Source organism: Xenopus laevis, chromosome 9_10S (assembly GCF_017654675.1).
Source record: "Xenopus laevis strain J_2021 chromosome 9_10S, Xenopus_laevis_v10.1, whole genome shotgun sequence".
NCBI lineage: Eukaryota > Metazoa > Chordata > Amphibia > Anura > Pipidae > Xenopus > Xenopus laevis.
In genome coordinates this window covers 115,161,742-115,305,051 of record NC_054388.1, presented here as the reverse complement: position 1 = coordinate 115,305,051, position 143,310 = coordinate 115,161,742, and the positions used below count along the sequence as shown (strand labels likewise).

At 46.1% G+C, this 143,310-nt stretch overlaps 8 protein-coding genes and 2 non-coding genes across 14 annotated transcripts in view; 4 read left to right on the top strand and 6 right to left on the bottom strand.

Annotated features, from left to right (window-relative positions):
• Window positions 1-8,944: 8,944 nt before the first annotated feature.
• LOC108704238 (lysophospholipase D GDPD3) lies at window positions 8,945-16,011 on the top strand. The gene is made up of 11 exons (XM_018240707.2): window positions 8,945-9,653; window positions 10,396-10,557; window positions 11,799-11,841; window positions 12,075-12,210; window positions 12,466-12,511; window positions 12,810-12,928; window positions 13,015-13,104; window positions 13,204-13,337; window positions 13,415-13,474; window positions 14,817-14,868; window positions 15,447-16,011. Exons 2-11 carry the CDS (start codon window positions 10,419-10,421, stop codon window positions 15,630-15,632), a joined length of 1,005 nt encoding a protein of 334 aa, XP_018096196.1. The 5' UTR covers window positions 8,945-9,653; window positions 10,396-10,418; the 3' UTR covers window positions 15,633-16,011.
• A 12,938-nt stretch (window positions 16,012-28,949) lies between these two features.
• Window positions 28,950-45,395, top strand: tbx6.S (T-box 6 S homeolog). Its single transcript, XM_041578795.1, is given in 9 exon segments — window positions 28,950-29,147; window positions 30,792-31,041; window positions 39,184-39,341; window positions 39,344-39,444; window positions 39,573-39,719; window positions 43,156-43,226; window positions 43,342-43,415; window positions 43,491-43,737; window positions 44,546-45,395. Coding segments are annotated over 9 exon segments (1,470 nt in total). The 5' UTR covers window positions 28,950-29,029; the 3' UTR covers window positions 44,850-45,395.
• A 4,485-nt stretch (window positions 45,396-49,880) lies between these two features.
• ppp4c.S (protein phosphatase 4 catalytic subunit S homeolog) lies at window positions 49,881-56,565 on the bottom strand. Its single transcript, NM_001091769.1, is given in 9 exon segments — window positions 49,881-51,225; window positions 51,298-51,487; window positions 51,643-51,769; window positions 51,962-52,135; window positions 52,347-52,448; window positions 52,820-52,870; window positions 52,993-53,044; window positions 54,823-54,944; window positions 56,476-56,565. Coding segments are annotated over 8 exon segments (924 nt in total). The 5' UTR covers window positions 54,921-54,944; window positions 56,476-56,565; the 3' UTR covers window positions 49,881-51,095.
• Window positions 56,566-59,227: 2,662 nt separating this feature from the next.
• Window positions 59,228-66,956, bottom strand: aldoa.S (aldolase, fructose-bisphosphate A S homeolog). Of its 2 annotated transcripts, none has more exon segments than NM_001086180.1 (9): window positions 59,228-59,640; window positions 59,797-59,996; window positions 60,125-60,299; window positions 60,407-60,490; window positions 60,593-60,753; window positions 60,898-60,952; window positions 61,061-61,272; window positions 61,674-61,796; window positions 66,912-66,956. In NM_001086180.1, coding segments are annotated over 8 exon segments (1,095 nt in total). In that variant the 5' UTR covers window positions 61,786-61,796; window positions 66,912-66,956; the 3' UTR covers window positions 59,228-59,544.
• Window positions 63,872-63,943, bottom strand: trnag-ucc. The gene has a single exon. It is a non-coding gene; the product is annotated as a tRNA-Gly (tRNA).
• An 8,247-nt stretch (window positions 66,957-75,203) lies between the features above and the next one.
• Window positions 75,204-75,276, bottom strand: trnak-uuu. Its single transcript has one exon. It is a non-coding gene; the product is annotated as a tRNA-Lys (tRNA).
• Window positions 75,277-87,965: 12,689 nt separating this feature from the next.
• tlcd3b.S (TLC domain containing 3B S homeolog) lies at window positions 87,966-101,096 on the top strand. Its single transcript, XM_041578527.1, has 5 exons — window positions 87,966-88,567; window positions 92,833-92,916; window positions 95,528-95,732; window positions 95,825-95,920; window positions 99,678-101,096. Exons 1-5 carry the CDS (start codon window positions 88,443-88,445, stop codon window positions 100,002-100,004), a joined length of 837 nt encoding a protein of 278 aa, XP_041434461.1. The 5' UTR covers window positions 87,966-88,442; the 3' UTR covers window positions 100,005-101,096.
• A 7,800-nt stretch (window positions 101,097-108,896) lies between these two features.
• Window positions 108,897-125,437, bottom strand: mvp.S (major vault protein S homeolog). 2 transcript variants are annotated; one of them, XM_041577963.1, is made up of 17 exons: window positions 125,303-125,437; window positions 117,219-117,357; window positions 116,275-116,470; window positions 115,731-115,851; window positions 115,513-115,644; window positions 115,232-115,326; window positions 114,771-115,007; window positions 114,330-114,455; window positions 113,950-114,108; window positions 113,396-113,634; window positions 113,123-113,320; window positions 112,471-112,615; window positions 112,182-112,393; window positions 111,792-111,908; window positions 111,580-111,706; window positions 111,303-111,491; window positions 108,897-109,350 (listed from the first exon to the last, which is right to left on the bottom strand). In XM_041577963.1, the coding sequence occupies exons 2-17, from the start codon at window positions 117,338-117,340 to the stop codon at window positions 109,216-109,218; spliced, it is 2,550 nt and encodes an 849-aa protein (XP_041433897.1). In that variant the 5' UTR covers window positions 117,341-117,357; window positions 125,303-125,437; the 3' UTR covers window positions 108,897-109,215. The 2 variants fall into 2 exon arrangements, with proteins under 2 accessions (XP_041433897.1, XP_018096201.1); XM_018240712.2 differs by lacking the exon at window positions 125,303-125,437 and adding an exon at window positions 124,135-124,273.
• A 4,406-nt stretch (window positions 125,438-129,843) lies between these two features.
• On the bottom strand, window positions 129,844-135,394 carry pagr1.S (PAXIP1 associated glutamate-rich protein 1 S homeolog). Of its 3 annotated transcripts, none has more exons than XM_018240607.2 (4): window positions 135,133-135,375; window positions 131,753-132,177; window positions 130,957-131,039; window positions 129,844-130,185 (listed from the first exon to the last, which is right to left on the bottom strand). In XM_018240607.2, the coding sequence occupies exons 2-4, from the start codon at window positions 132,175-132,177 to the stop codon at window positions 130,001-130,003; spliced, it is 693 nt and encodes a 230-aa protein (XP_018096096.1). In that variant the 5' UTR covers window positions 135,133-135,375; the 3' UTR covers window positions 129,844-130,000.
• A 466-nt stretch (window positions 135,395-135,860) lies between these two features.
• The window catches only part of kif22.S (kinesin family member 22 S homeolog), a 10,364-nt gene continuing 2,914 nt past the window's right edge, over window positions 135,861-143,310 (top strand). The window contains 9 exon segments of the mRNA NM_001171977.1: window positions 135,861-135,984; window positions 139,863-140,069; window positions 140,151-140,278; window positions 140,363-140,523; window positions 140,608-140,817; window positions 141,461-141,691; window positions 141,824-141,977; window positions 142,353-142,476; window positions 143,256-143,310. The exon segment at window positions 143,256-143,310 is cut by the window's right edge and continues 114 nt beyond it. Of these exon segments, the coding sequence (NP_001165448.1) occupies window positions 135,959-135,984; window positions 139,863-140,069; window positions 140,151-140,278; window positions 140,363-140,523; window positions 140,608-140,817; window positions 141,461-141,691; window positions 141,824-141,977; window positions 142,353-142,476; window positions 143,256-143,310 (1,296 nt within the window). The 5' untranslated portion in view covers window positions 135,861-135,958.

The following is a 143,310-nucleotide window of genomic DNA, read 5'->3' as shown; positions in this document are numbered from 1 at the left end:
ATACATTCACACTAACAATGTTTGATCTACATTTCTTCATTCCATCCAGCCCATGTAAAGAGAGCAGTACCAAAGTCTCAATTTTCAAGGGTAAAGAGAATAGTGTCTGAAAACGACAATTTAATGGTCAAGCTGGATGAAATGGAGAATAAATTGGCAAATAGGGGGTATCCGAGGAAGGCGTTAGAGAGATACAAGGGAGAAATTTTGTCCGATAAAACTGTGGGAGAAAGAGTAGCTTTCACCAGCAGTTACAATATCCTATCAAAACGAATCGGGGATATTGTGAGAAAACATTGGGCGATTTTAAAAGTTGAATGCCCGAATGTAACAGCATTTCAAAAACCACCGCTGTTGTCATATAAGAAAGCACGGTCTTTGCGTGATAGACTGGTGAAGGCGGACATAGGACCAAGGAAAACATCACGTCAAGGGACGATAGGTGAGGTCAAAAATGGTACCTTCCCCTGTCTATCATGCAGACATTGTAACAGCTGTGTAAAAGGGGATATAGTATATCACCCCCAAAAAGGTACTGCCATAAAGATAAAAGGATATCATACTTGTCTGTCAACTTATGCGGTATATGCCATAAAATGCCCGTGTGGGCTGATGTATGTGGGTCAGACGACCAGGCATGTAAAAGATAGAATTGGGGAGCATAAATCTGACATAAAAAGAAATGTGAGACAAAATCCAGTAGCAAGTCACTTTGTAGATATGGGCCACAAGGTGGCACAATTAAGATTCCAAATTTTACAACATATCCCCAGGTTGAGAAGGGGGGGAGATAGAGTTAAGCAACTACTGAGGTGTGAAGCAGGATGGATTAAGAGATTGGGAACTTTAACACCAGGAGGCCTAAATAAGGAATATGAGCTAAATTCTCTATTATAACGATGTGGCATCAGTATAAGTAAGATATTGGTTTTAATTGATTTTAATTATTGCCTTTGTCTATTTTTAATCTCTAGTGGAGATCAAGGACCAACAAGTGGAGTCTATAGGCTACAAAGCTAAGTGTGCTCCAGTATTATATATTTATACATATCTGAATAGTCTATGCAAAATTTTGATATAACTTGGACGTAACCCTGACACATGTATTTAAAATGATATGTTATGACCACTAGAGGGCATCATCCTTGTTGGTATATAAGGAAGCTGTGGAAATAATCATTTTTATTCTTGTCAGCTTGAAAAAGGACCATTGTAGGTCCGAAACGTTGCTGTTGTTGCCATGTATGAAAAAGAATAAAGGAGGTTTTATATTACGACTGGGAGTGCTGCCAATTTTGCTTTTGTAGTTTAGTAGGATCTCAGGGGCAGGAAAAGATGGGTTAAGAGAACAGGGTGTGTCCATACTACTTTTTGGGGAGGGGCATTGTTCTGCAGGGGCGGAGCTAGAACAATTGGGGGGGCAGTTACAGAGTTGGCAGTTGCTCAGAGGGCAGTCACATTTAGACTAAAGGAAAAGTAAGTATTTATGTATAACTTTATTTGTATTTATGTATAACTTTATTTGTATTTATGTATAACTTTATTTAAAAGTGCTGTTAAGGAGCCTCAGCGCTGTACAATGCATAAAAGTACAATATATATATACATGGGGGAGACAAATCACATAATAAATATATACAGAATCATAGGACAAAGGGCTTAAAAGACAAGGAAAGGCAAAAAAAAATAAAATCCCATTTTTACTTTCTTTAATGAAAAAGAAACCTATCTCCAATATACTTTAATTAAAAAAATTTTTTTATAAGAAACCTGACTGTATGCAGTGAAATTCTCCCTTCATTTACTGCTGTGGATAGGAATTGTCAGACGGTCCCTAACTGCTCTGCAGGGAAACAATCATACTTATGAACAGCAGGGGGAGCCCCCGCCTTACTTCCCAGCCATGCAGAACTCAAGCAGCTTTGTTTATGACGATCCCTAAGCAGCCCAGACCACACTGAGCATGTGCAGGGTCAGGCAAAGATGTTACAAAGTTACAAGATGGCAGCCCCCTGTGGCCAACTTTTAAAGAATAAATCATTTGTTTGAATAAGCTTTGTGGTGCAGTAAGTTCATGCTTATGTTTACTATACAAAATACAGCATTTCTAGCCTTATTCTATTTTACACTTTCTTTGTCCTTTAAGTGCTATGTGGTAAGAGACATAGTGAGAAGGAGGTTCCTTCCCCGTAGAGCTTACAGTCTAAGTGGATAGGAGGCTAACATACAGGTACAAATTGGAGATGAAAAAGGGCACAAGGTAAGGCTTAGTCAGTAGGGACAGGACTAGGCTAATGTTCTAGTGATCCAAAATGTAGACTCAGTTTTTTCTTGAAGAGGTTAAGAGAGGATTCCTTATAGAGGAATTCAGGGATGGAGTTCTAGAGGGAAGAGCAGCAAGATAGAAGGGTTTGAGATGAGAGATGGCAGTGGATGTGGATGGTGTGAAGAGAAGGTGACTCTGAGAAGAGCGGAGAAGACGACCAGGAACGTATAGTGAGACAAGAGAAGAAATGTAGTGAGGAGCAGAGGAGTGAAGGGCTTTGAATGTTAGTAGAATAGTTTTATATGTTATCCTTTGCTTAACAGGCAGTCATGCTAAGGATTTTAGTTGGGGTTGAGCAGGTTCCCTTTTAGGAGAGAGCAGAAGGATCCTGGTAGCAGAGTTTAAGATTGATTGGAGGGGAGAGAGATGGGAGTCAGGAAGACCAGTTAGGAGGAGATTGCAATAGTCTAAATGGGATAAGATAAGGGCATGGATTAGTGTTTTGGCTGTTGTTTGTGAAAGAAATGGGCGTATCTTGGCTATATTGTGGAGGAAGAAACATCAGGTTTTGGCAGTATTATTAATATAATTAGAGAAGGGAGGGACTGGTCAAAGATGACCTCTAAGCAGCGTGCTGAGTTAACCGGGTTAATAGTCATGCAACTCACCCTGTGCTATGAATGTGTCAATCATTGGAATCCTCTTTTCCAGCAGCTTCTTGTATTCCCACTGGTTCTCTGTCTGTTTCCTATAGATCCTCTGTCCTTCTAGCTCCCCCTGTCTTCTCATGCTATGTACTGCACTCTCTGTCTGTTTCCTATAGATCCCTCTATCCTTCTAGCTCCCCCTGTCTTCTCATGTTATGTACTGCACTCTCTGTCTGTTTCCTATAGATCCCTCTGTCCTTCTAGCTCCCCCTGTCTTCTCATGTTATGTACTGCACTCTCTGTCTGTTTCCTATAGATCCCTCTGTCCTTCTAGCTCCCCTGTCTTCTCATGTTATGTACTGCACTCTCTGTCTGTTTCCTATAGATCCCTCTGTCCTTCTAGCTCCCCCTGTCTTCTCATGTTATGTACTGCACTCTCTGTCTGTTTCCTATAGATCCCTCTATCCTTCTAGCTCCCCTGTCTTCTCATGTTATGTACTGCACTCTCTGTCTGTTTCCTATAGATCCCTCTATCCTTCTAGCTCCCCCTGTCTTCTCATGTTATGTACTGCACTCTCTGTCTGTTTCCTATAGATCCCTCTATCCTTCTAGCTCCCCCTGTCTTCTCATGTTATGTACTGCACTCTCTGTCTGTTTCCTATAGATCCCTCTATCCTTCTAGCTCCCCCTGTCTTCTCATGCTATGTATTGCACTCTGTCTGTTTCCTATAGATCCCTCTGTCCTTCTAGCTCCCCCTGTCTTCTCATGTTATGTACTGCACTCTCTGTCTGTTTCCTATAGATCCCTCTATCCTTCTAGCTCCCCCTGTCTTCTCATGTTATGTACTGCACTCTCTGTCTGTTTCCTATAGATCCCTCTATCCTTCTAGCTCCCCCTGTCTTCTCATGTTATGTACTGCACTCTCTGTCTGTTTCCTATAGATCCCTCTATCCTTCTAGCTCCCCCTGTCTTCTCATGTTATGTACTGCACTCTGTCTGTTTCCTATAGATCCTCTGTCCTTCTAGCTCACCCTGTCTTCTCATGTTATGTACTGCACTCTCTGTCTGTTTCCTATAGATCCCTCTATCCTTCTAGCTCCCCCTGTCTTCTCATGTTATGTACTGCACTCTCTGTCTGTTTCCTATAGATCCCTCTATCCTTCTAGCTCCCCCTGTCTTCTCATGTTATGTACTGCACTCTCTGTCTGTTTCCTATAGATCCCTCTATCCTTCTAGCTCCCCCTGTCTTCTCATGTTATGTACTGCACTCTCTGTCTGTTTCCTATAGATCCCTCTATCCTTCTAGCTCCCCCTGTCTTCTCATGCTATGTATTGCTCTCTGTCTGTTTCCTATAGATCCCTCTGTCCTTCTAGCTCCCCCTGTCTTCTCATGTTATGTACTGCACTCTGTCTGTTTCCTATAGATCCCTCTGTCCTTCTAGCTCCCCCTGTCTTCTCATGTTATGTTACTGCACTCTGTCTGTTTCCTATAGATCCCTCTGTCCTTCTAGCTCCCCCTGTCTTCTCATGTTATGTACTGCACTCTGTCTGTTTCCTATAGATCCCTCTGTCCTTCTAGCTCCCCCTGTCTTCTCATGTTATGTACTGCACTCTCTGTCTGTTTCCTATAGATCCCTCTGTCCTTCTAGCTCCCCCTGTCTTCTCATGTTATGTACTGCACTCTCTGTCTGTTTCCTATAGATCCCTCTATCCTTCAAACTCCCCCTGTCTTCTCATGTTATGTACTGCACTCTGTCTGTTTCCTATAGATCCCTCTATCCTTCTAGCTCACCCTGTCTTCTCATGTTATGTACTGCACTCTGTCTGTTTCCTATAGATCCCTCTATCCTTCTAGCTCCCCCTGTCTTCTCATGTTATGTACTGCACTCTCTGTCTGTTTCCTATAGATCCCTCTGTCCTTCTAGCTCCCCCTGTCTTCTCATGTTATGTACTGCACTCTCTGTCTGTTTCCTATAGATCCCTCTATCCTTCTAGCTCCCCCTGTCTTCTCATGTTATGTACTGCACTCTGTCTGTTTCCTATAGATCCCTCTATCCTTCTAGCTCCCCCTGTCTTCTCATGTTATGTACTGCACTCTGTCTGTTTCCTATAGATCCCTCTATCCTTCTAGCTCCCCCTGTCTTCTCATGTTATGTACTGCACTCTCTGTCTGTTTCCTATAGATCCCTCTATCCTTCTAGCTCCCCCTGTCTTCTCATGTTATGTACTGCACTCTCTGTCTGTTTCCTATAGATCCCTCTGTCCTTCAAACTCCCCCTGTCTTCTCATGTTATGTACTGCACTCTGTCTGTTTCCTATAGATCCCTCTATCCTTCTAGCTCACCCTGTCTTCTCATGTTATGTACTGCACTCTGTCTGTTTCCTATAGATCCCTCTATCCTTCTAGCTCCCCCTGTCTTCTCATGTTATGTACTGCACTCTCTGTCTGTTTCCTATAGATCCCTCTGTCCTTCTAGCTCCCCCTGTCTTCTCATGTTATGTACTGCACTCTCTGTCTGTTTCCTATAGATCCCTCTATCCTTCTAGCTCCCCCTGTCTTCTCATGTTATGTACTGCACTCTCTGTCTGTTTCCTATAGATCCCTCTATCCTTCTAGCTCCCCCTGTCTTCTCATGTTATGTACTGCACTCTGTCTGTTTCCTATAGATCCCTCTATCCTTCTAGCTCCCCCTGTCTTCTCATGTTATGTACTGCACTCTCTGTCTGTTTCCTATTCTATGCCGCAGGGAGATGGTGGATCTGGGGGAGTAGGGAGTTCTGTGAGGAGGCGCTTCATCCTGGCACACAAGAGAGGGGCGCACTAGTAATAAAACCCTGGTACATCAGTGAGTCTCCAGTCTAATGAGTCCTGGCAGTGAGGATATTGGCAGTTGCTGCACATACACCTGTAACTCTGATGGGCATTGCCCCCCCCCCTATGTACTGAGAGACCTTCCCTTCCTCTGTAATGTACAATAAAGTCATATCCTGCTGTTACTGTGTGTGCGACCTGTAATTCTTCCCCCCAGAGCTCTCCCCTATACCTGTATATGTGCCCTCACCCCCAATTCTACTATATATAATCTCCTCTCCCCCCAATTCTACTCTATATAATAATCTCCTCTCCCCCCAATTCTACTCTATATAATAATGTCCTCTCCCCCAATTCTACTATATATAATAATCTCCTCTCCCCAATTCTACTATATATAATAATCTCCTCTCCCCCAATTCTACTATATATAATAATCTCCTCTCCCCCAATTCTACTATATATAATAATGTCCTCTCCCCCATTCTACTCTATATAATAATCTCCTCTCCCCCCAATTCTACTATATATAATAATGTCCTCTCCCCCAATTCTACTATATATAATAATCTCCTCTCCCCCAATTCTACTATATATAATAATCTCCTCTCCCCCCAATTCTACTATATATAATAATGTCCTCTCCCCAATTCTACTATATATAATAATCTCCTCTCCCCCAATTCTACTATATATAATAATCTCCTCTCCCCCCAATTCTACTATATATAATAATCTCCTCTCCCCCCAATTCTACTATATATAATTTCCTCTCCCCCAATCCTACTATATATAATCTCCTCTGTGCTGTTCTGTATATTCCCTATACCTATACACACCAGGCTGTGATTCCCCATGTATTTCCATTTGATGCAGTTACTGCGTTTCTATTTGCTCTGCCCAGTACTTACCCACCCACTTACCCTCCGCTCATGGGACTTAATGAGTGAAAGTAGGAGGAGTAACACAAGCTGATATGAGACAGTCACACTGAGACACATGATGTACCACAGTCTTTCTCTGCTCCCCACAGTCGCAATGGGAGTATTGGGCAATAGGGGGTCATGGGGGGGGGAAACTATAACATGACTCTGTGGCTTTTTGTTCTCAGGAACCAGATGGGAGTTTCCTTAACAACCCCCCCCCCATCTCACTTATACTCTTTGTACCCTGGGTACCCCTGGAACTATAGCAGGGTGACACCCCAATGTTTCTATATATCTGTAACCTTGTTATGAGCTAAGGGGGCCCAGTCTGAAGGTCAGTTAGGGGGAGATTTGGGGTGAGTGCTTATTTGTACCCTGGGTACCCCTGGAACTATAGCAGGGTGACTGTTACCCCAATGTTTCTATATATCTGTAACCTTGTTATGAGCTAAGGGGGCCCAGTCTGAAGGTCAATTAGGGGGAGATTTGGGGTGAGTGATTATTTGTACCCTGGGTACCCCTGGAACTATAGCAGGGTGACACCCCAATGTTTCTATATATCTGTAACCTTGTTATGAGCTAAGGGGGCTCAGTCTGAAGGTCAGTTAGGGGGAGATTTGGGGTGAGTGATTATTTGTACCCTGGGTACCCCTGGAACTATAGCAGGGTGACACCCCAATGTTTCTATATATCTGTAACCTTGTTATGAGCTAAGGGGGCCCAGTCTGAAGGTCAGTTAGGGGAGATTTGGGGTGAGTGCTTATTTGTACCCTGGGTACCCCTGAAACTATAGCAGGGTGACACCCCAATGTTTCTATATATCTGTAACCTTGTTATGAGCTAAGGGGGCCCAGTCTGAAGGTCAGTTAGGGGGAGATTTGGGGTGACTGCTTATTTGTGCCCTGGGTACCCCTGGAACTATAGCAGGGTGACACCCCAATGTTTCTATATATCTGTAACCTTGTTATGAGCTAAGGGGGCCCAGTCTGAAGGCCAGTTAGGGGGAGATTTGGGGGTGAGTGTTTATTTGTACCCTGGGTACCCCTGGAACTATAGCAGGGTGACACCCCAATGTTTCTATATATCTGTAACCTTGTTATGAGCTAAGGGGGCCCAGTCTGAAGGCCAGTTAGGGGGAGATTTGGGGTGAGTGTTTATTTGTACCCTGGGTACCCCTGGAACTATAGCAGGGTGACTGTTACCCCAATGTTTCTATATATCTGTAACCTTGTTGTGAGCTAAGGGGGCCCAGTCTGAGGGTCAGTTAGGGGGAGATTTGGGGTGAGTGCTTATTTGTACCCTGGGTACCCCTGGAACTATAGCAGGGTGACACCCCAATGTTTCTATATATCTGTAACCTTGTTATGAGCTAAGGGGGCCCAGTCTGAAGGTCAGTTAGGGGGAGATTTGGGGTGAGTGTTTATTTGTACCCTGGGTACCCCTGGAACTATAGCAGGGTGAAACCCCAATGTTTCTATATATCTGTAACCTTGTTATGAGCTAAGGGGGCCCAGTCTGAAGGTCAGTTAGGGGGAGATTTGGGGTGAGTGCTTATTTGTACCCTGGGTACCCCTGGAACTATAGCAGGGTGACACCCAATGTTTCTATATATCTGTAACCTTGTTATGAGCTAAGGGGCCCAGTCTGAAGGTCAGTTAGGGGGAGATTTGGGGTGAGTGCTTATTTGTACCCTGGGTACCCCTGGAACTATAGCAGGGTGACACCCCAATGTTTCTATATATCTGTAACCTTGTTATGAGCTAAGGGGGCCCAGTCTGAAGGTCAGTTAGGGGGAGATTTGGGGTGAGTGTTTATTTGTACCCTGGGTACCCCTGGAACTATAGCAGGGTGAAACCCCAATGTTTCTATATATCTGTAACCTTGTTATGAGCTAAGGGGGCCCAGTCTGAAGGTCAGTTAGGGGGAGATTTGGGGTGAGTGCTTATTTGTACCCTGGGTACCCCTGGAACTATAGCAGGGTGACACCCCAATGTTTCTATATATCTGTAACCTTGTTATGAGCTAAGGGGGCCCAGTCTGAAGGTCATTTAGGGGGAGATTTGGGGTGAGTGATTATTTGTGCCCTGGGTACCCCTGGAACTATAGCAGGGTGACTGTTACCCCAATGTTTCTATATATCTGTAACCTTGTTATGAGCTAAGGGGGCCCAGTCTGAAGGCCAGTTAGGGGGAGATTTGGGGTGAGTGTTTATTTGTACCCTGGGTACCCCTGGAACTATAGCAGGATGACACCCCAATGTTTCTATATATCTGTAACCTTGTTATGAGCTAAGGGGGCCAGTCTGATGGTCAGTTAGGGGGAGATTTGGGGTGAGTGCTATTCCCTAGTGGCACATGAGTTTATTGGCAGTAGTAGAGCCCATGTGGGTGTTGCAGTTTAACCAGTAACTCCAGTATCAGGAGGAGAGTGGGAATGAGCTGGGACATGAGGTAGGTGCAGACCTGTGAGTAGACGTGGGGCAGGTAAGTACCTGTAGTAGAAATCACCTGGGTGTGAGTGTAGTTACATAGGGAGATAACAAGATATAGGGGAGGGAAGAGGAGCAGGTGTAAGGGGGGTACAAGTCAAATGTTACTGGGGATATAACAGAACTTGTTTGTGTGCCGGCTGGATCCATTAACCCTTGATGGTCTGGGAGGAATTAAAAAGTGCTGAGTGTCAGCTCTTCACCCTGCTGACTGGTCACATTCATTTCCATGAGGACAGCTAAAAGAAAAACAATGGGGGCAGCGTCATGGTAGAACCGGACCACCACAAAACCCTTATTACTGGAAAACCCAGGGAAGTGAAACTGTAGGATTAACTGGGAGGTTCTGCAGCCCAAGTTCTGACCCAGCAGTATATGAGCTGGAGAGGTGCTGGGAGTCACTGGGCACCTGTTGTGTCAGAGCAGCGACTGTATCTGAGGAGGAAGGTGCTACAAGGAACAAAGGGTTAACTGCACCAACACCACCACTGGGACCAGAACTACGGGTGCTGGGTAAGTGCTGCCGAGACAAGCAGGAGGGGAGGCAGGTGGGTGCTACAAGCAGGAGGGGAGGCTGGTGGGTGCTACAAGCAGGAGGGAAGGCAGGTGGGTGCTACAAGCAGGAGGGGAGGCAGGTGGGTGCTACAAGCAGGAGGGGAGGCTGGTGGGTGCTACAAGCAGGAGGGAAGGCAGGTGGGTGCTACAAGCAGGAGGGGAGGCAGGTGGGTGCTACAAGCAGGAGGGGAGGCAGGTGGGTGCTACAAGCAGGAGGGGGCAGGTGGGTGCTACAAGCAGGAGGGAAGGCAGGTGGGTGCTACAAGCAGGAGGGGGGCAGGTGGGTGCTACAAGCAGGAGGGGGGCAGGTGGGTGCTACAAGCAGGAGGGGAGGCAGGTGGGTGCTAAAAGCAGGAGGGGGGCAGGTGGGTGCTACAAGCAGGAGGGGGGCAGGTGGGTGCTACAAGCAGGAGGGGGCAGGTGGGTGCTACAAGCAGGAGGGGGGCAGGTGGGTGCTACAAGCAGGAGGGGGGCAGGTGGGTGCTACAAGCAGGAGGGGGGCAGGTGAGTGCTACAAGCAGGAGGAGAATCAGTACAGGGATTGGTCGCACTGTAGATGATGATTTGTGCTGAATCACAGATTTAATCTCCTCTCCCTCCTTCCCACAATTCCCTCCTCCCTCCCAATTACTTATTCATCTACATTTATTTCTTGGTCATTTACATCACTTCCCTCCCCTTCTCTCCATTTCACTCCCAGGCACCTCCCGACCCCCTCCTGCCATGCTGCTGCCTCTCTATTATGTGATCCCTGTATTGGGGGGCTATGCACTCACCTCCTATTATCTGCTGAGGAACCCCCACATCCTACACAAGAAGAAAAAACTGCCCTTCTACTGCCGTCACATCTCCCACAGAGGGGGTAAGTACCTACCTACCTACCTACCTACAGTGTCTCTCTATGTGTCTGTGTTCTCTTATTATTGAGATAGAAATGACTAGTGGGAGTAACTGTATCTGAGTGCTAGCAATCTAATCCTACTTCCATGCAGTAGGGGGTACATTATCCCTTATAATACATGAGTAATACTCAGAATTCCCTGTATAACTCAGCCTGCAGCCTTGTGTCTTTATATGGTCACAGAACAACCCCTCAGTGACTTCTAATATCCTTATCATTTACAGTAGGGGGTACATTATCCCTTATAATACATGAGTGATACTCAGAGTTCCCTGTATAACTCAGCCTGCAGCCTTGTGCCTTTATATGGTCACAGAACAACCCCTCAGTGACTTCTAATATCCTTATCATTTACAGTAGGGGGTACATTATCCCTTATAATACATGAGTGATACTCAGAGTTCCCTGTATAACTCAGCCTGCAGCCTTGTGCCTTTATATGGTCACAGAACAACCCTCAGTGACTTCTAATATCCTTATCATTTACAGTAGGGGGTACATTATCCCTTATAATACATGAGTGATACTCAGAGTTCCCTGTATAACTCAGCCTGCAGCCTTGTGCCTTTATATGGTCACAGAACAACCCCTCAGTGACTTCTAATATCCTTATCATTTACAGTAGGGGGTACATTATCCCTTATAATACATGAGTGATACTCAGAGTTTCCTGTATATCTCAGCCTGCAGCCTTGTGCCTTTATATGGTCACAGAACAACCCTCAGTGACTTCTAATATCCTTATCATTTACAGTAGGGGGTACATTATCCCTTATAATACATGAGGGATACTCAGAGTTCCTGTATAACTCAGCCTGCAGCCTTGTGTCTTTATATGGTCACAGAACAACCCCTCAGTGACTTCTAATATCCTTATCATTTACAGTAGGGGGTACATTATCCCTTATAATACATGAGGGATACTCAGAGTTCCCTGTATAACTCAGCCTGCAGCCTTGTGCCTTTATATGGTCACAGAACAACCCCTCAGTGACTTCTAATATCCTTATCATTTACAGTAGGGGGTACATTATCCCTTATAATACATGAGTGATACTCAGAGTTCCCTGTATAACTCAGAAGTCACATATCTTGAGTTTACAATCTAATAAATGGGTGGATCGTTAAGTGACAAAAGTGGGAGGGACTGATATAAGTGGGAGGGGCTACACATAAATTAACCCCTCCTTTCTGCATTGCAGGAGCAGGTGAGAGAATTGAGAACACGCTGGAGGCTTTTGACAAGTAAGACATTTCTGGGCAGTGGAATGTCGAGGGTTAAGGGCCAATATAGATATAAGTAGGGACAAGGGGGCCCCTGGGGTGTCAGGATCCCCCAGGATATTTATTAACAGCTGATTAGGGCCCTGGGGGCCACACTGTGGATTTCAACAGCTTCCAGGATCCTTGAGAGCAGGGGAATGGGGGTCACATGGGACGCTGCCTTGTAATTGGTCGATGGATCTCTTCCCAAACAGCGCCATGTCCAATCACACGGACCTCCTGGAGCTCGACTGTCACATGACTAAGGATGGGAAGGTGGTGGTGTCCCATGACCTGAACCTGCTGAGGCAGACGGGCCATGATCTCAATATCTGTGACATCACATATGAGGTAATGATGCCATTGTTTTACTGTCACCATAGCTACCGTCTCCCTTTTTTCCTTCAGCTGCCACTCTCTGCTCCTCAACTGGGCAGTCACCCCCTATTAGCCATGTCTATAGATAATTCACCATTGTGACTGCCCTTACAACTAACACCCCTACTTATGCTGATTGTGAAACCTCCTTTCCTCTTCTTGTCTGGTGCCCAGTGCATTGCTATATATATAAATGTTTATAATGGGCACTGCTTGTGTGTCTCCCAGGAGCTGCCGCTCTACAGAGAATCCCTGGAGGTCACCTTCTTCCCAGGTAAGTACCCGCCCCTCTCTGGATTAAAGGGGAAGTTATCAAGGTCATTGCTGCAGTCTTACCTTGGGCCCCATTAATTTCCATGTGCCAAATTGATGCAATATCTCATCCCTGAATTGCCCCACCCCCAGTGATGTCACAGACAGTAATAGAGCCCGGGCAGCTGCTAGATAGGCTTTACAGCACTGATATGGCACTTGGGACTTTATTAAAGGCACAGTGACACTTGAACTAGGATGGGTGGGGGTAAAAAGCAGAGCGATACAGAATGAAAAGGACTTGTGGTCGCCCCCTGCAGGACATTACTCGTCGGGCAGTGACCGGAGGATCCCGCAGCTGGAGGAGGTTTTCCAGAGGTTCCCCCACATGCCCATTAATGTGGAGATTAAGGAGGAAACCCCTGAGTTGGTTAAACAGGTGAGTCAGGTTGGGGGATGGGGGTGCAGTTACCCCTCGCTGGGCATCATGGGCCCTAAATTAACCAGGCTGTGTCACTTCTCTAGGTATCAGATCTGGTGAAACGGTACCAGCGCTCAGAAAGAACCATTTGGGCCAGTGTAAAGGACCCAGTTATGAAACTCTGCCAGGAGGAGGTATAGATGCGCCCAAATTGTCCCCCCACCCAAATTGTCTAGAATCCCCCCCTCAGCTGCCCCTCTAACCCCTACCCTTTAACCCTCACTACCCCGCAGAATCCTAATATGCCTATTATGTTTACCGCACGCCGGGGTTTGATCCTGCTCCTCCTCTATTACACTGGGCTCCTCCCCTTTGTGCCTCTAAAAGAGTCTGTGCTGGAGATGTACATGCCGTCTATTATAAACAGGTCAGTGATTGTACCCCCATAATACAATGTATTGTATTTATTCTGCACTGACTCCTCCCTCTATTCTCCCCCCACAGAACCTACTTCCCCTCCAACCAGCTCATGAGAAACCGCTTTCTGGTCTTTCTGCAGGACAAGTGAGTCTGTACCAGGGTCACTGTGTTCCCCACTTTTTACACTATATTCACATTCAAACACGGCCCCCCTTTATATACAATAACGGAGATGGGGAGATAAGGGCAAGATGGAGACAGTAGGACAAGTTGGAGACAGTAGGACAAGTTGGAACCAGTAGGGCAAGATGGAGACAGTAAGACAAGATGGAGACAGTAAGACAAGATGGAGACAGTAAGACAAGATGGAGACAATAGAGAATGATGGTGACCAGGGCCAGAATTAGGGGTAGGCAGAGTAGGCACGTGCCTAAGGCGCAAAGCTGGGGGGGCGCCAGGCACGTACCTACTCTGTCGCCCACCCCATTGTCCGGTCCTGTCTCTCCCCGACTGCCGTGGATATTTATTCTTAATTGCGCTTTTGCGCATGCGCGCCATAGCGCAACTTCGCACATGTGCGCCATAGCGCAGTTTCGCGCATGCGCACTATAACGCTGTTACGCACATGCGCACCAGAGCACGCACTCAGCCGGTGCCGTGGCCAGCCAGGTTGCCTAGGGCCCCTTGGATGGAGACAGTAGGACAAGATGGAGACAGTAGGACAAGATGGAGACAATAGGACAAGATGGAGACAGTAGGACAAGTTGGAGCAGTAGGACAAAATGAAGACAGTAGTAAAATGTAGGAACAGTAGGGCAAGATGGAGACAGTAGGGCAAGACAGAGACAGTAGGAAAATATGGAGATAGTAGAACATTATGGGGACAGTAGATCAAGATGAAGACAGTAGGACATAAATGGAGACATTACAACAAGATGAAGACAGTAGAACAAGATGGAGACAGTAGGGCAAGATGGAGACAGTAGGACAAGATAAAGACAGTAGGACAAGATGGAGACAGTAGGACAAGATGGAGACAGTAGGACAAGATGGAGACAGTAGGACAAGATGGAGACAGTAGGACAAGATGGAGACAGTAGGACAAGATAGAGACAGTAGAGAATGATGGAGACAGTTGGGAAAGATGCAGACAGTAGGACAAGATGGAGACAGTAGGACAAGATGGAGACAGTAGGACAAGATGGAGACAGTAGCACAAAATGGAAACAGTAGCACAAGATGGAGACATTAGGACAAGATGGACAGTAGAACAAACATGTAGACAGTAGAACAATATGGAGTCAGTAAAACAACATGGAGACAGTTGGCCAGCATTTCTACAGTTGGGTAATATGGACACAAGGACAATATAGACAATAGGAAAGGATGGTGACAGCAGTGAGACAAAACAGTGAGTTAGACTATATGTCAGTGTTTCTGAACTTGCAGCTCTGGCCCCTCACATACACCTTCTCTTATGTTCCAGATTAATGATGAGAAAAGGTCTCTTCCAGCACCTGCAGGCAAGAGGGATCCAGGTAATACTGGTCTATGGCCGCTCCACATTGGGGTGGGTCTGTGAGTGACTCGGTAGTGAGAATGTTCTTTAAGTGACTCCTGGTAGTGAAAAGGTTCTGGGAGTGACTCTTGTAGTGGGAAGGTTCTGGGAGTAACTCTTGGTATTGAGAAGGTTCTGGGAGTGACTCTTGTAGTAGGAAGGTTCTGGGAGTGACTCTTGGTACTCAGAAGGTTCTGGGAGTAACTCTTGGTAGTGAGAAGGTTCTGGGAGTGACTCTTGTAGTGGGAAGGTTCTGGGAGTAACTCTTGGTATTGAGAAGGTTCTGGGAGTGAGTCTTGTATTGAAAGGTTATTGGATTGACTCTTGGTAGTAAGAAGGTTCAGAGTGACTGTTAGTAGTGTGAAGGTTCTGGGAATGACTGTTAGTATTGAGATTATTCTGGGAGTGACTCTTGTTAGTTAGAAGTTTCAGAGAGTGACTGTTAGTATTGAGAAGGTTCTAGGAGTGACTATTGGGATTGAGAAGGTTCAGAGAGTGACTCTTGGTAGTAAGAAGGTTCAGAGAGTTACTCCTCACTGCCCTTTGGTTCCTTTTCAGGTGTATCTGTGGGTTCTAAACCAAGAAAGTGACTACCAGAGAGCATTAGAGTGCGGTGCAGACGGCATCATGACCGATTACCCATCCGAACTGCGCTCCTACCTGCAGAGATATGAGGGGGGTCAGAGAACAAGGAGTGAGGCACAGGGCAGTGTAACTGACAACAGACATGGCAACTCCTACTGAGTGGGGACTGGCACTGTACTAGCCATGTGTGACCTCACTGAAATTGTCCGGAGTGAGACCAGCAGTGATTCCCAACCAGCACCCCCCCCCTGCCCTAATGGTCTGTCCTGGCACCATATGAGCCTGTCCCAGTCACCTGATCAATCACTTCTACTGCATTGGCTGATACACAACCTGTCCTGATGGGCTTATGGGCAAAACTTGATCTTCTATGGAATTTTGTTGCCACAAGTGTAGGGGGGGGGACTGAAATGAAAGTAACATAAGTGCTTGTGCCCCCCAGAAATAGCCCGTGTCTCATGAATCCTATGTTCACCCCATTTAAATGAGATCAAATATTTGTTTGAATGTCATTCCATAAACACAATGAAAGAACAAATATTTGTGTTATTATTATTGCACTTAATCTTGTCCTACAATTAGCAGTGTCTCTCTTTCTGGGCATAGGATCTGCCATATTGATTGTCATTGATTTCAGCTGCAATACCCACATCTCACCTGTAGGTGGAACCCACACTGTACCTAGCATTGACTCATAACAGAAGCAGGAGGTGCAGCATGTGACTAAGGGCAGAATGTGGGTGTGAACTGAATCCAACTTTCTGTAAGTTGCCCAAAAATAGTTTTCAAATGGACAAGTTTTAATTAGTCAGGGGTAGAGATTGTACTGTAAATGATAAGGATATTAGAAGTCACTGAGGGGTTGTTCTGTGACCATATAAAGGCACAAGGCTGCAGGCTGAGTTATACAGGGAACTCTGAGTATCACTCATGTATTATAAGGGATAATGTACCCCCTACTGTAAATGATAAGGATATTAGAAGTCACTGAGGGGTTCTGTGACCATATAAAGGCACAAGGCTACAGGCTGAGTTAAACAGGGAACTCTGAGTATCACTCATGTATTATAAGGGATAATGTACCCCTACTGTAAATGATAAGGATATTAGAAGTCATGAGGGTTGTTGTGACCATATAAGCACAAGGCTGCAGGCTGAGTTATACAGGGAACTCTGAGTATACTCATGTATTATAAGGGATAATGTACCCTACTGTAAATGATAAGGATATTAGAAGTCACTGAGGGTTGTTCTGTGACATATAAAGGCACAAGGCTCAGGCTGAGTTAACAGGGAATCTGAGTATCACTCATGTATTATAAGGATAATGTACCCCTACTGTAAATGATAAGGATATTAGAAGTCACTGAGGGGTTCTGTGACATATAAAGACAAGGCTACAGGCTGAGTTAACAGGAACTCTGAGTATCATCATGTATTATAGGGATATGTACCCCCTACTGTAAATGATAAGGATTTAGAAGTCACTGAGGGGTTGTTCTGTGACCATATAAAGGACAAGGCTGCAGGCTGAGTTATACAGGGAATCTGAGTATCACTCATGTATTATAAGGATAATGTACCCTACTGTAAATGATAAGGTATTAGAAGTCACTGAGGGTTGTTCTGTGACCATATAAAGGCACAAGGCTGCAGGCTGAGTTATACAGGAACTCTGAGTATCACTCATGTATTATAAGGGATAATGTACCCCTACTGTAAGATAAGATATTGAAGTCACTGAGGGGTTGTTCTGTGACCATATAAAGGCACAAGGCTGCAGGCTGAGTTATACAGGGAACTCTGAGTATCACTCATGTATTATAAGGGATAATGTACCCCTACTGTAAATGATAAGGATATTAGAAGTCACTGAGGGGTTGTTCTGTGACCATATAAAGGCACAAGGCTGCAGGCTGAGTTATACAGGGAACTCTGAGTATCACTCATGTATTATAAGGGATAATGTACCCCTACTGTAAATGATAAGGATTTAGATACTGAGGGGTTGTTCTGTGACCATATAAAGGCACAAGGCTGCAGGCTGAGTTATACAGGGAACTCTGAGTATCACTCATGTATTATAAGGGATAATGTACCCCTATGTAAATGATAAGGATATTAGAAGTCACTGAGGGTTGTTCTGTGACATATAAAGGCACAAGGCTAGGCTGAGTTAACAGGGAACTCTGAGTATCACTCATGTATTATAAGGGATAATGTACCCCTACTGTAAATGATAAGGATATTAGAAGTCACTGAGGGGTTGTTCTGTGACCATATAAGGCCAAGGCTGCAGGCTGAGTTATACAGGGAACTCTGAGTATACTCATGTATTATAAGGGATAATGTACCCCTACTGTAAATGATAAGGATATTAGAAGTCATGAGGGGTTCTGTGACCATATAAAGGCACAAGGCTGCAGGCTGAGTTATAACAGGGAACTCTGAGTATCACTCATGTATTATAAGGGATAATGTACCCCCACTGTAAATGATAAGGATATTAGAAGTCATGAGGGTTGTTCTGTGACATATAAAGCCACAAGGCTGCAGGCTGAGTTATACAGGGAACTCTGAGTATCACTCATGTATTTATAAGGGATAATGTACCCCCTACTGTAAATGATAAGGATATTAGAAGTCACTGAGGGGTTGTTCTGTGACATATAAAGGCACAGGCTGCAGGCTGAGTTATACAGGGAACTCTGAGTATCACTCATGTATTATAAGGGATAATGTACCCCCTACTGTAAATGATAAGGATATTAGAAAATCACTGAGGGGTTGTTTCTGTGACATATAAAGGCCAAGGCTGCAGGCTGAGTTAACAGGGACTCTGAGTATCACTCATGTATTAAGGGATAATGTACCCTACTGTAAATGATAAGGATATTGAAGTCATGAGGGTTGTTCTGTGACATATAAGGCACAAGGCTGCAGCTGAGTTATACAGGGAACTCTGAGTAATCACTCATATTATAAGGATAATGTACCCTACTCCCCCTACTGTAAATGATAAGGATATTAGAAGTCACTGAGGGGTTCTGTGACCATATAAAGGCACAAGGCTACAGGCTGAGTTAAACAGGGAACTCTGAGTATCACTCATGTATTATAAGGGATAATGTACCCCCTACTGTAAATGATAAGGATATTAGAAGTCACTGAGGGGTTGTTCTGTGACCATATAAAGACACAAGGCTGCAGGCTGAGTTATACAGGGAACTCTGAGTATCACTCATGTATTATAAGGGATAATGTACCCCCTACTGTAAATGATAAGGATATTAGAAGTCACTGAGGGGTTGTTCTGTGACCATATAAAGGCACAAGGCTGCAGGCTGAGTTATACAGGAACTCTGAGTATCACTCATGTATTATAAGGGATAATGTACCCCCTACTGTAAATGATAAGGATATTAGAAGTCACTGAGGGGTTGTTCTGTGACCATATAAAGGCACAAGGCTGCAGGCTGAGTTATACAGGGAACTCTGAGTATCACTCATGTATTATAAGGGATAATGTACCCCCTACTGTAAATGATAAGGATATTAGAAGTCACTGAGGGGTTGTTCTGTGACCATATAAAGGCACAAGGCTGCAGGCTGAGTTATACAGGGAACTCTGAGTATCACTCATGTATTATAAGGGATAATGTACCCCCTACTGTAAATGATAAGGATATTAGAAGTCACTGAGGGGTTCTGTGACCATATAAAGGCACAAGGCTACAGGCTGAGTTAAACAGGGAACTCTGAGTATCACTCATGTATTATAAGGGATAATGTACCCCCTACTGTAAATGATAAGGATATTAGAAGTCACTGAGGGGTTGTTCTGTGACCATATAAAGGCACAAGGCTGCAGGCTGAGTTATACAGGGAACTCTGAGTATCACTCATGTATTATAAGGGATAATGTACCCCCTACTGTAAATGATAAGGATATTAGAAGTCACTGAGGGGTTGTTCTGTGACCATATAAAGGCACAAGGCTGCAGGCTGAGTTATACAGGGAACTCTGAGTATCACTCATGTATTATAAGGGATAATGTACCCCCTACTGTAAATGATAAGGATATTAGAAGTCACTGAGGGGTTCTGTGACCATATAAAGGCACAAGGCTACAGGCTGAGTTAAACAGGGAACTCTGAGTATCACTCATGTATTATAAGGGATAATGTACCCCTACTGTAAATGATAAGGATATTAGAAGTCACTGAGGGTTGTTCTGTGACCATATAAAGGCACAAGGCTGCAGGCTGAGTTATACAGGGAACTCTGAGTATCACTCATGTATTATAAGGGATAATGTACCCCCTACTGTAAATGATAAGGATATTAGAAGTCACTGAGGGGTTGTTCTGTGACCATATAAAGACACAAGGCTGCAGGCTGAGTTATACAGGGAACTCTGAGTATCACTCATGTATTATAAGGGATAATGTACCCCCTACTGTAAATGATAAGGATATTAGAAGTCACTGAGGGGTTGTTCTGTGACCATATAAAGACACAAGGCTGCAGGCTGAGTTATACAGGGAACTCTGAGTATCACTCATGTATTATAAGGGATAATGTACCCCCTACTGTAAATGATAAGGATATTAGAAGTCACTGAGGGGTTGTTCTGTGACCATATAAAGACACAAGGCTACAGGCTGAGTTATACAGGGAACTCAAGTGTTGGATATCAGAGAATCATTATCATTGGGTGACACTGATACAGTGGGGAAATAGCTGGAAATATTCTGGCAGATTGTGTTTTGTTTAATGTTTATAAATTAGAATAAGAGTTACAGCTCACACTCTGTACATCACATTTTCCATTCACACCTTATGTTGCTCAGGCTCCCCAAAATTACCCCAAAATATTCTGCACAAGCATCAGAAAGTCATTAAAGGGATACTGTCATGGGGAAAAAAAAAATTTCAAAATGAATCAGTTAATAGTGCTGCTCCAGCAGAATTCTGCGCTGTAATCCATTTCTCAAAAGAGCAAACAGATTTTTTTATATTGAATTTTGAAATCTGACATGGGGCTAGACATTTTGTCAATTTCCCAGCTGCCCCTGGTCATGTGACTTGTGCTCTGATAACTTCAATCACTCTTTACTGCTGTACTGCAAGTTGGAGTGATATCACCCCCTCCCTTTCCCCCCCAGCAGCCAAACAAAAGAACAATGGGAAGGTAACCAGATAGCAGCTCCCTAACACAAGATAACAGCTGCCTGGTAGATCTAAGAACAACACTCAATAGTAAAAACCCATGTCCCACTGAGACACATTCAGTTACATTGAGAAGGAAAAACAACAGCCTGCCAGAAAGCATTTCTCTTCTGAAGTGCAGGCACACGTCACATGACTTGGGGCAGCTGGGAAATTGACAATATGTCTAGCCCCATGTCAGATTTTAAAATTGAATATAAAAAAATCTGTTTGCTCTTTTGAGAAATGGATTTCAGTGCAGAATTCTGCTGGAGCAGCACTATTAACTGATTCATTTTGAAAAAAAAATTTTTTCCCATGACAGTATCCCTTTAAGCCCCATCGCTGGGATATCATGGTCCTGGGGCATTCTGGGTAGGACTTTCTCTCACCCAGGGAATTCTGGGTCACTTCTGCCATTTGGCTACAGTTCATTGCAGACTGTGTCCCACTCTCCCAATGCATTCTGGGTCAGGCTTTTATGTCCAGTTGCATTGTGGGCCTTACCCTTGAGCCCATTGCATTGTGGGCCATACCAGTCATTCCTGATGACGTTGGCCATGTGGGTGTGGCCTGCTGCAGTGTAGGCCGTGTATCTGGTCCCGGTGCATTGTGGGCCATGTCAGTTTGCCCTGTGGCATTGTGGGTAGGAAAACCCTCCCTCCTGGATTGTGATCCAGTTCAGTCTGGAACCGGTCAGATGCCAAGGCAGGGGGGCTGTGGGGGCAAGAATAGGGAGGGAGGGGGCAGAATGTGCTGGAAAAGCTGAGGGTGTGGCCCAGAGACACAATGGTTTAATTGGCCAGAAGTGGTTTGGGCCCCAGAGAGTGCATGAGGGCCCCGGAGGCCATAGAATGGGGTTCAGTCACACTGGGGTCTCATCACTAACCATTAGGAATGAAACAAATAGGAGCGATTGACACAAGCTGCAGGGAGTTGCACAAGCAGCAGGGAGTCATGCAGATAAAATTACTGACCTGTAGTCCGTCACACTTGCTGCTGCAGAGTAGGGGCCCATTGGCCCTTGGGATACAACTGGAGGAGGCAACCAGGTCAGTCTCTTGGCTATGGACTCATAATGCTCAGTAACGGGTGAGACAGACATATTGACACGGGGTCTCATCCTGTTCCATGACACTCTGTCCTGTCCCCTCTATGGAATGTCTCTTGTCTTTCCCGTTCTCCCCTGTCTCCTCCATCTTTGTCCTCTCATCAGTGGAACTCTGGCTCTTCTCTTCCCTCTCAGCACTCTCTTCTGAGACTCGCTGTGTCTCTTGTGCACTCTCACCTAAACCGACTTCTCCTTCCTCTCTGCTCTCTCACATTCTTTTACAACCAGAGACAATGAGAGGATTGTTATGGCATTAGGCAAGCAGTATGGTAGCTACTCGGCTATAAGGCCACTGGTGTACTGACATGGGCTGCATCCCTCTTCTAGCTCCAACCTGCAGAGTCTCTTCTGCGGAGAGTGACTGCAACAGAGACAGACACAGTCTGTAGAAACTACATTTCCCAGGATCCTTCATTAGCCTTTGGCTTTAGACTTGACGTCCACCAACAGATGGAAGGCTAAAGGTTACACCAATGTGAGGTGAGTAGAACTACACAAAAAAGAAAAAATCGCGCATTCCCTGGTCCCCTGTTTCTCAAATGAATTTAGTATCTAGACTAATGCATGCATTTTGCAAAACAGGGGTTTTTAGTTACGGGCATAAAATTGATAAGCCACCATACCACGACAAGGTAAACCCCATATGGTGGTCCCTACCTGTTTACCTTTGGTCAAGTTTTTTCTGGGTTGGCATCTCCCTGCATCACTGCATGTCTCAGGGTCAATGTCTCCAGACCAAGGCATTGGCTTAAATGGGCTTCATCCTCCCCCATGCCAGTAGCATTTAATAATGCTTTTTAATAGAACTATACTGTATGTATATCATATAGTGACCATAGAACCGTAGAGCTGAATGTGGGGTGAGAGTCTGAAGGCATCAGAGGAGAAACCTTAGGGCTAAATGTGGGGATGAGAGTCTGAAGGCATCAGAGGAGGAACCGTAGAGCTGAATGTGGGGTGAGAGTCTGAAGGCATCAGAGGAGGAACCTAATGGTTGAATGTGGGGATAAGAGTCTGTAGGCATCAGAGAAGGAAACTTAGGGCTGAAGGTGGGGTGAGAGTCTGAAGGCATCAGAGAAGAAACCTTAGGGCTAGATATGGGTATAAGAGCCTGAAGGCATTGGAGGAGGAACCTTAGGGCTGAATGTGGGGTGAGAGTCTGAAGGCATCAGATGAAGAACCTAAGGGTTGAATGTGGGGTGAGTGACTAATACTTAGCGCTTACCTTGGGGTTCTGGTAGCTGGTGACTGCTATGAAGGACATCTCTGGGAGAGTGAGGGATACACTGGTTGCTGAGTGGACTCCCTGGTTTAAGGTGGGAATGAATTACAAGCAGAGAGAGTACCGGTACATTGACTGGAGAACAATCTGGGGGAGAGAAGCAGAACATTGTAAGAAGCCATTCATTCTGTTATACGAAGGGACCCTGGGTACGAGGCTATGATTAAGTGTCCTATGGATACGAAATGCGTCAGGCAAGAGATGAATATATTATATAAATAAAGCTTTCATATTTTTATTTACTACATTTTTTGGTCTGATCAATATGCGAGTCTACCAGTGTGCCCTCAACACCAACTTTTTGTGCTTCATACCCTGGGTACGAGGCCCCCAGCCTGCCCTAGAGCTCATAGACTTCTGTGTGTGACATCATCACTTTACCCGCCCCGTGTCCTGGCATTGGCTACTTACCTGCCCTGGCTCAGGGTGTTGTTGGTCAGCCTGATCTTACTGAAGCAGATGGGTCGTTCCATCCACCTGTTGTCTGGAGGAGGGGATTCTGGGTGCACAGGTGAGTTGGGGGCGGAGCTCGGCTCTGTCACTCTTACTCCTCCCTCTATATTACTCCTCCCTCTATATTACTCCTCCCTCTGGCATGGCCTGGGCAGAGAAGATTGGCACCCAGTCCTGACGGAAAACTCTGGGAACATCCACCTGAAAGGAGATGGGGGGGGGGGGGTATTTATCAACAGCCACTATTTAAAGAGACAGACGCTTCCTTATGGAATGAATATTATTATAAGGCATTACGCTGGGCAGTGCATCCAATGAATGGAGAAATGATAATTAGTAACTAAGTGGGGATATTTGAGAGCACTGCCCCCAGTTAGTGACTCCCCCATATCTCTCCTGAGTGCAGACAGGGGACTGGGACAGGGCTGTTCATGGATCAGACTAACAGACTGGAGAGAGATAATAAATACTGGACCCCCTGCCAAAATCTATAAGGATATTAAAAGTCACCTCAGAGTTAAATGACACACACACTCCTCACTGACATATAATATCTTACAGTATTACGGGAGGGGTACAGACAGTATGAGTGTGGGTAGAGAGTACAATTATCAGGGCAGTATAAGAATAAAGGGAATATTAGAGTCAGGTGACACCCTCAGTACAGTGGGGGCCCAGCTCTATTCTCTCTCTGTGTGTTTATCTAATCTCCCTAATTACACAATTAACACCCAGCACTAACACCCTCCTCCCATCCTCCTCCTCTCTCTTCTTTATGGGCCTTTTAGTGGGAACCAGTTGCTTTAACATCTGCTTAGAGCAGTCACTATGTGTATAATATAGTCCCTGTATATCCCCCTGTATATCCCCCCTGAATATCCCTCCTCCATATCCCCCTGTATATCCCCCTGTATATCCCCCTGTATATCCCCCTGTATATCCCCCTGTATATCCCCCTCTATCTCCTCCTGTATATCCCCCTCTATCTCCTCCTGTATATCCCCCTGTATATCCCCCTGCATATCCCCCTGTATATCCCCCTCTATATCCTCCTGTATATCCCCCTGCATATCCCCCTGTATATCCCTCTGTATATCCCCCTGTATATCCCCCTGTATATCCCCCTCTATCTCCTCCTGTATATCCCCCTGTATATCCCCCTGTATATCCCCCTGCATATCCCCTGTATATCCCCCTGTATATCCCCCTGTATATCCCCCTGTATATCCCCCTGTATATCCCCCTGTATATCCTCTGTATATCCCCCTGTATATCCCTCTGTAAATCCCCTGTATATCCCCCTGTATATCCCCTGTATATCCCCCTGTATATCCCCTGTATATCCCCCTGTATATCCCCCTGTATATCCCCCTGTATATCCCTCTGTATATCCCCCTGTATATCCCCCTGTATATCCCCCTGTATATCCCTCTGTATATCCCCCTGTATATCCCTCTGTATATCCCCCTGTATATCCCCCTGCATATCCCCCTGTATATCCCCCTGTATATCCCCCTGTATATCCTCCTGTATATCCCCCTATGCAATGATATATAATGAATTAGGGGTGTGTGGTTTGAAGTGAAGTCCCTCTCCAGGAATCAGAGGTGGGTGCAGAAGTCGCACATGGAACAGGGGTGCAGGTTGTACAATGACAACATTATTTGGGGTGCAATTGGGTGAAGAATTCCCGGCCCATCAGTAGTATAAATATCTTGTGTCACACAATAGATGAATATTGTACATGAAGTCATTCTGGCAGTCACTTACTCACTGTCACTTTTATACTTACTGCCCAACACTTGACTTTATGTCCCGACTGATCTTTATAGAGTGGGGTGTCCCTCTAACTCATGGGGAGGACTCAAGTTTCTTTCACTGAATAAGGAAACAAGGGACATATCAGTATTGGGGAGACCATATCATAAGGATATTTCAATATTGGGGAGACCATATAATAAGGGACATATCAGTATTGGGGAGACACCTTATAAATAAAAGATAATTATGGGAACACAGAACCAAACCCCCCCAGCAGCTGGAACAAGAGGCTTTTTGGGAGAAACATGTGAGGGGTGAGTGTGACTATTGTGCTGCCCATTTGTCCCCGTCCCCCCCCAGCCTCTCTCCTTGGTTTCCTCACTGTGTTTTGCTTTGTCTCCCCCTCTGTTTTCACAGGTCCTTCCCCCCCCCTCTGGGACTTGTTCCTTTCCCTTTAATCTGCCTCACACCCCAAGTGTCACTCCCCCCCAGCAGTGGGAAATGGCAAGTGTCCCAAATGAGCAGCCCCCAGCCATTCCCCATGATGCTGAGCTGAATGTAGAGGAATTGCAGGGAGGTGCAGTTGCACAGGATGATCTTATTCACTACACTGGGACATTATAGGGGCTCCTTACACATGTCACCTGCGCCCAGGCCCGGACTGGCAATCTGTGGGTTCTGGCAAATGCCAGAAGGGCTGCTGTATGGTTCCATAGAAAGTTACCATAGAGTGGGCTGGTTGGGGGCTGTTTGGGCTGGTAGGGGGCTGTTTGGGCCTCTGCGTACTTGGAATGGCAGGGCCTATTTTAACTCCCAGTCCAGGCCTGCCTGCGCCTATGGGAGGAACTGGACCCCAAAACATTCCTTCACACTGAACCCTTAATCATACACAAATATGACATTTATTTATCACTCGGGGGGCCCCCCCAGAAGCACTTGCACTCCCCGACAAAACTGTATGAAGCAATGAGTTGTTTCTTTGCAGCAGTGCAGTAAGGTAAATGCCACTTTATTTCCTATTGCTTCTCAGTTTATCTGCTCATTTTTTGCCCTGGGTGGGAGCTGCCACAGTGATCCAATTGAGTGACTCAATAGCCTCATGGCCACATACTGCTCCCAGCTTGCCCTTATACCCGGCCTGTACCACTGATACAATCAATAAATCATCTTTGTTTTCTGGATAAGGGGGATTTCTGTTAAACAGACCTGACTGCTGATACTGACTGCTGATACTGACTGCTGGTTCTGACTCATGAAAGAATGTAGCACAAGCCAACTGTAGGGTTATACATGAGATGCTGCCCAACCTGCTCTGACATTGGCCTAACCCTTTCCTTGCCATTACAGGAGGGCAAGGGGGGGTCAGGCTAATTAGGGGTTTCCCAGATTATGACGACTTCTCACTGCTAATGAGGCTCATTAACGAGGTGACACAGGACTCGGCCTGACTCTGAAGTCTCAGGCTACTGACTCCTCTTTATGGGACATCTGCTGCCTGAGCCACTTACTAGAGAAGCCCAGGGACCTGACACCCACACGACTTGCCCTTTAATTTACACAGACAAGAGATAGAGACAGACAGACAGATAGGTGGGTGGGTGTCAGATCAGTAGATACAGATTAGACAGACTGGTCAGTGCAGGTTCCTCTGGATCAGTCCCGAGCTCTGGACACAAAGGGGCAGCACTGAGGGGGTTAAACAGCTGGAGAAATTCACACGTAACTGAGAAATGAGAACAAAGTGCAGTTTTGTGTCGCACCCACTTGTCACCCGCCTGTTTGACTCACCCAACTGTCATCTGTGTGTGACTTATTGTTATGTGTGGGATCCCTGACATGCACCCCAATATACATAGGGGGGACCCAGTCTCCTGCGTATTCACCTCTACCTGTAATATCCATGTAATCCTGTATGTGGCACCCACATAATCACCCCAACTGTCATCCACTACTTCCCACTGTCACCCCAATGTTTCTATATATCTGTAACCTTGTTATGAGCTAAGGGGGCCCAGTCTGAAGGTCAGTTAGGGGGAGATTTGGGGTGAGTGCTTATTTGTACCCTGGGTACCCCTGGAACTATAGCAGGGTGACTGTTACCCCAATGTTTCTATATATCTGTAACCTTGTTATGAGCTAAGGGGGCCCAGTCTGAAGGTCAGTTAGGGGGAGATTTGGGGTGAGTGCTTATTTGTACCCTGGGTACCCCTGGAACTATAGCAGGGTGAGACCCCAATGTTTCTATATATCTGTAACCTTGTAATGAGCTAAGGGGGCCCAGTCTGAAGGTCAGTTAGGGGGAGATTTGGGGTGAGTGATTATTTGTACCCTGGGTACCCCTGGAACTATAGCAGGGTGACTGTTACCCCAATGTTTCTATATATCTGTAACCTTGTTATGAGCTAAGGGGGCCCAGTCTGAAGGTCAGTTAGGGGAGATTTGGGGTGAGTGTTTATTTGTACCCTGGGTACCCCTGGAACTATAGCAGGGTGACTGTTACCCCAATGTTTCTATATATCTGTAACCTTGTTATGAGCTAAGGGGGCCCAGTCTGAAGGTCAGTTAGGGGGAGATTTGGGGTGAGTGCTTATTTGTACCCTGGGTACCCCTGGAACTATAGCAGGGTGACACCCCAATGTTTCTATATATCTGTAACCTTGTTATGGGCTAAGGGGGCCCAGTCTGAAGGTCAGTTAGGGGGAGATTTGGGGTGAGTGCTTATTTGTACCCTGGGTACCCCTGGAACTATAGCAGGGTGACACCCCAATGTTTCTATATATCTGTAACCTTGTTATGAGCTAAGGGGGCCCAGTCTGAAGGTCAGTTAGGGGGAGATTTGGGGTGAGTGCTTATTTGTACCCTGGGTACCCCTGGAACTATAGCAGGGTGACACCCCAATGTTTCTATATATCTGTAACCTTGTTATGAGCTAAGGGGGCCCAGTCTGAAGGTCAGTTAGGGGGAGATTTGGGGTGAGTGTTTATTTGTACCCTGGGTACCCTGGAACTATAGCAGGGTGACTGTTACCCCAATGTTTCTATATATCTGTAACCTTGTTATGAGCTAAGGGGGCCCAGTCTGAAGGTCAGTTAGGGGGAGATTTGGGGTGAGTGCTTATTTGTACCCTGGGTACCCCTGGAACTATAGCAGGGTGACACCCCAATGTTTCTATATATCTGTAACCTTGTTATGAGCTAAGGGGGCCCAGTCTGAAGGTCAGTTAGGGGGAGATTTGGGGTGAGTGCTTATTTGTGGGAGATGTAGTTGAACAGCAGTCAGAGGAATAAAACTATAAGGAGTTACAGATATAACTAATATATAACAACAAGACAAATACCCCTAATTATTCCTGGTATGATCCGGTTGATATGGGGACACATGGGTGGGAAGGTCCCATAATACATAAAGTGGGGGGGGGGGTGCCCCTGATATACCAGTAGGGCAGAAAGCTGAATGTTTATTAGGAAGCTGCCCCCTCCCACCCCCCAGTGTTCCCATCACCTGCATTTCCTGACAACTGGACAAACTTAGGCCCAGAAGAGCCATAAAGACCCTTAATAAAGTTTAATTCAGTCCTAATGTGTGAAGAGACCTCCCCCGGCCCCCGGCACCTAGCAGGAGGGTCTCACATCAAACAGGGAGGGTTGGGCTTTAAGGACTAGTCAATGGGCAGAAGCCTCAGAATCAACTAGTCACTTGGCCGAGAGGATCCCCCAATGTACTGACCCCCAGCAGCCATGTACCACTCTGAGCTCTTCCAGCAGTATGGCACCTCCTACGCGATGAGACCCCCTCATGCCCTGGCACCCACCTACCCCAGCGCTGGGGGGCACCACGACTCTTACAGATACTCAGGTATGTGACTGGGGGATTCATAGAAATGTTCTGATCCAGATAAATAGATGTTTGTGGTTCTGCTTTTTGTGGATGTGGCAGGTTGTGATTAATATTTATTATTAGAGATTATGAGACATATAGAGAGACACATAGAGATTATGAGACATATAGAGAGACACATAGAGATTATGAGACACATAGAGATTGTGAGACATATAGAGATTATGAGACATATAGAGAGACACATAGAGATTATGAGACACATAGAGATTGTGAGACATATAGAGATTATGAGACATATAGAGATTATGAGACATATAGAGAGACATATAGAGATTATGAGACATATAGAGAGACACATAGAGATTATGAGACACATAGAGATTGTGAGACATATAGAGATTATGAGACATATAGAGATTATGAGACATATAGAGAGACATATAGAGATTATGAGACATATAGAGATTATGAGACATATAGAGAGACACATAGAGATTATGAGACATATAGAGAGACACATAGAGATTATGAGACATATAGAGAGACATAGAGATTATGAGACATATAGAGGGACACATAGAGATGATGAGACATATAGAGATTGTGAGACACACAGAGATGATGAGACATATAGAGAGACATATAGAGATTATGAGACATATAGAGAGACACATAGAGATTATGAGACATATAGAGAGACACATAGAGATTATGAGACATATAGAGAGACACATAGAGATTATGAGACATATAGAGAGACACATAGAGATTATGAGACATATAGAGAGACACATAGAGATTATGAGACATATAGAGGGACACATAGAGATTATGAGACATATAGAGAGACACATAGAAATGATGAGACATATAGAGAGACACATAGAAATGATGAGACACACAGAGATGATGAGACATAGAAATTCAGATGATTCAGTGACATCGGGTCTGGCAGGTTCTGCTGCAGGTAAATAAATAAATATAAGAATTTGGGGCTGTGATTGTGATTTAGACACTTGGATGTTACAGTAATACAGAAAATAAACATGTGATTCTGGAAGATTAACACTGGGGTGTGTGTGGTTCTGTTGCAGTGAATAATGTGCTGGGGGTTCTGTGCAGGTTATAATGGGTCTGTCCTTTAATATAAATAATATAAATGTATGGGAGGGGGAGGAGCTGTTAGTAGGGGGTCCTGTTTGGATCTGTCAGGTTCTGGCTGTGTATATATATATATATATATGTGTGTGTGTGTGTGTGTACAATATACAGTATATAGAAGTTGTGCTGTTGGGCCCATGACTATACTCAGTACTTAGTGTTGGTGCCGCAGGAGTAGCCATTGCTCTGACATTCAATTCGGGGAAGTGATGGCAGTTGAGCGTGGGCAGATAATAGGGGCGGATAGTGACCCAAATACCCCAGCACTGGGCTGTAGGACTGGGCCCATGTGCCGGGGGTCTCTCTGTATCTCAGGTTTGGGGGGGAAAGAGAGGCCCCTCATTAGCATAACGCCCAGATGGGCTCCAATTAGCACCAACATTTAGCACCCAGCTGCCAAACACCCAGACTACTTGTCTCCCAAACACCCACTGTCTGACTTAACACTTTCCCTGCCAGAGGCAACTTGTACTAATGCCCCCCCCCCGTCTCTTACAGAGTTGGATGTTCCCAGCCAGAGGTTTGATGGTCTGTTCCCAGCCCTGGAGCCTTCACAGAGGATTCTGGGAGCCCCCCCTCTCACACCTCTCTCACTGCCCCCGGGTCCTACCCTGGGATTTGGGCAAGTGCAGCCCCCCTGCGAGACCCCCCAGCTGCCCGGAAATGTCAAGATGAAGCTGGAGAACAAGGAGCTTTGGAAACAGTTCCACTCCATCGGCACCGAGATGATCATCACTAAGTCTGGCAGGTGAGACGATCAGGTGCAACACTAGCCACACTAGCCACTAGCTGCAACTCTATAGCAATATATATATATATATATATATATATATATATATATATATATATATATATATATATATATATATAATATATATATATATAGATGTAGGAGCAGTATATAATATATATAGATGTAGGAGCAGTATATAATATATATATATATATATATATATATATATATATATATATATATATATATATATATATATATATATATATATATATATATATATATATATATATATATATATATATATATATATATATATATATATATATATATATAGATGTAGCAGTATATAATATATATATAGATGCAGGAGCCAGTATATAATATATATAGATGTAGGAGCAGTATATAATATATATAGATGTAGGAACAGTATATAATATATAGAGATGTAGGAGCAGTATATAATATATAGAGATGTAGGAGCCAGTATATAATATAAAGAGATGTAGGAGCAGTATATAATATATAGAGATGTAGGAGCCAGTATATAATATATATAGATGTAGGAGCAGTATATAATATATAGAGATGTAGGAGCCAGTATATAATATATATAGATGTAGGAGCAGTATATAATATATAGAGATGTAGGAGCCAGTATATAATATATATAGATGTAGGAGCAGTATATAATATATAGAGATGTAGGAGCCAGTATATAATATATATAGATGTAGGAGCAGTATATAATATATATAGATGTAGGAACAGTATATAATATATAGAGATGTAGGAGCAGTATATAATATATAGAGATGTAGGAGCCAGTATATAATATATATAGATGTAGGAGCAGTATATAATATATAGAGATGTAGGAGCCAGTATATAATATATATAGATGTAGGAGCAGTATATAATATATATAGATGTAGGAACCAGTATAAGGAGATTTACTTACCTGGTAAAGCTCTTTTGCATAGGCCCGTACTGTCAGTGCAGGACGACTGGGGTTAAGTTCTCCTCTCTGGAGGCAGGACAAACAATTAATGAAATCTTAGACTCCTCCTCTTCCTGTGTCTCCTTCCATCCCCAGTTTGTTGAAAAGTCTGTGAATGGAGACACACATAGAATAGAACTAACTCCCTATCTAGCTACGGATCGGCAGCAACCGGCACCCACACCAAAAAAAGGGTGGGATGCTGCACTGACAGTACGGACCTATGCAAAAGAGCTTTACCAGGTAAGTAAATCTCCTTTTATGCATACGGCCCTACCTGTCAGTGCAGGACGTATGGGGATGTCCCAAAGCCGTCACAAGCAGGGTAGGGAATTAAAAAGTATGGAACTAGTAAACATCCAAAAACTAACAATTTGGAACTAAAGGAAGCTAACTACGTGCTACCGCTGCTAGTAGCACCTTCCTTCCAAAATCCGACTGATCGGAATTATACAAGTCGAACTTGTAGAACTTTGAAAAGGTATTAGGGGAAGACCAAGTGGCGGCCTGGCAAATTGACTCCAATGAGGCGTTATTGTGGAAGGCCACCGAAGTGCTCATATTTCTAGTGGAATGGGCCCTCAACTGCAAGGGAGGGAGCCTGCCTGACTGAGAATAAGCAGTAGAAATGGTGTCCACTATCCATCTAGCCAAAGTTCTCTTGGAGGCAGGAGAACCAGATGTAGGTCCCTTAAAAACAATAAACAAGGCTTCCGTGTGTCGAAGAGCCTGAGTTCTCCCAACGTAAGCCTTCAAAGCCCTGACTGGGTCTAGGGCAAGAGAACTGTCTGGATCAAGGGCTGGATCTTGAGGGCGAAAGGCCGGAATCACGATGTCTTGGTTTAAGTGAAAGGCCAATACCATCTTGGGCAAAAATTGAGGATTTGTATGCAGTACTGCTTTATCCGAATGGAACTTGAGCCAAGGTGGGTTGCAAGATAAGGCTGCTAATTCAGACACTCTGCGAGCAGATGCTATGGCCATGAGGAAAACAGTCTTGAAGGTCAGGAATTTAACCTCAGCCAAGTCCAGCGGTTCAAATAGAGATGATTTAAGCGCCTCTAGGACTACACCAAGGTCCCACGTAGGTAAGGGACGCTGAGAAGGCGGTTTGAGCCGGTACAACCCCTGAAAGAATAACTTGAATTCCGGTAAGAGTGCCAACTGGAACTGGAACAAAGCTGCTAGGGCTGAAGCTTGTACCTTGAGGGATGTAACGCTCAACTCCATATCGAAACCGTTCTGCAGGAACTGTAGAATCTGAGGTGATTCACAATGTTGCCACTGTAGATCTTGTGATTCACACCAAGAAATTAAAATTCGCCAGATCCTGTGGTAGGCCTGAGCAGTAGATGGTCTTCTAGCCGAAAGTAAGGTATTAATCACTGACTGAGGAAAACCTTTCGTCTTCCAGAGGTCGGTTTCAATAGAAAAGCCATCAAATTGAGTTTGTGGACGTCTGGATACCAGGCTGGGCCTTGTGTCAACAGGTCTGGAATTAGAGGAAGGCGAAATGGTTGATCCGCCAGCATTGATATCACGTCTGCAAACCAACTGCGGGCTGGCCAGTGTGGAGCCACAAGGATAGTTGTCACCCCTTCTAGACGAATCTTCAGTAGCGTCCTTTGAATTATCGGCAATGGCGGGAAGACATAACCCAACTGGAAGGTCCAAGGAATAGCTAACGCGTCTACATCCTCCGCCAGTGGGTCCCTGATCCTTGAGAAGAATCGGGGTACCTGATAGTTGTGCCTGGAGGCCATGATGTCGACACATGGATTGCCCCACCTGGCGGTGACTAGCTTGAACACAGATATCTTGAGCTGCCATTTGCCGGGATCCAGAGTGTTGCGACTGAGGTAATCCGCCTGCCAATTCTGCAGGCCTGGAATGTAAATGGCAGTGAGATTGGTGGAATGGGACTCCGACCAATTGATAATCTTGGCTATCTCTCGCATTGCAGCTGCACTTCTCGTACCCCCTTGTTTGTTGAGGTACGCCACTGCCGTGCTGTTGTCGGATTGAATTCGAACATGTGAAGCTTGGAGAAGTGGTGACCAGTGAAGAAGAGCATTGAAGATCGCTCTGATCTCTAAAATATTTATGTGGAGATTCCGCTCCTGCTGGTTCCAAAGGCCTTGGCAAGATCTGTGTTGCCATGATGCTCCCCAGCCGAGGAGACTGGCATCCGTGGAGATTACCACCGGAGCCAGTAGATGCCATGGTTTGCCTTTGGTTAGGCTGTCGTTCCTGGACCACCAATTGAGGCTTTCTCGAACCGCCACTGATAAATGTATCTGTTGTGATAGATTCTGGTGATCCTTGTTCCACAGTTTGAGGAACTGCCTTTGCAAAGGTCTCATGTGGAATTTTGCGAATGGCACTGCGTCTATGGTCGAAGCCATTAAACCCAAAAGTTGAAGAACAGAATATGCTGAAGCTGTCTGGGATGGTAAGGAACGGATGATTGATTGGATATGCAGAACTTTGTCCGGTGGAAGGAAAAGACTTTGGAGGGTAGAATTGACTACCATGCCCAGGAAGGGAAGACATTGAGTTGGAGTTAGAATACTCTTTCGAAAATTTATGATCCAGCCGTGGCGAGTAAGATGATGAAGACATAACTGTGTCGCCATATGAGCTTTTGGGCTTGATTCTGCAAAAATTAGAATATCGTCCAGGTATGGATAGATGTGGACGCCCAGTGTGCGAATCATTGCCACCAGTGCTCCCAGCACTTTCGTAAAAACTCGTGGTGCCGAGGTCAACCCGAAAGGCATGGCTTGAAATTGAAAGTGTTGGTGGTTGAGGAAAAACCTGAGGTATTTGTAGTGATCTGGATGAATTGGGATGTGAAGATAGGCATCTTTCAGATCCACTTTTGTCATGAATGCACCTGGTGGAATGGCTGTTGTTATGGAACGAATAGTCTCCATTTTGAATCTCTGGTATTTGACCGTCTTGTTGAGTGGATGTAGGTTCAAAACTGGGCGGAAACCGCCATCTCTTTTTGGGACTAAAAAAAGATTTGAATAAAAACCTTGGAAATGTTCCCTTTGGGGAACGAGGGAAATTACTCCCTTTTCCTGGAGGTCTACCAGAATAGAAGTGGTGGCAGCCGCTTTGACCGGGTCTGAAGGTGTCTTTGAAGGTACAAACCTGTAGGCTGGGGGGAAACGAGTGAAAAAGATTCGGAGGCCTGAAGTAATTATGTTGAGTACCCAGTTGTCCGAAATGGAGGCTTGCCATACTGTTGCAAACTGTTGGAGTCTGCCTCCCACTCTTAAAAAGTCGTTTCCAACTGAGTCAGGAGTCCTGACTCTTGGAAGGACCCCCTTACCTGGAATTCTTTTGTTGTGACTGCCATGGTTTGAATTTCTTGTAATCAGTCTGCCTATTGTTAGAGGTTGAGCGACCTCTGTTAGATTGACGTGAGTAGGATCCCCAAGATCTATGATGTTAGTTACGCTTGTGGATAACTTTGTTGGGTCTTTTACCTTGTGGGAGGAATGCTCCCTTCCCGCCTGTTACTTCTGCAATGATCTGCTTAAGCTCAGAGCCAAACAACTGGGTTCCTTCAAACTTGAGTGACACCAATCTGTGTTTAGAAGCAGTATCTCCCGACCATTGTCTAAGCCAAAGAGCACGCCTTGCCGTGATGGATGCTGCGGACGCTCTAGTGGCTAACTTGGTCACATCAAGTGAGGCCTCGCTGAGGAAGGATAGGGCGAGAGATAATTTATCTATCGCAACCGCCGTGTCTGACTGTTTGACAAGGGGAGATTTCTTAAGCTCTTGGCACCAAAATTTTGCTGTACGTGCTACGCTAATAGAAGCTGATGCGGATCTTAAAACAGCAGCTGAATGAATAAAATCCCTTTTGAGGGCAGACTCCATCTTTTTGTCCATGGGATCACGGAAAGAGCCTGCATCTTCAGCAGGTAGTGTAGTGTTCCTTGATAAGCGAACAATGGCAGAGTCAACCTTAGGTGACTTGTCTGCGAAATGCTTATTCTCATCTGTAACCGGATATTTAGGATAAAACTTCTGCGGGACAGTGTTACGTTTGTCTGGTTCAGACCATTCCTCAGAGATAATCTGTGAGACCGATTTGCTGGTGGGAAATGCTCTGGATTTTTTGTGAGTGTTGCCCAAAACTTTGTCAATCTTAGATACAGGTAAAGGAGTTTCCTTAATTTCTAGTGTATCACACAGGTATTTAAGAAGCAACTTGAGATCTTCCGGTTGCTTAGAAGTAACTGCCTCTTCCGAAACTGAAGAATCGGAGTCTAAAGAGCAACTGTTATCAGATTCGGAATCGGAACCTGAATTGGAAACTGAGTCTGAAGAATCAGAATGGGTAGGCTGAGTCAATTTAGGCTTAGGTTTGGAATGAGTAGGGATTTGTGATTGGTTAGCAACAGCTTGTTGGACAGATGTATGAATGTGAGATTGTAACCATCCAAAGAATTGTGAAAATTGCTGATTTGTGGCAGAAGATGCTGGAGAAAATTCCTGGGGAATAGACTGAGAATGAGAAGTGTGAGCAGGGCTAGCAGGACCCGGTGAAATTTGCGGTGGTGTAGGGGGGTCCTGAATTGCATGCACTGTGGCAATTGTGGATATAGGCCTTGGTTGCTCTAATCCATTGTCAGAATCTGCCGAATGGGTAGATTTGGACATCTTATGTAGGATAGGGGGAGATGGAGAGGCATTAATTGCTTCCTTTTTCTTCCCCCTTTTTTTAGTAGGCTTGGTAGGCTTTTTCTGAATGTCAGCAAAATCATCAATTAAGTCAAACAGTTCCTTAGAATGTGCCATGATGCTGCAGACTGAAAAGATCGCTCATACAGTGCAAGGGGAGGACCCAGTAAAATTGGAAGTTACTTAGCTGAACAAGCGATTCAGATGCGTGCTTCCAGTCCGCCTCGATCCCTGTGACGTCACTGCTATGCGCGGCAAGTCTTGGCGCGCTTAGAGAGCAGGCGGAAGTGACGTAGGTAGGTGGAAATGGCGGAGAAAGGGATTCCGCGGCAGGATGCGGCTTACCGTAGCTGAGCCATAGCAGCAGGGACTAAACGGTAGCAGGGACTCTGCGCCTGGGCAGGTAACAAAACGCCGGTCATCCTGAATGTGCCCCAGATAGTTACTCCGCTATACTTGGGGGCATGGAGCGCACTATTCCAAACCACGAGCGCAAGGAGGGCTCACAACAAACAACGCTGCTCAGGAGGAGCGGAGCACACAATAATAAGGGCTCAAAACTAAAGGCATATCAAAGGGAGCACACTACTATTAGAATAACAAAAGGGGCTCACCTTAGTAGCTTGTCAGAAGGGCTCATTACACTGAAAAGCACACAACCATGATGGGGGCTCAAATACAGTGAAGAGCACACAAGGAAATGTAAATGAATAAGAAAAAAATGAAAAAAAATTAATAAAATAATAAAATAATGTGGAGAGGAAGAATGATGTGTCCACCTCCGAGCAGGACAAACAAAAAACTGGGGATGGAAGGAGACACAGGAAGAGGAGGAGTCTAAGATTTCATTAATTGTTTGTCCTGCCTCCAGAGAGGAGAACTTAACCCCCGTCGTCCTGCTCTGACAGGTAAGGCCGTACGCATAAATAATATATATAGATGTAGGAGCCAGTATATAATATATATAGATGTAGGAGCAGTATATAATATATATAGATGTAGGAGCAGTATATAATATATATAGATGTAGGAGCCAGTATATAATATATATAGATGTAGGAGCCAGTATATAATATATATATAGATGTAGGAGCCAGTATATAATATATATAGATGTAGGAGCAGTATATAATATATATAGATGTAGGAGCAGTATATAATATATAGAGATGTAGGAGCAGTATATAATATATATAGATGTAGGAGCAGTATATAATATATATAGATGTAGGAGCAGTATATAATATATATAGATGTAGGAACAGTATATAATATTTATAGATGTAGGAGCCAGTATATAATATATATAGATGTAGGAGCCAGTATATAATATATATAGATGTAGGAGCAGTATATAATATATATAGATGTAGGAACAGTATATAATATATATAGATGTAGGAGCCAGTATATAATATATATAGATGTAGGAGCCAGTATATAATATATATAGATGTAGGAGCCAGTATATAATATATATAGATGTAGGAGCAGTATATAATATATATAGATGTAGGAGCAGTATATAATATATATAGATGTAGGAGCAGTATATAATATATATAGATGTAGGAGCAGTATATAATATATATAGATGTAGGAGCCAGTATATAATATATATAGATGTAGGAGCCAGTATATAATATATATAGATGTAGGAGCAGTATATAATATATATAGATGTAGGAGCAGTATATAATATATATAGATGTAGGAGCCAGTATATAATATATATAGATGTAGGAGCCAGTATATAATATATATAGATGTAGGAGCAGATATAATATATATAGATGTAGGAGCAGTATATAATATATATAGATGTAGGAGCAGTATATAATATATATAGATGTAGGAGCAGTATATAATATATATAGATGTAGGAGCCAGTATATAATATAATATAGATGTAGGAGCCAGTATATAATATATATAGATGTAGGAGCCAGTATATAATATATATAGATGTAGGAGCAGTATATAATATATATAGATGTAGGAGCAGTATATAATATATATAGATGTAGGAGCCAGTATATAATATATATAGATGTAGGAGCCAGTATATAATTATATAGATGTAGGAGCAGTATATAATATATATAGATGTAGGAGCAGTATATAATATATATAGATGTAGGATCAGTATATAATATATATAGAGATGTAGGAGCAGTATATAATATATATAGATGTAGGAGCCAGTATATAATATATATAGATGTAGGAGCAGTATATAATATATATAGATGTAGGAGCAGTATATAATATATATAGATGTAGGAGCAGTATATAATATATATAGAGATGTAGGAGCAGTATATAATATATATAGATGTAGGAGCAGTATATAATATGTATAGATGTAGGAGCCAGTATATAATACATATATAGAGATGTCAGTATAAAGTAGTTGTTAGTATCTGATCGCCCCTTATTGTCCCTCCCAGGCGCATGTTCCCCCAGTGTAAGGTGAGTGTGTCGGGGTTGGAAGCGGATGGGAAGTACCTGCTCCTGGCGGATATTCTGCCCGTGGACAACTCTCGCTACAAGTGGCAGGAAGATCACTGGGAGGCAAGTGGGAGGGCGGAGCCAAGACCCCCCGAGAGGTCTATATCCACCCCGATTCCCCCGCCCCCGGATCCCACTGGATGAAACAACCCATTTCCTTCCACAAGATCAAACTGACCAACAACACTCTGGACCAGATGGCCACGTAAGGATATGGGGGCAATCACTTATGGGGTCCCCTATATATGGGGCAGCCAGGATGGAATGGGCCCCAATAGCCACATAATGTACAACTGCCACAATTACCTCTCTCTTGTCCCCCCCACAGATCATCCTGCACTCCATGCACAAGTACCAGCCCCGCTTCCATATTGTCCGTGCCCAGGACGTGTTCAGCCTACGCTGGGGGGGCTGCTCCTCCTTCACCTTCCCAGAGACCCTCTTCCTCACTGTCACAGCCTATCAGAATGAGAAGGTACCCGGGGGGGGCAAAGAAACTACTTGTGTGTGTATAAGTGTGAGTACACTAGTGTGTGAGTATAACATGTACCTGTATGTGTGTATAGAATGTGTATATATGAGTACACTAGTGTGTGAGTATAGAATGTGTATATGTGAGTACACTAGTGTGTGAGTATAGAATGTGTATAAAGGAGTACACTAGTGTGGTGAGTATAGAATGTGTATATATGAGTACACTAGTGTGTGAGTATAGAATGTGTATATAGGAGTACACTAGTGTGTGAGTATAGAATGTGTATATGTGAGTACATTAGTGTGTGAGTATAGAATGTGTATATAGGAGTACACTAGTGTGTGAGTATAGAATGTGTATATGTGAGTACATTAGTGTGTGAGTATAGAATGTGTATATAGGAGTACACTAGTGTGTGAGTATAGAATGTGTATATAGGAGTACACTAGTGTGTGAGTAAAGAATGTGTATATGTGAGTACACTAGTGTGTGAGTATAGAATGTGTATATGTGAGTACTAGTTTGAGTATAGAATGTGTATATTGAGTACACTAGTGTGTGAGTATAGAATGTGTATATGTGAGTCACTAGTGTGTAGTTAGAATGTGTATATGATACTATGGTGTTAGATGTGTATAGAGTACAGGTGTGATAGAATGGTATATAGTACACAGTGTGGTATAGATGTGTATATGAGACCTAGTTTGAGAATTTATATGTGAGTACAAGTGAGAAGAATGTGTATGAGTATATTGGAGTAGAATGTTTATGGAGAGTGTGAGATAAATGTAATGTGAGTCATATTGATATGTGTAATGAGTAATAGGTGTGTATAGATGTGTTATGAGACAAGGTGGTATGATGTTATATGAGTACTAGTGTGTGAGATGAAGTGTATGAGTACATAGTGTGGATTAGAATGTGTATATGGGTATAGTGTGTGAGTATAGAATGTTATATGAGTAATGTGTGTGAGATAGAATGTGTTATAGTCACTAGTGTGTGATAGAGTGATGGATGTTGATATGATGTGTATTGGAACTGTGTGTGATATAGATGGTTATGTATAGTGATGTGTATATGTGAGTAATAGTGTGTGAGATAGATGTGATTAGGAGTACACTAGTGTGGAGTATAGATGTGTATATGGAGTCACAGTGTTGAGTATAGAATGTGTATATGGAGTACACTAGTGTGTGAGTAAGAATGTGTATATTGAGTCATATGTGTGAGTATAGATGTGTATATGAGTCTAGTGTGTGAGTATAGAATGTGTATATGGATACACTAGTGTGTGATATAGATGTTATATGGAGTACACTTGTGTGAGTATAGAATGTGTATATGGAGTATAGTGTGTGGTATAGAATGTTATAGAGTACACTGTGTGTGAGTATGAATGTGTATATGGAGTACACTAGTGTGTGAGTAAGAATGTGTATATGGAGTACACTAGTGTGTGGTATAGATGTGTTATGTGAGTCATAGTGTGTGAGTATAGAATGTGTTATGGAGTACACTAGTGTGTGAGTATAGAATGTGTATATGGTCACAGTGTGAGTATAGATGTGTATATGGTACATAGTGTGTGAGTATAGAATGTGTATATGGAGAACTAGTGTGTGAGTATAGGTGTATATGTGAGTATAGTGTGTGAGATAGAATGTGTATATGGAGTACACTAGTGTGTGAGTTAGAATGTGTATATGGAGTCATGTGTGTGAGTAAGATGTGTATATAGGAGTACACTAGTGTGGAGTATAGAAGTGTATATGGAGTCACTAGTGTGTGAGTATAGAATGTGTATAAGGATACTAGTGTTGAGTTAGAATTGGTAATGGTGAGTAATAGTGGTTGATAGAATGGTATGGAGTACTAGTTGTGAGTATGATTATAGGAGTAAAGTGGTGAGTATGATGTTGGACTATGTGTGATAGAGTTATGTGATGGTGGATATAGAATTGTATAGAGTACACAGTGTTGTATGAATGTTATAGAGTCTAGTGTTGAGATAGATGTGTATGGAGTACACTAGGTGTGAATGAAGTTATAGAGTACATAGTGGTGATAGATGGTATGGAGTACATTGAGTGAATTGTATATGTGAGTCACTAGTGTGTAAGATGGTTATGGAGTACTAGTGTTGGTATAGATGTGTATAGAGTCCTAGTGTGTGAGTATAGAATGTGTGAGTAGTAGATGTGTATATGGTACAGTGGGAGTATAAGGTATTGGTACAAGTGGTGGATAGAATGTGTAATGAGTCCTTGAGTATAGATGTGAATTAGTGTGATATAGATGTTATAGAGTACATGTTGTGAGTATAGGTATATTGGTAGGTGTGAGTATAATTAATGGAGTATAGTTGTGATATAATGTGTATGAGGGATATAGAATGTGTTAAATTGTAAGTCACTAGGTTGAGTATAGAGTGATATGGAGTACACTAGGTGTGAGTATAGAATGTGTTGGCACTTGGTAGTATAGAATTGTATTGGATCATGTGTGAGTATAGATGTGTATATGGAGTCACTATGGGAGTATAGAAGTGTATAGGACACTAGTGTGTGATAGAAGTATATGGATACATAGTGTGTGAGTATAGAATGTGTATATGGAGTACACTAGTGTGTGAGTAAGAATGTGTATATGTGAGTACCTAGTGTGTGAGTATAGAATGTGTATATGGAGTACACTAGTGTGTGAGTATAGAATGTGTATATGTGAGTCACTAGTGGTGAGTATAGAATGTGTATGGAGTACACTAGTGTGTGAGATAGAAGTGTATATGGAGTACACTAGTGTGTGAGTTAATGTGTATATATGGAGTATTAGTGTGTGAGTATAGAAGTGTTATTGTGAGTAAATAGTGTGTGATATAGAATTGTATATAGGAGTACACTAGTGTGTGAGTTAGAAGTGTAATGGAGTACACTAGTGTGTGAGTATAGATGTGTATATGTGGAGTACTAGTGTGGAGTATAGATGTGTATATGTGAGTACATAGTGTGTAGTATGATGTGTAATGTGAGTGACTAGTGTGTGAGTATAGAATGTGTATATGTGAGTACACTAGTGTGTGAGTATAGAATGTGTATATGTGAGTGCACTAGTGTGTGAGTATAGAATGTGTATATGTGAGTACACTAGTGTGTGAGTATAGAATGTGTATATGTGAGTGCACTAGTGTGTGAGTATAGAATGTGTATATAGGAGTGCACTAGTGTGTGAGTATAGAGTGTGTGAGTATAGAATGTGTATATGTGAGTACACTAGTGTGTGAGTATAGAATGTGTATATGCGAGTGCACTAGTGTGTGAGTATAGAATGTGTATATGTGAGTACACTAGTGTGTGAGTATAGAATGTGTATATGTGAGTACACTAGTGGGTGTGTAGAATATTAGTTGTGTTGACCCCACGTTTGTCGCACACAGATAACACAAATGAAGATCCAGACAAACCCATTTGCAAAAGGATTTCGGGAGGAGGGGATGAAGAGTAAGAGGTAGGTGTGTGCCCCCCTGTAGAAATCAGTTCCTGGGATGTATTTACCCTGCTGTTGGGGGGGGATTTGCCCCCCCGTATAACTGCCCCCCGTATAACTGCCCCATTCTGCACAGGGATCGCAGTATCCGGGGGAAGAGGAAGGTGATGAGTGTGGAACAGGAAGAGGAGGAGCAATTCCAGCCTGAGGGTAAGTGGCACCTACAGACTTTCTCACCCCATTATCTTTACCCCGTGACCCCTCATTGTCTCTCTCTCCCCCCAGCTGAGTGTAAGAGACCCCCCCTGTACAGTGGCCCCTGTGACTCGACTCTGAGAGAGGAGCTGGATATAGGGAGGAGTCCCAACTGCTCTTTCCACCCAATCACAACGCCTTCCACTGAAACCCCTAACCCTTCTCTGCCGGCCAATCAGGAACATGGGGCCCCCCTGACCATGTCCTCCCAGACCCCAGGGACCTTTCTGCAGACGTACCCAGAGCCACCCAAAGGCATCGACAGTCTATACTCCTGGTGAGTCTCTTCATGTGTAGCCTTGTAACCCCTAGCAACCACAGTCTATACTCCTGGTGAGTCTCTTCATGTGTAGCCTTGTAACCCCTAGCAACCACAGTCTATACTCCTGGTGAGTCTCTTCATGTGTAGCCTTGTAACCCCTAGCAACCACAGTCTATACTCCTGGTGAGTCTCTTCATGTGTAGCCTTGTAACCCCTAGCAACCACAGTCTATACTCCTGGTGAGTCTCTTCATGTGTAGCCTTGTAACCCTAGCAACCACAGTCTATACTCCTGGTGAGTCTCTTCATGTGTAGCCTTGTAACCCCTAGCAACCACAGTCTATACTCCTGGTGAGTCTCTTCATGTGTAGCCTTGTAACCCCTAGCAACCACAGTCTATACTCCTGGTGAGTCTCTTCATGTGTAGCCTTGTAACCCCTAGCAACCACAGTCTATACTCCTGGTGAGTCTCTTCATGTGTAGCCTTGTAACCCCTAGCAACCACAGTCTATACTCCTGGTGAGTCTCTTCATATGTAGCCTTGTAACCCTAGCAACCACAGTCTATACTCCTGGTGAGTCTCTTCATGTGTAGCCTTGTAACCCCTAGCAACCACAGTCTATACTCCTGGTGAGTCTCTTCATGTGTAGCCTTGTAACCCCTAGCAACCACAGTCTATACTCCTGGTGAGTCTCTTCATGTGTAGCCTTGTAACCCCTAGCAACCACAGTCTACTGCCCCATGCCATAGACAAGGGATATATTCTCTACTGCACTGAGGGAACTAATATGGCAGCTTCCATTCACTGTGTTATTATTTCCCAGCAGCCCCACAGATGCAGCACAAAACCAGACCCTGCGGCCCTCAGTCCAACGATTACCTCCCGGATATCAGGGGTCTCCTCAGATCAGCCAAAGACAAGCGGAATGCAAGCTCTATGGGACAGAGGTGGGCTGTGACTTTATCCCCCCGTCCTGCTCAGTGACCCCCAGTGTCCAACTCTGTGAGGAGCCAATGGGCAGAGGTTTCTCCATGAACTTCCCGCACTTCCTGCCCAACAACAAGGTTGGACTGCAGATTTCTGGGGCGCAGCTGCAGCGCATGTACAATGGGGGGACTCTCTATTGATGCTGAACACTGACTGTCAGTTACACAAACATGGCTCCTCCCAACTATGGACAAGGGGGAGGAGCCTCTTGACTGACCCCCCCCCCCAAAGAGGAGGCAGCACCAGGAGAACAAAGGAGACCCACACTCAGCAGCCAATCCCTGCATTCCTATTCATGTCCCCCGTGGGACCCCAGCACATTATAAGTAGTATTATTAGTATTATTACTATTATTACTATAAGTATCACACACAGCCCATGGGGAAAGCTCTCTGGACTCTGACTCTTTTCCTTGTCACTACTGACGATTGTGTCTCACTCTCTCTCCCAGTTCAGCCCCTTAGAACTAATCAGCCAGCAGCAGACAGAGGCGCTCTAGTATAACTGCATCTATCATCTTCTACATCACTGGCACGTTCTGCCTCTCTCCTGCTCATTGGACTTTTGTTCCACCCCAGAATTTGTCATTATTTATCAAAACTTCCCTTCCTTATGTTTTGTGTTTTTGTTTGTTTGTTTTCTGATGGACAGAGAATATCTTTTTTATTAAAAGCCATTTCTTGGGAGTGGTGGGTATGTTTGTATAGCAGCATAGGTATTCCCTGTACTAAGCACAATTCAGCAGGAACAGTCCCTAAGTTTGCTCATAGTCTGTACAGAGAGATCCCATAAAACTATGGCAGCATAGGTATTCCTCTGTACTAAGCACAATTCAGCAGGAACAGTCCCTAAGTTTGCTCATAGTCTGTACAGAGAGATCCCATAAAACTATGGCAGCATAGGTATTCCCTGTACTAAGCACAATTCAGCAGGAACAGTCCCTAAGTTTGCTCATAGTCTGTACAGAGAGATCCCATAAAACTATGGCAGTATAGGTATTCCCCTGTACTAAGCACAATTCAGCAGGAACAGTCCCTAAGTTTGTTCATAGTCTGTACAGAGAGATCCCATAAAACTATGGCACATAGGTATTCCCTGTACTAAGCACAATTCAGCAGGAACAGTCCCTAAGTTTGCTCATAGTCTGTACAGAGAGATCCCATAAAACTATGGCAGCATAGGTATTCCTCTGTACTAAGCACAATTCAGCAGGAACAGTCCCTAAGTTTGCTCATAGTCTGTACAGAGAGATCCCATAAAACTATGGCAGCATAGGTATTCCTCTGTACTAAGCACAATTCAGCAGGAACAGTCCCTAAGTTTGCTCATAGTCTGTACAGAGAGATCCCATAAAACTATGGCAGCATAGGTATTCCCTGTACTAAGCACAATTCAGCAGGAACAGTCCCTAAGTTTGCTCATAGTCTGTACAGAGAGATCCCATAAAACTATGGCACATAGGTATTCCCTGTACTAAGCACAATTCAGCAGGAACAGCCCCTAAGTTTGCTCATAGTCTGTACAGAGAGATCCCATAAAACTATGGCAGTATAGGTATTCCCTGTACTAAGCACAATTCAGCAGGAACAGTCCCCTAAGTTTGCTCATAGTCTGTACAGAGAGATCCCATAAAACTATGGCACATAGGTATTCCCTGTACTAAGCACAATTCAGCAGGAACAGCCCCTAAGTTTGCTCATAGTCTGTACAATGATTTCACTAGACTACAGAATTCCAACAATGCAGAGGAAGGAACAATTACATGTACTAATTATTTTAAAGTCCACTTATAAGAAGAAATGAATGTATAGGGGAAGCTGCTGAGAATCACATTATTGGGTGGATGTGCCAAGATTGTAACCCTCCCAAAAGTGGCCAGTGGGTATAGGGCAGATAATATTTGCACCAATAAGTGCACAGTGCCCTGGGCTTTGGTGGGTATCAGGCAATACTGTAGGTGCACATTATTATTATTATATCACTAGGGGAGCAGGGACCCCAATAATGACTCCAGGGGGTTCTCTGTACAATGTCACCCCTCACACAGGCACGTCAGATGGGACAGTTACCTCTCACAGGGTGAGTTCTAGGAGGGGAGTCGGCACACACAGGGGTACAAGTTACAGACGTGTGATTGGGAATAAAAGTTTTGCAGCACAATACTGCGGATGCTTTGTGGCCTCCTTCATACGTGTATTGATGAATCGTTTGGTCCTTACAGTGTGACCCAATTAAGAAGGTGAGTCCACTTAATAAGTGTTAAGGGAAGCGCTGGGAAAGTTGCATAAGAAGTAACAGACCGGGGCTTGTGCTGAGGATCCGCTGTGTGTTGTTCCCTTATGGCCCTACAGTAAGTGGGAGGATAAATTACACAAGAACTGACACTTTACTGCTTCTATAAAAGCCCCCACACCCCCTGTCCAGCTGTAGATTTGCCCCCACTCCTGTACCCCCCCCCACCATTTGGTCTAAACCTTCAACTTCAGCTTCTTTAACTTCATTTCACACCCCGACATCAAGTCACTGCCCCCACAACACCGATACACACACATTAGAGACTAATTACCCCCTTCCTCTCCTACAGCAAAGCAATGAAACAGGGGGGGTCACAAGCAGGGAATGAAAGGGAAAATAAACCCTCAGCACATATCCCCCCGCCCCCCGTTTGCCAATAGCAGGGGCCCCATTATTACCAAAAACACAGATGACTTTATGCTGAAACTCTGCCCATTTCTACTGTTTTATCTCAGTAAAAATGTTGTTTCTGAACAAGTTATTGACATTTAACTGAAATAGCACATGGAGGAGTGGCCCCCACATGTAAGAGCTGTAGGGCCACACACACCCCAATACTACAGCCATAGATCCATGTAACATCACTGCCTCCTGGTGGTCAGCAGAGGAGTTGCAACTACACAGTCACCTTATTGCAAAAAGGCCACAAATGAAGGAGCTGCAGCAATTGAGTTTACTGTGGCCCCTACACTGAATCATTTATACAACTATAAACATGGCTTCTGCTTTATAGCAATGGATAATCTACTAGACACCCCGTATTCATGGAATAGCACTCGAGTCTATAAATAAGAAGCCAGTGAAATGATCACTAAATGTTCCACCAGCCATTAATATTAATAACAAGTGATTGGATCCAGCCATTAATATTAAAAACAAGTGATTGGATCCAGCCATTAATATTAATAACAAGTGATTGGATCCAGCCATTAATATTAAAAACAAGTGATTGGATCCAGCCATTAATATTAAAAACAAGTGATTGGATCCAGCCATTAATATTAATAACAAGTGATTGGATCCACCCATTAATATTAACAACAAGTGCTTGGATCCACCCATTAATATTAATAACAAGTGCTTGGATCCAGCCATTAATATTAATAACAAGTGCTTGGATCCAGCCATTAATATTAAAAACAAGTGATTGGATCCAGCCATTAATATTAATAACAAGTGATTGGATCCAGCCATTAATATTAAAAACAAGTGATTGGATCCAGCCATTAATATTAATAACAAGTGCTTGGATCCAGCCATTAATATTAATAACAAGTGCTTGGATCCAGCCATTAATATTAAAAACAAGTGATTGGATCCAGCCATTAATATTAATAACAAGTGATTGGATCCAGCCATTAATATTAAAAACAAGTGATTGGATCCAGCCATTAATATTAATAACAAGTGCTTGGATCCAGCCATTAATATTAATAACAAGTGATTGGATCCAGCCATTAATATTAAAAAAAAGTGATTGGATCCAGCCATTAATATTAATAACAAGTGCTTGGATCCAGCCATTAATATTAATAACAAGTGCTTGGATCCAGCCATTAATATTAATAACAAGTGCTTGGATCCAGCCATTAATATTAATAACAAGTGCTTGGATCCAGCCATTAATATTAATAACAAGTGATTGGATCCAGCCATTAATATTAATAACAAGTGATTGGATCCAGCCATTAATATTAATAACAAGTGACTGGATCCAGCCATTAATAACAAGTGATTGGATCCAGCCATTAATATTAATAACAAGTGCTTGGATCCAGCCATTAATATTAAAAACAAGTGATTGGATCCACCCATTAATATTAATAACAAGTGCTTGGATCCAGCCATTAATATTAATAACAAGTGCTTGGATCCAGCCATTAATATTAAAAACAAGTGATTGGATCCAGCCATTAATATTAATAACAAGTGATTGGATCCAGCCATTAATATTAATAACAAGTGATTGGATCCAGCCATTAATATTAAAAACAAGTGATTGGATCCAGCCATTAATATTAATAACAAGTGCTTGGATCCAGCCATTAATATTAATAACAAGTGCTTGGATCCAGCCATTAATATTAATAACAAGTGCTTGGATCCAGCCATTAATATTAATAACAAGTGCTTGGATCCAGCCATTAATATTAACAACAAGTGCTTGGATCCAGCCATTAATATTAATAACAAGTGATTGGATCCAGCCATTAATATTAATAACAAGTGATTGGATCCAGCCATTAATATTAATAACAAGTGCTTGGATCCACCCATTAATATTAATAACAAGTGCTTGGATCCAGCCATTAATATTAATAACAAGTGCTTGGATCCAGCCATTAATATTAATAACAAGTGCTTGGATCCAGCCATTAATATTAATAACAAGTGATTGGATCCAGCCATTAATATTAATAACAAGTGCTTGGATCCACCCATTAATATTAATAACAAGTGCTTGGATCCAGCCATTAATATTAATAACAAGTGCTTGGATCCAGCCATTAATATTAACAACAAGTGCTTGGATCCAGCCATTAATATTAATAACAAGTGATTGGATCCAGCCATTAATATTAATAACAAGTGATTGGATCCAGCCATTAATATTAATAACAAGTGCTTGGATCCACCCATTAATATTAATAACAAGTGCTTGGATCCAGCCATTAATATTAATAACAAGTGCTTGGATCCAGCCATTAATATTAATAACAAGTGCTTGGATCCACCCATTAATATTAATAACAAGTGCTTGGATCCAGCCAGACTAAGGGAATAACACACGTCAGGCAACTTCCCGCTGGCACAGGCTTTGTTTAAAGGGCCACTGCTTCAGACATTCCGCTAAAATAAATCTATATGCAAACATGCATTTTTCCATGTTTTTATTGCTTTTTCACATTTTATTGGCAGATGCTTGTAACTGTATCCTACCAAAATTGTAAAATTAGAAGAAGAAAAAAAACCAGAATAAAATCGTTAACCAGAAAGAGTGCAGAACAAAGACTGGAGTTTGGGAGCAAGGGCTAAAGAAAGAAAGTGAACTATAACATAATGTCTGTGAGAAAGTAAAAGAGAAGAAACTGGATCAGATGTTTGGCATACTAGGTGGCAAGTAGGAGCTCAGCTTTATGCCATCCCGCTGAAACACAAATAGAGAAGCGCTGCTTTAGTTATCTCTCAGTTGGCAGCTTATGAGGCGGACTACAAAGGGTTAAACACATGGCTACACATATTCCCAGCCTCAGCAAAGCTGTTTAAATCCACAAGAGAATGGCTCCGCTTATGTAAAATGCCAGCTAATGTCAACACTATGGCTCAAAATCCTGCCAATCATCACCAGGGGGCATATAATCATCATGGAGCCTCTAAATGGACAATGGAGTTTTCCAGTGCGCACCATCTTCACATGTCTCTCCTGGTCCCAGTTGGAATAGTCCCACTTACACTAAGGCACTCCATACTTGTGTACAATCTCAGCAGCTTAGTACAGGGGATGTGAGGCTCAGAGTGGGAGAGACATAAGGAATGACTGTGAATCAGGGGGGGGGTTATTAGAGGAGTTTTATAAAATCAAGGAAGAAACTATGAATTCTAAAAGTATTTTGGTTTCCTTGCATAATGCTGCCCTATTTAGCCCCCTCCCTCTGTCTCTACTAGAAAACATCACATTGAGCCTCCCTGAAAGTCGTGCAGAGCATTACATTTACCTAATTCCTGAGACGCAGCACCCAGCTTGGCTACAGGTGTTTCTCCCATCTCTCCTTCTTTGCTAGAAATACTTGCAGGGCAATGCTATTTCACACCCCTCTTACAAGGTGTGGATGGTACGGCCATTCTATATGCACAACGGCAGATCTCTCAGCTGCCAGTACCTAACACACATACACACACAAGGTTCCATATAAGGTGGATGTAGAAAAGTAGAGGCAATGCTCTGCAGCTGAGCTGGATGCTGGCAAATACTTTTCTTAAAAGCGCAGCGCTGGTCCCATTGGCAAAGATAAGGAGGAGAGTTGTGCTGGGAGCAGTCTAAAAGACATCAGGAGAAAGGAGTGGAGAGGCCTTGGTGTTGATTGGGCAGGTCACAGGAAATAATCAGCGACGGGCTTCTTGGAAGGGATTCCTCTTGTCTCCTGGGGGGCAGCCTCAAATATAATGAATTCTTTTTGTAGGTGTTCATCCAGCTCAAGTATGGCAGCTACATTCCCACACCTAAAGACAAGACAGAGTCAAACTACAGGACATACAGATGCCTCATACTGTGCAAGTGGGAATTCTCTTTACCTGTAGCAGTAGTTTGGTGCTGACCACACTGTTAAGACCGTCTCATTGAAGTGCCACTTATAACCTTCCATGACAAGTTGATGTGCCCGGCAAATCATATCTATGTTGTTGGCTGCATTGAATTGTGCCACTACATCACTGCCAAAAAGGTAGCCAGCTCCCCTAGGACTCACACCCCATCCCGTAGTATCTGGTATGAGAGAAAGCTCAGTCAGCATTCTACAGAGCAACATATCAAGGTGGTGCCCTAATATAGATCTTTCAGTGGGTCACCATTGTAACGGTCAGCTCTCCATACATCACACAATAACACTGGAAAGCTTTTACCAAAAGATTTAAATTTACCTTCTGGGTCACTCCAGAGCAGGTCACACATGGGTCCATCATGAGGCACTTCTTGCTTGCGATCAATAGTTCTGATCTGATCCAGTGTCTGGATGGAGGGTGAGAGCCCACCATGTACACAAAAGATCTGCCACAAATTGAAACAGATCAAGTCACATGTTGTTTAACAAGTCAGAACATCAAGCCCACACATAGGGGTAGGTTGAAAATCAAGAGAACACACATCCCATGGGGCAATTACAGGAAACAGCCATTCAGATTGCTAGCTCTTGGTTTGTCAGGAGCACAGAAAGTGACAGCAGAAAGGAGAGTGTCTCACCTTGCCATCGATGATAGCTGACAGGCTGAGGTAGTCAAAGATCTCTGTGCAGTACCTCCACACTGTTACTGAGCCGTATTTGCGAAGACACTCGTCGTAGAAACCATAAACTTGTGTGATTTGCCGGCTCTCGTGGTTGCCGCGTATCAGGGTGATCCGATCTGGATAACGAACCTGCAGAATATAAAGAGGAATTATGTGGCCACACAACATCCAGTTGTTACAAACATCAGACTGAGTCTTTCAGGCAGATTCACCAGCACAGTCATTTTCTCTTTAATACAGGACACTGTAACCTAATATAAAGGCTGGACACAATGAGGGAGTTTAACCATCCCAATGCAATAGGGAAAGCCACTCCACCTTATATATATTTATCACTTACCTTCAGTGCTAAAAGAAGGAGGAATGTTTCAACGCTGTAAAACCCACGATCCACAAAGTCACCCATGAAAAGATAATTTGTCTCTGGCACATCACCACCCACCTAAGGAAAGGAGACCAATAAATTGGCATATAAATGTAACATCAGATTAGACACTGTTTAGAACTTTAGAAAGAATACAATTAAAAGAGGGAGCTAAACGGATACTTTCTCAGATTCACAGAGTGGAGATAACCGTTATTTAAACCAATCGACCTGCATGACCCCCGGGCCAGGCAAAGAACATTAATGAGGAGTTTATTTAGTTTAATAAAACATCAGTACACACTGTACTAACTTTAAAGGAGGTAAGAGTGAAAGCAAAATGAAACCAGGGAGCAAGTTATACACTTCTGATCTCAAGGGTTTACACACACAGATACTGATTTTTGTTACTTGTTGCATATAAGAGCATTTTCCATTGATGAACTCACCCTGAACAATTCCTTGAGATCGTAGAACTGCCCATGGATATCACCACAAACCTACGAGACAGAAGAGGAAGATTCTAACCACTATTTGTGCTGCAGCAACATAAGCTCAACAGTTTGCCTGAGAGGAGGAGGTAGTAACACGCTTGCACCTACATTTCTCACCAGTCACTTACCGTAACAGGCGAGTCCACCCGTTGCACATTACTCTCTTCTACAAGAATCTCTCTGGAAAGGAAAAAGAACATCAGCCCATAAGAAAAAATAATTACTTTTTGTTTTGAAACTATAGTAGATACACGTGTGTGTGTGTGAGGGTTTCTAGTTTAAGTTAACTTTTAGTATATTGATAAAATGGCAACTTTTCATATTATTAACCTCTTTCCAGCAGTGAAGGGGCCACTGAGCCCATCAGTCAAAAATGATTGCTCTGTGAGGCTACAATTTTACTGTTATTGCTCAGGTTTTGTTACTTATTTCTCTATCCAGGCCTTCTCCTATTCATTTTAAACCTTCCAAAAAGTTACTAAGCAAAGTATCAGTAGTTAAGGGCTACGTAGATTAGGAGGTCCACAAACAACCTAATATAGAAGATATTTACAAGAATTGGGACTTAATCACTAATTATGAGCCTGTAATTGACACAATTATGTAAGTAAACAGAACCTATAAATAAATAAATAAAAAGCGATATTTATTCACAACCATGCCATAATGCACATTTAAAATCAGTTAAAACCATGAAAAATTAAAATGTTTGTTTTTCATTGTGCACTACCAATATCACCAGGGCGGCTGGCCAGCATACTTAATCGTATATGCCTTTTCCTCACATCTGATTCATATTTATCGATGTTGAAGGTAGGCACTTATAAGAGAGGAATCCCTTCTCCCACATGCAATACCCCACGGTTTTAACTGTGCATTATGGCATGGTTGTAAATAAATATCGCTTTTTATTTATTTATATGTTTTGTTTACTTACATCATTGTGTCATTTATGGGCTGATGATTAGTAATTAAGTCCTAATTCTTGTAAATACCTTCTCCTATTCATATTTCAGTCTTACATTCAAAGCACTACCTGGTTGCTAGCGTAATGTGCACCCTATCAACCAGTTAGCTGCTGATATTGCAAACTGGAGAGCGGCTGAACAAGAATTTAAATAAATAAAAAATGACAGAAAATAAAAACTGAAGACCAATTGCAAATCATTTATCAATCTCTACATTATATGAAAGATTTGTTATAAGGTGAAGAACCTCAGCAGCCAAGGATAATCTAGTTTACATCAGATGAACAATTACCAAAAGCCAGTAATATAAATGAGGTATTTAGTGGGACATATGTTCTAATGTTCATAGGTGCTAATTGGCACAGAGAATTAAAGCTCATGATGATGAAGAGAAATTCTTAACACAAGGAAGACCAAATTCATTTTGGGGTGCCAATATATTGGGCACCCCCCTCCCCCAAGTAAATTCAATTGCAAAGCTTCTCTATGGAAAATAAATGCACTAGGTAGGCATTGTGTCACATTTTTGCCTTTTTTTTTCCTTCTTTTTTCTAGGCAGTCCTGGTGCAGACTTTTACATGTGGATGAGCAGGGGACGAGCAGGGCACTAGCAGGGGACGAGCAGGGCACTAGCAGGGCACTAGCAGGGGACTAGCAGGGGACTAGCAGGGGACTAGCAGGGGACTAGCAGGGGACTAGCAGGGGACTAGCACGGGACTAGCAGGGGACTAGCAGGGGACTAGCACGGGACTAGCACGGGACTAGCACGGGACTAGCACGGGACTAGCACGGGACTAGCACGGGACTAGCACGGGACTAGCACGGGACTAGCACGGGACTAGCACGGGACTAGCACGGGACTAGCACGTCTACTGTTCACGTGCAATTCTAAGTGTAGACAGCTGCACATAATTTAGCTTTCCATGTCCTTTCCCATTAGTTGTATTTACATTATTATTATTAAGCAAGCCCACCCAGCTAAATACTCACCGTGCTTTAGCACACAGAGCTTTCACTTCACTCTCCTTGATGAGCTCACAGCGTCTCAGCTGTTCAATCTGCCTGTCGAGGTCACTGATTTCAGTCATGGTCCCTCCTCAATGAGCCTGTAACTGATGGGGAAAAGGAAAACACTATTAAAAAATTACTAGTGAATTGCCCAGAGACCGTTCAGTGATATTTTTAGTTTTGCTTTTATAATGTATATCCAACAATCGGTTTTATGCGTACATACTGCTATACAACAGCATAAACTTTAACGTGGAAATAGACGCACAGATAATACTGTACAAAATTAATTTCCGTATGATATTTGGAATAGCTAGATCTTGCCTGTTCCACTTTGGCTTAAAATGAGTATCTATGACTATGGCCCCTTTATTGTTGCACCCCATAGATCCGCTCTGGTGGTTCCTGTTAGTGTTTCAATGAATGGTCGGTGAGTCTGAATAGTCCTGGCCAGAAGCACAGTTAAGAGACGGGCACATAGAAGAACCTGACGGGGAACTGCAGTCTAACTGCTGATTGGCTGGCACCCCTAGTCCAAAGTGCTGACAGCTACAGGGTCTGTCGGCAGCTTTTATCAGCCCTTGTATGGGGGGCCTTGAGATAGAGAACTGTGCCAATATAACAGTATAATATAAAACTGTCTGTTTGTGATGGTTTCTATCAGACAGACAACTAGCAGCTCTTTTTTGCTGGCATATTTGCACTCTATTTAGCGGATACCCGGAGTTGTTCCCCTTCTATAAAGGGATACTGTCATGGGAAATAAAAATTTTTCAAAATGAATCAGTTAATAGTGCTGCTCCAGCAGAATTCTGCACTGAATCCATTTCTCAAAAGAGCAAACTGATTTTTTTATATTCAATTTTGAAATCTGACATGGGGCTAGACATATTGTCAATTTCCCAGCTGCCCCAAGTCATGATGGAGATAGTGAGAGACATGTTATATGATGGAGAAAGTGAGAGACATGTTATATGATGGAGATAGTGAGAGACGTGTTATATGATGGAGATAGTGAGAGACATGTTATATGATGGAGATAGTGAGAGACATGTTATATGATGGAGACAGTGAGAGACATGTTATATGATGGAGATAGTGAGAGACATGTGGCACAAGAAATAAAGTCTGTTCAGGTGAGAGACAATAAGTGCACAACTTATAGACTTTTCCTTCTATGGACACCTGGATACAGTGAAGCAAACCAATCAGAACGTCTGACATATATATAGGGGAGGAGCTACATAGGCACAGACCAGCTGACATCTTAGCCTCTATTGGTCATTCTTCAGCCCGCCCACAGGGGACAAGAGCCACTTGAGCCCGCCCACAAGGAGAGAAATGGGCCCTTAGCTCCGCCTACACAGGGGAAACTTTTCCTCCTTCCCCAAGATGAGCTGCTCCTCAGGCACATGATGAGGGTACAGGAGCTCCCCAACATTTCAGGCTCTTACTCGTCTCCTCACAGACAGACAAAGAAATAGAGATAATAATGCGCCAGTTCCACACGGACACACAATCACCTCACACTGAGAGACAACATCCGGGTATCAGAGACTCACACACCGGACAAGCGACTCTGTGTAACAAGCGTCACTCCCACACAAACACACACACACACACAAACCGTCTTACCGCTTCCGCCACAGGCCGGACTCTCTCACCGGATGTGGGTCCCGGGGAGCGGTGTGTGTCGGTATCTCCCCCAGGAGCCTCCGCTTCCTCCTCTCCACACAGCGAGAGCGAGATACCGCGAGAACGTGACGTCAATTACGCGTCTCCGATCTCCCAACTGTCTGTGCGTGCGCGCTCCCAGCCCCGCCCAATAGAAGCTGCGCCCGAGCGCGCCTGGCGGGAAATAGTTTTGTTCCGAGTTTTTTTTTCTGCAACTTTATTAACAAACGTATCGGGACACCAGACACTATCACGTGATGGGGATATTGCGAAAACCGTGTTTTGTGGGTGAAAACCGCTGCTTAGCTTAGTTCTGTGTTATTGTGTTTAGTATTGAGCTCAGTCTGGTTCCTTCTCTTCATTTATTATTCTGACATAATTCACTTCTGTGGGAAGAGCGGCTGAGAGAGGGATTGACTTTGCAGGAGGAAAGATTCAGCGAATCAGAAACCTCTCTCATGAGGAGCCCTCCAATAAGAAGCCTCTCTCATGAGGAGCCCTCCAATCAGAAAACTCTCTCATGGGAGGACTTCGATTACAACAAGGGTTGCCACCTGGCTAGTGTTTAACCGGCCTGGCCAGTAAAAGTGATGGTTGATCCCAATGTTATTAATAGGGAATAAAGATAAATATATAGGAAGGTCAGTGATCCCAATGTTATTAATAGGGAATAAAGATAAATATATAGGAAGGTCAGTGATCCCAATGTTATTAATAGGTAATAAAGATAAATATATAGGAAGGTCAGTGATCCCAATGTTATTAATAGGGAATAAAGATAAATATATAGGAAGGCCAGTGATCCCAATGTTATTAATAGGGAATAAAGCTAAATATATAGGAAGGTCAGTGATCCCAATGTTATTAATAGGTAATAAAGATAAATATATAGGAAGGTCAGTGATCCCAATGTTATTAATAGGGAATAAAGATAAATATATAGGAAGGTCAGTGATCTCAATGTTATTAATAGGGAATAAAGATAAATATATAGGAAGGTCAGTGATCCCAATGTTATTAATAGGGAATAAAGATAAATATATAGGAAGGTCAGTGATCCCAATGTTATTAATAGGTAATAAAGATAAATATATAGGAAGGTCAGTGATCCCAATGTTATTAATAGGGAATAAAGATAAATATATAGGAAGGCCAGTGATCCCAATGTTATTAATAGGGAATAAAGCTAAATATATAGGAAGGTCAGTGATCCCAATGTTATTAATAGGTAATAAAGATAAATATATAGGAAGGTCAGTGATCCCAATGTTATTAATAGGGAATAAAGATAAATATATAGGAAGGTCAGTGATCCCAATGTTATTAATAGGGAATAAAGATAAATTTATAGGAAGGTCAGTGATCCCAATGTTATTAATAGGGAATAAAGATAAATTTATAGGAAGGTCAGTGATCCCAATGTTATTAATAGGGAATAAAGATAAATTTATAGGAAGGTCAGTGATCCCAATGTTATTAATAGGGAATAAAGATAAATATATAGGAAGGTCAGCGATCCCAATGTTATTAATAGGGAATAAAGAGAAATATATAGGAAGGTCAGCGATCCCAATGTTATTAATAGGGAATAAAGATAACTATATAGGAAGGTCAGTGATCCCAATGTTATTAATAGGGAATAAAGATAACTATATAGGAAGGTCAGTGATCCCAATGTTATTAATAGGGAATAAAGATAAATATATAGGAAAGTCTTTATTTTTTCGAGAAAAGGTGGCAACCCTGATTACAACCCTGTCTTATGGGGCCCTCCAATCAAAAACCTCTCTCGTGGGGAGCCCTCCAATCAGAATCCTCTCATGGGGAAACTCCCAATTACAAACCTCTCTTATGGGGGGCCTCTAATCAGAAGCTGCCCACCTGAATGAACAGTGTTACCCCATTCCCTGAAAGGTCTGTAGTAGAAACTGGAGAGGAGTCACAAGGGTGGGGTGACAGGGCTGAGGCCAGTGAGTGGCCTGATGGGCAAGATATTATCCCCTGAGCTGGTAGTATTCAGCTGACCTAACAGGCTACAATAAAGGATCAAGCTGGGGTGCAGCTATAATAAATAATGACCAACTACAAAGCCACTCAGACTAAGCCTACAAGATCCCAGCATGCAATGTATCAATTAACATCCCCATTAACCCCCATGCGTGCCGCCGAGTTTCCAGGGCCTGTCCCATTGGCTGATGTATCAGAGTGTGTGTTGTGATTGGCTGCTGCTGAGCCGGATGCTCATAGGGGCCACATCACATGTTGTTCATTGAGAGTACTGACCACTAGTGGGCATTGCAACGAGACAACAGGTGACGTTTAACTTATGGGGTCCCTGAGAGTCTGTCCCATTGCTATGAGCAAACTAAGGAGGCTGCTGTTGGTGCTACCCTTGGGGGCCACAGCTGCAAAGTAAAATGTCCCTACGTGTGAAAGTGCTGGGAATGATGGCACAGCTATTATACAATAAACATACATCAGCTCTGTGTCCTCTGAATTGTTTGACTGCTAGATTGGATTTGGGGTTGCCGGACTTCTACCATTGTGCACCAGACAGCACTAGAATTTCCTCTTACAAGGGTGTGCGAGAGCCAGATCTCTTTTGGGAATGATGGGGTGCCAGGAGCAATAAGGGGACCCCACTCAGGCCAGTTCTGTTTGGGCGGTCCCATGGATCACAGCTGGTGGGGGGGTAAATTAAAGAGACAGTACGTGAGTGAGGAAACTGCTTTATTGAGACTTTGTTCAGCAGTGACACAGAACAATGACTCAGAGCTGAAAGAAACACAGACAGGAGTGCAAGAAGCACAGACACTCACACACTCATCATTCACGCCCTCTGCTGGAGCGTCCAGGAATCACCATAGCAATGACACTCAGCCTGCAGTCTCTCTCCAGCAAGAGGAATGGCTTAGCTAATGTTCCGCAGAGGGGTCTCTACACAGGGGAGGGGCTAATCGCTCTGCAGGGGAGGGGCCTCTATCAAATGGAAGCGGCCACCAGTGACGAGGAGCAGCAGGAAGGCTGTATTTAGTAGGCGTGGTTTGATACGAAGAGGGATTCTCCTGCAGCAGCTCCTGCATCTCCGCTGGCTACATATTTTCCTTGGCACGCCAGGCTGTTGGCCTATACAGAGGAAAACAGGAAAGTTAGAAGAAGCACAGTACTCAGCTTTGTCTGAAATACAAGTCCCAGCATGCTCAGCTATCCAGCAAGTAATGGCTTAATGTTGTTTACTTGCCCTTTAAAAAGCTAATGGGGGGGAACAGAAGAAATGCTTACCAGGGCGCGCTTGATGTACTCATCCTGAGCCTTCTTGGTGTTCTCCTTCTTGCCCCCCCAAGCTTTGAGGGCAGAGGCCTGAAGGGCACGTCCGTAGGAGAAGGTCAGGGGCCAGGGTTTGAGCAGGGGGCACTGGTTGATGGCATTCAGGTGCACCGTGGCCTCTTCCTCACTTTGTCCTCCAGACAGGAAGGTGATTCCTACACAAACAATGTCATTGGTCAGTCTCAGAGGCACGACATGTGCCCCTAAAATGCCAGAGGCATGGGCAGCACCCCTAGTTCTACACGAGAAAACAGCCCTGCACTCTTCCCATGCCCCTACTCACCTGCAACAGCAGGGGGCACTGTGCGCCTGAGGGCTGTGACTGTTGCCATGGCAATCTCCTGAGGGGGGTACTTCTTGGTGCAGGCGTGCCCGGGGGTAACCATGTTTGGTTTCAGCAGGGTCCCTTCCAGGTAAACGTGATGGTCGCTGAGAGCCTTGTAGACTGCAGCCAGGACCTGACGGGTACATGATGCCAATCACTACAAGGTGCCCACCCACCCCAGTGCCCACCCACTACACGGTGCCCATCAGTATCAGCACAAAGTACTCCAGTGCCACCTACCTTCTCTGTCACGTACTGGCACCTCTTCAGGTCATGTTCTCCATCAGGAAGGACCTCGGGCTCCACAATGGGCACAATTCCATTCTGTAGAGAGAAGAGGGTAAAGGTCAGACCCAAACTCTGTGCCACCCTTCTCCGTACGACTACCCGTTAGTACACGCCCCAAGAAAGAACAAGAGTGATTACCTGTTGGCAGATGCTGGCGTAACGGGCCAATACGTTGGCATTCTCTATGATGGCCAGGTGAGAGGGGGTGTGTTCAGAGATCTTGAGCACGGAGCGCCACTTGGCAAAGTCAGCGCCATCTTTCTTGTACTGGGCACAGCGTTCGGACAGTCCATCCAGACCTGTATAACAGAAGCAGACCTTATGCACCTTCTGTATAACAGGTGTGAGCACTTACAGCACCTAGGAATTATGGGTGGTGGGGAGACTACAGCATCATAAGGTCCCACCCATAGGAATTCTCACTATAGGACCCCCCCCCTTACCTTGAGTTGTGGTTTCACCGTTGGTTCCAGCCAGAGGGACGACACCTTTATCAACCTGTGTGGGAGGGGAAAGAAGATTCCGGGTCAATCCATTTGCACCAATAGGGGTGCAATCCACATCCCAACATACCCCCCGCCCCTGGTAGACAGTCTATAACCTCACCTTGATGCCTACGACACCCCCTTTGTCCTTGATGACTTTGGTGAAGGCCACGCCATCGTCGGTCTTGTGGTAGAGGGTCTCGTGGAAGGTGATGACGCCCCCGATGCAGGGGTTCACTTTTTCGTCGGCCGTGAAGAGCAACTGGCGGTAAAAGCGACGGTTCTCCTCGGTGTTCTCTGCCCCAATGGAACTCAAGCGCTTAGCAATGCTGCCTGGGGACAAGCAGTGAAAGGGTTAATATAGGTCTCCAGGCCCCCTCTCCATCAGAATGTGACATCACCAGGGGCGGGGCAGCAAAAAAAAAAAAAGGCCTCCCACATTATCCCTTACTGGTGGCCAGTGTTGGCAGTTACTACGGCAACAGTAGCCGCGAGCTTGAGTGTAAATACAAGATTCCAGTGCACACAAACCCGAGGGCATCAACCCAGTGGCACCTGGGCGGAGTCACAACTGGCACCTGGGCGGAGTCACAACTGGCACCGGGAGTTGTTCTGCAGAAACATCACCCCCAAGAACCTCTCCCCAAATAGGGCATTTAACCCTCACACCAAGTAAGGACCCCAATCCCAGAAACAGCGTCAGCTGATTCCCCCCCCCCAGTGCACCCACTGACCTGTGGACTCATCGGCTGCCAGGATGCCCTTGCCAGGAGCCACAATGCGTTTGGCGATGTCATGGAGCTCCTTCTTCTGCTCGGGGGTCAGTGCTGGGTATTGGTGAGGCATGTTGTCGATATCTGCAGGGAGGGCAAAGAAGAGAAGTCAGGCTGGGGGGAGTGAAAGGGTTAAGAGGGCTGGGGCTCAGTAAAGTAGATATTGGCACATCCAGAGGGCGGGTGCCCTGGGGCAAAGTAACAAGACACACAAGACTATTGCTCACATTGGACCATACATTTGTGTCTGGCAAAGGAGAGGTCTATTCACCCCTTCATGGCCGGTATTCTTCCCTAGACCAAGCCCAAAACTCAGCCACTGTTGCCAAAGAAGGAGCGGCCATTGCAGCATTAACCCTTTATTTCCACACACGTCTCACACATCTCTCATTATTAACCCAGCAATGACTCACATTAGTGGGCCACAGACGCTGAAGGTCAAACGGAGGATGGAGCATCCGCACCTACACACACACCTCTGCTATAGGCTGGGACATTAACCCTTCCCGTGCTGGAAATGCAGACGAGAAAGGGTTAAAAGCCGAGCCTGGGAGGGAGTTTCCTTTATTAAGTGGAACCGATGAAGGAAGAAGAAGAGTCACAATTACAACATGTGAGTGGGCGCAGTCAGTGAGAGCATGGCACCTATTAACCCTTGTAATGCTGATCCTATTGTGTAAGGGCACAACTTTAATCCTTCCACTGTAAGGCTTAACCCTATCCTGCCAAGGATCCACAATGAACCCTTGTATTTCTAAGGATCAGCTATGGGTTGGGGTCATCAGGACAGGGCTGGAACATTAACCCATGGCCTGCCGGAGAGAACAGTTCTGGGCCATTAACCCTATGATGCAAGGTGCTAAAACTTAACTCTTGTCTTGCCAGTGATCTGCTCTATGGGATCAGTAGAGGGATGGAACATCAACCCTTGTACTGCCAGGGATTAGTACAGAGCTGTGACACTGACACTTGGACTTCATTGAGTGACACTCAGTAATACCCCCTAAATGTTTCCTACTGGGACCCCTTTCCACATAATAACCCCTCCCCCAGGTACTGTCTCTTTAACTGACACAGATCCCATCACATTGTCCAAACACACCTGCTGCCCCCAGTCACCTGTGTGAGACTCGGCCTCTCCCCCTGCCCAGCCCCGGCACCTCACACACAGACACACGCCCCGCTCTCAGCTCTCACCTCTTCCGCGCTCTGAGTCTGACTGAGCCGCAACCTCCTCAATCCGCGCGTCATGTACCACCGGGGGGCGGGGCTAGCGCTTAAAGGCGCAGGAGGCAGTGACGCTGCTGGAGGTGAGTCAGACAATTCCGCTAATGCGGCACAATCGCAGCTCCCAGGAGGCATCAGATACACGGGCTGGGGCTGATCAGAGAAGGACGTGCCCCCTTTACACCAGACACACATGGAATGACCCACAGGACTAATTAGCAACTCATTTACAGTCATGCTGCAGACTGGACTGATTTCTGTGCAGCCATGTATCATGCATCTAAATAAAAGACTGGGGTGAGATGGAACCCTAATACCCCTCCCCCAGTCTGTGCAGTTGGTCAGTTTAATTATCAGGGCCTGGGAATGAGGTGAGTAATAAGACCGACATGTTCAGCCCTGGGACGTGACACTTCACATGTGCAGCTCCCCCCATGCACCGCCCACTTCCTCTTCAGCATCTCCCCCAGTCTGTGTCACAAGCAGAGACTTAAGGTGGCCATACACGGATAGATCCGCTCGTTTGGTGATGTCGCCAAACGAGCGGATCTCCCTCCGATATGCCCACCTTGAGGTGGGCAATATCGGGCTGATCCGATCGTGGGCCCTAGGGCCCAACGATCGGATCCTAGCGTTTGCCAAACGGGCGGTCGGATCGCGGGACCGCATCAACGAACAGATGCGGCCGCGATCCGACGGGATTTTTAACCCCATCCGATCGAGATCTGGCCGACTTTCGGCCAGATCTCGATCGGGGAAGCCCGTCGGGGGCCCCCATACACGGGCCAATAAGCTGCCGACTCGGTCTGTCGGCAGCTTTTATCGGCCGTGTATGGCCACCTTAATAGTTTCACCAATGTCTGGCACCACCGGGGGGGCATCCAGCTCTGACCCACAGGAGAGTTTAAATTATATGAACAAAAAAATACATTTGCGTTGGCCGGGAATCGAACCCGGGTCAACTGCTTGGAAGGCAGCTATGCTCACCACTATACCACCAACGCAGGCTGATAGAACTCAGACTCCGCCTCTCTGATAATTGTGAGGAGGGATTGCGCAATTCTCCTGCAGCTCAGTCTATACTTTATTACTGGTCAGTGATTGGTCACTACAGCCCTGGGTCAAAGATGTAGGGGAGGCGCTTCACTCAAGCACACGTTGAGGGCAGATATAATGGAATTAATGTTGGATGAAACGTCCTCTCCCCCCATTAATAGATGGATTATTCCATGTCAATTCAGAGGAATAGACTAATAATAGCACAGTGGGGCCCCACCTGCCTGTCTGGGACACAGGGGAGAACACGGGAGAAATGGCAGGAAGTGGTACTTTAGTGAAAGAGTAGTGAGTGCAGGGAACCGACTCCCAGCAGAAGAAGCAGTGGGGCTGAGAGAAGGAATAAGTGCAGAGTATCTGTCAGGAGCAGAGAGGGACAGAGAGGGACGGGGTCAGTGAGGGGGGGTCAGTGATATACATGGGGGGGGAGCAGCTGCTGGATGTCACACACTGAGGGGCCAGAAATAGACGTGACATTTAGTCAGACTGGCAGCTGCTTGGCAGGGGTGTCCCTGTGAGAGGGTGTAAGGGTATGGGGGTGCAGTGATGGATATGGGGGGTACAGTGATGGATATGGGGGGTACAGTGATGGATATGGGGGTGCAGTGATGGATATGGGGGGTGCAGTGATGGATATGGGGGGTACAGTGATGGATATGGGGGTGCAGTGACGGATATGGGGGTGCAGTGACGGATATGGGGGTGCAGTGATGGATATGGGGGTTCATGGCTGAGGATCAGAATTTACCCTGGGGGGGGTTTGCAGCACAGACAGGGGACAAGTCAGGGCAGAGTTTGGGGATTAAGAGGAATGTTCCGCAGTGCATTGTGGGAGGCAGATTGGGGCTTGTATGGGACCTCCCGACCTCCCACCCAACATGAAGAGATAAGTGTCAGGCAGGTGTCAATATCCCATTGGGCAACAACTACACCGGCATCACTGAGCCCTCACCAAACTCTCCCAACTGTAGGATATGGGGGTGACATATTGTGTGTATTTGACCAGCATTAGGTATAAACTCCAGGGAAAAGTCTGTGTGGCTGCAGCAAGTAATGCTGTTTAATTCTATTGGATAGTGGGTCCCTGGAGTGAGTGCAAGAGAGCAGGGTGGGCTTCCATTCCTTGCTCCATGTAAGGGCTATTCCACACGGGGAGATAGCGACGCGTTTGCGGTCGCGGCGACAAAGCGCCGCGACAGTCGCCGCGACCGGCGCAGGCGACAGTTTTGTATGGGCGCCTATGTAAAACGCCTGTGCTAACCACACGAGGCGATGCGCTTTTCAACAGTCGCCTGAAAAAGCCTGGCGAGGCATTTTCAGGCGACTGTTGAAAAGTGCATCGCCTCGTGTGGTTAGCACAGGCGTTTTTACATAGGCGCCCATACAAAACTGTCGCCTGCGCCGGTCGCGGCGACTGTCGCGGCGCTTTGTCGCCGCGACCGCAAACGCGTCGCTATCTCCCCATGTGGACTAGCCCTAAGGGGTTTCAGCTGCCAATCTAGAGGCAGATAAGTAATTAGCTACAGGTTTGATGTAGTTAAAAGGAGGTGGGGAGCAACATCTCATGGCTTCTTCCCCTGGATCTCCTGGAGCTGGAGCCACGTGAGGTCCTTCTTGAGTGAAGGAAGGTGCCTGTGTGTAGCTGGGAAGGAGACTGATTCTCTGCTGACGAGAGAGAGACAGAGAGAGAGCTCTAAAGGACTGGAGAGGAAAAGAGAAACCCCTCCCAGGAGACCAGTGTGTCTTGAGTGTGGCCCAGAGAGGATTCTGGGATTTGCGGTCCACCAAAAGCCAGTGAGGGCTGAGGAAAGCATGAGACCCCAGTGAGGGTGTGAATTGGACGGTTAAGGCTTATGTGAAGCCAATGTTATCCTCAATGTGGAGCCAGTGGGCTGAAGATTTGTGTTTGTGCCAAATAAAAGTCAGAAAAGCTGCATTTAAACTTAAAGGCAATGTCAGTCTCCATTGTCTGTACTGAAAACTGTGCCAGGGCCTTGGCTTTCACTACCTGAAGCTCCCACTGCCCCCCCTTAGTATTGGGCTCAATCACTTGTATAGCAGCCAACAGTATTTATTAACTTATTTATTACCTTATTCTGATGTGAGCTCACAGGCTGCCCACTGATATAGACTTACTGACCCCATCATGCCCTGACTGTCAGAGAGCGAGGGAGAGACTGTCAGAGAGCGAGGGAGAGACTGTCAGAGAGCGAGGGAGAGACTGTCAGAGAGCGAGGGAGAGACTGTCAGAGAAGGAGGAAGGGACTGTCAGAGAGCGAGGGAGAGACTGTCAAAGAGGGAGAGACTGTCAGAGAAGGTGGAAGGGACTGTCAGAAAGGGAGGGACTGTCAGGGACTGTTAGAGAGTGAGGGAGAGACTGTCAGAGAGCGAGGGAGAGACTGTCAGAGAGGGAGAGACTGTCAGAGAGTGAGGGACAGACTGTCGGAGAGTGAGACAACAAGAGAGCGACAGGTGGGAGGAGAGAGACAGGTGCATTAAGGCCACAGACGTGACATTTCTCACACCCCTCCCCCCGAGGGGTGACATTTAGTCTCTGTGAATCTCCCCCTTTCTTTTGGCAGTGATCGAGTCAAAGGGGGTCTCCTGAGAAAGCACAAACATGGGGTGAGAGGGGGCACAGGGTGGGAATAAAAACACGACATTACAATCTAAATAACATGGAAGGAACCAGGCACATCAATGACTGTCTGGCCACTTATAGTTTCTGCACTGCTGGTTCTGACTCCTGAAATGATTTTAGCTAAAGCCAAGTGTGAGGCTGACACATTGATTGCTGAGTCACAACAAGGGAATGATCTATAAATATAATATTGTCCATATCAGCCTCCAGTGTCTGCGCCAGATGCAGCACATTCTCTCTATCCCATTAGCACATGAGCCCCAGCCCTTTCTTACCTGAGAGCGGGTGCTGTGGGAGGCAGGCAGGGTGCAGGGGATCTCAGCTCTGAGTGCCCCCTCAATGCCTTGGTAAGGTTTATAAAGCCTCCCCCATGGAATGCTGGGTATTTGTGTCTGACCTTCAGGGACAACCCCTGACCTTTCCCATTGGGTGTAAATATAGCAGCGCTGCCCCCGGTATGTGTAACTGGATAGAGACTGACATTCACCAGCCCTCTGGCATCTTCCTCAAGGTTACTGACAGCACCCGACTGCCACCTACTCACTGCCACCTACTCACTGCCATCCCACTGTGCCACCTACTCACTGCTACCCACTGTGCCACCTACTCACTGCCACCCCACTGTGCCACCTACTCACTGCCACCTCACTGTGCCACCTACTCACTGCCACCCCACTGTGCCACCTACTCACTGCCACCCACTGTGCCAGCTACTCACTGCCACCCACTGTGCCACCTACTCACTTCCATCCCTGTGCCACCTACTCACTGCCACCCACTGTGCCACCTACTCACTGCCATCCCACTGTGCCACCTACTCGCTGCCATCCCACTGTGCCACCTACTCACTGCCACCCACTGTGCCACCTACTCACTGCCACCCACTGTGCCACCTACTCACTTCCATCCCACTGTGCGACCTACTCACTGCCACCCACTGTGCCACCTACTCACTGCCACCCCATTGTGCCACCTACTCACTGCCATCCCACTGTGACACCTACTCACTGCCATCCCACTGTGCCACCTACTCGCTGCCACCCACTGTGACACCTACTCACTGCCACCCACTGTGCCACCTACTCACTGCCACCCACTGTGCCACCTACTCACTGCCATCCCACTGTGCCACCTACTCACTGCCATCCCACTGTGACACCTACTCACTGCCAACCACTGTGCCACCTACTCACTGCCACCTACTGTGCCACCTACTCACTGCCACCCACTGTGTCACCTACTCACTGCCACCCACTGTGCCACCTACTCACTGTCATCCCACTGTGCCACCTACTCACTGCCACCCACTGTGCCACCTACTCGCTGCTATCCCACAGTGATACCTACTCACTGCCTCCTACTGTGCCACCTACTTACTGCCACCCACTGTGCCACCTACTCACTTCCATCCCACTGTGCCACCTACTCACTGCCACCCCACTGTGCCACCTACTCACTGCCACCCACTGTGCCACCTACTCACTGCCACCCCATTGTGCCACCTACTCACTGCCACCTACTGTGCCACCTACTCACTGCCATCCCACTGTGCCACCTACTCACTGCCACCCACTGTGCGACCTACTCACTTCCATCCCACTGTGCCACCTACTCACTGCCACCCACTGTGCCACCTACTCACTGCCACCCCACTGTGCCACCTACTCACTGCCCCTACTGTGCCACCTACTCACTGCCACCCCACTGTGCCACCTACTCACTGCCCCTACTGTGTCACCTACTCACTGCCACCCCACTGTGCCACCTACTCACTGCCAACCACTGTGCCACCTACTCACTGCCATCCCACTGTGCCACCTACTCACTGCCATCCCACTGTGCCACCTACCCACTGCCAACCACTGTGCCACCTACTCACTGCCACCTACTCACTGCCACCCACTGTGCCACCTACTCGCTGCCATCCCACTGTGATACCTACTCACTGCCACCCACTGTTCCACCTACTCACTGCCACCCACTGTGCCACCTACTCACTGCCACCCACTGTGACACCTACTCACTGCCATCCCACTGTGCCACCTACTCACTTCCATCCCACTGTGCCACCTACTCACTGCCACCCACTGTGCCACCTACTCACTGCCCCTACTGTGTCACCTACTCACTGCCACCCCACTGTGCCACCTACTCACTGCCACCCACTGTGCCACCTACTCACTGCCATCCCACTGTGCCACCTACTCACTGCCATCCCACTGTGCCACCTACTCACTGCCAACCACTGTGCCACCTACTCACTGCCACCTACTGTGCCACCTACTCACTGCCACCCACTGTGCCACCTACTCACTGCCATCCCACTGTGCCACCTACTCGCTGCTATCCCACAGTGATACCTACTCACTGCCACCACTGTGCCACCTACTCACTTCCATCCTGTGCCACCTACTCACTGCCACCCACTGTGCCACCTACTCGCTGCTATCCCACTGTGATACCTACTCACTGCCACCTACTGTGCCACCTACTCACTTCCATCCCACTGTGCCACCTACTCACTGCCACCCCACTGTGCCACCTACTCACTGCCACCCACTGTGCCACCTACTCACTGCCACCCCATTGTGCCACCTACTCACTGCCACCTACTGTGACACCTACTCACTGCCATCCCACTGTGCCACCTACTCACTGCCACCCACTGTGCCACCTACTCACTTCCATCCCACTGTGCCACCTACTCACTGCCACCCACTGTGCCACCTACTCACTGCCACCCCACTGTGCCACCTACTCACTGCCCCTACTGTGCCACCTACTCACTGCCACCCCACTGTGCCACCTACTCACTGCCACCCACTGTGCCACCTACTCACTGCCACCCACTGTGCCACCTACTCACTGCATCCCACTGTGCCACCTACTCACTGCCACCCACTGTGCCACCTACTCACTTCCATCCCTGTGCCACCTACTCACTGCCACCCACTGTGCCACCTACTCACTTCCATCCCTGTGCCACCTACTCACTGCCACCCACTGTGCCACCTACTCGCTGCTATCCCACTGTGATACCTACTCACTGCCACCTACTGTGCCACCTACTTACTGCCACCCACTGTGCCACCTACTCACTTCCATCCCACTGTGCCACCTACTCACTGCCATCCCACTGTGCCACCTACTCACTGCCACCCACTGTGCCACCTACTCACTGCCCCTACTGTGTCACCTACTCACTGCCACCCCACTGTGCCACCTACTCACTGCCACCCACTGTGCCACCTACTCACTGCCATCCCACTGTGCCACCTACTCACTGCCATCCCACTGTGCCACCTACTCACTGCCAACCACTGTGCCACCTACTCACTGCCACCTACTGTGCCACCTACTCACTGCCACCCACTGTGCCACCTACTCACTGCCATCCCACTGTGCCACCTACTCGCTGCTATCCCACAGTGATACCTACTCACTGCCACCCACTGTGCCACCTACTCGCTGCTATCCCACAGTGATACCTACTCACTGCCACCCACTGTGCCACCTACTCACTTCCATCCCTGTGCCACCTACTCACTGCCACCCACTGTGCCACCTACTCGCTGCTATCCCACTGTGATACCTACTCACTGCCACCTACTGTGCCACCTACTCACTTCCATCCCACTGTGCCACCTACTCACTGCCACCCCACTGTGCCACCTACTCACTGCCACCCACTGTGCCACCTACTCACTGCCACCCCATTGTGCCACCTACTCACTGCCACCTACTGTGACACCTACTCACTGCCATCCCACTGTGCCACCTACTCACTGCCACCCACTGTGCCACCTACTCACTTCCATCCCACTGTGCCACCTACTCACTGCCACCCACTGTGCCACCTACTCACTGCCACCCCACTGTGCCACCTACTCACTGCCCCTACTGTGCCACCTACTCACTGCCACCCCACTGTGCCACCTACTCACTGCCACCCACTGTGCCACCTACTCACTGCCACCCACTGTGCCACCTACTCACTGCCATCCCACTGTGCCACCTACTCACTGCCACCCACTGTGCCACCTACTCACTTCCATCCCTGTGCCACCTACTCACTGCCACCCACTGTGCCACCTACTCACTTCCATCCCTGTGCCACCTACTCACTGCCACCCACTGTGCCACCTACTCGCTGCTATCCCACTGTGATACCTACTCACTGCCACCTACTGTGCCACCTACTTACTGCCACCCACTGTGCCACCTACTCACTTCCATCCCACTGTGCCACCTACTCACTGCCACCCACTGTGCCACATACTCACTGCCACCCACTGTGCCACCTACTCACTGCCACCCACTGTGCCACCTACTCACTTCCATCCCACTGTGCCACCTACTCACTGCCACCCACTGTGCCACCTACTCACTGCCACCCCTTGTTCCCTGGGCCCTGGCACTACCAGGATCCGTTACACTATATATATATATATACACACACATACCAAAGATGTTCCGATTAAAATGTGGGTGACCATTGTGGGTTGGGGTAAGAAGTGCTCTCCTCCTCCGCTCCCAAACATTCCCTGTCTCATGCACAAGTAGTGCCCACAGCATGCGGGTATGACTCCTACTGTGCCAGCATTCTGCATCTGATGTTATTTGTTTCTTTATCCAAACATTACTAATATTTACCCAGCCCTGCCTGAACTTGTCCTGATACTGTGCAGTCAGGGGATCCCCTACATTAGATACAAACCCAGCCCTGTCTGAACCTGTCCTGATACTGTGCAGTCAGGGGATCCCCTACATTAGATACAAACCCAGCCCTGTCTGAACCTGTCCTGATACTGTGCAGTCAGGGGATCCCCTACATTAGATACAAACCCAGCCCTGCCTGAGCCTGTCCTGATACTGTGCAGTCAGGGGATTGCTTGCAGGGGTGTATAGGTGCAGATATAACCTGTCCCAGTTCAAGCTGGGCACACACACAATACAGGACTCTGGGAAACAGGACTGTACTACACAATAGCTGGGGTGGTGCAGGGGTACCTGGGAGTAGTGAAAGGCCAGTTCATTTAGAGGGTTCCACTGTCACTATCTATGAGGGGAGAGGTCAGTGATTATAGCTATTGGGGGTACATACCAGCACCCCTCCAGTGATGTTACTTTGCTTCTCATTTAGGCCTAAAACTGGGCACCCACTGAACAGGCAGTTAGTACCTGACTCTCTATGTGGCCGAGTTACACCGAGGGTGATGGGAGTTGACAGTAAGAATAACACAGCAGGGAGGTCACATGTAGAACAGACAGATGTGGGACAAAAGCCGTGACATACGGTGACACTGGGGTATTTTAGGATAAAGAGGAAAATCTTGATGAGCGACAGCTGAATCACCACCCTGGTCTTCTCATACATTTGTCTATAGATTATTTGTGTTACTAACTGTCACTTTGTGTCACCTACTGGCAAATGGGAAGTGCACCAACAACTGCCATGTCTCCTCCATCCTGCCCTCCAGTCTTTATTTTCCCTCAGCCTCATGTATTTGCTTTCCCTGCCTTGCCCCAATATCCCAGCTATGTCCCAGGAACAGTCGTGCTTGTTTAAAGAGCGTTCTGCCCTAAAGGGTTAAAATCATCAAGCTTGGCTGAGCCACACTGTTTATACATGAGAATTCACTAAGAAATGAACTGCTACTATGACAGACAGTGATATTCTGAGACAATTTGCAGCATTCTGGCTGTTATTATCTTGAGCAACCAGGTAGCGGCAGTCAGGAAGATGATTAGGAGAGAAGAAGAGAAGAGGAATAGGAGAGAAGAAGAGAAGAGGAATAGGAGAGAAGAAGATGAATAGGAGAGAATAGAAGACAAATAAGAAAGTAGAAGAGAAGATGAATAGGACAGAAGAAGATAAATAGGAGAGAAGAAGAGAAGATGAATAGGAGAGAAGAAGAGAAGATGAATAGCAAAGAAGAAGAAAATAGGAATAGGAGAGAAGAAGAGAAGATGAATAGGAAAGAAGCAGAGAAGAGGAATAGGAGAGAAGAGGAATAGGAGAGAAGAAGAGAAGAGGAATAGGAGAGAAGAAGAGGAATAGGAGAGAAGAAGATGAATGGGAGAGAAGAAGAGGAATAGGAGAGAAGAAGAGAATATGAATAGGAAAGGAGAAGAGGAATAGGAGAGAAGAAGAGGAATAGAAGAGAAGATGAATAGGAAAGAAGAAGAGAAGATGAATAGGAAAGAAGAAGAAGAGAAGATGAATAGAAGAGAAGAAGAGAAGATGAATAGGAGAGAAGAGGAGAAGATGAATAGGAAAGAAGAAGAGAAGATGAATAGAAGAGAAGAGGAATAGGTAAGAAGAAGAGAAGATGAATAGGAAAGAAGAAGAGAAGATGAATAGAAGAGTAGATGAATAGGAGAGAAGAAGAGAAGAGGAATAGGAAAGGAGAAGAGAAGAGGAATAGGAAAGGAGAAGAGAAGAGGAATAGGAGAGAAGAAGATGAATAGGAAAGAAGAAGAAGAAAAGATGAATAGGCGAGAAGAAGAGAAGATGAATAGGAGAGAAGAAGAGAAGATGAATAGGAAAGAAGATGAATAGGAAAGAAGATGAATAGGAAAGAAGAGGAATAGGAACGAAGAAGATAAGAAGAGCAGATGAATAGGAAAGAAGAAGAGAAGATGAATAGGAGAGAAGAGGAGAAGATGAATAGGAAAGAAGAATAGAAGATGAATAGAAGAGAAGAGGAATAGGTAAGAAGAAGAGAAGATGAATAGGGAAGAAGAAGAGAAGATGAATAGGAAAGAAGAGAAGATGAATAGAAGAGTAGATGAATAGGAGAGAAGAGGAATAGGAAAGGAGAAGAGAAGAGGAATAAGAAAGGAGAAGAGAAGAGGAATAGGAGAAAAGAAGATGAATAGGAAAGAAGAAGAAAAGATGAATAGGAGAGAAGAAGAGAAGATGAATAGGAAAGAAGATGAATAGGAAAGAAGAGGAATAGGAAAGAAGAATAGAAGATGAATAGAAGAGAATAGGAATAGGTAAGAAGAAGAGAAGATGAATAGGGAAGAAGAAGAGAAGATGAATAGGAAAGAAGAGAAGATGAATAGAAGAGTAGATGAATAGGAGAGAAGAGGAATAGGAAAGGAGAAGAGAAGAGAAGAGGAATAAGAAAGGAGAAGAGAAGAGGAATAGGAGAGAAGAAGATGAATAGGAAAGAAGAAGAAAAGATGAATAGGAGAGAAGAAGAGAAGATGAATAGGAAAGAAGATGAATAGGAAAGAAGAGGAATAGGAAAGAAGAAGATAAGAAGAGCAGATGAATAGGAAAGAAGAAGAGAAGATGAATATGAGACGGCCTGGGTAGAAAAATAAATCCAGTGACTATAATAAAAAAAATGAAACCTCACAGAGCAATAGCATGTTGACTAATGGGTCAGTGACCCCAACAGCCAGATAGCATTTTACTGCGAGTTGGAATTAAAAAGATGCTATGAATAGGCCACTCTACAGCATACTAAGAGTTAACTTAAAGGTCAGCTGCCCTTGTATGGGGAATGTCACCCAGCCCCCTGCTAAAATAGCAGTTATTCTAAAGGAAGTGTTTTTAAAGGGGAACTATTGTGAAAATCAAAATTTTATATTGGCTTCATCATACTGAAATTAGAAACTTTCTAAATACAATCAATTAAATATTCTGCATCATTTCTGAAATAATCAAGTTTATCGTCACTATTCCTCTCTCAGCATCTGTTTCTCTTCATTCTCTCTTCATGCAGCAGTTGGGTGTCAGATATTCACGGACAGTTAGATCCAATATATCTTATAGGGGGGCTCCTTTTGCCTAGAAGATGTATTAGAGGTCACTCTATTAAATTCACCAGACATCATGTCTCTCTACATGCAGGATTTGTGCAAAAGGCAGTGATTTTGTTAGATTGTGTTTGTACTGGAATCAGTTACTGTATTTGAGTGAGCTCTAATTCATCTGCTAGGCAATAAAGCCCCCTATAAGATATATTGGATCATTCATCCAAGAGAAACAGGTGGTGAGAGAGGGACTGTGAATATAAACTTGATTTTTTCAGAAATGATGCAGAATATTTAATTGATTGTAGTTAGAAAATTTCTTACTTCAGTATGAGGAAGCTTATATTCATTTTTAATTTTCGCAATAGTTCCTTTAATATAGTACATCAGGACCCTTTCACTGCCACAGGACTGCCACAACCCTCTCACAGGGCGCAGCACTCTCAACCCTCCCCCTGCAGCCTATAATGAGGGTTAAATATGCCTGTGCTGTAGAGGAAGTGCCAGCGGCTAAAGAGTCAACTGGATTGGCTTCTGCTGCGAGGCCTGATCCGCTTACTGTTTAATGTCTGGGGTTTTAGTGGGTTCTCCACAGCGCCACCTCCAGGGCTGATGACTGAACTGCACAAATAGGTCTCCGTAGCTTTAATTGTCTCTTCATGCTAACAAATAGAGAAAAGAGGAAGAGTTATAAATAGACTGAAATTAGAACATAAACAGACTAATGCAGTTACAGGACTAATATAGTTGTTTTTTTTACCCACAAATACAAGGAAATAAAAAATAAAAGCAGGAGCCGCCCGAACAGGGACTTGAACCCTGGACCCTCAGATTAAAAGTCTGATGCTCTACCGACTGAGCTATCCGGGCTCCATAGGAAACTTATGTGCAGGTGTCTACATGACACTTATCTTTTAGTTTTCATTTCTGTTGTAATAGTTGTTACTGATACATTGTATATCTATTTATTTATTCTGTATTTTACACTATTAAAGGAGACATATAGGATAAATAAAAACCCCTAATTGTGTAGGCAATTATAAGTAATAAATGGTTTTGCTTTTACCTGGTGCTACAAATGTATATTATCTATAAAAATAGCCCCTTTATTGGAGCTCCCTATAAATGTTCTCTGGTCCCTGTCTGTGTTTCAAATGAGGGGTGGGCGTGTCCCTGCCAGAAGCACAGTAGGAGGGGGACAGCCAATCACAGCCCTGCAGTCACACAAGCACAGACAGGCTTCAGTTCCCTATCAGGTCCTGCTAGCTGCTGATTGGTTCCTGTCCTACAGTGCAGTGAGCTGAGTGCACAGCCTGGGAATTCAGGGAGCAGCAAGTGGAAGAGAAGGGAGGGATTATTAGGGTTTTTGCAGAAATATTCAATAAATCAGCCTGAAACACTACTTTTTAAGCACAATTCTTCTATATCTAAATGAGTATAATGCACTGGTACATTATTATTTTCTATACAAAATGTCTCGTTTAAACGCAAATCAGTCCCTAAACCATTTAGCACCTCCTTAAATGCAAATTAGGATTTGGTTCGTTATTCGGCCGAATCTTTCGTGAAAGATCAGGGGGTTCGGCCAAATCCAACATAGTGGATTTGGTGTATCCCTACTTTGTATCAACAGTATCTGTCCTCAGCCTCATCCTCCAAACCCCACAATTCCCTGCACATGTGATTTCAATAAGGAAAGGAACATCCCAGTGCAATGCATTGTGGGTAACGTAGTTCCTGCATGTGTCTGTAAACTGGGGAGAGGTTGGATTTCAAATGATGCAGAAAGAGAAGAAATGGATTTCAGCAAAGAAAATGCCATTTATTCAGACTTTTTGAAGAAACAGGGAACTGTGATGGGAATATTTGGGGTTTCTGTGTTATGTGGGGCCTCGGCCTCTTTGTCACATTTTGGTTTGGGAGCCAGAGTTCCCCTTTAAGTAAATATCTGACAGACTTTTCTGAAAAATGTCCAGAGAGTCTATAAGACACCCCACAGGGTGAGACAGACAGTGATAGAGACAGACCACAGGGTGAGACAGACAGTGATAGAGACAGACCACAGGGTGAGACAGACAGTGATAGAGACAGAGCACAGGGTGAGACAGACAGTGACAGAGACAGAGCACAGGGTGAGACAGACAGTGACAGAGACAGAGCACAGGGTGAGACAGACAGTGATAGAGACAGAGCACAGGGTGAGACAGACAGTGATAGAGACAGAGCACAGGGTGAGACAGACAGTGATAGAGACAGAGCACAGGGTGAGACAGACAGTGATAGAGACAGAGCACAGGGTGAGACAGACAGTGACAGAGACAGAGCACAGGGTGAGACAGACAGTGACAGAGACAGAGCACAGGGTGAGACAGACAGTGATAGAGACAGAGCACAGGGTGAGACAGACAGTGATAGAGACAGAGCACAGGGTGAGACAGACAGTGATAGAGACAGAGCACAGGGTGAGACAGACAGTGATAGAGACAGAGCACAGGGTGAGACAGACAGTGATAGAGACAGACCACAGGGTGAGACAGACAGTGATAGAGACAGAGCACAGGGTGAGACAGACAGTGATAGAGACAGAGCACAGGGTGAGACAGACAGTGATAGAGACAGAGCACAGGGTGAGACAGACAGTGATAGAGACAGAGCACAGGGTGAGACAGACAGTGATAGAGACAGAGCCAGGGTGAGACAGACAGTGATAGAGACAGAGCACAGGGTGAGACAGACAGTGATAGAGACAGAGCACAGGGTGAGACAGACAGTGATAGAGACAGAGCACAGGGTGAGACAGACAGTGATAGAGACAGAGCACAGGGTGAGACAGACAGTGATAGAGACAGAGCACAGGGTAACACTGTGTCTATAATGAACCCCTAAATAACTCTGTCTATAATGTACCCCTAAATAACACTGTGTCTATAATGAACCCCTAAATAACTCTGTCTATAATGTACCCCTAAATAACACTGTGTCTATAATGAACCCCTAAATAACACTGTGTCTATAATAAACCCCTAAATAACCCTGGGTCTTATAATGTACCCCCAAATAACACTGGGTCTATAATGTACCCCCAAATAACACTGGGTATATAATGTACCCCTAAATAACACTGTGTCTATAATGAACCCCTAAATAATACTGTGTCTATAATGAACCCCTAAATAATACTGTGTCTATAATAAACCCCTAAATAACCCTGGGTCTTATAATGTACCCCCAAATAACACTGGGTCTATAATGTACCCCCAAATAACACTGGGTATATAATGTACCCCTAAATAACACTGTGTCTATAATGTACCCCTAAATAACACTGTGTCTATAATAAACCCCTAAATAACCCTGGGTCTTATAATGTACCCCCAAATAACACTGGGTCTATAATGTACCCCCAAATAACACTGGGTATATAATGTACCCCTAAATAACACTGTGTCTATAATGTACCCCTAAATAACACTGTGTCTATAATAAACCCCTAAATAACCCTGGGTCTTATAATGTACCCCCAAATAACACTGGGTCTATAATGTACCCCCAAATAACACTGGGTATATAATGTACCCCTAAATAACCCTGGGTCTATAATGTACCCCTAAATAACCCTGGGTCTATAATGTACCCCTAAATAACACTGGGTATATAATGTACCCCTAAATAACACTGGGTATATAATGACATAAGAATTCAGTAACAGCTGCACTAATGTCCCACATACTATTATTCCCCAGTAATCTCCTACGTGACGTGATAACCCCTCCCCCACTCCTCATTCTATAATCCCATTGGCTCATGTTGTACCTCAGTATCCCCTCCCCCAACACCCGGGCAGCTCATAATTTGTACAGATTTTGAATTCTGACGCATCGCGAGACTTTGGCAGGCGTCCTGCGGTTCCCATGGAAATTGACAGGACGCTGGTTGGACGGTGGCCCCACAGGAACAAACAAGTTCCGTGTTTTAAGCGCGATCTCCTTGGGAGCGGGAAAGAGCTGCTTAGAGTTACGTTTGAAGGAAGGTGCGTTCGTATGTACTTTATTCACTCACACTCACATTGCTGTAACTCCACTCACACTCACTCTGTACTCACTGACACGTGACTGTGTGTGAGGGAGAATATCACATGAGTGGGAGATTTGTGAGAGAGAACATGAGTGTCACGTGTTCTGTATGTGCTGACGTCACGGTTCCTCTACATTTACCTGGACCTGTGGAGTTAAAGGGACAGTCCCCCAGTGAATGAGGCTTGTACAGCTGAACTTAAAGAATAAACGACTCTCCTACTTATCCATATTTTCCTTTCCTGGCCATTGCCCAGCACAAGCATTCGGGTTCTCCCTCCCCCTCCAGCAACCTATAAATTCCCCTCCTGTTTCCCAATTGAAATGAAAAGCTATTGGCCGTGCCGCTACAATTCCGCTACTTCCCACGACAAAACAACTTCTGTCCACTCTACTAACGTTTGATGCAGGTCAGTCCTCCCGGATCCAAGAGACGACCGATATACAAGGCCAATATGAGTCGCCTCGTTACAATCCATCTTCTCAGTATTACGGTGGAAGCCGCGTCTCACTTTGCTCTTTTCCATCTTCCCACTCGACTGTGCCAATTACAGACGTTAAAGAACTTCACAACCTCTGACCTCTTGCCTGGCCGAAATCCACTGCAACTGAATTGTCTTGGATACAAAGCTGGTGATCTTGAAGATCTTCTTCTCCCTTGGGTGAGACCAAAGACCTAGTTGGGTGGCTCCTTAATACGTTAGTGTCTTAATAGGGTCAAGATAATGGCAGATCTCTATATTCCTGCTCCTCACTTTCACTATTATTGCAACCAAGACCTTCAGAAAGGTCCTCTGTGAGGTGAGCAGTGTTATGGGAAGACAGTTGAACCTGGAAGGAAAACCTGAGGAAACACTGAAGGAACGTGCAGGTAAATATCCCTCAAGGCTATAGAGATGACCCAATGTCCTGGATTCACCTCTGTCTTTACGGATTCCATCTTGAATCATTGAGACTTTATGAACTGATTTAATCTTCTAAGGAAGGAGAGTAGAACCCCACTCCTATTTCTAAATCTAAGCACCTCTGCCGCCGCCCATGAGATGTAATCGAGCAAAATGTCCTGTTGCACCTTACACGAGTTGGTTTATTTACAACAAAATTTGAGTTGATATGAAAGAAAAGTAGATTTTCTTACCTGATAAATCTCTTTTGCGTAGGCCCGTACTGTCAGTGCAGGACGTATGGGTTAGGTTCTCCTCTCTGGAGGCAGGACAAACATAATTGAATCTTTTAGACTCCTCCTCTTCCTGTGTCTCCTGTATCTCCAGTTTCTTGTAAAGTCTGTGAATGGAGACACACAACATAGAGAGAGACTAACTCCCTAACTAACTCAGGCACGGCAGCAACCGGCACCCCACCAAAAAGAAAAGGGTGGGATGCTGACAGTACGGGCCTATGCAAAAGAGATTTATCAGGTAAGAAAATCTACTTTAATGCGTACGGCCCTACCTGTCAGTGCAGGACGTATGGGGATGTCCCAAAGTCGTCCAAAAAAAGGGTAGGGTAAACTATAAAACTGGAACCATAGAAAAAAACAGGCAACCTGAAGGAAGCTAACTACGTGCTACCGCTGCTAGTAGCACCTTCCTGCCAAACTCAGAATGACTGGAATCAAAAACATCAAACTTGTAGAATTTCGAAAAAGTATGTGGGGATGACCAGGTGGCTGCTTTACAAATCGCTTCTAAGGAAGCATCCTGAAGAAAGGCCCAAGAAGTACTAACCTTCCTAGTGGAATGGGCAGTAAGTTGTATCGGAGGACTTAGACCAGCTGTGGTGTAAGCCTCTGAAATGGTAGCAACAAGCCATCTAGCAATAGAACGTTTGGAAGCAGGAAAACCTACTCTGTTCCCCCCATGAAGAACAAAAAGGGCATCTGACTGTCTAATAGACTTGGTCTGAGCAACATAAATCTTCAAAGCCCTAACGGGATCTAGAGTAGTGAACTCCTCTGTGGAATGCTCTGAAGTGAGAGATTGAAATACAGGGATTACAATGTCCTGGTTGACATGAAAATCTGAAACCATCTTTGGCAAAAAAGTCGGATTCGTACGAAGTACTGCCTTGTCTGGGTGAAACTTTAACCAGGGAGGTTTGCAGGAAAGTGAAGCCAACTCAGATACCCTCCTAGCAGAAGCAATGGCTAAAAGAAACACCACCTTGAGAGTAACATATTTCAACTCTACGGACTCTAAAGGCTCAAATGGAGGTCGTTGAAGGGAGTTTAACACTAAGGTGAGATCCCACTGAGGAACCGGCCTCCTGGATGGTGGTCGGAGCCTGGAAAGACCTTGAAAAAATAGCTTGACTTCCGGCAGAAGTGCCCACTGAGTGTGAAAAAGGGCCGCTAAAGCAGATGTCTGAACCTTCAGAGAATTTATGCTAAGTTTCATGTCAAAACCAGACTGCAAAAATTGCAAAATTTGAGGAGAGTGACAACTGTCCCATAGAATGCTGTGTGCCTCGCACAAAGAAAGAAAAACACGCCAAACTCTGTGGTAGGCCTTAGCTGTGGATGGACGTCTTGCTGCTAGCAGCGTAGAGACTACTGGTGCTGAAAAACCTTTGTTCTTCCAGAGACTGGATTCAAAAGAAACGCCGTCAAATGCAGCTTGTGTACGTCTGGGTACCATGAAGGACCCTGCTTGAGAAGATCCGGCAGTGCAGGAAGCTGGAAGGGTTGATCCTCCAACATGGAGACTATGTCTGCGAACCACGTCCTTGCAGGCCACGCTGGTGCCACCAGAATCGTCCGCATTCTCTCTTGACTGATTTTCGTGAGGATTCTCTGTAACATAGGAAGGGGTGGGAAGGCGTAGGCCATCTGGAATGACCAAGGAGTAGCCAGCGCATTTACAGCCTCTGCCATCGGGTCCCTGATCTTGGAGAAGAATCGTGGGAGTTGACTGTTGTGTCTGGACGCCATGACGTCCACACACGGTGTGCCCCACCTCACTGTTAGCATCTGAAATAGGGAAGCCTTGAGTTTCCACTCTCCCAGATCCAGAGTGTTGCGGCTGAGGTAATCGGCCTCCCAATTCAGCAGACCTGGAATGTAGATCGCTGTGAGATGTACCGAGTAGGACTCGGCCCAGCGAATAATCTTGGCAATTTCCGCCATTGCTGCTGCACTTCTCGTGCCCCCCTGTTTGTTGAGATAGGCAACAGCAGTGCAGTTGTCCGACTGGATCCGGACGTGAGCTGATTGACAGATTGAAGTCTAGTGAAGGAGAGCATTGAAGATGGCCCGAATTTCCAGAATGTTGATATGAAGCTTCTGTTCTTGCTGGTTCCACAGGCCCTGGCAACTGCGATGTTGGTAGGTTGCACCCCACCTGCGTAGACTCGCATCTGTGGTAATGACTAGGGGTGGAGGTAAGTGCCAAAGCTTGCCCGTGGCCAGGTTGTGATGCAGAGACCACCAACTTAGACTGGTGCGCACCGTTGAAGAGAGAAAAATTGTCTCGGAAAGATCCTGATGATCTCCGTTCCATTGACTCAGAAATGCTCTTTGAAGAGGCCTCATGTGGAATTTGGCAAAAGGTACTGCATCGATTGTGGATGCCATTAGGCCTAACATCCTGAGGGCGTCGAAGGCAGTAATTGGTTGGGCTGACAGAGAAAGTGAGAGATCTCGAATATTGTTGATTTTTTCTGCTGGCAGAAAAAGGCGTTGAAGTGTGGAGTCCACTATCATGCCTACGAAAGGAAGATTCTGACTGGGACACAAAATACTTTTTTGATAGTTGATGATCCAACCGTGTCGTGTGAGATGTTGAATGCAAAATTGAGATGCCTGCGTTGCGTGTTCCGCAGTGGTTGCGAAGATCAAAATATCGTCCAAGTATGGAAAGATATGAACACCTTTGTGGCGAATTGTAGCAATCAGAGCGCCGAGGACCTTGGTGAATATTCGTGGAGCCGAGGTGAGGCCGAATAGCATTGCCTGAAATTGGTAATGTTGCTGATGTACATAAAAACGCAGGTATTTGTAATGATCTTGGAAAATGGTAAGCGTCCTTCAGATCGACTTTTGTCATAAAAGCCGCCGTTGGAATGGAAGCTGTTATAGATCTAATTGTTTCCATTTTGAAGCGTTGATACTTCACAAATTTGTTGAGCGAGTGCAGATTGAGGATTGGACGAAAACCACCGTCTTTTTTTGGGACAAGAAACAAGTTCGAATAAAAACCTTGAAAATGTTCCTTGACAGGTACTGGTGCAATGACCTTTTTTTGTAGCAGATCTTGAACAATATTTGACATCGCTAACTCCTTGACTGGGTCTGAAGGAGGCTTTGAAGGAACAAAACGGTGATGTGGTGGGAATTTTTTGAAAAAAATCTTGTGACCTAGAGAGACAGTCCTTAGTATCCAAGAATCTGGAATTGATTCCTGCCAAATGTGCGAAAACTCTTTTAGTCTGCCTCCTAGGGTTTGCATATGCTGGGAAGGCAGAGAGTCAGGAATCCTGACTTTTTGATGGTCCGCCTTTCCTAGGGACCTTAGACTGGTTCTGCCAGGATTTGAATCTCCTATTAGGAGGCTGCTGTGTAGAAGGCCTACCTCTACTAGACTGTCTATTGTAAGAGCCCCAAGGGCGGCGGTGATAATTACGTTTATGGGAATCCCGCTTTGGTCTTTTGACTTGAGGAAGGAAGGCTCCTTTACCTCCCGTGACTTCTGAAATGATCTTTTTTAATTCAGGACCAAAAAGTTGTTGACCTTCAAATTTTAAGGAGACCAACCTGTTCTTAGATGCTGCATCCCCTGACCACTGACGTAGCCAGAGCGCTCTTCTTGCAGCAATAGCAGCTGCTGAGGATTTGGCTGCCATCTTAGTGATTTCTAATGAAGCATCACTGAGGAAAGACAAGGCTAGGCTGAGTTTGTCTAGAATGGCTGTTGTATCAGTGTGTGTAGAAGGGTGTTAAGTTCTTGACACCAAAACTTAGCGGTGCGAGCTACACTAAAGGAAGCCGAGGCTGGTTGAATAATGGCTGCAGAATGGAGAAAATCCCTCTTGAGGGCAGATTCCATTTTTTTATCCGTAGGGTCTCTAAATGAGCCCGCATCTTCCGCTGGAAGAGTAGTATTCTTGGATAAGCGTACAATAGCCGAATCAACTTTGTCTGTGTTCCTCTGCAATGGAAAATTTGGCATAAAATTTCTGAGAAATGTTATTTCTTTTGTCTGGGTCCGACCATTCGTTGGAAATAGTTTGAGAGACAGACTTGCTTATAGGAAAAGATCTGGTTTTTTTAGGTGTATTGCCAAGGACTTTGTCGACCTTGGAAAGTTGTGGCTGTGCCTCCGTGATTTCTAACGTGTCACGAATGTATTTAAGCAAAAGCTTAATGTCTTCTGGCTGTTTATGAGTGGAGACAGTGTCAGAATCTGAATCATCATAATCAGAGGAAAAGCTGTTCTGAGAGTCCTCAGCTGAGGAGAAATCAGAAGAACTAGAGGGAAGTTTATGTGAAAACTTGGTCTTTGCTTTTGCTTTGGTACTGGACTGAGGTTGAGCAGCAACAGCATGTTGCACGGAAGCATTAATATGTGTCTGTAACCACCCCATAAATTGCAAAAACTGCTGATCAGCTGGATTAGCAGGGGCTGAAACTCCAGGCAAATTAAATTCTGGTTCCCGCCGTGGTGAAATAGCTGCAGGACTAACAGGACCTGGAGAAAATTGTGGATTAAATTCCTTATCTGATGTGTCCTGAACAGCATGTACTAAAGCTGTAGTAACTGACTTGGGTTGGTGCAACTCAATGTCTGAGTCAGAGTGCTGGTGAAAAGGAACCATTTTTGATAGTTTGGGTGGGGATGGTGATGGAACATGTGCTGTCTTTTTAAGTCTTTTCCTAGATGTTCTTTGTGGTTTCTTAGAAAGGGCTACTGGCTCTGAGAGATCTTCAATGAGATCTGCTAGTTCCCTGGAGTGTGCCATAATAGAGAAAGAAGTTAAGTACTTAACTCGTGTCCCTTCAGGAGCTGCAGAGAAAGAGCGCGATCAGGAGCGCTGACGTCATCAATGCGCAGCCGAAACTAAGCGCGTGAAGTCTGGAAGCTCAGACCGCCTCCAGTGGTGACGTCATCCGGATGCGCCAGGCAGTTTTGGCGCCCACCGGAAACAGGCTGCTGACTCCTGCGCCTGAACAGGCTCATATGAGCGTGTAGGAAAGAATGCAGTCTGCGCAAGCAGACGCTTTGGCACAGAGGTAAGCAGTGTCCACTAGGGAGCTAAGTGCCGTTGCGGACTGCCAGGGGGGTATACCCGCCGGTCATCCTGAAACTTCCCCTGAATAAAAATTTTTTTGTAGGAGTTAAGGGAGCACACTCAGTCCGCCCTGGAAGGGAGGAGGGGCTCACATTAACTGGGGAATAACGCTGAATAAACAGCGGAGCAACACCATTGATGAAAAGGGGCTCAGAAAAATGAAGGAAAAAAATAGATAAAAAGGATAAAAGAAAACAGGGCTCATGCATGTATCACTAAGGGAGCACACAACCTAGAGAGGGGGCTCACCTTAGACAGAGCTCACTAGGTAAAATCATCATGTTTGTAGAAGAGGAAAATTGAAGTGTCCACCTCCGAGCAGGACAAACAAAAAACTGGAGATACAGGAGACACAGGAAGAGGAGGAGTCTAAAAGATTCAATTATGTTTGTCCTGCCTCCAGAGAGGAGAACTTAACCCATACGTCCTGCACTGACAGGTAGGGCCGTACGCATAAAACCTCTATTTTGTAACCTTACATCACCACTAATCTCAGTCATTCATCCTGTGTTTTTTTTTGCCCAGACTTCTGCCAAATCTTGCGCCTGATGGAGTGTGGACAGGTATCTTCTCATTGGTACTTAATCCAACTCCTGGAAGATCTAGTCTCTTTGGGTTGCTTGTTGCTGTGAACATGAATGAGGAGGATACTGATTTTGGGTCTAAATATATATAAATATATAAGTCGTCGCTTTTTATTTGCTTTATTAAAGAAAATACAAAAATTCCTTAAACCTAAGTTTAAACAAAAAGGAAAAATTAAAAACCATAAGGTTATAATAGCTCAGCTGGACACTAGTCAAACTACTACCGACTGGGCTTTATTCTTACAGCAAAGAAGCCCTTTATTATGAATTGTATCTGTGAAATAGGACATTTTAACATTAAATTGTTTTTTCATTACAATTTATTAGTAGTCGGAGTTGGTACATTTTCTGTGACTCCAAGTACCCAAAATTGCTTCTGACTCCACAGTTCTGCAGATGACTTGGATATAATCTATTCAAGAGGTTTCCCAAAGAGCATCGTCCCTTCAAAAGGAAGTTTACAGAGGAAGTTCTTGGACGTGGTATCCACAAAAACATGCCTTCAACCACAAAACATGACGGGCAAGTGTAGAAAAGGTCACGTTTCTTGCAGCTGACTTTGCTAGGTCTACAGATGCTTCCAGGCAAAAACTGCATACCATTCAGAAGTTCTTCCTTCTGAAGCATCAGCATTGACTGCAAAAAAAGATTGTACTGATTGGTCTTCTAAAAACCCTCTTCAGAGTCCTGAATCTCTGCATCTGCCTATGTCTCCTCTGGAGTTATTGAAGGTTGCTGGACTGTTGCATTTTTGATGCCTTGTACAACTGCCTGTGAGATGCAGGACGGTATATCAGCAGAAGAAGGGTCCATAGCATCAGCCTTAGCTGAGTGAGACCTAACTCTTCTTTTGCAGAGAAGGCTGCTCCATATCTCCATGTACATTGTCTCCATAGTCACATCTTAATGTTGATTGTTGGCATGGTCTCTTCCCCCTCTGCACCCTGCTCCACTCAGTTTGCACCTGGTCTTGTGCATAATATCCAAAAAGACCATGTCCCTGGGTCACTAAGAGGGTTCCCAGCTTGAGGTCGAGCTATGATGAATGACTGGCACAGAGAGCCTGGAGTGTGCCCGGAATCCAGCCCAAAGAGACCCGATCTGTCACTAAAAAAAGATTCTTCCCTTGAAACAGCGGCATACTCATGGAGATAGAAAAATGAAAAAGACATAGGGAAGAGGAGGGGGTGAGAATTTATAGATTGCTATGAGATGTATCTATATGGAGGAAGGAATAACCTGAAGGTTTATGCTGACCAGGGAATGTCACTATCTGATGTTTGTATGAGCACAATCTGTCTGACTGTAGTTCAGTCCATAGACACTAGAGGGGACTGTTCTCTGCATCTCAGTGTCTATGTAATGGCCTGGGAACATTTATCTTTTGTTCCCATTAAGTTGAACTGGCCCTAGTGCCAGTCTATACAGGGTCTGTGTCTAGTGCCAGTCTATACAGGGTCTGTGTCTAGTTCCAGTCTATACAGGGTCTGTGTCTAGTGCCAGTCTATACAAGGTCTGTGTCTAGTGCCAGTCTGTACATGGCCTGTGTCTAGTGCCAGTCTATACAAGGTCTGTGTCTAGTGCCAGTCTATACAGGGTCTGTGTCTAGTGCCAGTTTATACAGGGTCTGTGTCTAGTGCCAGTCTATACAGGGTCTGTGTCTAGTTCCAGTCTATACAGGGTCTGTGTCTAGTGCCAGTCTATACAGGGTCTGTGTCTAGTTCCAGTCTATACAGGGTCTGTGTCTAGTGCCAGTCTATACAAGGTCTGTGTCTAGTGCCAGTCTGTACATGGCCTGTGTCTAGTGCCAGTCTATACAGGGTCTGTGTCTAGTGCCAGTCTATACAGGGTCTGTGTCTAGTGCCAGTTTATACAGGGTCTGTGTCTAGTGCCAGTCTATACAGGGTCTGTGTCTAGTTCCAGTCTATACAGGGTCTGTGTCTAGTGCCAGTCTATACAGGGTCTGTGTCTAGTTCCAGTCTATACAGGGTCTGTGTCTAGTGCCAGTCTATACAGGGTCTGTGTCTAGTGCCAGTCTATACAGGGTCTGTGTCTAGTGCCAGTCTATACAGGGTCTGTGTCTAGTGCCAGTTTATACAGGGTCTGTGTCTAGTGCCAGTCTATACAGGGTCTGTGTCTAGTGCCAGTCTATACAGGGTCTGTGTCTAGTGCCAGTCTATACAGGGTCTGTGTCTAGTGCCAGTCTATACAGGGTCTGTGTCTAGTGCCAGTCTGTACATTGTTTGTGCCTAATACCAGTCTATATATTATACCTGTCTCTCATACAGTCATTTCAGTATTTTATACAAAGGTACAGTTATACCTGTCTCTTATACAGAGTTATAGTTATATAATCTGATAGATGCTATAATAATGCCCCCCCCCCAATGCCTGAGGTAGGTGCGGGGAGTTGATGGGGCGTATAGAGCCTGTATTTATAGGCAGGATTAGGAGACATTCCCGAGCTGGATTATGACAGTCAGGAGCTGCAGGACAGAGGGAATAAAATCAATCCTATGCCTTTAAACCCCTCCTCCTTGTCCCGGCTGACCCTCCTCCTGTGTCATTCTCTCTCGGTCTCTCTAGGTCTGTCTCTCTCTGTCTGTCTCTCCCTCTGTCTGTCTGTCTTTTTCTCTCTGTCTCTTTCTCTGTCTGTCTGTCTGTCTCTCTCTGTCTGTCTCTCTGTTGTCTCTCTGTCTGTCTCTGTATCAGTGAGTGTCCCTGCCTGTATGACATGCCAGTGCAGCAGTCTGTATCAGTGAGGGGAGCCTGGCGCTTGGGTACCACTCAGCATCATCTCCTCCAGCCCAGCGACCCCCCAGTGCTCCTCCTTCCCTCTCCCTGACCCCGTTCCTGTCTCTTCCCAGTCCCCTCTTTGTCTCTGGGACTGTCTCCCCATTCTCCTGCATCCCTGTGTGTCTCTCCCCAGTATTTGCCTCACCTCCCCCTGTCTCCTCCTCCCACAGCTCTATCTCTCTCCATCTCACTCTCCACCTCCTCTCCCCCCCCCCAGCCCTCTCTCTCTCTCTCTCTCTCTCTCTCTCTCTCTCTCTCTCTCTCTCTGCCTCATCCCTCCTTTCTCTCTGCCGCAATGGTACATGTTTTGGTGGCTGGGAGTCTCTTCTTCCCCGGACTCTTTCTCCTTTCCAAGGCTGGACTGCGGCGACTGCGAATCTTCCGTGGGGACGAATCCAACACCATCATAGTGTCAGCAAGGTAATGGGCCCCCCTACTGCAGGGAAGGGAGGATGGGGGGATGCCATGCAGGGCTGGGGCAATTGGTTAACTCCCCTGATGTGGGAATGGGGAGAAGGTGTGAGGTGCAGGAGGAGAGTATAGGGCCAAAGGGAGAGAGAATTTGGGGCACAGTGGAAAGGGGCTGCTGAATGGCACTCACTAAGCCAATCAGGGGAGAGCTTTATTCTAGTAATAAGACTGCACTATACACATGCTGGAGCTGCTGGGGAGGGCCCTGGGGATTGTTAGAAACTGTAAATCAACACAGTGAATTGGGGGCCCAGCCCAAGCACTTTAGAAGATTTAGGACACAGCAGAAGAATAAGGGGTGGGGAGGCGGAGGTGCTAAAGTACACACTGCACGGGGGGGGGGATGATGGGACACTCGTGACATTGCAAAGGAGACAGGTTTATCCTAATCCTACATGAATGTGTATAGTAGCAGCCTCCGCTCTCTCACTCCATCATTTGTGCTGCTCACAAACTCATTCTGCACACACTGCAAGTTTACTGCCCCGTGTATTGTGTGCAGCAACTGTGTGAGTGTGTGGTGTGTGAGTGTGTGTGTGTGTGTGTGTCTGTGCCCATGTATTCTTTTTCCTTTTACTGCCCTAATCTCCCACTTTAACACCTGCCCTGTACTGCCCTAATCTCCCATCTCCCCTGTACTGCCCTAATCTCCCCTGTACTGCCCTAATCTCCCATCTCTCGTGTACTGCCCAAATCCCCCACCTTCCTTGTACTACCCTTATCCCCCAGCTTCCCTGTTTTACCCTAATCCCCCATCGCTCCTGTACTGCCCTAATCCCCCACATTCCCTGTACTGCCCTAATCCACCATCTCCCCTGTACTGCCTTTATCCCCCACTTTACCCTAATCCCCCATCTCTCGTGTACTGCCCTAATCCCCCACATTCCCTGTACTGCCCTAATCCACCATCTCCCCTGTACTGCCCTTATGCCCCACTTCCCCTGTACTGCCCTAATCCCCCCCACCTTCCTTTTACTGCCCTAATCCCCCATATCCCCTGTACTGCCCTAATCCCCCACCTCCCCTGTACTGCCTTAATCCACCCACCTTCTTTTTACTGCCCTAATCCCCCATCTCCCCTGTACTGCCCTAATCCCCCCACCTTCCTTTTACTTCCTAATCCCCCCACCTTCCTTTTACTTCCTAATCCCCCATCTCCCCTGTACTGCCCTAATCCCCCCACCTTCCTTGTACGACGCTGTGTGATTTTACCTCTCGGGATCTGATCTTTTGCTTCCTAACCTGAGTTCAATCCCAAGAGATGTCTCCCAATTGTTCCTGTGTGTGTGAGATTACAGGCTGTAGGGTGGGTCCAGTCTGGGTCACATGTTACTAACAGATAGGTAGGTGAGTATACTATACTTCAAGCCCTGATGGCCATTATAAAGACTGCCTGGCAGGGCACTATGGGGCTGCTGAGTTTCCATTAGATCTTAATCCAGCACAACTCTACAAATACAAACACAATGTTCTAGTCTTCCTGTAATTATTCATATTCCCTTTCTGGGTCTTGGGTGCAGGTGCCCTACATAGATTGCTAGTGCTGATACAGGACACGTACTGTACATATATGAATACTGTATATACACTTTTCTCTAATACAGACAATGTACATATGTGTCTGGGCACAGAGACACGGAGCATGGAGATACAGGCACATTCAAGCACTACAGATATGTGTATGAGCATGGAGACAAGTGTATGGAATAGGAACATTGTGTAGGGCATGGAGACAGGTGTAGGGCATGGAGACAAGTGTATGGCATGGAGACAAGTGTATATGGCATGGAGACAAGTGTATGGCATAGAGACAAGTGTATATGGCATGGAGACAAGTGTATGGCATGGAGACAGGTGTATGGCATGGAGACAAGTGTATGGCATGGAGACAAGTGTATGGCATGGAGACAAGTGTATAGGGCATGGAGACAAGTGTAGGGCCTGGAGACAAGTGTAGGGCCTGGAGACAAGTGTATGGGCCTGGAGACAAGTGTATGGGCATGGAGACAAGTGTAGGGCATGGAGACAAGTGTATGGCATGGAGACAAGTGTATAGGGCATGGAGACAAGTGTATGGGCATGGAGACAAGTGTAGGGCATGGAGACAAGTGTATGGGCATGGAGACAAGTGTATGGGCATGGAGACAAGTGTAGGGCATGGAGACAAGTGTAGGGCATGGAGACAAGTGTATGGCATTTAGACAAGTTTAGGGCATGGAGACAAGTGTAGGTCATGGAGACAAGTTTAGGGCATGGAGACAAGTGTAGGGCTTGGAGACAAGTGTAGGGCATGGAGACAAGTGTATAGGGCCTGGAGACAAGTGTAGGGCATGGAGACTAGTGTATAGGGCCTGGAGACAAGTGTATAGGGCCTGGAGACAAGTGTAGGGCATGGAGACAAGTGTATAGGGCCTGGAGACAAGTTTAGGGCCTGGAGACAAGTGTAGGGCATGGAGAGAAGTGTAGGGCCTGGAGACAAGTTTAGGGCATGGAGACAAGTGTAGGGCATGGAGACAAGTGTAGGGCATGGAGACAAGTGTAGGGCATGGAGACAAGTGTATAGGGCCTGGAGACAAGTGTAGGGCATGGAGACAAGTGTATGGGCATGGAGACAAGTGTATGGGCATGGAGACAAGTGTGTGGGCATGGAGACAAGTGTGTGGACATGGAGACAAGTGTAGGGCCTGGAGACAAGTGTAGGGCCTGGAGACAAGTGTAGGGCATGGAGACAAGTGTAGGGCATGGAGACAAGTGTAGGGCATGGAGACAAGTGTGTGGACATGGAGACAAGTGTGTGGACATGGAGACAAGTGTAGGACATGGAGACAAGTGTATGGGCATGGAGACAAGTGTGTGGACATGGAGACAAGTGTAGGGCCTGGAGACAAGTGTAGGGCATGGAGACAAGTGTAGGGCATGGAGAAAAGTGTAGGGCATGGAGACAATATATGGGCATGGAGACAAGTGTGTGGACATGGAGACAAGTGTAGGACATGGAGACAAGTGTATGGGCATGGAGACAAGTGTATGGGCATGGAGACAAGTGTATGGGCATGGAGACAAGTGTGTGGACATGGAGACAAGTGTAGGGCCTGGAGACAAGTGTAGGGCCTGGAGACAAGTGTAGGGCATGGAGACAAGTGTAGGGCATAGAGACAAGTGTAGGGCATGGAGAAACGTGTATAGGGCATGGAGAAAAGTGTAGAGCATGGAGAAAAGTGTAGAGCCTGGAGACAAGTGTATGGGCATGGAGACAAGTGTATGGCATGGAGACAAGTGTATGGCATGGAGACAAGTGTATGGCATGTAGTCAAGTGTATGGCATGGAGACAAGTGTATAGGGCATGGAGACCAGTGTAGGGCCTGGAGACCAGTGTAAGGCCTGGAGACAAGTGTATGGGCATGGAGACAAGTGTATGGCATGGAGACAAGTGTATAGGGCATGGAGACAAGTGTATGGGCATGGAGACAAGTGTAGGGCATGGAGAAAAGTGTAGGGCATGGAGACAAGTGTAGGGCATGGAGACAAGTGTATGGGCATGGAGACAAGTGTATGGGCATGGAGACAAGTGTAGGGCCTGGAGACAAGTGTAGGGCATAGAGACAAGTGTAGGGCATGGAGACAAGTGTATAGGGCCTGGAGACAAGTGTAGGGCATAGAGACAAGTGTAGGGCATGGAGATAAGTGTAGGGCACAGAGACAAGTGTAGGGCATGGAGACAAGTGTAGGGCATGGAGACAAGTGTAGGGCCTGGAGACAAGTGTAGGGCATGGAGACAAGTGTAGGGCATGGAGACAAGTGTATGGGCATGGAGACAAGTGTAGGGCATAGAGACAAGTGTATGGCATGGAGACACTTTGCTGACTTCAATATTTAATGTCCAACCTATATAATCCTATTACCCCCTGCTCTCATCATGTGGAGTCTGTACCCTCAGCATAAAGACTGGTTATGTTGCCTTTCCCAGCTCCTTGTGCTACAGCATCACTCTTGGGGCCCTTATAGAACTTGTAATTAGATAATGCTGGGGGCCCCTGGCTCCAGTCTCTGTTCCCTCCTGCTGCTTGTGTTACTCCCCCCCTCCCCCGATACTCTATAATTATTACTAATATCCAGCAGGGTAAATACTAATTCTCTAAATAAACTAAAGCCGCATGAATTATTGAAAGATACAATTAGGCACAAGAGTCTCAACATGTTCCTTCTCTTACAGACTGGTCTCCTCCATACAAGCCGTATTGGCCTCTACAGCTGGCTACATAGTCGCCTCCTCCTGCAAGGATGTCATCCATGACCAGTAAGTGTACACTGTACTGTTATATACACTGTATGGGACCGACAGTCTCACTGTACTGTTATATAGACTCTATGGGACCGGCAGTCTCACTGTACTTTTATATACACTGTATGGGACCGACAGTCTCACTGTACTGTTATATACACTGTATGGGACCGACAGTCTCACTGTACTGTTATATACACTGTATGGGACCGACAGTCTCACTGTACTGTTATATAGACTGTATGGGACCGACAGTCTCACTGTACTGTTATATACACTGTATGGGACCGACAGTCTCACTGTACTGTTATATACACTGTATGGGACCGACAGTCTCACTGTACTGTTATATAGACTGTATGGGACCGACAGTCTCACTGTACTGTTATATACACTGTATGGGACCGACAGTCTCACTGTACTGTTATATACACTGTATGGGACCGACAGTCTCACTGTACTGTTATATACACTGTATGGGACCGACAGTCTCACTGTACTGTTATATACACTGTATGGGACCGACAGTCTCACTGTACTGTTATATAGACTGTATGGGAACGACAGTCTCACTGTACTGTTATATAGACTGTATGGGACCGACAGTCTCACTGTACTGTTATATACACTGTATGGGACCGACAGTCTCACTGTACTGTTATATACACTGTATGGGACCGACAGTCTCACTGTACTGTTATATAGACTCTATGGGACCGGCAGTCTCACTGTACTGTTATATACACTGTATGGGACCGGCAGTCTCACTGTACTGTTATATAGACTCTATGGGACCGGCAGTCTCACTGTACTGTTATATACACTGTATGGGACCGGCAGGCTCACTGTACTGTTATATACACTGTATGGGACCGGCAGTCTCACTGTACTGTTATATAGACTGTATGGGACCGACAGTCTCACTGTACTGTTATATAGACTGTATGGGACCGACAGTCTCACTGTACTGTTATATAGACTGTATGGGACCGACAGTCTCACTGTACTGTTATATACACTGTATGGGACCGACAGTCTCACTGTACTGTTATATAGACTCTATGGGACCGACAGTCTCACTGTACTGTTATATAGACTGTATGGGACCGACAGTCTCACTGTACTGTTATATACACTGTATGGGACCGACAGTCTCACTGTACTGTTATATAGACTGTATGGGACCGACAGTCTCACTGTACTGTTATATACACTGTATGGGACCGACAGTCTCACTGTACTGTTATATACACTGTATGGGACCGACAGTCTCACTGTACTGTTATATACACTGTATGGGACCGACAGTCTCACTGTACTGTTATATAGACTGTATGGGACCGACAGTCTCACTGTACTGTTATATACACTGTATGGGACCGACAGTCTCACTGTACTGTTATATAGACTGTATGGGACCGACAGTCTCACTGTACTGTTATATACACTGTATGGGACCGACAGTCTCACTGTACTGTTATATACACTGTATGGGACCGACAGTCTCACTGTACTGTTATATAGACTGTATGGGACCGACAGTCTCACTGTACTGTTATATACACTGTATGGGACCGACAGTCTCACTGTACTGTTATATACACTGTATGGGACCGACAGTCTCACTGTACTGTTATATACACTGTATGGGACCGACAGTCTCACTGTACTGTTATATAGACTGTATGGGACCGACAGTCTCACTGTACTGTTATATAGACTCTATGGGACCGACAGTCTCACTGTACTGTTATATACACTGTATGGGACCGACAGTCTCACTGTACTGTCATATACACTGTATGGGACCGACAGTCTCACTGTACTGTTATATAGACTGTATGGGACCGACAGTCTCACTGTACTGTTATATACACTGTATGGGACCGACAGTCTCACTGTACTGTTATATACACTGTATGGGACCGACAGTCTCACTGTACTGTTATATACACTGTATGGGACCGACAGTCTCACTGTACTGTTATATACACTGTATGGGACCGACAGTCTCACTGTACTGTTATATACACTGTATGGGACCGGCAGTCTCACTGTACTGTTATATACACTGTATGGGAGTGTATAGTCAGTGAATAAGGTGCATATACACATGACTCCATCACTACTTGTCTGTGACTCTCTGTATAAATCCTTGTGACCTGGTGGAAGAGCGAGTGTGTGGCCCCAAGCCACTAACCTTTACCCCTCCCCCCACTGACATTACCCCTCGTGGCAGAGCAGGTTATGTGATTGCAAGGTGTAAAGGGTTAAACAGCAGGTGTCTGCGTCAAGGTTAACCCCCAGCCCCATACTGTAATCTGATTGATTTGCAAGAATGAATACGTTTAGGAGAGATCAGTATGGCAGCTCTTCCGGCAGATGGAGCTCCGATCACACTACAGAGAATTAACCCATGTGTGGACATCTGTTTTGCACCCAGCACCTAATTGGTTCATAAATAGCTGCCCAGGGTTATCGGGGCCCTTGCACCTTTAAGCACAGAGGAAGCGACCCCTTCATACTGTACTGGCAAGTAGTATGGCAGCTCCCTCCTGTATGAGTATAACAGGACTGTATAATATGTTGTGCCTGAGGGGAAGTATTGACCCGTTTGTCTCCCCAGGCACTGGCTGGCCGCCACCTACACCCGCTTTGCGGTGCCCTATTTCATCTATGATATCTACGCAATGTATCTGTGCTACAGGCACAAGCACAAGCTGAAGGGCCACAGTGGTGGCTGGAGCCTCACCAGGACCTACCTCTACAAAGAGTTCCTCATGATCCTGCACCACGTCTTCATGGTGGCTGTTTGTTTTCCCGTGTCTGTGGTAAGACGTGCTGACGTGTGACCCCTAATGATCTGGGGGTGCAGGGGGGCCTCAGGGTAACACACTCATTCAACTTGTCTTTTCCTTTGCAGCTCTGGAGAGATGGCAAAGGTGACTTCTTTTTGGGGTGCATGCTGATGGCCGAGGTCAGCACTCCTTTTGTATGCTTCGGCAAGATCCTCATTCAGGTCAGTTCTTGGACTTGTATTCCAAAACAGCTGAAGGCAAAGGACTCTTCTGTCTCCATATTGTTCTACTGTCTCTAACTTGTCCTACTGTCTCTAACTTGTCCTACTGTCTCTAACTTGTCCTACTGTCTCCATCTTGTTGGTCTGTCTCTAACTTGTCCTACTATCTCCATCTTGTCCTACTGTCTCTAACTTGTCATACTGTCTCTAACTTGTCCTACTGTCTCCATCTTGTTCTACTGTCTCTAACTTGTCCTACTGTCTCTAACTTGTCCTACTGTCTCTAACTTGTCCTACTGTCTCTAACTTGTCCTACTGTCTCCATCTTGTTGGTCTGTCTCTAACTTGTCCTACTATCTCCATCTTGTCCTACTGTCTCTAACTTGTCATACTGTCTCTAACTTGTCCTACTGTCTCCATCTTGTTCTACTGTCTCTAACTTGTCCTACTGTCTCTAACTTGTCCTACTGTCTCTAACTTGTCCTACTGTCTCTAACTTGTCCTACTGTCTCCATCTTGTTGGTCTGTCTCTAACTTGTCCTACTATCTCCATCTTGTCCTACTGTCTCTAACTTGTCATACTGTCTCTAACTTGTCCTACTGTCTCCATCTTGTCCTACTGTCTCTAACTTGTCCTACTGTTTCTAACTTGTCCTTCTGTCTCTAAATTGTCATACTGTCTCCATCTTGTTGGTCTGTCTCTAACTTGTCCTACTGTCTCTAACTTGTCCTACTGTCTCCATCTTGTTCTACTGTCTCCATCTTCTCATACTGTCTCCATCTTGTTCTACTGTCTCCATCTTGTCCTACTTTCTCCATCTACTTCCATTGTCTCCATCTTGTCCTACTTTCTCTATCTTGTCTTACTATCTCTATCTTGCCTAACTGACTCCATCTTGTCCTACTGTCTTCATCTTTCTCCATCTTGCCCTACTGTCTCCATCGTTCTCAGTTGTACTCATCTTGTCCTACTCTCCTCATCTTGTCCTACTATCTCCATTTCTCTCAATTTTCTCCATCTTGCCTTAGTGTCTCTATCTTGCCCTACTGTCTCCATCTTTCTCAATTGTCCTTATCTTGTCCTGCAGCCTCCATCTTGTCCTGTCTCAATATTGTCCTACTGTGTCCATCTTGTTCTACTGTCTCCATCTTGTCCTACTGTCTCCACCTTTCTCCATTTTCTCCATCTTGTCTTACTATCTCCATCTTGCCTCACTGACTCCACCTTGCCCTATTGTCTGCATCTTTCTCAATAGTCCTCATCTTGTCCTACTGTCTCCATCTTGTTCTACTGTCTCCATCTTGTCCTACTGTCTCCATCTTTTTCCATTTTCTCCATCTTGTCTTACTATCTCCATCTTGCCTCACTGACTCCACCTTGCCCTATTGTCTGCATCTTTCTCAATAGTCCTCATCTTGTCCTACTGTCTCCATCTTGTTCTACTATCTCCATCTTGTCTTACTTTCTCCATCTTGCTCTACTGTCTCCATCTTTCTCTACTGTCTCCATCTTTCTCCATTTTCTCCATCTTGTCTTACTATCTCCATCTTGCTTTACTGTCTCCATCTTGCTCTACTGTCTCCATATTTCTCCATTTTCTCCATCTTGTCTTACTATCTCCATCTTGCTTTACTGTCTCCATCTTGTTCTACTGTCTCTATCTTGTCCTACTGTCTCCATCTTGCCCTACTGTCTCGATCTTGCCCTACTGTCTCCATCTTGCTTTACTGTCTCCATCTTGCCCTACTGTCTCCATCTTGTTCTACTGTCTCCATCTTGCCCTACTTTCTCCATCTTGTTCTAATGTCTCAATTTTGCCCTACTGTCTCCATCTTGTCCTACTGTCTCCATCTTGTCCTACTGTCTCCATCTTGTTCTAATGTCTCAATTTTGCCCTACAGTCTCCATCTTGTCCTACTGTCTCCATCTTTCCCCATTGTCTCCATCTTGTCCTACTGTCTCCATCCTTCCCCATTGTCTCCATCTTGTCCTACTGTCTCCATCTTGTCCTACTGTCTCCATCTTGTTCTAATGTCTCAATTTTGCCCTACAGTCTCCATCTTGTCCTACTGTCTCCATCTTTCCCCATTGTCTCCATCTTGTCCTACTGTCTCCATCTTTCCCCATTGTCTCCATCTTGTCCTACTGTCTCCATCTTGTCCTACTGTCTCCATCTTGTCCTACTGTCTCCATCTTGTTCTAATGTCTCAATTTTGCTCTACTGTCTCCATCTTGTCCTACTGTCTCCATCTTGTTCTAATGTCTCAATTTTGCCCTACAGTCTCCATCTTGTCCTACTGTCTCCATCTTTCCCCATTGTCTCCATCTTGTCCTACTGTCTCCATCTTGTTCTAATGTCTCCATCTTGTTCTAATGTCTCAATTTTGCCCTACAGTCTCCATCTTGTCCTACTGTCTCCATCTTTCCCCATTGTCTCCATCTTGTCCTACTGTCTCCATCTTTCCCCATTGTCTCCATCTTGTCCTACTGTCTCCATCTTGTCCTACTGTCTCCATCTTGTCCTACTGTCTCCATCTTGTTCTAATGTCTCAATTTTGCCCTACTGTCTCCATCTTGTCCTACTGTCTCCATCTTGTTCTAATGTCTCAATTTTGCCCTACAGTCTCCATCTTGTCCTACTGTCTCCATCTTTCCCCATTGTCTCCATCTTGTCCTACTGTCTCCATCTTGTTCTAATGTCTCAATTTTGCCCTACAGTCTCCATCTTGTCCTACTGTCTCCATCTTTCCCCATTGTCTCCATCTTGTCCTACTGTCTCCATCTTTCCCCATTGTCTCCATCTTGTCCTACTGTCTCCATCTTGTCCTACTGTCTCCATCTTGTTCTAATGTCTCAATTTTGCCGTACAGTCTCCATCTTGTCCTACTGTCTCCATCTTTCCCCATTGTCTCCATCTTTTCCTACTGTCTCCATCTTGTCCTACTGTCTCCATCTTGTCCTAATGTCTCCATCTTGTTCTAATGTCTCAATTTTGCCCTACTGTCTCCATCTTTTCCTACTGTCTCCATCTTTCCCCATTGTCTCCATCTTGTCCTACTGTCTCCATCTTGTTCTAATGTCTCAATTTTGCCCTACTGTCTCCATCTTGTCCTACTGTCTCCATCTTGTTCTAATGTCTCAATTTTGCCCTACTGTCTCCATCTTGTCCTACTGTCTCCATCTTTCCCCATTGTCTCCATCTTTTCCTACTGTCTCCATCTTGTCCTACTGTCTCCATCTTGTCCTACTGTCTCCATCTTGTTCTAATGTCTCAATTTTGCCCTACTGTCTCCATCTTGTCCTACTGTCTCCATCTTGTTCTAATGTCTCAATTTTGCCCTACTGTCTCCATCTTGTCCTACTGTCTCCATCTTGTTCTAATGTCTCAATTTTGCCCTACTGTCTCCATCTTGTCCTACTGTCTCCATCTTTCCCCATTGTCTCCATCTTGTCCTACTGTCTCCATCTTGTCCTACTGTCTCCATCTTTCCCCATTGTCTCCATCTTGTCCTACTGTCTCCATCTTTCCCCATTGTCTCCATCTTGTCCTACTGTTATGTGTCATATTGTGCTGCTCTATCTGAAAGGTTGTACTTTACAGCACTGTTGCCCAGAGAGGCCTATGGCTAATGTTTCTAAGTGAAACTGAAATTATCTTAAATGTATCCTCCCCCTCTTTCTGTTGTTATCCCCCCCGTTACTGACCCCCATTTCCCTCACTGAACCCCCTAATCTGCCCTTTCTCTCTGCCCACAGTACAAGAAGCAGCACACCCTCCTGCACCGCGTCAACGGGGTCCTAATGCTGACGACGTTCTTCTGCTGCCGCCTCCTGCTCTTCCCCTACATGTACTGGGTGTATGGGCAGCGCGTGGGGCTCCCCCTGTACAGAGTTCCCTTCAACCTCTCCCCGGAGTACAACCTCGGAGCCGCAATCCTCATGGCCCCCCAGGTCTACTGGTTTTACCTGATCTGCCGAAGAGCTTACACTCTATTCCGCCAATCTGTGCTGAGCCAGCGGCCCAAGAATGGACACCCAGCCCCCGTCAGCACTTCAGCCAAAGAACAGGACTGCTCCCAGTGACTCGGCCCCTCTCTGCCCTCAAACTGCTGGATCTAGTCGCCCCCTTCCCCCCAAACAAGGCCAGGCTGAAGCAGCTTTACAAGACTGTGCCTTTAACTGGAGGCAATAAGGGACTTTATGGGGTTCTGCTCGGAGGCAGAGCCGTGTGTCTCCAGGAGGGGAGGAGTTTGTTATGTGTGTCTCATCCACCAGGTGGCAGTATTATACACAGGGGAATATAGACCTGTGCTACTTGCAATACACTTAGTGACCACTAGGGGCAGTTCTTGCCCTAATCTGAGTGTGTGTGCAAGGCAATGGCATTAACCAGTCGTTTATTGTGCTACTCAGTGCCTAATGAATGGCACCTACACTACCCACACTCACCACCGGGTGTCCCCCCATTCATTAAAGGGACCTTACCCTATTCATAATGAACGTGGGGTAAAGTATTTGCCCTCCTCCCCTCCTCCTCCCCTCCAGCGGGTGCCCCTTTGCTTTTTCTCCTTTTAGATTTGGGGGCAGCAGCATGTTAGGGGTAAGTATTACTGCTGTAACTTTAAGAGAATGGCTGAAATCTATGGCGCTCGTAGCTGCACACTAAAGGGTTAAGCATGGCCAGATCCTAGCCAATCAGCAGGCTGCATTGTTCCACTGACTCAGCAGAGCTCTTTGCTTCTCAATCCCTCGTAAATCTCATAATCTCATTGGGTGACACATCCAGGGGTGGCTGATGGGAAATCCTGGCTTAAAGGATCTTGGGGGAAGTGCAAGGATGGTCACACCTGCCGTCGCTTTAAGAGGCGACCATAATGAATCCTCGTTAGTTTAATCAGCATGAAATTACATTTGGAATGAACTGTTCCAGGGTTTGCGAAATGTTCCAAAATATTTATTTTTCACCACCCCCTCTAACCCCACCCCCATATCCCCCCAACCCTCCCTGATACTCCTCATTCCCTTCCCCCATCCCTTTATTTATTTATTTATTTATTGATTTATTTTTGACCTTTTTTTTAAGGAATGTAAATAGGTTTTTGCAGAACGAAGTCAGAACCGACCTGCGATTTCTATAACTGTACAGAGTATTAAACTCATTCAACTGGAACCAAACATCTCGCCCTGACTGAATTCATTCAGAAACCCGACGCCTGTTCTATATACACATCTCCTTATCATTTACAGTAGGGGGTACATTATCCCTTATAATACATGAGTGATACTCAGAGTTCCCTGTATAACTCAGCCTGCAGCCTTGTGTCTTTATATGGTCACAGAACAACCCCTCAGTGACTTCTAATATCCTTATCATTTACAGTAGGGGGTACATTATCCCTTATAATACATGAGTGATACTCAGAGTTCCCTGTATAACTCAGCCTGCAGCCTTGTGTCTTTATATGGTCACAGAACAACCCCTCAGTGACTTCTAATATCCTTATCATTTACAGTAGGGGGTACATTATCCCTTATAATACATGAGTGATACTCAGAGTTCCCTGTATAACTCAGCCTGCAGCCTTGTGCCTTTATATGGTCACAGAACAACCCCTCAGTGACTTCTAATATCCTTATCATTTACAGTAGGGGGTACATTATCCTTATAATACATGAGTGATACTCAGAGTTCCCCTGTATAACTCAGCCTGCAGCCTTGTGTCTTTATATGGTCACAGAACAACCCCTCAGTGACTTCTAATATCCTTATCATTTACAGTAGGGGGTACATTATCCCTTATAATACATGAGTGATACTCAGAGTTCCCTGTATAACTCAGCCTGCAGCCTTGTGCCTTTATATGGTCACAGAACAACCCCTCAGTGACGTCTAATATCCTTATCATTTACAGTAGGGGGTACATTATCCCTTATAATACATGAGTGATACTCAGAGTTCCCCTGTATAACTTAGCCTGCAGCCTTGTGTCTTTATATGGTCACAGAACAACCCCTCAGTGACTTCTAATATCCTTATCATTTACAGTAGGGGGTACATTATCCCTTATAATACATGAGTGATACTCAGAGTTCCCTCTATAACTCAGCCTGCAGCCTTGTGTCTTTATATGGTCACAGAACAACCCCTCAGTGACTTCTAATATCCTTATCATTTACAGTAGGGGGTACATTATCCCTTATAATACATGAGTGATACTCAGAGTTCCCTGTATAACTCAGCCTGCAGCCTTGTGCCTTTATATGGTCACAGAACAACCCCTCAGTGACTTCTAATATCCTTATCATTTACAGTAGGGGGTACATTATCCCTTATAATACATGAGTGATACTCAGAGTTCCCTGTATAACCCAGCCTGCAGCCTTGTGCCTTTATATGGTCACAGAACAACCCCTCAGTGACTTCTAATATCCTTATCATTTACAGTAGGGGGTACATTATCCCTTATAATACATGAGTGGGGGCTGGGACTATTGGAGAGTAGGGTCAGTGATGGTGCAGGTTGGGTGGGGGACTAAGGGGAACATGAAGGAGATTTCAGTCCCTGGGGGTTTATGTGGGGGAGGGGTATATGTGGGGGAGGGGTGTCACATGATACAGTAGCACAAGTGGTACAGAGAGTAATTCCGGGGGTATCAGGCAGTAACATGAGGTATTGTATAAACAGGGAACCTTAACAAACAAGGAGAGTGTAAGTGGCTGCAGGGAGTTGCCGGACTCTATTCCTATTGGAACAATAAGGAGATTTTGGACTCACCGGAAAACCGTTTTCTCGTAGGCCTGAACTGTCAGTGCAGACGTTAGGGGTTTTGTCATTTTTCACCTCTAGAGGCGGGACTGAAGACTTTGTTTCCTGGCTCCTCCCCCTGTATATAAGGTCTGGCTCCTCCTCCTCAGTTCTTTCGGAAAGCTCAGTCGGTGGAGACATTGTAGGTGGAAGGAAGAGTAAGAGACAACAGGTACATAGCGATGGGCGTAATAAATCAGCCTGGGTGGGACTTACTCATGTCAGACATTGGGGGACGTACAAAATCGGTCCCAGTATCAGGTGGTTATAACTGAGGAACACGTTAGTTATGTGTTTGGTCTCTGTTCCACCGCAGCCCAGAAAGAACTTTCCGGCCAAACGCAGCCAATTGTGAAGTGAAAACATTTACCGTGTGAAACTTAAAGTATTTGGTGAGGCCCAGGTGGCCACTCTATAAATCTGCTCGGCCGTTGCTAAATTCTGAAGTGTCCAAGACTTGCTCTGTGTCCTCATAGGACGAATCTTCACTGAGAATAGTCTGGGCTGTTGTTGGTAGTCATGGGCCACCTTGATAGTCTCTAGCAACCAGTGGGCAAACGTTCTTTTCAATATTGGCCGCCCTTTATGTGTCAGCGTAGGAGACAAACAAGCTGTCGGAGCTTCTGTACAATGATGATCCTCAGGGTCCTCACCACGTTGAGTTCATGTAGGACTTTCTCATGCTCATGTGTTGGGTGTGGGCAAAGGGACGGTGGTATAATGTCCTGGTTAATGTGGAATTCGGACACTACTTCAGGTGAGAAGCCCGGGCTAGTCATAAGGACCACCTTGTCTGAGTGTACAGAAGTCCATGGTTCCCTGCAGGAAAGGGCGGCCAGTTCAGACACCTGTTTTGTGAACTTGATGGCTACCAGGAAGGCCACTTTAAGTGTCAGTCACTTGAGGTCACATGATGCCAGTGGATTGAAGGGTAGTCAGAACCAGTGGCAACTCCCAGGTTGTGTCTATGTTCTCCTGTGAGTATCTTTGCTGGGCCCACCATGTAGTCTCAAGAGTCGCACTGTCAAACAAAGGAGAGGTAAGTTGGGGTTCTTGAGGGGTCCCTGTGTGAGAAAGTTGGGTCACAGGGGCAATCGCCAGGGCCTGGATGTGGCTGGTTAGATGAAGTCCATGTACCACACCCGGTTTGGCCAGTCGGTGCTATGAGAATGGTGGCCCTGCTCTGCTTTATCTTCCTGATTATTCTCTGCAGAATGGCCAGCCATGGAAACCCTTGTAACGAATAACGTTTACCCTGGTGGTCCAGTGACTTACCCTCTGGCATATGAGGCGCCCGCTATACCTTCGGCAGGGACACCCGCCACATGCGTCCTGTTTCCTTCAGCGCCGGTTTCCCTACGGCGCATGTGGGCACGTGCTTCCGGGTTTATGCGTCGGCGTGATGACATCAGGGCGCATTGGCGTGAAATTCAAAAGTATTAAAAGTGAATTTAGTTTTCAAAGCACGGCCGGTGTCACGTTCGGCACCCTAAATCCAGAACCCAAGATAAGGATTAGAGAGCGTAGAATAGTCAGACAGGCCGGAATCAGGATTAGAGAGCGTAGAATAGTCAGACAGGCCGGAATCAGGATTAGAGAGCGTAGAATAGTCAGACAGGCCGGAATCAGGATTAGAGAGCGTAGAATAGTCAGACAGGCCGGAATCAGGATTAGAGAGCGTAGAATAGTCAGACAGGCCGGAATCAGGATTAGAGAGCGTAGAATAGTCAGACAGGCCGGAATCAGGATTAGAGAGCGTAGAATAGTCAGACAGGCCGGAATCAGGATTAGAGAGCGTAGAATAGTCAGACAGGCCGGAATCAGGATTAGAGAGCGTAGAATAGTCAGACAGGCCGGAATCAGGATTAGAGAGCGTAGAATAGTCAGACAGGCCGGAATCAGGATTAGACAGTGTAGAATAGTCAGACAGGCCGGAATCAGGATTAGAGAGTGTAGAATAGTCAGACAGGCCGGAATCAGGATTAGAGAGCGTAGAATAGTCAGACAGGCCGGAATCAGGATTAGAGAGCGTAGAATAGTCAGACAGGCCAGAATCAGGATTAGAGAGTGTAGAATAGTCAGACAGGCCAGAATCAGGATTAGAGAGCGTAGAATAGTCAGACAGGCCGGAATCAGGATTAGAGAGTGTAGAATAGTCAGACAGGCCGGAATCAGGATTAGAGAGCGTAGAATAGTCAGACAGGCCGGAATCAGGATTAGAGAGCGTAGAATAGTCAGACAGGCCAGAATCAGGATTAGAGAGTGTAGAATAGTCAGACAGGCCGGAATCAGGATTAGAGAGTGTAGAATAGTCAGACAGGCCGGAATCAGGATTAGAGAGCGTAGAATAGTCAGACAGGCCAGAATCAGGATTAGAGAGTGTAGAATAGTCAGACAGGCCGGAATCAGGATTAGAGAGTGTAGAATAGTCAGACAGGCCGGAATCAGGATTAGAGAGCGTAGAATAGTCAGACAGGCCGGAATCAGGATTAGAGAGCGTAGAATAGTCAGACAGGCCGGAATCAGGATTAGAGAGTGTAGAATAGTCAGACAGGCAAGGGTCAGCTTGGAGAGTTCAGAATAAACAGGTAATGGTCAGCTTGGAGAGTTCAGGATGGTCAGGCAAAGCAAGGGTCAATACACAGAAGATCAGTCAGGATTCAAACAGGAGAGCAGCCAGGAACAAGTTAAATTGAACCTAACAACGGGCAGTGCTTTGAAAACTAAATTCCCCTTTAATACTTTTGAATTTCGCGCCAACACAACGTGACGTCATCACGCCGGCGCATTAAACCGGGAAGCGCCCGCCATAGGGAAACCGGCACTGAAGGAAACAGGACGCCTGCAGCGGGCGCCCCCGTATGCCAGAGATTCACCACTGGACCACCAGGGTAAACGTTATCCGTTACACAGACATCATCCTGAAGTTCCAGGGGGTGACTAAGTCGTCTCCAAGCGCTGCCCCCGGGTCCTTTGTCCTGGCATCTTAGGTAGGTTGTTATTGGGGTTTGTAGGTTGGTAAAAAGTTGTGGAGCAGCACAGAGACCAAAGGGCAGTACTGTAAATTACTAGTGGTGGTCCCCGATAGCAGATCAAAGGAATCTGTGGGACTGTGAGCAGATGGGTATGTGCAGGTAGGTGTCCTGCAGGTCAATGGAAGTCATGAATTTATTTGTTTCCATGGCTGCGATGACCGACTGAATGGACTCCATTTTGAACCTTTGGTTGGTCACCATTGGGTTTAGGGCTTTAAGTTCAAGGTGGGTCTGAAGGTCTCCAGGTGACAGGTTATTCTTTTGTTCTTATTGGTCTGGTTGGTTGAGGTGGTCCTGAAGTTAGACTGAAAGGGACAAAAGTATCTGGTTTGGGAAGCTCATCCCCTTCTACTGGAGAATCTGTTTGGTGTGTCAAACCTCTGTTTATTTCCCGTGGGTAGGAAGGTGCTCTTCCCTCCAGTTACTTCCACTATCATCTGTTATAAATCGGGTCCAAACAAGGAGTCGCCTGTGAATTTTAGGGATAGAAGTCTCAGCTTAGAAGCTGGATCTTCTGACCAGTGATGGAGCCACAGGACTCTTCTTGTCACCACTGCGTTGGCTGTTGCTTTGGCTGCCAGTCTGATGATCTCCATTGCGGCCTCCGCAAGGAATGAAAATGTAGTCACCAGTTGGTCTACTTCCACCTGCAGTTCTTGTTTGGATGAAGGTGGGTGCCAAGTTAGCTCCTGGGCCCAGTGTCTGTCCGTGTGGCTAAGCCAGTGGAAGCGGCTGCTGGTCGAAGTATTGTTGCTGCCTGGACATAGGAATTTTTGAGTGGATTCTATGCGATGGTCTAATGGGTCTTTAAATTCCGCTTCTTCGGCCGGTAATGCGGTGTCTGGATAGATTTGCCACTGCTCAATCAAACTTAGGGGCTTTATCTCTCTTTTTGGTGGTTCTCTGGTATTGGATATGTTTTGGAAAATCTTTGGGTGATGGCAATGCGCCTCTCAGGTTGGGCCTGATCTGTTTGCCTGTGCAATGGAGTTGAATATTGGGAATGTTAGTTTGGATTTCTTTTGAACCCCCAATAGATTGTCAGCCTTAGAGCCGGCTACTGTCTCGTCCCTTAATTCTAGCGTTTAATCTCTTTGACACTTCAGGATTAGTTGCTGATGAGAGATCATCCTCCAGGATTAGTTGCTGATGAGAGGTCATCCTCCAGGATTAGTTGCTGATGAGAGGTCATCCTCCAGGATTAGTTGCTGATGAGAGGTCATCCTCCAGGATTAGTTGCCGATGAGAGGTCATCCTCCAGGATTAGTTGCTGATGAGAGGTCATCCTCCAGGATTAGTTGCCGATGAGAGGTCATCCTCCAGGATTAGTTGCTGATGAGAGGTCATCCTCCAGGATTAGTTGCTGATGAGAGGTCATCCTCCAGGATTAGTTGCTGATGAGAGATCATCCTCCAGGATTAGTTGCTGATGAGAGATCATCCTCCAGGATTAGTTGCTGATGAGAGGTCATTCTCCAGGATTAGTTGCCGATGAGAGATCATCCTCCAGGATTGGTTGCTGATGAGAGGTCATCCTCCAGGATTAGTTGCTGATGAGAGGTCATCCTCCGAGTCTGTGTCAGTAGTTGAGCGTGAATGATCCAGGTACTAATCTCCGGCATAGAGGGGCTCTCATACTCTGAGGCCAAACCTTCTTCTGAGTCTGAAGGGGGGTCTAGTGACAGGACTTTATTGTTTATTTGTTTCTACCCCCGTGTGTACTACCCCTGTGTGATGTGACAACTGGTTGGACTGTGCCCATGATCCAGCCATACGGGGGGGGGGTACTTGTGTTGGGGGATATGACGGGGGTTGATTCCAGGGAATGGGTGAGGAACCCCCGCTGTGCCTAGTTGGGGTGCTAGGGATTAAACTAGGGCTCTCGGTAGATTGGGAGAGAAGGGGTTGTGGATATAGTACCGGTGGCTCCTGTGTGTCTGGCGTCTCCGGATTGGTTTTATAATCACAACTGTAGTTCCTTTCCGACCTCCTCAAAGAAAACTGGAAATTTTGTTAATTTGTCCAGTTTTTTTCTTCTCTCTCTTGCGGTCTGGACCTCTGCTCTGAGCTCATTAAGAGATTCAGACTTCTCCGTTCTGTTCAGCTGGAGGGATCCCTGGGGGACACGGTTGGACCCTCACTGCCAGACTAGTGGGACTGCTTGGATGGAGTGAGCTGCTGGCAAGTACAATGAGCTGGGGACAATGTTTAGTAGCCTGTAATGGCGTCAGTGGGGCGGTCTATGAAGAAGGCGCCAGTTGCCTCCGTGATTAATACGAAGAACGTCTATGACATCACTGCGCTCAATGAGAATGGTCCTCTATGTGGGCTCATGTGTTGCCTGGTAACCGTTTCTACCTGCTCCATTAGTGGCTGTTCCCCGGGGGCAGAGGGAATCCTTGTGTGACGTCTCCAGCCTACGATATATATATATATACGGTATATTCTCTGTGCAATGTGTAAGGCACGATGTAAGGCTGGTTATGAGGATTTAGGGGTATCACGTGTTCTCCCTCTTTTCCTGGTGCGACGTTATTATCATGGCAGCCTGGGGTGGGCAGCTCGGTGTTCCGTCCATTTTCCTATCAGATAAAGAACAGCTCTAATAATAATAATAATAATAATAATAATAATTAATAAATAGGAAGTGACTGAATCTTACTGAAACTGTCCTTCACCTCCGACGCAGGACAAAAGAACTGAGAGGAGGAGGAGGAGCCAGACCTTATATACAGGGGGAGGGGCCAGGAAACTACAATCTTCTGTCCCGCCTCCAGAGGTGAAGACAAAACCCGTAACGTCTGCACTGACAGGAGGGCCGACTAGAGAAAGTGGAATCCTCAGTGGTCTATAGAGCGCACAACTGGTTTGGGATTTAAATCTGAATTTCCCGCTTCTTGTGCCATTTTCATTGGACAGGTACAAACAACAGGGTTTGTGATGAGCAGAGCTGAGTTTCTATTGGCTGCAGGTTTCCCAGCGAATCATAATAACCAGCCGCATGTCACTGCCCAACCAGCAGATGGAGCAGAGATACAGCAGAGACACAAACTCACAACTGGAATAACTGGGGAAGGAGATTCATTAGTCACACGGCCCTTTGTGGCCCCAGCCTGTAAGAATCACAATCACAGCTACAGACTAGACAGGTTTATTGCCCCTGAATCAGTAATAAGGCATCAGATATAGAGACTGCAATCTTTTACAGTAATAACAGACAGTGCAGGGTTAATATGAGCTCAAAAGGCACGTGACAGGGTTAACTCCATATTGGGGCTCAGCATCACAGAGGGAGGAGCTTGATATAAACCTCAGAGCTGACAGTCACATGACCAGGCTTCTGTATTGAAGTGCAGAGATTGTGGTAACTCGGGGGCGGGACTGGGAGTGCGGAGCAGCAGCGCAGGGAATTCAGTGTCAGGACGCAGCGCAATCCTGCTGGGAGTGGGGCCCCTTATTCCGACTCCTTCTCCTGGGCAGGTTTGCTGGTCAGTCCCAGAAGGCCGTGGGCGGTGCTGAAGAGGTTTATGGGAGATGATCCGTCGGTGATTAGTGTGGACTGGATGCCCAGACCCCTCAGCAGTTTCACCTGTGGGAGAGAGTGGGGGGGAAGGGTGAGACTCAGGGGCCACAGACACAAGCAGTACTTGGGGCCACACTATGGAACGCACTTTAGGACATCATAAGTAGAACACACGCTCCTGCATGCGCTCTCGTAAAGAAGAAGTAGTGAGACTCGTCTCTTATTAGACTCACTTATCTGAAGAGGCTGCAGTCTCACCTCTGTGCTGCCCACACTTGCTGCTGTGATCTCCCCCCTCGTGGCTCATTCCTCAGCCCTCCCTCCTCAGCCCTCTGTGCTCAGACCTCAGCTCGTAAGCCAGGCTGATAACTGAGGTGGGGGGGCTGATAACTGAGGCGGGGGGGCTGATAACTGAGGCGGGAGGGCTGATAACTGAGGCGGGAGGGCTGATAACTGAGGCGGGAGGGCTGATAACTGAGGAGGGAGGGCTGATAACTGAGGAGGGAGGGCTGATAACTGAGGAGGGAGGGCTGATAACTGAGGAGGGAGGGCTGATAACTGAGGCGGGGGGCTGATAACTGAGGCGGGGGGGCTGATAACTGAGGCGGGGGGGCTGATAACTGAGGAGGGAGGGCTGATAACTGAGGCGGGGGGGCTGATAACTGAGGCGGGGGGGCTGATAACTGAGGTGGGGGGGCTGATAACTGAGGAGGGAGGGCTGATAACTGAGGCGGGGGGGCTGATAACTGAGGCGGGGGGCTGATAACTGAGGCGGGGGGCTGATAACTGAGGCGGGGGGCTGATAACTGAGGAGGGAGGGCTGATAACTGAGGCGGGGGGCTGATAACTGAGGCGGGGGGGCTGATAACTGAGGCGGGAGGGCTGATAACTGATGCGGGGGGGCTGATAACTGATGCGGGGGGGCTGATAACTGATGCGGGGGGGCTGATAACTGAGGCGGGGGGGCTGATAACTGAGGCGGGGGGTGTGACAAATACTGAGTGTGACCAAAATCCCCTTCTACTGGTCCCATTTTATCAACAGCTAACTGACTAGTACACATCTAATCCAAGATGGTGTTTCTTCTTTGTTCTACTTTCCCGCCAAAAAGCTTTAAACAAAGGAGCTCCCAGGATAGCCCTCCAGAAGAGCTGGACAAACCCCTCCAAGGTATTTCCCCTCCCCTAATGATGCAGCAGGGCCCCTGCCAATCAGACCTGCTTGGGTGGGGTTAACCAGAAGCAGGGCCGGCCTCCCAGCCAATCAACCCTAGGGGGTGGGGAAAAGGCCAGAAATACCAGAGGGGAGGGATAGAGAGTTGTTCGTCTGGGGTGTAACCTGGATGTGGCAGGTCACCCTCCTCTGCGGTTCCTTGGAGTTTATCCTAGCTGAGGCAAGAAGACTCCCTCCAACAGTTTGGATTTCCCTACCTCCCAGAGGACTGTTTATACCTGGATCCCCTTGAGGTCTGGTTATTCTGTGGATTTACCCAAAGGCACTTTGCTCCTTACCCCTTTGAAATTGCCCAAAGGAACTCCCTGACTTTGGATTTGCCTGGAGGGCGTGTGCATCTTGGAGTGGATTGCTCCAAGGGAAGCTCTTTATTTCTGACCGGGAGTGTTTTGGACTTGGGGGAGTTCACATGCTAATGCCGTGTTCCTGATCTACTGCTTGTTGTATATCTGAAATAAACTCCTGTGTAAACCCCTCTTAAAGGTGTGGTATTTCCCTGTGTGTGCTAGTTGGTCATACGTCACACGTTTACGTGACAGGGGGGCTGATAACTGAGGCGGGGGGGCTGATAACTGAGGCGGGGGGGCTGATAACTGAGGCGGGGGGGCTGATAACTGAGGCGGGAGGGGGGAGATCACAACAGCAAATGTGGGCAGCACAGAGGGGAGACTGCAGTCTCTTCAGATAAGAGAGTCTAATAAGAGACGAGTCTCACTACTTCTTCTTTACGAGAGCGCGTGCAGGAGCGTGTGTTCTACTGATGATGCAATGATGTGATGACCCACCTGCAGCTCCGGTCCAGCCAGGGCGATGTCCCTCAGGGTGCCTGAGCCAATCGACTCCACCATCTCCCGGAACTTCTTGATTTCGATCTCGGACAATTCCTGGGACTTCTGCACCTCCAGCTTGTTCTTGTCCTGCGTGTAGCGCAACTCCTCACTCCGGGCCTGGCGCAACCGCTGCAGCTCCGCCTCCTGCAGAATCAAACCGAACTGCGTCAGCCCCACCTCCTGGGAACTCACAGACACCTGCACCTGATTGGTTCTCAACTCCTTCACTTACCGTCTCAATGGCCAGAGCCTCGGCGCGAAGTTTGGCCTGTAGCACCGCCCCCTCACCCTCGATTCTGGCAGCTTCTGCCTTAGACTCCGCCTCTGCCCTGGCTGCACCGGTGCTTTCCACTATGGTACTGCGGGGAGATGTGGGCACAGGGGTCACACAGAATGTAGGGAAGTCAGGGACAGAGCTAGTGAGAAGGTACTTAGATACTGTACCTCAGCGCCTCCAGTCCCAGCAGCTCCTTCCGCGCTTTCTCAGAATCCGCCTGGTCTGTGATTCGCTGCCTCTCCAAGCGACCCTTGGCTTCCTGCTCCAGCCTCTCGGCCTCATGCCTGGGAAGAATTCAGAATAACATGGAATCAGCACTGGGGGTCGCCGTGCAACTGTTCTGCACTAATAAACAAGACAAGTGAAATACAAGAAACGACCACAAGATGTCGCTCGGGAGCAGGGACACATTTGCTGCCAATGGTGCAATACAAACAATGGCCACAGGGCGTCACTAAGTAGCGAGCACGATGCAGCGACTTCATTGGTGTCCAACGTGTGGCTCTTCCGCTGGGGTTGGACGCCACTACACAAACACTAGAGCAGATCAGTCTCACCTTGCAGTTGCCTCCTGGGAGTTGGTGGTGATTTCGATGGCGAGTTGGACACTTTTCTGCAGAGCATCGCGCGTGCGCTGATCCACCGGCTCCACAGTCTGAATGTCGACGCTGGTGATGATCAAGTTGTTCTGGGGGAACCTGAAGGAGCTGCGGATCTTCATCGCCTCATCAAAGCCAAAGACGGCCGAGCAAATGATCCGATTGGAGTTCTGCAGGTGCAACGGGGGGAATGAGATGGGGGCTGGCGGGGGAGGGGTGGGGGTAACAGTCTGCACTGCTCACGCACCTTGTGGAAGTCGTCGAACTGCACCGACGCGACAGCTCCTCGGATCCGGGAAGCGATGGCTTTACAGGCGTCACCCACAAAATCAGGAACAGTGAAAAGCTTTGAGGCCTCAGCCGGGTCCTTTCTGTCCTTAATATCAAAGTGCCTGGCGGGACAGAAATTAGATATAGAATAATTGTGCTGAAAAAAGTCGTGTTTCAGGCTGATTTATTGAATATTTCTGCAAAAACCCTAATAATCCCTCCCTTCTCTTCCACTTGCTGCTCCCTGAATTCCCAGGCTGTGCACTCAGCTCACTGCACTGTAGGACAGGAACCAATCAGCAGCTAGCAGGACCTGATAGGGAACTGAAGCCTGTCTGTGCTTGTGTGACTGCAGGGCTGTGATTGGCTGTCCCCCTCCTACTGTGCTTCTGGCAGGGACACGCCCACCCCTCATTTGAAACACAGACAGGGACCAGAGAACATCTATAGGGAGCTCCAATAAAGGGGCTATTTTTAAAGATAATATTAATGTTTAGCACCATGTAAAAGCCACGCCATATATTACTTATAATTGCCTACACAATTAGTTTTTTATTTATTTATCCTATATGTCTCCTTTAACAGGGCATGGTCCCACCAATGAGATAAGAGCGTGGGAGTGGCCTCACCAGTTGTACGAGAGCTTGATCTGCAGTCGCGCATGGTCGGCCGTCTCAATGTTAATGATGTCGGTGCAGAAGTCGGGCCCCATGAGGAGGCAAATGGCTTTAATGACATTGGCACGCTTGGGGGTGGAGCCGGAGAGGCTCAGAACTGTGAACTGTTCATCAGGACCAAGTACCACCAGCTCCGGTCCAAACACCACTCTGGGGGGAGGAGACAAAAGGGAAAGGTCAGTGGGTAGGAGACAATATGGTTCCTAGAGGAACAGATTCACTCACCGAGATTTCTTCTCCCGGTAGTCGTAGACCTGCACGGCAGCGTTATGGGGCACCCGGTAGGTGACTGCCCGAGTCTTGTCTCTTGGCTGCACCTCTTGTGCCTGACCCTGTCTCTCAGATCTGTCAGCCAGAGGGTCTTTCCCAGAAGCCAAGAGGGTCTCCACATTGGCCGGTAGCTCCTTCTCCCACAACTCTTCATCTTGTGTCAGCATGTAGCTCTCTCCCACCACCGCCCGCACCTGCAAATGAGCAACATGGGGCACAAATGAGCAACCTGGGGGCACCCATCACATTCTCACCCTCTGGCACTTACACAGAGGTCACCAAGGAGACAGCAATGGGTTAATTAATGTCCCTTAACTGGAAAGTACAAGAACCCCATAACCAATTCCTCCAGGAACTGTACAGGCAAAGGAAGTGTAACCATTAACAAACATGGCCGCCTCGGAACACAACAGCCTGATGGCCCATCAACCTATCCTGTATTTCCTGTAAGAATTAAAGAGACAGTACCCTGCTCATGCCAGGGACTGGTGGAGCCCAATTCTCCTTACTTTGCCAGTCTTGATGTCCCTGACGTAGATGCCTTCATTCTCATCCAGGGGAATGGCCTCCCTTCTCACCACCACCTCGACTTCCACAGGGGGGACGTACTCAATGGGTCCACGGATCATCCAGCGGTCTCCAGGCTTGCGCTCCACCTCAGTGCCCTCCTACATGGGACAGGAAAGAGTTAGAGGATGGGCGGGGCATTAGACAGGAAGAGCAGATACACTCACTGGCACTTCCTTCTCTTTCCTCCGCTTCTCATGGGGCCCAGAAGCCTTTGAAGGAAACAGAACAGTGAACTCCATCCCCTTCAGGCTACAACCCCCCCTACAGACAGAAGGTAGTGTTTATCCGTTGTATATTATTGACTCCTGTGGGGCCTCACCTCATCCTTCTTTTCCAACACCTGCAGAGCCCTCAGAACCAAGCCTTCCTCCTCTGACAAGATGTAGACGTCTTGGATCCCATACTCCAAACTCTCCCCAGGCTGAAGGAAGAAAGACTTCTCACCCTGAGGGGAAGAGCAAGGACAGTGGGGTCAGTAATAACTTCTTAGAGCCAAATACCCCTCCATCAACTGCCCCGCTCACAGACCCCAGCACATTCTTCCAAGTACTTACCTACTGTCATAGTCCCTCACTTTTCTCATCCCCTCCATCTCTGCTTCCTCCCACACTCCAACCCCTCCCCACACTCAGCTTCCTCCTCCCCATGCCCACCCACAGTCCCCCAGCTTTCTGTTCTCCATACAGTCCCTCAGCTTCCCCGCCCCTGTTCCTCTTCCCACAGCCCTCCTATTATGGATTATAGTGCCCCCGCTTGTCACCTTGACAACCCTTTTTTGCCCCAGCTGAGGTTTCCCATCGTCTCCCACTGGATCCAGAATGACGCAGTACTGCCTGCTGTTCAGGGTGGTTATGTCCACGACTCCCACCACCTCCTCGTACACATTGGGGATATAGGCCTCTGTGTCCTCCATGGTCACCAGCCATTCCTCTCCTGTTCGGCGGAGGTTCCCCTTGTCCCAGCGGAAGGTTTTGGTTGCTCGGATGTGCAGAGCTCTCTGTGGCAGGGCATGGGTTTAGAGAATAAAGTAAATAACAGAGGACTTGTATGGAGGGGTCAGGCACATGGAGGGAAGAAAGGAATTAGAGAGAGGGGGGGATGATGAAAGGTAAGTACAAATTGACACTGGCCATTAGGTGGCACTGTGACCTACTATCGTGTCTGCCTCTTGGTGGCCCCAGGAGGACCCAACAATTTGGCTCACAATTAACAGGGACTTACCTTGTCTGTTAGTACAAAGGCATCAACAATGTCCACCACCTCCTCAAATACTCCAGGGAGATAGGCACCCACCTTCTTAACTAGCCACTCCTCACCTGCAAGAAGGAGAGACAGCATGAGCCTGAGGGAAGGAGGGAGGGGGATTGGCCAAAGGAGACAAATAGGAAACTTCTCAAGGAAGAGAGAGACCTTCCTGCTGGACAATAATGGAGGATCAGTGGTGGAAGATGCAGGTAGCTGAGTGGCACATCAATGTCAAAATTAAAGAGCCAACCACTGACCTGTGACTCTGTCCCGTCCTTCCCGGTCCTTGCACTCTTTACGGGCTCGCAGGCGGATGGCTTGGTTATGTCGGATGACACTGGCCTGGATGGTCTGTACCACCTCCACCTCTTTCCGGGGGATGTAGGTTCCTGTTAGGAGATAAACGGCAAGGTCACTCCCCCCAGACTGTGGCCAGTTCCGTGTCAGTGGCGGTGGCCATAGATGGGCTTCTTACCTGGTCCCTCAAAAAGCCACTCGTCCCCGGCCACATATTTGCCACTTTCGTCTTCTAAGTCCAGCAGAGCTTTTAGGTGCAAGGCGGTGTTGGCAAGAACCACAGTGAGGGGGGTGATGCCCTGTGGGAGAAGAAGCAGCAATTAGGGCACAGCTTGACTTTTTTAGTTCCAGATCTCAATTAGGCAGCCATCAAGCCCCCCCATCTACTGCTTAACCCCCACTGGATTAAGTTGGTGCTGCCCTGTTGGTTCCTACTAAGAGCTGGTTGTACTTTAAATTCCTTAAACTCAATAGCTTGATGTGCTTCCTCAGAAGAAGGGATTTCACCCACCCCCATGGCAGCTGCCCCTTCCCGTGTGCCACCATCCTCCTCCTCTGTCTGGTTTGAGAGGATTTCACTCCTGGCAGTGATTGGTTGTTCTTTTGACCTCTTAATATTGCAGCGAGACCTTCCCCAGAAGAACCTGGCTGCATGGAAATTCCTCTAGGGATTATTAATTATATATTATATTATTTAGCACATGATACATATATGTACCCACCAGCTGCAGCTCCTCCCCAGGGTACAGGGGAAATGGGTCCTGGGTCAGTCGGATCTCCTTGTCTCCATGGCTGAGCTTGGCCTGTCCTACATCATCAAACAGAACTTTCTCCTCTGAGTCCCTCTGCACAGGATTCTGGATCACACAGTAATGGCGAGGGGGCACCATGACCATGCGCTGGGGGTGATGAAGGACCCTGCCGGAGTGTTGGCAAAGATATCAACCCAAAGCCTGGCCACATCCATGTGCTGTAGCCTATTGTCCCATCTCTGGATCTGTACAGGGCAAGTCCCACCTCTGTATTCCCATGAGCGCCCCCTAGTGTCCCACCTCTATATTCCCGTGAGCTCCCCCTAGTGTCCCACCTCTGTATTGCCATGAGCTCCCCCTAGTGTCCCACCCCTGTATTCCCATGATCTCCCCCTTGTCCCACCTCTGTATTCCCGTGAGCTCCCCCTAGTGTCCCACCTCTGTATTCCTGTGAGTGCCCCCTAGCGTCACACCTCTGTATTCCCATGAGTTCCCCCTAGTGTCCCACCTCTGTATTCCCGTGAGCTCCCCCTAGTGTCCCACCTCTGTATTGCCATGAGCTCCCCCTAGTGTCCCACCCCTGTATTCCCATGATCTCCCCCTTGTCCCACCTCTGTATTCCCGTGAGCTCCCCCTAGTGTCCCACCTCTGTATTCCCGTGAGCTCCCCCTAGTGTCCCACCTCTGTATTGCCATGAGCTCCCCCTAGTGTCCCACCCCTGTATTCCCATGATCTCCCTTGTCCCACCTCTGTATTCCCGTGAGCTCCCCCTAGTGTCCCACCTCTGTATTCCCGTGAGCGCCCCCTAGTGTCCCACCTCTGTATTCCCGCGATCTCCCCCTAGTGTCCCACCTCTGTATTCCCGTGAGCTCCCCCTAGTGTCCCACCTCTGTATTCCCATGGAACGGACTTACCTCTCATTGTCCTGTCGGATGTAGGTCTTGGGCCCAGTCTCCACGCGGGAGATGTTACTGTTCTGATCCAAGACATGGATGTAGCAGTAGGGAGGGATGCGGATAATGGATTCCTCACTCATCTTGTACGTTTATATCCCTAAGGAGGAAATAAAGGAGCATCATGTGACTCTACTTCCTTTTTGTCACAGACACAGATACAGAGAGCCCAGATACATACTCTGATAGGCTCATTGGCAGCACTGCTGGGTACAGAAGCTTGTGATTAGTTAACTAGGAAAGCTAGTAAAACAAGAGCAACTGCAACACTGGTTCCCTCACCCCAAAGCTCCGGCTCAGCAGGACAATGAGCACTAGAGAGAGGCCCAGGGAATAAGGACAAAGCAAAGGTTAAAGAACAATCCCAAGATGCCCCGGGTCAGACTCTCACCTAAAGGAAAGACTGTAGGAGGGGCCAAGAAGCAATAACCCCCCCCACCCCGAAGAGAAAAGGACATTTGCTTTCCTGGTAAATCTCTTTTGAGTAGGCCCTAACTGTCAGGACGTCTGGGGATGTCCCAAAGTCGTCCAAAAAATGCTAGAGATAAACATATTAACTGGAAGTGAAATGTAATAGAAAAATGCTATTTGATTATCTCAGGAAGTGAACTATGTGCTACTGCTGCTTGTAGCACCTTCCTGCCAAAATCGGATTGACCGGAATGAAAGACTCATCCTGGAGAAGAACCTTTGGAGTTGAGTGTTGTGTCTGGATGCCATAACATGCTCATATGTAATGCCCCATCTGTCTGTCAGCATCTGAAATATGGAGACTTTCAGTTCCACTCTCCCAGATCCAACGTATTGCGACGGAGATCGTCCGCTTGCCAATTTTGCCGTCCGGGAATGTGAATTGCCGTAAGGTGAACCGAGTTCTCTTCTGCCCAGTGGATTATCTTGGATATCTCTGACATCTCTGCTGCACTTCTCTTGCCCCCTTGCTTGTTCAGATAGGCGACTGCCGTATTGTTGTCCAATTGAATTTGAACATGGGCCACCAGTGTAGGCTGTTGTGTGTGGATCTGGGAAGAGATATTGGTTGAGAGAGATCCCGGTGATCTCTGTTTCATTGGTGTAGAAATCCCCTTTGAAGTGGTCTCATGTGGAATTATGCAAATGGGACAGCATCGATTGTGGATGTCATGAGAACCAACAGGTGTAGGACAGTATACCATGTCACTGTGCCGGACCATAAGGTCGGCATTAGAGTTCGAATTCTGATGATCTTTTCCGGTGGTAGGAAAAGGTGTTGACGTTTGGAGTCTACCAACATGCCTAAAAAGGGGTCTGGCTGGGTGACAGAATGCTTTTGTGGTAGTTGATGATCCATCTGTGCCTTGTCAGATGGTGAATGTAGAGCTGGGTGGCTTGGCAGGCAGAGTCTCCGCAAAGATCAGTATGTCGTCTAAATAGGGGAAAATGTGTACCCCAAGATGGTGGATCGTGGCTATCAGTGCCCCCAGAACCTCTTAGTGCTGAGGTCAAACAGAATGGCATGGCCTGGAATTGATAGTGTTACTGATTGATGAAAAATCTGAGATATTTGTAGTGATCTTTATGAATGTAAGTACTCTAGGTCTACTTTAGTCATGAATGCTGCTGGTGGTATTGAAGCTGTTATGGTACGTATTGTTTCCATTTTGAAACACTAGTACCTTATGAATTTGTTGCAGGGGTGAAGATTGAGTACGGGGTGAAAACCTCCGTCTTTCTTTGGCACCAGAAAGAGGTTTGAACAGAAACCTCAAAATTTTTCCTTGAGTGGAACTGGAGTAATTACCCCCTTGTCTAGCAGATCTTGTAGAATATTTGACATGGCTGTAGCCCTGGTTCAGTCTAAAGGAACGTTGGTAGGGACATATCTGTGATTTGGAGGAAACTTGTCGAAAAAAATTCTGTGACCTTGGGAGATATCTGGCATAGATTCCTGCCAAACTGTGGAAACGTGTTTGAGTCTCCCTCCCAATATCAGTGTCCAATGACCGTAGAGAGTCAGGAATCCTGACTTTTATGTGGTCCCCCTTTCCTGAGGAGCTTTGACTGGGATTGCCAGGGTTTGAATTTCTTGGTAGAGGTCTGCTGTGATGTAGGCCTGCCTCTATTTGATCTGTTGTAAGAACCCCAAGAGCGGTTGTGGAAATTGAGTTTATGGGTGTCACCTTGCCCTGGGGAAGGAAGGCTCCTTTGCCTCCCGTTACTTCAGCAATAATCTTTTTGAGCTCAGGTCCAAATAGTTGTTGACCTTTGAATTTGAGAGAAACTAACCTACTCTTAAAAGCCAAATCACCTGACCATTGTCTTAGCCACAAGGCCCTTCTGGCTGCAATAGCCGCTGCTGAGGATCTGGCTGCTAGTTTTCAGAGATGCATCACCTAGGCATGAAAGAGCCAGGTTGTTTTTATCTAATGTGTCAGAAGCATTAGTGTGTGATGGAGAATTCTTTAACTCATGACACCAATTGCTAGCTGTGCGTGCCACACTAAGAGCTGCAGAAGCTGGATGAAGTATAGCTGCCGAGTGTAGGAAATCTCCTTTGAGTGCCGACTCCCATCTTCTTATCCATGGGGCCCCGGAATGAACCGGCATCTTCAGAGGGAAGAGTAGTATTTCTGGATAAGCGGAGAATTGCTGATTCTACTTTAGGGGACTTATCCCAAAACTTCTTATGATCATCAGCTGTTGGAAATTTAGCATAAAACTTTTGTGGAATAGAGTTGCGCTTGTCTGGGTCAGACCACTCATTAGAAATGGTCCGAGTTATAGATTTGCTTGTGGGAAAAGATCTGGTCTTTTTTGATCTATTACCCAATAACTTATTCACTTTAGAAATTGGTGATGTAACGAATTCTTACCCTGGTGGTCTAGTGGCTTACCCTGGTGCCGGCGAGGACACCCCATTATGTGCTTCCTTCCTCGTTCAACCCGGCTCTCCTATGGTGTGCGGGCGCGCGCTTCTGGGTTTATGCGCCGGCACTATGACATCATCACGCAATGGAGCGAAAAATTCAAAGTGTTTAATGGGGCTCTGAATGGAAGCCCATTGTTAGGTTCTACTTAGCTGTTCCTGGCCTGTGTATTATAGGTGTATCCTGATTGATATTACTGGTTTTGACCCTTGCCTGGCTGCCTGACTATTCTAAACTGTGTATCCTGACCTTTGCCTGTTTTTCTGATTATTCTACGCTCTTCAATCCTGATCCTAGCCTGTCTGACTATTCCTTAAACTCTGCCTGTACTGACCCGGCCTGTCTGACTATTCTCTACTCCACATATGTTGGCCGGCCTGTCTGTCCATGTTATATTGTCTGGTCTGTCTTCCAAGCTGTGTTGTCTTCAGTGTCCTTGTGAGACCATCGTGCCCCTTTGCTTATCCAGAACCTGTAGCTTTGCTCCTCTATTAGTAAGACCTGGAGGCATCCAATTAGCCAAGGGCCTCCTGAGGTGAAAGGCGGCTGTTAAAGGCAGAAGCAAGAGCCGAGACCAGGGAGCCCAGCAGTGGTTCTGGATTTAGGGTGCCGAACGTGACAGTACAACGGGCCAGCATAAGTGGACTAGAGAATAGTCAGACAGGCAGAGGTCAAGGAATGGTCAGACAGGCTAGGATCAGGGTTGGAGAGCGTAGAATATTCAGCAAAACAGGCAAGTTTAGGATAGTCAGGCAGCCAGGCAAGGGTCAAAACCAGTAATATCAATCAGGATACACCTATAATACACAGGCCAGGAACAGCTAAGTAGAACCTAACAACGGGCAATGAGTTTCCATTCATAGCCCCGTTAAATACTTTGAATTTCATGCCATTGCGTGATGAAATCAAGCCGGCACATAAACCGGGAAGCGTGCGGCCGGTGCTGAATGAGGAAGGAAGCAAATAACGGGGGATTGCACAGCAGGGGCAGGAGAGCCTGACACTTTTATATCGGCTGATCTAATGGAGGGGAAGATGTTGCAGGACTTGCAGGGTCTGGAGAAAGTTGTGGGAAGTGACCCATTATCTCATGCTCATTAACTCAGCGTGTGCGAGTGATGTCACTCCTGTGCTCATTAATTCAGCGTGTGCGAGTGATGTCACTACTGTGCTCATTAACTCAGCGTGTGCGAGTGATGTCACTCCCGTGCTCATTAATTCAGCGTGTGCGAGTGATGTCACTCCTGTGCTCATTAATTCAGCGTGTGCGAGTGATGTCACTACTGTGCTCATTAACTCAGCGTGTGCGAGTGATGTCACTCCTGTACTCATTAACTCAGCATGTGCGAGTGATGTCACTCCTGTGCTCATTAACTCAGCGTGTGCGGGTGATGTCACTACTGTGCTCATTAACTCAGCGTGTGCGAGTGATGTCACTCCCGTGCTCATTAATTCAGCGTGTGCGAGTGATGTCACTCCTGTGCTCATTAATTCGGTGTGTGCGAGTGATGTCACTCCTGTACTCATTAACTCAGCATGTGCGAGTGATGTCACTCCCGTGCTCATTAATTCAGCGTGTGCGAGTGATGTCACTCCTGTGCTCATTAACTCAGCGTGTGCGAGTGATGTCACTCCTGTGCTCATTGACTCAGCGTGCTCATTAACTCAGCGTGTGCGAGTGATGTCACTCCTGTGCTCATTAATTCGGTGTGTGCGAGTGATGTCACTCCCGTACTCATTAACTCAGCATGTGCGAGTGATGTCACTCCCGTGCTCATTAATTCAGCGTGTGCGAGTGATGTCACTCCTGTGCTCATTAATTCGGTGTGTGCGAGTGATGTCACTCCTGTACTCATTAACTCAGCATGTGCGAGTGATGTCACTCCTGTGCTCATTAACTCAGCGTGTGCGGGTGATGTCACTACTGTGCTCATTAACTCAGCGTGTGCGAGTGATGTCACTCCTGTGCTCATTAACTCAGCATGTGCGAGTGATGTCACTCCTGTGCTCATTAATTCAGCGTGTGCGAGTGATGTCACTCCTGTGCTCATTGACTCAGCGTGTGCGAGTGATGTCACTCCTGTGCTCATTGACTCAACGTGTGCGAGTGATGTCACTCCTGTGCTCATTGACTCAGCGTGTGCGAGTGATGTCACTCCTGTGCTCATTAATTCAGCGTGTGCGAGTGATGTCACTCCTGTGCTCATTGACTCAGCGTGTGCAAGTGATGTCACTCCTGTGCTCATTAATTCAGCGTGTGTGAGTGATGTCACTCCTGTGCTCATTAATTCAGCGTGTGCGAGTGATGTCACTCCTGTGCTCATTAATTCAGAGTGTGTGAGTGATGTTACTCCTGTGTTCATTAACTCAGTGTGAAAGTGACATTACTCCTTTGCGCCCTGTAGTTAGGTCAATTTTGGTGTGAGTTGTAAAGGGGAAGTGACGTATGGTGCTGCCGGAAGCTTGTATTACCTGGTAACGCCTGTGGATGTTGATACCCCCGGGACCCTGAGGCGGCGGTGAACATTCAGAAGGTCGTCAGAATCATCAGGACTTGCTAAACCTCTAGTATAGTGGAGCTCACACGTATATGGGGCTCACACTGACAGGGGGAATCACCCCGCTGAAGTAAGTGGAGCTGCAGCCAAAAATATAATGGAGCTCACACAGATTAGTATAGAAGGGACACCCCGCTGTAATTAGCCAAGGAATCCTCTTGCTTTTCCAGAAATCATTAGAGACATAAAGGATAAATAAAAAACCCTAATTTTGTAGGCAATTATAAGTAATATATGGTGTTGCTTTTACATGGGGCTAAAAATTAATATTATCTATAAAAATAGCCCCTTTATTGGAGCTCCCTATAGATGTTCTCTGGTCCCTGTCTGTGTTTCAAATGAGGGGTGGGCGTGTCCCTGGCAGAAGCCCAGTAGGAAGGGGACAGCCAATCACAGCCCTACAGTCACACAAGCACAGACAGGCTTCAGTTCCCTATCAGGTCCTGCTAGCTGCTGATTGGTTCCTGTCCTACAGTGCAGTGAGCTGAGTGCACAGCCTGGGAATTCAGGGAGCAGCGAGTGGAAGAGAAGGGAGGGATTATTAGGGTTTTTGCAGAAATATTCAATAAATCAGCCTGAAACACTACTTTTTTAGGCACAATTCTTCTATATCTAAATGAGTATAATGCACTGGTACCTTATTAATTTTTACACAATATGTCTCCTTTAATATAATGTGTGGCAGAAAACATTTGGAGCTCATGTAATTGCGTCAGCGCACACTCGCGAGGGCTCACCTACAACTAGACCACACCTATAGTATAAAAGGTTGAAACGAATTAAAAAATAAATACAGTTTTATAAAAAACAAAAAAAATGGAGGATGGATGTTTGGATGTCCAACTCCGAGCAGGACAAACAAAAACCGGAGGAAAGAGGAGACACAGGAAGAGGAGGAGCCTAAAGAATTGAATTATTACTTGTCCTGCCTCCAGAGAGGAGAACTTAAAGGAGCGGTTCACTTGAACGGGACTTTTAGTATATATTACAGAATGGCCAATTCTAAGCAACTTTTTAATTGCTCTTCATTATTTATATAGTTGCCTTTTTCTTCTGACTCTTTCCAGTTTTCAAATAGGGTCACTGACCCCATCTAGAAACAAATACTCTGTAAGGCTACAAATGTATTGTTATTGCTACTTTTTATTCCTCATCTTTCTATTCAGGCCTCTCCTATTCATATTCCAGTCTCATATTCAAATCAGCGCATGGTTGCTAGGGGAATTTGGACCCTAGCAACAAGATGACTGAAATGACAAACTGGAGAGCTGCTGAATGAAAAGCTAAATAAGTAAAAAACACCAATAATGAAAAGCAATAGTAAGTTGTCTCAAATTGTACGTGATAATAAGAGTTAATGTAAAGGAGCCACTCGCTTGTATAAACCAGACATAAAGGAGACACAACGCTTACCTGTGAGGAGGAGGCGACACTACAACACCACATGCAACTGTCCCACTGACTGGAAAACACCAGCTGATCCCGTAATAAACTCTCCAAGCTCCTCCCATTCCCCGCCTCCATGTGACTCCGGACAGCCATTCACTCCTGAGTCTCATTCCGGGGATTCCCAGCTTGTTACGCCACATCCAGTATAGCCCCGCCCCCTCCCATATGGAACAGAGCGCGTCAGTCAGCGAGGGGCGTGTCATACAGGGGCTACAAAGCCGTTCCATGGAGGGGCGGGGCTTGGGAAGTAAGCGCAGCCGGTAGTTGTGAGGTGAGTGAGCTGATTGGTCAGTGATGTGTCAGTTTGACAGAACAGGTCGGGGCACATTTTAGTGTTGATACAAGAATAGAGGGAAGGGTTGCAGTTACCGTGACACTGGGGTGGGGCAGTTGGACAAAGCACTGGCCTCACCTCTCCCACAATGCGCCTGGGGCCCCCCATTACTAGGGGAAGCACATCTGATCTGGAGCCAATGAGAATGTGGGGCCCAAGCATGGAACCAGCCAATGGGAAGGGGTGCAGGTTGCCCAATAGAATGGTGCTACGTCATCAGCTCATGGCTCTACTTGTGGCCCTGCACTAAATACACATTTCACTTCTGCTCTGCTGTGATTGGGCCAAATGTCAGTCCTTTTTATTTGCTGAAACTTCAATATAGAAATGAGGAGCCGCCCCCCTGTATATGGGACATAGTGAGCTGTGCCTGGGGGTCCTACACTGGAAGGGGCTGCTTGTTGCCAGGGAGACAGTGTTAGTGCAACTCCCAGCAACCCTTCCACCCCCACACACAGGTAAATGGCCACTAATCATCAGACAATGCAACTGCCTGCGCTTCTTCATGAACTACAACTCCCTGCAGGGTATCAGGCAGCTGTATTGCAATGTGGGCCCTAAATAAAGGGGCCCCAGGGCTGCTCAGGATAAGATGCACAATGAGTGAGAGGTGAGTCTCAGGCAGATGCAGGGAAAGCAAACAAACCCCCAGCACAGTAAAACACCAATCTACTCCCCGCACCCCCTGCTGGCCTTGGGACCACAACATTATACATGAGTTTTGGGGAAAGAAATACAATAAAATCAGTGTAAATACAATAAAATCAGTGTATTATTAGGGCAGCCACTCTCTCTTACCTGCACTCCCGTCTGTAACTCCCAGCAAGTGTCACTCACAGGAAGAACTGGCTGCAGGCACTGGGCTGGGCTACAGGGAGGAGTCAATTAAAGGGATCATCACTCGGCTACAGACACAGCTTGGATCAGGCCTTGTTTGCTCTGAGCATACCCCCCCCCAGAGGAACTCCCTGCACCCACGCTGCCTCCAGCTGTACTTTGTATATCTCTGTGCAATAAAGGTGACTAATCAGTGGGGGAGCACAAGTGCTGCTGAGTGTCATCATGTCACAGTGGCCCCTAGAAAGATTCACTTTGGCCCCTAAACTCACAATGTCACTGCCCCGGGGCCATTTGGGGAGTCAGTGCAGATATTGGGGCAATAAAGTGATAGAAACACAATCAGCAGGAGGCTCAGGTGCCAAGTACATTGCACATACCCGTGGGTGAAGTTATTAATTGTGAAACTGCCCTTTATGTGCCCAACACACTGATCTCCATACGGATATGGCACCTTCCCTTCCTACATATTATCAGTGGCCAATAGTTGCCCAATCCTTTCATTCAGTGCCCAGATAAGGTAACACTTTTGCACAACACGCCCACGTCTCCTGGCACAATCATTCCCTTATCAGAGGTTCATATTGGCACCACCTGCTGCTACAGATTTACCTGCACCAGGTACGGAAACAGGGCGGGCTCAAAGCCAAATCCTCACACTAATCACAAGGTTGATAGAAACACCTCCAACCAGAAACTCATTCCTGTTCCTTCAGGGCCCCAAGCTTCAGCCCCTCTGTATTGCTCCAGAACCTGTGAAATAATGAGTAACTGGCCCACAACATGGGATATGGATTGATCCCAGCATGCAACATCTTACACTGTGCCTTTAACAGCGACATCATAGCACCCTAAAATCAGTGTCTGGTTTTAGATTCAAAATATGGTCAGGGCCCCCTTAGCTTCTTGTCTTTTACATAATGTGTCTCCTTTCAGGCTGGGCCCCCTTAGCTGATAAGAATTAAGTGTCATTTAGCCCCAGTTCCAAGAATACTGCAGAGGTGTTTACCCCAAATCTCAGTCTAAATGATGAAGTGGAAGTGGAATCCCTCTGGGTAGAGATTTTGACTGGGCAAAAGGTAACAAAAAGAATTATCATTGGTGTATGTTATAAAGCACCTGGTATAAGTGTCGAGTATGAAGCCCAGCTACTCTTGCAGATACAAGCGGCTTCACAGCTGGGTCAAGTTGTTACTATGGGCGACTTCAATTATCCAGACATTGACTGGGGTAATGGGGTTGCTAAGACACAAAAAGCTAGTAGGTTTGTAAATATGCTGAATGACAACTTTTTATTCCAGCTCGTTCAAGAACCTACTAGGAATAACTCGCTTTTGGACCTGTAATAACTAACAATACTGAACTCATCTCTAACATTTGTGTGGGTGAGGGGCATTTAGGGAATAGTGATCATAACATGGTCTCCTTTGAGATTCTGTTGCAGAAGCAATTCTATAAGGGACCAACTAAAACACTACATTTCAGACGTGCAAACTGTGACAGTATAAGGGCATCTCTGCAACATATTAAGTGGGAAATGCTTTTCACAGGGTTAAACACAGAAGAAAAATGGGAAGTCTTTATAATAAATCTACTTGTCAGTATATTCCACTTGTAAGCAAGGAACGTCGTTGCAAAGCAAAACCTTTTTGGTTCAATAGAAGCGTTGGTGTTGAGGTGGGTAAGAAAAGACCTGCTTTTAAGGCTTTCAAGTTAGCTGGTACAGCCGAATCATTTATAAGGTACAAGGAGGCCAATAAATCATGCAAAGAAGCTAAAATTGATATAGAAAAGAATTACAGCAAGCAGTAAAAAGAATTAAAAATTATTTTTTAAATATGTTAATAGTAAAATGAAGCAGGAAGGGGTGGGACCTTTAATATCAGAGGGGGGTCAGCTGGTTGATGAAAACAAAATAAAAGCGCAGATTCTGAACTCGTATTTTTCATCTGTCTACACAAATGAGGAACCAGTAAGTGAAGGTTTCCTTCTTAACACTCCCAATTCTAGTAATACAACTAATGATGCATGGTTCACACATGAAGAAATTCAAAAGAGACTAGAACATGTTAAGATTAACAAAGGTCCGGGGCCAGATGGTATTCATCCCAGGGTAATTAGCGAGTTTAGCTCTGTGATTGCCAAACCTCTTTACTTAATTTTTCAGGATTCTTTGAGGTCTGGCGAATTGCTAATGTGGTGCCGCTATTCAAAAAAGGATCCCGTTCTCAGCCTCAAAACTATAGGCCAGTTAGTCTGACGTCAGTGGTAGGAAAGCTTTTTGAAGGGTTAATAAAGGATAAGATACTGGACTTCATAGCAAATCATAATACTATGAGTTTGTGCCAGCATGATTTTATGCATAATAGATCTTGCCAGACTAACTTAAAGGGCATGTAAAGTCTAAAATAGAATAAGGCTAGAAATGCTGTATTTTGTATACTAAATATAAACATGAACTTACTGCACCACAAGCCTAATCAAACAAATGATTTATGCTTTCAAAGTTGGCCACAGGGGGTCACCATCTTGTAACTTTGTTAAACATCTTTGCAAGACTAAGACTGTGCACATGCTCAGTGTGGTCTGGGCTGCTAAGAGATCGTCATAAACAAAGCTGCTTGAATTCTGCATGGCTGGGAAGTAAGGCGGGGGCTCCCCCTGCTGTTCATAAGTATGATTGTTTCCTTGCAGAGCAGTTAGGGACCGTCTGACAATTCCTATCAACACCAGTAAATGGAGAATTTCACTGTCAGGTTTCTTATAAAAACTATACACATTTTTTAATTAAAGTATATTGGACATAGGTTTCTTTATCATTAAAGAAAGTAAAAATTGGATTTTATTTTTATGCCTTTACATGCCCTTTAATTTCTTTTTATGAGAAGGTGAGCAGGGACCTCGATTCTGGGATGGCAGTGGATGTGATTTACTTAGACTTTGCTAAAGCATTTGATACAGTGCCACACAGAAGGTTACTGGTTAAATGAAGGAATGTTGGCCTGGAACATAGTATTTGTACCTGGATAGAGAACTGGCTAAAAGATAGACTACAAAGAGTGGTGGTAAATGGAACATTTTCTAATTGGACCAGTGTTGTTAGTGGAGTACCGCAGGGCTCTGTACTAGGTCCCTTGCTTTTCAACTTGTTTATTAATGACCTGGAGGTGGCCATTGAAAGTCCTGTTTCTATTTTTGCAGATGAGACTAAATTGTGCAGAACTATAGGTTCCATGCAGGATGCTGCCACTTTGCTCAGTGATTTGTCTAAACTGGAAAACTGGGCAGCAAACTGGAAAATGAGGTTCAATGTTGATAAATGCAGGTTATGCACTTTGGCAAAAATAATATAAATACAAGTTATACACTAAATGGCAGTGTGTTGGGAGTTTCCTTAAATGAGAAGGATCTTGGGGTCTTTGTAGATTTGTAGATAACAAGTTGTCTAATTCTGGGCAGTGTCATTCTGTGGCTACTAAAGCAAATAAAGTTCTTGTATAAAAAAGGGCATTAACTCAAGGGATGAAACATAATTGTGTCTCTTTATAGGTCCCTGGTGAGGCCTCATCTGGAGTATGGGGGCAGTTTTGGACTCCAGTCCTTAAGAGGGATATAAATGAGCTGGAGAGAGTGCAGAGACTAAGTGCAACTAAACTGGTTAGAGGGAGGGAAGAGTTAAATTATGAGGGGAGACTGACAAGGTTGGGGTTGTTTTCTCTGGGGGAAAAAAGGCGCTTGTGAGGGGACATGATTAGACTTTACAAGTACATTAGAGGACATTATAGACAAATAGCAGGGGACCTTTTTACCCATAAAGAGAATCACGTACCAGAGGCCTCCCCTTCAGACTAGAGGAAAAGAAGTTTCATTTAAAGGAACAGAGTAGGGGGTTCATCACAGTCAGGACAGTGAGGTTGGGGAATGCACTGCCGGGTGATGATTCAGTTAATGACTATAAGAGGGACTTGGAGGATTTTTTGGACAGACATAATACAAAGGCTATTGTGATACTAAACTCTATAGTTAGTATAGATATGGGGATATATCATTTATGTGACAGTAGGGAGGGTGTGTGTATGGGGCTGGGTTTTCATTTGGAGGGGTTGGACTTGATAGACTGTCTTTTTTCAACCCAATTTCACTATTTAATTGTGTAACTATGTAACTGTGAAACTATGAAGTTGAGGTTCAGGAGGATCTAGGAGAGCAGAAGAAGTGCAGTTTGGGAATGACTGGAGTAGATGGACTGAATGCATATCTTGGAGCACAAACATCCCCAGTCTAGTAATAATCTGGGGGGTGCCTGCACCCAACTTTTAGAAAACCGAAGACCCTATAACTGTCTGTGTGGCCCCTCAGTTCTTGGGCAGGTGCATATTGGCCGAGTGCCTCATTTTGACCAATAGGAGAACTGGATAGGGGCGCTGATAGAGGCAGCGGGATTCCCGGGGGGAAGCAGGGAGCTGTGGGGGTGGGGAAGAAAGAGACGGGGAGGGAGCAGGTATTTTGAAGTCTTTTATAATAAAATATACGTCAGGAAGAGAAACCAATAAACACACAGGAAACCGTGGCACCACCAGTCCATATTGTGTCATACGGGCGTGACTGGGAATATGGGGGCGCAACATCCATTAAACACCCCCTCTTTTCCACTTTAGCTTAGTATTTCCGCTGATGAGGGAAGATGGCAGAAGAGCGTTTTGGGGTGGGAACGGAGTGAGGGTCCATGTCAAAGAGGTCGCGGCCAGTTTTTAGGATCTGTTCCTCAATCTTCTTGTGGCGCTTCATGTCGGACAGAACCTTGTCCAGTTGGGCCTCTCTCTTGTGGCTGCGGCCGGTGCTCCCTGCTCAGGAACAAGAGGGAAAGCTCAGTAACCAATCAGGTGCTCCCTGCTCAGGAACAAGGGGGAGGGGTCAGTAACCAACCAGGTGCTCCCTGTTCAGGAACAAGGGGGAAGGGTTATTAACCAATCAGGTGCTCCCTGCTCAGGAACAAGGGGGAGGGTTCAGTAACCAATCAGGTGCTCCCTGCTCAGGAACAAGGGGGAGGGGTCAGTAACCAATCAGGTGCTCCCTGCTCAGGAACAAGGGGGAGGGGTCAGTAACCAATCAGGTGCTCCCTGTTCAGGAATAAGAGGGAGAGCTCAGTAACCAATCAGGTGCTCCCTGCTCAGGAACAAGGGGGAGGGGTCAGTAACCAATCAGGTGCTCCCTGTTCAGGAACAAGGGGAGAGCTCAGTAACCAATCAGGTTCTGCCTGCTCAGAAACAAGGGGAGAGCTCAGTAACCAATCAGGTGCTCCCTGCTCAGGGATAAGGGGGAGGGATCAGTAGCAAATCAGAACTTATAGCAGAGACACCCCATGTGCTCCGACAGAGAGGATCCCGGGCGACTAACACACAGAGCTCACAATCTATGGCTGGGTCCAAGCTTGGCACTCACTGGGGCACAGAACTGAACAGCACCTGAATTATCTGTACTGGGAGCTGCATATCCCAACATGATCCTGTTGGATCTTTAGCAGTTGGAATCAGCACAATGTTAGTTTCTTCCTCCCAAACTAAAATAATATTTCCACTTCCCCCTCGCCGTGCCTCTCCCATATCAGCACATACCTGGCGTTCTGCGGCGGTCAATGAGCGCATTCTTGGGGGTGACGGGTTCATCGTTGAAATCAAATTCAGTGGGAACAAGTGGCCTGGGGAAGTGCAGAGTTTACAGTCAGTGTATGGACAGAGAAATGACAATGGCCTCTACTCTGTGCATTACCTGAAAGGTGACACCTAAACACACATTTATACACACACCTTTCCTAAATAATCAGGGTAGTGTATTCAAAGCTCTTTATCTCAAACAAACCTCTCCCTTCTCTAAGCAGCAGCCAATGAGCAGCTCATTATCGGGGATGTGCCAGTAGACTGGCAATTAGTTTCATCAGTTCCTCTGCTTGGCAGGATCAGGAAGTGCTAAAGTGAAACTGATTTCATATTCGTGTGTCAGAAATAACAGAAACCATAGATATTCCTTGATTACAACAATAGGCAACAAGTATGTTCAGCACCAGCCCTGATCATTAAGATCAGGTTGGAAAGGAGTGTACACTGTTCTTTTAAGGCTGAACTCTAAGCCTCCAGCTGTGCTCAACCCATGGCCTCCGATGCTACATTACCACTAGACCCACCTCCCAGTACTCCATTACTGAAAGGCCTATCTTTATACTTCCACCTCAAAGATACATATGTACCTCGCTCTAACCCTCCAGTTCTAAGCCACATTATGTGAAGGTCTGCCTCTAATCTTCCAGCACGGCCTCTAATCTTCCAGCTCTGCATTACACACAGGACTGTGGCTAAGCATCCAATGCTACAATAGAATGACTATCCAGAATTGTCCTGTATGTAAAATACTTACATGTCTTGCTCTTCTTCCTCCTCCTCTGCCTCTTGATCAGATTCATCATCCAGAGAGTCGGGTTCAGGGGTGGGAGGCCGGTGGAGGAGTATGTCCACTTGCAAAGGCAGCGTTCCCTCTTTGGCCAACAACTCATAAAGTCTTTTAATGTCTTCTAGAGGTGGAATCCACCCATCAGGTTCCTCAACCTCCTCATCACTGCAGCCTATACACCAGTCTTCCCCTTCCTCCTCTTCTGCTTCCCCTTCCTCTTGTTCTTCTGTTTCTCCTTCCTCTTGTTCTTCTGCTTCTCCTTCCTCTTGTTCTTCTGCTTCTCCCTCTTCTGCTTTCTGCTGTTCTTCAACTTCCTCCCCTCCTTCCTTTACGGCCAAGGACTCCATGCCGGCAGTCACCTTCTCCTCCCCATCCTCGCGTGATTCCTGCATCTGACAAGAAGAAGAATGGATTTTGAGACTCAGTTCTAGGGGCTGCTGACATATCATTACATCATCATGCAAGATCCTAGATTTGCATATACTATATAGAACATTATTTGTGGGAACCCTGAAAGACCCATAGCTCCACAAATAATATTCAGCTCATGTCAGGCCTTAAAGGAGACATAGGATGAATGAAAAAAAACAAAAAAACCCTAATTCTGTAGGCAATTATAAGTAATATATGGTGTAGCTTTTACATGGTGCTAAAAATTAATATCTTTATAAATAGCCCCTTTATTGGAGCTCCCTATAGATCTTCTCTGGTCCCTGTTTCAAATGAGGGGTGGGCGTGTCCCTGGCAGAAGCACAGTAGGAGGGGGACAGCCAATCACAGCCCTGCAGTCACACAAGCACAGACAGGCTTCAGTTCCCTATCAGGTCCTGCTAGCTGCTGATTGGTTCCTGTCCTACAGTGCAGTGAGCTGAGTGCACAGCCTGGGAATTCAGGGAGCAGCAAGTGGAAGAGAAGGGAGGGATTATTAGGGTTTTTGCAGAAATATTCAATAATTCAACCTGAAACACTACTTTTTTAAAGGATAAGTAAACCTTCAAAATAAGTGTAGTCAAGGAAGTTGTCAGGAGAAATTAAGAGGCTGATGTTGTTCTGTTTAGGAATAAAATTAGAAACCTTTCTCACGTCTTTCGTAAGCAGAAGAACATCAGCCTCTTTCTTTCTCCTGACAATTTCCTTGACTACTTGCTGGTCAGACTGGTGGGAAACTGACCAGCAGGTGGCGCTGTTGTAACAAAATTCATTCATATTAACAGTACACGTATCCCTTAATATCTTGGGGAAAAAAGAAAATAAATAATGAATGTACATTGCAAAAGTGCTTAGAATAATCCCCTCATTCATTTTATATTCACTGATTTTTAAGGTTTACTTATCCTTTAAGCACAATTCTTCTATATCTAAATGAGAATAACGCCCTGGTACATTCTTATTTTTTACACAAAATGTCTCCTTTAATAGCCGGGTCTTACAACACACGTTCCTCTCAGCCATATCTGTGTTGCTGCAACAAGGACACCCAAGTCAAAGAGTTGCCCAACTTTTATAGTAGTCAGTGAGTGCCCGGGGTGCACAAGGCAATAAAGGTGCTTTTTATAGAAGTTATAGAGCCATAAATACTGATGCCAGTGGCTGAAAGAAATAAAGTGCAACTAAGAGTTAGATGGTGCCGACTCTTGAACAGTTTCCCTGGCGTAACAAACTGGTTAGGAGTCAGCGGCTTGGAATGCCCAGCTACCACAGACAATGAGTGAGTGAGCCAGGGAAAAGCAGTGGAATAATAGTTGGTCGAGGAATCATAGGACAAACCCACGTGCTGTGGAAAGACCTCGGAAAAATGACTGAACATGAATAAACCACAGGGAATTATAAAGCACCACCTATGGGTTTGAATACATTTTGTACTTTATACAAAAAATGAAAAACAGGGACTGTGCCCTGCAAATTAGTAACATAATGACACAGGATTGCAGTGTGGGAGTAGGTGGCAGTTATTAGGAATGGCACAGGATCTTGGTGAGGGAGTAGGTGGCAGTTATTAGGAATGGCACAGGATCATGGTGTGGGAGTAAGTGGCAGTTATTAGGAATGGCACAGGATCTTGGTGAGGGAGTAGGTGGCAGTTATTAGGAATGGTACAGGATCTTGGTGAGGGAGTAGGTGGCAGTTATTAGGAATGGCACAGGATCTTGGTGAGGGAGTAGGTGGCAGTTATTAGGAATGGCACAGGATCTTGGTGAGGGAGTAGGTGGCAGTTGGCAGTCAGGTCAGGCACAGGATCATGGTGTGGGAGAAATTTGCAGGAATGGCACAGGATCATGGTGTGGGAGTAGGTGGCAGTTATTAGGAATGGCACAGGATCATGGTGTGGGAGTAAGTGGCAGTTATTAGGAATGGCACAAGGTCTTGGTGAGGGAGTAGGTGGCAGTCATTAGGAATGGCACAGGATCATGGTGTGGGAGTAAGTGGCAGTTATTAGGAATGGCACAGGATCTTGGTGAGGGAGTAGGTGGCAGTTATTAGGAATGGCACAGGATCTTGGTGAGGGAGTAGGTGGCAGTTATTAGGAATGGCACAGGATCATGGTGTGGGAGTAAGTGGCAGTTATTAGGAATGGCACAGGATCTTGGTGTGGGAGTAAGTGGCAGTTATTAGGAATGGTACAGGATCTTGGTGAGGGAGTAGGTGGCAGTTATTAGGAATGGCACAGGATCATGGTGTGGGAGTAAGTGGCAGTTATTAGGAATGGCACAGGATCTTGGTGTGGGAGTAAGTGGCAGTTATTAGGAATGGCACAGGATCATGGTGTGGGAGTAAGTGGCAGTTATTAGGAATGGCACAGGATCTTGGTGTGGGAGTAAGTGGCAGTTATTAGGAATGGCACAGGATCTTGGTGTGGGAGTAGGTGGCAGTTATTAGGAATGGCACAGGATCTTGGTGAGGGAGTAGGTGGCAGTTGGCAGTCAGGTCAGGCACAGGATCATGGTGTGGGAGAAATTTGCAGGAATGGCACAGGATCATGGTGTGGGAGTAGGTGGCAGTTATTAGGAATGGCACAGGATCTTGGTGAGGGAGTAGGTGGCAGTTATTAGGAATGGCACAGGATCTTGGTGAGGGAGTAGGTGGCAGTTATTAGGAATGGCACAGGATCTTGGTGAGGGAGTAGGTGGCAGTTATTAGGAATGGCACAGGATCATGGTGTGGGAGTAAGTGGCAGTTATTAGGAATGGCACAGGATCTTGGTGAGGGAGTAGGTGGCAGTTGGCAGTCAGGCACAGGATCTTGGTGTGGCAGTTGATGATGTGGCAGTTGATGATGTGGCAGTAATGAAGTGTTGGCAGTGGCAATATGAATAAAAGCAGAGACATATATTCATCTTCACCACTAACCAAAGCAGCTCTAGGAGACTCCGTGGGAATGGGGGCCAAACTCACTTTCAGTCTTGAACTTTTCACTCGCTTTAGCGCCCAAACCTGCTCATGTTCTTGCCACAGGAAGTCGCCATGTTTGCCCAGTGCATGCCGGGAAGGCTCAAGTTTCTGGGTCCGTATCCCAAAATAAAATGTACCGGTAGTAGCCGCTGTCACTGAGCGCTAAACCCGCTAGGCGCCAGGTCGAGGAAAGGTTAGAGGCCTGGGAAGCAGCACCTTCACTTCCTGTAAGGGAGTAAAATGGCGGCAAGCAATAATCGCCTGCGGACATGTTTGTTGTGGGAACCGGTCCCAATGTAACGCGCTAGGGACAACAGTAACCCCAATAACAAGGGTGATAAAACGTAGGCCAAGGGTTACCGTCACGCAATTGGTGTTGGAGTCATTTGACAGTTTTTTATTTCGGTTGCCATGGAAACAAAATAACGGTTTGCCTACGACGAGCGAAAATAAACGCACGCAAGCAGGAGAGGCGGAGTCCTACACGCGTCACGTGACGTAAACAGATTTTTGAACGGGCCAGTAAGGCGCTGTGTGCGTGCCTAGCCTCGTTTGTGCGTAAACCTCGTCCCACGTGAACGGTTCTCGCCTTCCTATTGGTTGGTTGCAAGCTTGGCCGCCAAATACGAAAGGAGATACAGTAACCGATCGTCGGGCTTGCGGGGCCCAGACAGCTGGAGGCGGAAGTTGGAGAGTTTGAGTTCCAGCTGAGGGTGAATATTGTATCGTGCGCTCGACTGCAGAGCGTGGTTATTAGTGTTCGAGAGTCCGAAGCGAGGCGGGAATGGTTCTTACTGGGCCTCTCCAAAGGTGAGACCCCTCCCCCTATACATTTATATATTTACCCGTTATACAGACTCGGGACCTGCAGCTGCCCTCACATTCCCCTCACAACATTCACATCACATTCTCCTCACATACACTCACACTCCCCTCACATTCACTCACTCCCCTCACATTCTCCTCACACTCCCCTCACATTCACTCACACTCCCCTCACATTCACTCACACTCCCCTCACATTCACTCACACTCCCCTCACATTCACTCACACTCCCCTCACATTCACTCACACTCCCCTCACATTCACTCACACTCCCCTCACATTCACTCACAACACTCCCCTCACATTCACTCACAACATTCCCCTCACATTCACTCACACTCCCCTCACATTCACTCACACTCCCCTCACATTCACTCACACTCCCCTCACATTCACTCACATTCACTCACATTCACTCACACTCCCCTCACATTCACTCACACTCCCCTCACATTCACTCACACTCCCCTCACATTCACTCACACTCCCCTCACATTCACTCACACTCCCCTCACATTCACTCACACTCCCCTCACATTCACTCACACTCCCCTCACATTCACTCACACTCCCCTCACATTCACTCACACTCCCCTCACATTCACTCACACTCCCCTCACATTCACTCACACTCCCCTCACATTCACTCACACTCCCCTCACATTCACTCACACTCCCCTCACATTCACTCACACTCCCCTCACATTCTCCTCACACTCCCCTCACATTCACTCACACTCCCCTCACATTCACTCACACTCCCCTCACATTCCACTCACACTCCCCTCACATTCACTCACACTCCCCTCACATTCACTCACACTCCCCTCACATTCACTCACACTCCCCTCACATTCACTCACACTCCCCTCACATTCTCCTCACACTCCCCTCACATTCACTCACACTCCCCTCACATTCACTCACACTCCCCTCACATTCACTCACACTCCCCTCACATTCACTCACACTCCCCTCACATTCTCCTCACACTCCCCTCACATTCACTCACACTCCCCTCACATTCACTCACACTCCCCTCACATTCACTCACACTCTCCTCACATTCCACTCACACTCCCCTCACATTCACTCACAACACTCCCCTCACATTCTGTGTACAACTCCCAGCAGCCTCAGTGCTCCCAGCCCAGTGTCTCCTCTATAAACAGCTCTCTCTGCTGCTTCCCCTTTAAATTAACTCTTAGTAGGATGTACAGAGGGATATTCTGAGACAATTTGCAATTGCTTTTCAATTTTTATTATTTGTGGTGTTTGACTTATTTAGCTTTTTATTCAGCAGCTCTCCAGTTTGCAGTTTTAGCAGTTTGGTTACTAGGGTCCAAATTCCCCTAGCAACCATGCACTGATTTGAATAAGAGACTGGACTATGAATAGGAGAGGCCTGAATAGAAAGATGAGCAATAACAATACATTTGCTTTTTGATTGGTCAGTGACCCCCATTTCAAAGCTGAACAAAAGAAGCTAAAGAAAAGGGCAAATCATTAAACTCCAGTTGAAAAGTTGCTTAGAATTGGCCAATCTACAACATACTAAACGCTTCCTTGAAGGTGAACCATTTTGTGTGACGTAGAATGGAGCAGCTGCTGTGCAATTACACTGACGCACTCGCACACTTACGCCAAAACAGCGTCTGTCTCTGATCCCCATTATTATTATTTCCTGGGGGGCAACACCGACAGTTCAGTGTATAAATAAAACTGGGTAAATAGGATGTGCAAAATAAAAAAAAAAATATCTAACATAGTTAGTTAGGCAAAAATGTAATGTATAAAGGCTGGAGTGAGTGGATGTGTAACATAATAGCCAGAACACTACTTCCTGCTTTTCAGCTCTCTAACTCTGAGTTAGTCAGTGACTATAAGGGGGGTCACATGGGACATAACTGTTCAGTGAGTTTGTAATTGATCCTCAGCATTCAGCTCAGATTCAAATGCAACAGTTATGGCCCGTGTGCCCCCCTCAAGTCTCTGATTGGTTACTGCTTGGTCACCAGGGTAACCAATCAGTGGAAAGCAAGAGAGCTGAAAAGCAGGAAGTAGTTTTCTGGCTATTATGTTACACATCCACTCACTCCAGCCTTTATACTTTACATTTTTGCCTAACTAACTATATGAGATACATTTTTTTATTTTGCACAGACTATTTATTTACCCACTTTTTATTTTTAGACTGAACAATTCCATTAAAGGGGCACCACCAAAACTATTGCTGGTTGCTATTGGTAACTGCCATTTGGAACCTACGTTCATAAATCAGTCCCTCTACTGGCTTCCTATTGGTCTAGGGCAGGCATGTCCAAAGTGCGGCCCCTTTTTAAATTGACACCGGCCCTCAGCTTCCATCATGAAATTAATAATAATGAGGCCCCCCAGCACAGATCAGGAATCCCATAGCAGTAATATTTGGGCTGCCTGTGCGCTGAAGGTGTTAGCAATAGACATGTACTGGCACGTAGTGACGATCTCACATACTTCTTAAAGGAATTGTTCAGTGTAAAAATAAAAACTGGGTAAATAGATAGGCTGTGCAAAATAAAAAATGTATCTAATATAGTTAGTTAGCCAAATATGTAATGTATAAAGGCTGGAGTGATTTGATGTATAACTTGTCAGTCAGAACACTACTTCCTGCTTTTCAGCTCTCTTGGCTTCCACTGACTGGTTACCCTGGTTACCAGGCAGTGACCAATCAGTGACTTGAGGGGGGAGCACATGGGTCATACCTGTTGCTTTTGAATCTGAGCTGAATGCTGAGGATCAATTACAAACTCACTGAACAGAAATGTACCATGTGGCCCCCCTTCAAGTCGCTGACTAACTCAGAATTATAGAGCTGAAAAGCAGGAAGTTGGATTCTGGCTGTTTTATTAGACATCTGTTCACTCCAGCCTTTATACATTACATTTTTGGCTAACTAACTATATTAGAAATATTTTTTATTTTGCACAGCCTTTGTATTTATCCAGTTTTTATTTCCACACTGAACTATTCCTTTAAGGTGTCAATAGACGTAGTGACGTGCCAGTACAGTAAAGAAGTATGGCGTCACTACGCGCCAGTAAGTGTCTATTACTAACACTTCAGCACACAGGCAGCAGTATAGACCAAGTGGCAGATCATTTCACTAATGTGCCCAAATATTACTGCTATGGTTACGTGATTCCTGTAATTTAATTTCAATGGTAAAGAATGTCGGGCTGAATGGTCTGCCCCCACACATTTTCACCTCACCAAATTTGGCCCTCGTTGCAAAAAGTTGTGGCTCCCCTGGTGTAAGGCCCTGCAACTGATTGTCTGTACAATGCTGGTGCATGGGACAGGTAGGTCATTGGGGGTGCCCCCATCACACGAGACAGGAGCGACAGACAACTGGGTGCAGCAGTGGAGGCAATTGTGTATCAATATCTCTTTGGTTCACACCAGCATTTCCTTGGCTACGGAGAGTAGGGGTCATGCTCTGTCCTTTGTGTTTGTGGAAACCAATCGTGCTCCACTCACTGACTGGCCTTCTAACCAATCGTGTGCTCCACTCACTGACTTCTAACCAATCGTGTGCTCCACTCACTGACTGGCCTTCTAACCAATCCTGTGCTCCACTCACTGACTGGCCTTCTAACCAATCGTGTGCTCCACTCACTGACTGGCCTTCTAACCAATCGTGTGCTCCACTCACTGACTGGCCTTCTAACCAATCGTGTGCTCCACTCACTGACTGGCCTTCTAACCAATCATGTGCTCCACTCACTGACTGGCCTTCTAACCAATCATGTGCTCCACTCACTGACTGGCCTTCTAACCGATCATGTGCTCCACTCACTGACTGGCCTTGTATTTGCAGAGAGTCGGTGAGTATGGCGAAGCGGGTGAGCATGTTGGATCAGCACAAGAAGTCCTCCTGTGCCCGGGTGCGTGTAGCCGTCAGACTGAGGCCCTACATGGATGAGAAGGATGAAGCTAAAGCGACCACAGTGTGTGTCAGGGGCCTGGACTCTCAGTCGCTGGAGATTGTCAACTGGAGAAACCAGCTGGAGACCATGCAGTACCAGTAAGTGAGGTCCCAGTACATCCCAGTAATAGTTCAGCTGTACGTAATTCTATTACTGAGAATCTCTCCCTCTCTACACAGGTTTGATGCATTTTATGGGGACAGCGCCAGTCAGCGTGAGATCTACATGGGCTCTGTGTGCCACATTCTCCCGCACTTACTCATTGGCCAGAACGCCAGTGTTTTTGCTTATGGTCCCACGGGGGCAGGTAAGTAACTTGGAGATATATCCAGGTAGGTGGGTGCCTTGGTGGCAAAAAGAGGATTTATGTGACCCTGTTCTCTTGTCCCAGGGAAAACTCACACAATGCTGGGGAACCCCAATCAGCCTGGTGTGATCCCTCGGGCTGTTAGAGACTTGCTGCAGATGAGCCGGACAGCGGCCAGTGCCCCTGAGAATGAGAACTGGACTTATACCATAAACATGTCATATGTGGAGATTTACCAGGAGAAGGTAAGAGACCGTTATGGCTCCTCCTGCTCTCTGTAGTTTTAGTGGCCTTGGTACTGTGAGACTGAGCCATTGTCTCTCTTTCAGGTCATGGATCTGCTGGAGCCAAAGAACAAAGACCTCCCCATCCGAGAGGACAAAGACCATAACATCCTGATCCCGGGCGTGACCCAAAAAATGATCAATTCTTTTGCAGATTTCGATGAGCATTTTATCCCTGCCAGTCAGAACCGTACCGTGGCCTCTACGAAGCTCAATGACCGATCCAGTCGCAGCCACGCCGTGTTACTGATCAAGGTGCAGTGAGGCCTCTGCTTGATGCTCAGCATTTCAGCAGCCATTGCTCTGTTAGTTGTAGGCTCAGAGGCTGGATGCAGCATTCTTTATTAACCACACATGAGCTAAAGCCTTGTAATTCATACATTAAGGGCAGATTTATTAAAATGTGAGAGTTTACCACAGGAAAAACTCACCCATGTTCTATTCATCCCTATGGGATTTTTAGAGTCATATTTATCAATGGAGTTCACCATTTGATAAATGTGCTTTTAAAATTCCCATAGGATAAAATAGAAATTGAGTGAGTTTTATTGTGGTGAGTTCTAAATTCATACGTTGATAAATCTGCCTCTTAATGTTTATTTCCTGGAACCTTTGCTTGTTGTTTGTGCCATAAACATTTAAAAGGATGCATAACCAAAGTTTGCCCTAAAACTGTCATTCATGTTAACCAATCAGATGTTGGCTTCTACTGTACTAGACATATGAAAACAAGTTGCTATGGGTTACAGTATCCAAATATGCTGTATTTGTGTCACAAAAAAGAATAGAAGCCCAATACTCCCTGGCTATTTGCACTCGGAGGACTGGTAAATAACCGTGTGTGGCATAATACAAAACTATGTTCCTCTCTGATATCCCTGTCTTTTGCCACATGTAGGTCCAGAAGAGTCAGCAGGTGGTACCATTTCGGCAGCTGACTGGAAAGCTCTACCTGATAGACTTGGCTGGATCAGAAGATAATCGGCGCACTGGAAACCAAGGAATCCGACTAAAGGAGAGTGGAGCCATTAACTCCTCCTTATTCACGCTCAGCAAAGTGGTGGATGCTCTGAACCAGGGGCTGCCCCGAATTCCATACAGAGACAGCAAGCTGACGAGACTGCTGCAGGTGAGACTGATAAGTCCTTGCATTAGAGCTGTGGAAAGGATACTGGGCAAACTCTACTTGTGGCCATTGCTTGACATTGGTTCTACTGTGTGTGTGACTGGTAAGGATTCTGTAAACGTATGTCATTGGCAGGATTCCCTGGGAGGAAGCGCCCACAGTGTTATGATCACTAACATCGCCCCAGAGCAGACGTATTACTTCGACACATTGACGGCTCTGAACTTCGCTGCTAAATCCAAGCAGATCATTAACAAGCCTTTCAGCCAGGAAACCACCCAGACCGTGGGTAAGTAAAAGCTGCACAGATGCAAACACCTTTTGTTGTACAGTGCTGCTGAGTATGTTGGTGCTTTATAAATGCATTGTTAATTAATATTCCACTTACAAATACAAGAGTCCTCAGCACTCAACCCATTATCAATATATTTAAGACAGAGACATTTTGTGCTACTGCTACTGAAAAATGCCTTACCCTTTAAACAACACAGGGATTGTTTGTCCATATATTGCAATATATTTAAGCTGAACAACTACGTCACAGTCATCCCATATCTGGCCAGTCCTACACTCAATTTTCATCTGATTCATTAAGAATTTTATTGCTTCATTATATATACACACACAAAGAAACGTGTTGCATGTGTTTATTTGTTGGTCGCAGTTCAGCCAGCCATGAAGAGGCCCAGGGAGGAAACAGGCCACATAGCCGGTTCTCAGAAAAGAAAGAAATCCAAAAATGACTCCACTGAGTCGTCTCCCAATTCATCAATGGACACAGCGGGCAAGTGAGTTGATTTTTAGCATCCCCTCCCCCCCCCCCCAATGCAGGACTTTCCACTTGATGTATTCCCTTTATGGGGGGCAGTGCTTTTGACTGGGGTGCACTGACCGTGCATGTGGCTTCTCCATTAATGCAGTACTTGCCCACTCCTGTTGTGCTTCTGGGCTCATAATGTGTGATGCTGAGCAGCCCCAATGTGAGGATTAAATGAGGAATTCCAACATTTTGTATTTTCTTTGCTTTTCTATGTAATTTTCTAGTTCTATTCTTCTTCTGTTTGTTCACCTTTTCCACTCCTCTCCTGTTCCCCTCTCATTCTGTGAGTCTGGCATCCAGCCAGCTGGAACTCTAGTGATGTAGGCAATGCCATTCATAGGCCCGCTGTGTCTTTCTCTGCCTGCTGATAGGAAGGTGGAGTCTTTAAAGAAGATGTATAGCATAAATCAACATATATGGTGCTAAAAATTGCCCCTTTATTAGACCTATAGATGTTATTTGGTCCCTGTCTGTTTCAAATGAGGGGTGGGCGTGTCCTAATTTTCCCTGCCAGAAGCACAGTAGGAGGGGACAGCCAATCACAGCCCTGCAGTCACACAAGCAAAGTTCCCCTGCACAGCCTGGTTTAGGAGGCAACGGGAAGTGGAACAAATGGGTGGGTCCAGGAGGGTTTCTGCAGAAATTTACAATAAATCAGCCAAAAACACAACTTTTCTCAGTATAATGCACTGGCGCATTCTTGTTTTTACACTATGTCCCCATTTAACCACGTACTGCATTCTGCAGACAGAAACTCAATTTGGCAACGCTGGATCCCGCTGTGGTAGAGAGGCTGCTGAAA

Coding starts and splice junctions, on each gene's coding strand:
- pagr1.S (XM_018240607.2), bottom strand. CDS start 132,177: ATGCAGGAATCACGCGAGGATGGGGAGGAGAAGGTGACTGCCGGCATG. Junction 131,040..131,752: donor GAGGAAGAAGAGCAAGACAT/GTAAGTATTTTA, acceptor GCACTTCCCCAG/GCCACTTGTTCCCACTGAAT. Junction 130,186..130,956: donor TGACCGCCGCAGAACGCCAG/GTATGTGCTGAT, acceptor GTTCCTGAGCAG/GGAGCACCGGCCGCAGCCAC.
- aldoa.S (XM_018240609.2), bottom strand. CDS start 61,785: ATGCCTCACCAATACCCAGCACTGACCCCCGAGCAGAAGAAGGAGCTC. Junction 60,953..61,060: donor GGGGTGTCGTAGGCATCAAG/GTGAGGTTATAG, acceptor CCTCCCACACAG/GTTGATAAAGGTGTCGTCCC. Junction 60,300..60,406: donor GCCAGTACGTGACAGAGAAG/GTAGGTGGCACT, acceptor TGTACCCGTCAG/GTCCTGGCTGCAGTCTACAA.
- mvp.S (XM_041577963.1), bottom strand. CDS start 117,340: ATGAGTGAGGAATCCATTATCCGCATCCCTCCCTACTGCTACATCCAT. Junction 115,852..116,274: donor CTGGGGAGGAGCTGCAGCTG/GTGGGTACATAT, acceptor CTTCTCCCACAG/GGCATCACCCCCCTCACTGT. Junction 113,321..113,395: donor TACCGGGAGAAGAAATCTCG/GTGAGTGAATCT, acceptor TCCTCCCCCCAG/AGTGGTGTTTGGACCGGAGC.
- tlcd3b.S (XM_041578527.1), top strand. CDS start 88,443: ATGGTACATGTTTTGGTGGCTGGGAGTCTCTTCTTCCCCGGACTCTTT. Junction 92,917..95,527: donor AAGGATGTCATCCATGACCA/GTAAGTGTACAC, acceptor TTGTCTCCCCAG/GCACTGGCTGGCCGCCACCT. Junction 95,733..95,824: donor TTTGTTTTCCCGTGTCTGTG/GTAAGACGTGCT, acceptor TTTCCTTTGCAG/CTCTGGAGAGATGGCAAAGG.
- LOC108704238 (XM_018240707.2), top strand. CDS start 10,419: ATGCTGCTGCCTCTCTATTATGTGATCCCTGTATTGGGGGGCTATGCA. Junction 10,558..11,798: donor TCACATCTCCCACAGAGGGG/GTAAGTACCTAC, acceptor TCTGCATTGCAG/GAGCAGGTGAGAGAATTGAG. Junction 12,929..13,014: donor CCCCTGAGTTGGTTAAACAG/GTGAGTCAGGTT, acceptor TCACTTCTCTAG/GTATCAGATCTGGTGAAACG.